Consider the following 144,179-nt stretch of genomic DNA (forward strand, 5'->3'; position numbering starts at 1 on the left):
TCCCCAGACAGTGAGTACACTGTCCATTAAAGCCCATCTTTGCTACCTGTTAATGGGCCCAGGTGACAGTTGTTCTGGGGAACAGATGACCTTTTATAGCATTGCAGGATTGTCCACTGCTCATTTCTTCGTGCCCACTGGGTGAACACAAAATGATCTGCACTTCGGAGGCTGGTTTCATTTCCTGCTTGCCTGCAACAATTTGAAAACGTTGATGGACTTTGGAGAGCTTTACCCAGACATTTGGTTTTAATGAATGCATGTAAAACTACTTTCAGTTTGCCAGCTGTGGTCAAAAATCAGCAAGAAGTTGAAGCACAGTGTTAATGACATTTTGTTGTTTATTTTTGCAACAACAAGATTTTCAGGAGAAAACAAAACACTTTCTCAGTGGAAATAATTAAAACCATTAAAATTACTGCATTTCCTGTGTGACTGACATATTCCATGTGGGAGAAAATGTTTCCCAGCAACAACAACAAAAAAAACGTTTCAGCAGCTCAGATATTTCTTAGCAATGTACATACTTTTCCCGTAACTGGAACAGGCAAAGGGAATTTCAATTATACAACACAATTTTTAACAACTCATCACAAGAGTAAAGAGCTGTATCAGGGAGGGGTTCGAACATACTGAATCTTAAACCATGACACCGTTAAAAGCTTAACAAAACCCAATATTTATTACCAAGAGGTGGCCAACAAAACAAACAAAGCCAAAAGGGAGGAAGGAGGAGAGAAATAAGCCCCCAGCACGACCTCCCCAGTTACCCAGCTGTTGCCCATAAAGTTATCTTACCGACCTAGAATGCCCATAGTTACCCATAGCAGAAGCTGCATCCTTGGAGAGTCAGTAAGTTCACAAACTGGCAGGTGCCCCCGCCCAAAGGGAACATTGTCCTTGTTGTGAAGCTAGCTCTCCTCCAAGAAAGAGCTATTTGCTTTTTATACAATTAATTGAGTAACCACAACCTCCCAGGTGTGGCCAGCACCTCCCAGCCAGAGGCCCTCAGTCCCACCTCCTTGGTTATGTAAGTGCATCTCTTCTGCGCGCGCGTGGCTTTCCCTGCGCCTGCGTACTGTACTCAGGGGGGTCTTTTCCAAATGAGTCTGGGGGCGTCCTTCATCTTCCTCCTCCTCAATCTCTCCTTCAAGCGACCTTGGAGGACAATTAGCCAATCACAGAACACCAATTAAAAGAGTTTATAAAAGAAGCTCTCTTCAAGGACAACTTTCCCATTTATCAGTGCTTGTCTTCCCATAACTTGGCAGGGAAAGAGTAAAACTTTCACAGGTGGTGGGGCCAAACACAGACCAAAAGTATCAGCATAATTAACCCCTGATACAAGAGCAAAACCCCATTTCCACTGCACAATGATCTTAAGGGCTTCCATTTTTGGCGCATTATTTGGAAATTCCTAAAAACCGCCTTATTTCAAGCAGTGGGTGACATTACTAACTGGCTGCTCCAGGCCCAGTCCTTGCCCCGGGACCGTGCAGTGCCACCCAATTTTATTTCAGATGAATGACTTTCTTTTAAATGTAGGGAACTGCTGTTTCTACAATCTGTTTAATAAAAAGGTACATTTGAAATATCTGAAGCAAATAGGAAAGATCAGTGTGTGATCAGTGAACAGTGATCAGTGATTAGTGAACAGCCATGTTCAGCGACATTCAGCAACTATTACAAGTGGCCCTTCAGGTTACCCAGAAGATAAAAGGCATTTCCTTTTATTTGTTGGAAAGGTTACACTGTCATGAAAGTGGAAACCTGAAGTAAAAATTATTTTTTATTTTGTTTTCTCTGCTCAATTCTATTTGTATTGTATTTTCCAACCTCCAATTCTTACCTTCATTTTGATTTCAAGTTTCTGCCAAAACATAACTCTTAAAGTTGCTGACCCAGGCCACACTGTACTTCTTAAGAGTACTTTTAAAGAAGATGCTAACAGAAGACCAAAGAAAAAATATTTGTGCAGTGAATTGGGAGGGACGCTGGAGGCATTTGTGAAATGTGGTGAGCTCTGGACTGTATTTATGACCTGAATTTTTTTAAAGCCAGATAAAAATATATTGGTATAAATCAGTGGCTCTCAATGAGTAAGAACATAACAGAAGAGAATTACTTAGTAAGAAATCACATGACTCAGAATGAAAAAAACTTGTGTTCTCAGTTCTGTCATGAATTTTCTGTATGATATCACACTTTATTATCTATTTACTTACTAAGTATTATCCACTTATTGATGTATTTATTGTTTATTCAGTTGCAAAATGACACAAATGGCATAGTTTAAATATCGTGTATATGAAATTTATCTTACATTTATAAAAAGCATCTTTGCAAAGCTGAATTGCAATTCATTTGCTGCACAACAGTAATAACAATTATCTTTATAGTCATAGTTCCCCAAGGATGGATCATTTTACTTTCTTGAGATAACTCTCTGTCTTTTTCATTCGGTTCTCAGTGCCCTATGACTGGAATTTTGGCACATTTTCCCCTTCATGTGTATCAGTGAGTCAACACTAATGGTAAAGGCTATGTATGTTTTTTTAGTTTGGTACTTTTTTTTTAATAAATGGTATCTTTAATAAAAGATATTTTGTTTTGGAGTTTTTCAATTTCTTTTTTTTTTTCTCTCCTCTCCATGTCACTTTCCTTCTTTCATCCTCCCAGCCTTTCTCCTGTTATTGCATGTCAACTATCTTATGAACCTCTTCTGCAAATGGTGAACTATTAGTACTGAGAGAAAAGCTCAACAATCAATGATGAAGGCAATGTAACTTAAGCTGATATGTCAAGAAAATCCTCTCCGCAGTTTTGCTGAAAAGCTTTGTTTCTACATTTTAGAATAAATTAAATGGGAGACTTCCACTATCTTCTTTTTGAGACTCATCAAAGGTACAGAAAAATAAGACGACCTTCTTTACTCCATCTCTGATAAAAATTACCTAAGAAAACTGATTCAGAAAACCCTTCAATTCTTAATTAATTTCTACTGGCTTAAGTCCAACTTCCCCATCTCTCCACAGTCCCAAATTTGAGTTATTAGATCACTGTAAACACAAACAAATACAAATCACGACCAGATATTTCAGAAGAAATCCCCGCATCACCCTCACGGGTTTTCCAGATTATCCAGCAATTTAATACGAATATCTTCTCTTTTTTCTAGCCTAATCATGTTCCTAATAATAAAGTGTTCAGTCAGTTTTGAAAGCAAGGAATTGAGAAAATACCAGAAAAGATGATTTCTTGCCAACCACATGTGGATAACACTGACAGGGGAATCTCATGACAGTGTTGCACTCATACCCCTTACTTGTCTCCTGACCCTCTCCTGCTTTGGGCTTTTAAATCTTTTCTAGTCTTATTTCTCCTGAAACGTGTGTCCTTCTGTGCAGCCTCCCGTGGCACAGCTGAGAAGCCAGGGCTTCTACCCTTCAGACCATTTTTAAGTCATTGCCCATCCCAGCATTTGGGATTTGTTGCCTTCTGGAATATTTCTCCCTGCTTCTTGGTTCCAGAAGGACTTTCTTTCTGGGTAACCATGAGAGGGGCAGAGCAGGTGCAGTCCTGTCCTAGCCTGCCAATGCTCCAGCAACCCCCTTACCCCTGATCAGATGGACACCTTGTTCTTGGCACACAGCCCCAGCCAAGCGATTGTTTGAGCACTGTGCACAGGCAAGGCAGTAACAGGAAAAGAACAGAGAACTGAAAAGCATTGAACCACACTTCCTTTTCTTCCTTCTTATCCCGGTCATGTCTGTCCTACTGGAGTTTTTCTTGCTTGCTTGACTATTTATTTCTGGTGGGAAATGGAGGGGGTACAGGGCTGTGGAATCAGGACCCTGTGTCTGCCAGCAAGGGTTTCACAGTCACTGCATTTCACGAGATCCCTCTACAATTGGCTGGACTGCAGAACCAGCACAGGCTGTTTGCTTTCTTTTCCCCTGTTTGCTTTCATTGGATGGAACCAGCTTTTTTCCAGTTCCTTCCTTTTCTGGGTTCCCATTTAGCTCCAGTTAACACCAATAACATCAGCTCCTCAGGTTTTTGCCACAGTTTTGATAAGAGATTCTTGCACCAGCCGAGCTGTGGCTTTTCACTGTCAGCTGGCTACTGATGACACCACAGCACATCCCTCATAACTACACCATGAAAGCAACAGATCTCAGGATAAAATATTTCACATTTCCACTTACTGGGAACATTTTTCCCTGAGATCATATTACACCAATACTATGTTTTTGGCTTAGGTGTAACTGAGGGAGCAGGTTGAAGCCCAGGAACCTCCCTGGTACCTCTGCAGCACCTGCAGCTCAGCATAGCAAGGGTGCACTGCCCTCTGGACAGCCCAAACACAAGTCCCCAGAATAATGATGTCTTCCTTCATTTTCTGTATGGTCATTATGGTTTGTACTGTGTACTGGCTGCTTTACTCTCTGTGCAAGCTAGGTACATACCTCTTGAAGTTACCACAGGGGCAAAGTTAAACCATTGCTGTGTTGCAGCTGGCATTGCTACCATGAAATAAAGGCAGAACTAGAAAGGAAAAATGGATTATTTGGCTGGATTTCTGAGTAAACAAGTAGGTAAACATTTAAAAATCAGTCTAGGCTCTGGTTTCTGAGGGGAATATAGGTAGCACTGAACTCCAGGGGTAAACAGTTAAAAGAAATTCCACTGTTTGTCTAAAACACCTTTTTTTCTATTAAAAAAAATAGTGAAATTCACCTTTGTATTCGCTTAACATAATTTCATAAAATCTGTTCATTGTAAGATTTGTGAAATCAATGTAATGCAGCCTTTTCTTTTTATTACTTACTCCTGGGGGTAGTATGCTTCTTGTTCAGGGGAGAGCGCAGTTCCTGACAAGCTTTTAAATACTCCTAAAGTACATATGTGCCAGCAGATATATACAATCAGCATATTTAGTTGGAAGATGGCATTTAGGGAGTTTTTGACCAGAAAGGGCTGCAATTGCATTACATCTCTTCCATCAAAATCGGTAATACCCTGTGGCTGATGAGTGATTCAGCAGGAGGAGCGAACCTCAAAGCATCCTTCAGGGCCACATGTCTGGAAGGACAACTTTCGTCGCTGTCAAGGTGCCACAGGCACCTCTGCAGTTTTCTGACATCTCCAGGACCATAACACATAAAGGCATTTGGGAAGTGGGAACAAGCATGTACCTATGGAGTTAGCTGAGTTTCCACAGAGCTCCCACTGAGCAGAGCTGTGGGTTATATGAGGTGTGGGATGTTAGAGGAGGTCAGTTACATGCCACATTATAACAGAAGAATCTTATCACAGCTGAGTTTGATCTATGAAAATATTTCATTTCCTTCCCAGCCTAAACAGCCTCTCATTTTCTTCCAAAAACATACAAATAATTTGTTAAAAGTTAACATTACTTTTTGCACTTATGCCATGAAGAAACAACACCTCCCTGGATGTGGCAAGAAATTGTTAACAGCCTTGATAGCATCCCACACTGCCTGACAGGAGGACATCGTACATGGAAAATATGTTATACATGAGAACAGAGCTAGACTGACTCATTCAACTACATGTCAAAAGCACTGCCAAAAACCAAACTTCCCACTGGAAGCAGTGCCCCTGTGGCAACCCTGGCACTCCAGTTTCTGAAGCTGACAGTGAGGTAGCTGTCAGATGGAGCAGTTACAATGTCTTTTGTCAAATTTTTCTTATTAAGCAAACATCGATAAAGGGTGTATTATGCCTGCCCTACTTAAGGAAGAAGTTTTTAGGAATTCTCCTTTCTGGAAATACTGCAAAAGCTACCAACTTTCCACCTCTACCCTTCCCTCCCGCACTATCTGCAGGCATTAGTGTATTTAAAATGAAAATAACCAAGACAAAACAGCAAGTAATGAAAGACAGCACAAACAAGAAGCCTGCAGCACTGCCAAATTATACAACAGCGATTCCCACTGGGGATAGCTTGGACAACTTGCTTCATGAGACCAGTGGGTCTGCTGAGAGGATTTGGAGGCTCTCCCACCAGGACTAGGACAGAGCAGGGCAGGCAGCCTCTGTATGCAGCTCACTTGCACCCTCTGTAAGCTTTTCCTGCTGCTGCCATCCTGCCTCTGGCCACTGCATCTACAGAACCAATAGGGATGGAATGACTCCCAGCAGCTGCCAAAATCAAGCCTTTGACTGAATATAGCTGAGACAGTATCAGTTTTCCCACAAATAATTGTCATGGAAGAGAGGGTGGCTTGCCTTTCATTTGCTTATCATGTACGTCTTTGCCATGAAAAGTCCTGATTCCTACTGTCACAGACTGTAAAGGACTGCCAGGGTTTCTTCCTCTCCGCTATTTCTCACCATAACTTGCTCATAACTTACAAGAATGAAGCAATGCTGTGCGTGCGTGCTTGGTGCCCTAACTTTAGCTGACACAGCAAATACTTCAAACCCTCCCCTTCAGTGTGCTTTCTCTGCTAAAAACCTGTGCGTATGAACAGCAGAGAGAGGAGGAAAAGGCAGAGAGGGAGAGAGAGAGACATCTTATAAGTGAGTGGGTAAGGAATGTACACTGAGCTGTGCCTGAAAGTCTGATGCCTCCAAATATTTGTTAAAAGGCAAAACCACCACTTCCGAGAGAGGGCCCTCCCCTCGCCTGCAATAGGCTCCCCAGAATAGCAACAGCCTGTGTCACTGCAAAGGGCAAAGCCTTCTGAAATAGCAACAAAGTTGTTCACAAACCACTTTGTGGTTTGCATTTGGTTTCAGCCAGCTTCAGCAACTTGTTGCCATGAGGAAAACAACCTGCACTTTCCTGGCCGGCCGGGGAAGGATCGCTGCCGTGTGAAGTGCTCCTGCCCAAGGTGCAAAGAGGGTGGCGATGGTAGCTGGGCAGAGCACGGAGGACCTCAGCCAACAGAGCCAGACAATGAGAGCAGGGGAGGATGAGGAGAGGAGGCAGGGCAGCAGCTGCCGCCAGCTCCCAGCTGCAACAGGTAAGGCGGCAAGAGCTGAATGCCAGCTGTTGGCCAGCAGCAGCTGCTCACCTAGCTAGTGCTCGGGGCTGGGGGAGAACGGCCCCATGAAGCCAAGGGACTCTCAGGATATGCTGTCTCAGTTTCTGAAAGTGCAAGAGGGGAACATATGAGTAAGGAACAGGACTGCCAGTTTGAATTTTGAATGAAGGTTTATGTGGTACTTTCCCTAAAAGGCCTCGGTCCTCCTGCTTGTGCATGTGCTGTTTGTTGTGTAAATCCTTTTCCTTTATGAAGATCAGTCACCTGAAAAATAGGAGAACCTGTTACCATCTCAGATAACAACGGTGCTCTGGTCTTTGCATACTTGGGAGTAATTCAGCCCTTTTCACCAAAGTGAGTGGAGGGGGGCCAGGTAAATACTGCACCTGCTCATGAAGGGAGACAGTAGAAGGGAGAGGGACAGGGTCTACCTCCTGGTTTTACTTCCTTAGCATCTCAGGAAGAAACAGGGTTTCTGTGCTGATGCCCTCAAACATCAACTGTAGCATTTCTTCTGCAGAAAATTTTTTAGTCCGGAAGCTGAATTTTATAGCTGTTCATCTTTGCTGTCCTATCCAGCCCCCTTTTCTAAGCTACAGCATGGGTTTGCATCTTTAGATTCTTTCACTGATGATAAGATCAAGGGGAAAATGCCCCATAATTATGATATTTCTCACCCACAAGACAACTGTACCCAAACAGCACAACACGGTCATAAGCTGGAAATTACTGTCCCAAGCAGGTTTTGTTCACTTAGTACTGAATGAACTAACTAGCCCATGAATGTTCAGATACCATAGGCACAAATGCTTTGTTGAAGTGTAATAATGATCAGCAAGCAACATCTCCTGATACCTGGAAGCAGAGGTTAATCAAGAACAGAAAGCCAGGAGGTGTACAGAAATATTTATCATTACCTTAGGGACTGAGAGGAGCAATGCAGATGGTTGTAGGATAGCCTTATGAAAGGGAAGCATAGCAGTTACAATAAACAGCAAAGTTTCTGCAGCACAAGGGCTAAGGTTAGAAGAGTATGTACAAATTAGTCACTTGACATCACCCTGAAAAATTAAATCAGTAACCTGAGGAATTTATAATCACCTAGCTAGGAATTAAAAGAACTTGTAGAATCTCACAGGAAACTAACAAATCAAAGCCCAAATGCCATTTAATGAAGGGTCAGGCTGTTTGTTGACATAATAAAAATACATGGCAGAGCAGTAAGAGAGGACATGGTCAAGGTGGGTCTGTCCAGCATGTGCATCCCCTGTCTTTCCGTCACTGCCAGGGGCTTCTGTTCATGAAATTGAATATTATTCACAAAGTATATTCATCACGCTTATGCTGTACAATGTATACAATGCTTTCCACCATCAGAGGAATTTAGATGTGTGAAAATGTGTGATACATTAGTTTTCTTCTGCCTTCTTTTTTAGTTCAATTTACAAAATATTTGGTTTGGGTTTGCCTTTCACACTTGGGTTGTCAAATGGTTGTGATCCCACATGACCCTTACTATTTCTGGGTAAAGTTAATATTTTCTCAGATTTTCCAGCTGTTTGCAACATAGCTTTGTCCCAAAGCCACCATTTTTTTCATCCATAGGGTCTTGTTGGCCAACTGTTTTAGATCCCATGACAGATTTCTAGAGGGCCACTTAGATCAGATGTGTCCTAGCTAATAGGAGAAATGCACCTATTGAGCAGCTACTGGATCTAAAGAAAGCTCAGGCCTTGGACTAGAGAAAGAGAGTAATGTATCTCTTTATACCAGACAAGTGAATTGAGGCAGAGAAAGTGGCTGTGACAGTGCAACAGAGATCATGATAATATGAAAATAGGATAATCACCTTATGAGAAGCAAACCCACAATTTAATTATGCAGCAATGCCCAATACATGCCATAAATATTTATCCTAAAAAAAAAATGTGATCCACCTGCTATAAACTTTAGCAAAATCTTCTTTAAAGACAATGTGGGAAATTTTAAGTACTATTTCCCTGGAAAGACAAAGTTTTTGTATGTCAGACAGCACTCAGATGGAAAAGAAATATGTTGTTAAAGATAGCTTAAAAATTTCAGATACAGTTGTAAGATGTTTTAAGATCTACCATGGATAAAAGTAGATACCTTGTTCTGTGGAAAAAAGGAGATTCCATGCTGTGGATTCATATCTATGCAATGCACTCAACTCATTGTGGTTTTCTAATCTGAGCTTATTAACCAGTGGTTGAAATTAACCTCTGGTTAATGGTATTAACCAGAGCTTGATTTCACCTTCCAAATGTCTAAATAGATCAAAGAATTTTCACGGATTTAAAGAATACATATTTGACCTTCCAGAAAACTGTCCTTCCCTACCAAACTGAGGCATTTTTCACCTTAGATTAAATCAAAGTAAACAGAAGAAAGTATAATGGTGGAAGAGATTGTTGAGTCCCCTCCTATCAAAATAGATATATTTGCACAGGTTACATAAAGTAATCTCCCCTCCTCTCCAGCTCAGTAGTTTTCTTTATGCACACTGCATGATCTCTTGGGAGAAAAGAAAGAAAAACTACATCACAGAAATATCAGTGTCTGGCCTAACTTGGAGTGTACTACTGCAAAACTGAGCTGGAAAGGGCTCCCAGGCACCTTTCCCATACCTCTCCCTCACACGGGGTGAGTGAAGAGTGGTGTTTCCCAGCTCAGCTTGATTGCGGATCTTCCCTGGCACTGATCATTTATCCATAATGCCCATAAAATACATGCACAGATCAAATATTGTACCTTTGGAAGGACTTTATTTTCCCAGATATCTGACTGAAAATAAGTAAAGGGGCACACCCTTACTGCTTGGCCCCATCCAGCCTCATCAACAGTACACTATGCTATACTACAACTGCACTTGGTCTCCTTTTCAGGAACCAAGCATAAACATTTCCAGTGAATGTTCTTAAAGATAGGTTTTGTTTGCCAAGTAGTGCTGCTTTTGACTTGAATAACAGTTGTGAGAAACCACTTTGTTTACATGGGGAAACTAGAGAATAGAGTTTCGAATCACTTGTCACATACCGGCCACACACTCGTTATCCATGGAGTTTGTGGCAGACAGAAGGAGAAAATTCTCTGGAAGTCATCATTAAAATATTTTATTCCCCTGGGCTGCCCACTGCCATGTATTTTGCAGGCATCTCATAAAAATAAGAGAAATATATATATTTTAAGAAGCTTTTTTTTTAAAAAAAAAAAAAGGAATGCCTAAGAACTGCCAACAACATCATTAGAAGTGACACTTAAAAGGATTGTGAATACAGCTATGCAACGTGCTTTATCTGGAAAAGTTAAAGGAAAACATATGCTGAAGTCAGAGGCAATTTTGCCTAGAGGAAGGCCATGAAGGAAAACTGAGCAGAGATTCAGGGTTTAACTCAGCAGGCAGTTAAGAGCAGGCAAGTGTTGGGTACATCAGTTAAAACAAAACCTCATAATGATATAAGGACGTTTCTCAGCAGAATAGTGGCTGTGAGGGACAAGAGATACCGAGTTAACTGCTGAGCTTGCTGTTGCCAATGAAGAATGACAGCGTTTCCCCCTGCATCACATCAGGATCTGCTTTTCACTCAGAGGTGCTCTACTTACAGCCCTACACCATTTCTATACAACTGTGGGCGAGTGTCATTGGATACATGAAGAATGATACCAGCTGACCAAGTTAAAACAAACTAACGAAACATTAAGACATTGATCAAGTTGCTCTACTTGGAGAAGCAAGAAATATACGGGCTTGAATGCTTCCCTGTCAAATTCCCAGGTGTCCAAGCTCCACATCCAACTTGTACAGCCTCTCAGATTAAAAACAAATAATCATCTTGGTTGCTGTGATCTGAGGACCACAGGCTGAGGAGAGCACAGTCTGAATTGCAAAGAACCATGCTGATGGTTCAAATATCTCTCTTGAGATATTTGACTTGGCGCTGTCATGCAGAAACTGCAACCATACAAACATGACGCTCGCACATTTAAAGAATTAAAAGCTATGCAGGACACAGACTTCAAAGTATCAATAGGGAGCACTGTCCATGCTGCTGTGTTTCTACTGGAGAGCCTTAAACTCAGTTTTTGTCCCTCTGTTACTAAACATTTTTTCTCAATTACTTGGAAGAAGATAATAACAGATTATTTGTGGGTGATACAGGTGATGGGTGATTAATAAATGGGATATTTCACTGGTTGAATGCAATCTGGATGGTTTAGCCTGCTGACTGTGAGTGAATGTGCTATCTGGGGTTCCTCTCTGCTAACTTTAGACATCTGCATCTGAGCAAGCTGCACAGTTGCCTTTTATAGACAATAGAGAGAATAGGCATCCAGCTTAATTCAGACATCTAGAAGTGCCTATTTTTTGCAACTAGTTTAAAAAGAAATCTAGGGATGCTGCAGATCTCTCACAGTTAGGTAAGTTTAACCCATTCTATGTATTTTAATACAGACAAATGTAAAGTGATTTGCATTCCTCACTAGGATGCAAAAAGGCAGGCCCTATTTAAAGGAAAGGCAGTGCTTTGGAAAGAACCCAGTCAGTAAAGAAGTTGGTTTTCCTGTAGGATAGCCAGAAGATGAGCTCCTTTACATGGCTGTGACAATCCTTAGACAAGCAGGGAAATGTCCACCAGGAGTGGGATAATTATGTCAAATTCCTATCTGGCACTGTGCAACCACTGCAGGAGCACTGGTTCCAAATCAGAATTTACTGAAGAAGCTGATGATCTGGATAAAGTTCAGAGAACAAGGTTTTGAATACTTAAGGGATTGGTAAACTTATAAAGCCTCACAGGCTAAGTAGCTAATAAAGGAGATGTCTGTGGGATGACTCAATGACAGGCTATAACTTTGTACTTAGCAACCACAGATAAATGCAAGGAAATGGAGAATGGGATCTGATAGCTGAAAGTTGAAGTTGCAGAAATTAAGTCTAGAAATAATTTACAGTGAAAGCAATTAAGGAGACAATTTATGACATAAAGTCATTGGTTTTCAATCAGTAGCAATTTTTAAATCAAAGCTGAATATTTTAAGTCACCTAGTTCAAATAAAGTGTCTTTTAAGTGTGTCTGAAGGATTATGTTATGCTGTTCATGAGTGTCAGACTGGATGACCACAATGGTCTCTTTTCCCTTCATAATATGCAAATTGAGGCAAAATCTTATGTTAAATCTATGTGGCTCAGAGACATAAAATACAAAGATATCCAAGAAAGCACAAACACCATCACTGAACAGTAGTTCGGGCAGAGCTGTGATCAAATTAGCTGTTTCACTTCTGATACCCCAGATCATTCCTTCAGCATAACACTGTATTGTTATCAGCCCTGACTTCCAAACAGGGTTCATTGGACAGGTATATTTTCTACATCTAATAATATACAGCAAGCAAGCAAGTCAAGACTATAAAGGGGAAGGAGAAATTAGTTTTGCAATGATAAAACAAATATTGCATGTGTGCACTGGAGGATGGAGCACGTGTAGCACAAAGCATCTTAGCTGGAGTTAGAAGTACTTCTGCTGAATTACTGTTCAATGTGTGAAGTAAGGACAGCAGGACCTTGCTCTAACCCATGCACTAACCTCTATCTAAAATAAGCAAACTGATCTCAGATACTGCAGATATAAATGAAGAAAAAGCTTTAGACATGATACAGATATGGACAACACTGATATAAAAAAAGATTGTTCCATCACTGGAGCATTTTGCAAATTTGTTTCTGGTATTTTCTTCAAGATGTCCCACCTCCATCTGCCCTCCACCCTCACCTTCTGAAAGACTTTTCACAATACTCCCATTTCCCCCATGTCCTTATGGCCCATCATGACAAAACCACATTCTTCTCTCCTATCTCTTATGTATCTCTGGTTTGCAAGTCACACCAGTTCAGTAACAGAGTGAGTTGAGGTGCATTGGGTGTGCTCAGTATCTCAGGGCGGCTGCTGTTTGGCTTCTGCTTGGCTCAAAGTTAGCAGAACTAATATGTGATACTTATTTTAATAGACTTAATGGGCTTACACATCTCCTCTGATCCTGGAGGCAGCACTTATAGTCACACAGTTATACTGTGCTACTCTCCAAAATAACCCATCTGCCTGTGGAGCAGCTGCAGGGTGGGATGCTGGGCTCACACTGCTTCTGGGAAAAGCTAGGGGAGCATGAGGTGGCTTGGGGCATAACCAGGCCAGGGATCATGCCAGAAATTTAGTAGGGTATGTGGCCACATGCCAGGGTCTGGGCCTGGGCTCTGGCATTGTTTATTTTAGTAGTGCAGATGTACTGCTAGGGCTACTCTCCTCCTCTCTTTTCATGATTTGCTTTCGAAATGTAATATCCTCTTGTCAAACGGGACTGATCCTTGCCAATGTGCTCAAAAGTTACTGGCAAGGAACTCCAGGCAGTGCACATGATCAAAGAGCCCTAATGCCTTAGAAAAATAAGCTAAAAATAAACAAACTGCATGTATCATTTTCAATTAGACCATATACCACTTTCCGGCTTGGCTGGAAAGTACTTGTTCCAGGATAATTAACTAAAATACGGACCCTGTTATGCTGCAAAAGCTACCTCTCCTCAGACACATCCTACTTCTCTAACTAAGTGGAAGTCAGAAGTCAATTTACTCTTTTCCTAGTTGCGTGGCAGCCAACATCATGATGAGAGGAAAATCATGCTGGGAGAAAGAACAAGGCCAATAATAACAAACTGATATATTCCTCAAGGTTTAGGGTGCAAAAGGCTTCACAGTTAGTAGAATATGATCAGTCAAGTCTATCTTGTAACAATAAACAATGAATCACAGTTGTATAAAATGAGTTTGTTTTAAAGTGGACATTCAAAGGCATATAATCTCCATTTGGTTTACGTTTTCACCATCTGTTTCTTATTCCTGACATTATAGCTGTCATAAACTATGCAAAATATTTGATCCCGATATTCCGAAGAATTTGAGATTAGAGATGAGCAAAGCTCAGAAAGTTCATGAGTTTGTATCTCATAGATTGGTTTCCCTAGAATATCCCATATATCTGGATCAAACTGGTGCTCATTGAATAAGTCTCCATTGGCAAAATAAAAACACTTGTACCAGCAGCCTTCATAGCATCCTCAGGTGAAGCAAAGGAATTAATTAAGTGGTGAGGGAATACTTGTTACTTATTCAAGTCAAGGTTGAAGCAGTTTGGATGGGAAATTACTGCTTTCCTTGCCCATGGTACAGTAGTTGGGTGGATGAGACTTCTTCAATTCAGTACAGGAAAAACACTGAAAATATCTCAAGGCAAAAATTGCTTTCTTACCAAAAGGCTGTAATATAAATGTTGCTTTTTACAATGATATTCTGAAGCAGAAGGTTTGATTATTTAGGACCTGATCAAAACTTTATTGACTTCAGATCAGGAAGATAAGGTACCCAAAAGCATTAAAATTAAAGAGGATTTTATATAATTACTTTTTTCCCCCCCAAAATAGTTTTTTGTGTCACCACTGCTGCTGGATATGTATGGAACTTAAGTGCTTTGCCTAGAAGTTACAAATAGATTTTTTAAACCGGTATATCAAATAAAGTTATTATTAATTGTCATAATGTTACAGAAGTCACTCTTTCAAGTTTTTGTGTTTTATTCTCTTATTTCAGGTTGTGGAACATTTACCTTTCTATCTTCTGCTATTGCTGCCATAAGTGGACTTCTGATGGGTTATGAGTTGGGCCTTATCTCTGGAGCTCTTCTTCAGATAAGCAGCATATTAGCACTCTCTTGCAAAGAGCAGGAAATCATTGTAAGTTCCCTGCTTTTTGGGGCCCTATTTGCATCCCTTATTGGTGGATTTCTGATAGACAGATTTGGAAGGAGACTTGCTATTATTATTGCATCTTCTTTACTTGTGTTGGGGAGTCTGATTTTACTGCCCTATGAATCATATGAGATACTTATTGTGGGACGGATTGCCATAGGTATTTCCATATCATTATCATCAATTGCAACGTGTGTCTATATTGCTGAGATTGCCCCACAGCACAGAAGAGGCCTCCTTGTATCATTAAATGAACTCATGATTGTGATAGGCATTCTCTTTGCCTATATTTCAAATTATGCATTTGCCAGCATATCTCATGGCTGGAAGTACATGTTCGGCCTTGTGATTCCATTAGGTGCTTTGCAAGCTATTGCCATGTATTTCCTTCCTCCAAGTCCTCGGTTTCTTGTCATGAAAAATAATGATGAAGCTGCAAGAAAAGTACTGGAGAGGCTACGGGAAACGTCAGATGCTACTAAAGAACTTACTGTGATCAAGTCTTCCCTGAAAGATGAACATCAGTATAGTCTCTTGGACCTGTTTCGTTCAAAAAACAACATGAGAGCCCGAATGCTGGTAGGACTCACTCTAGTCTTTTTTGTGCAAACAACTGGGCAACCCAACATTTTATTTTATGCATCGACTGTTTTGAAGTCAGTTGGGTTCCAGAGCAATGAAGCTGCCAGCTTGGCTTCTACTGGAGTTGGAGTAGTAAAAGTTGTTAGTACAGTCCCAGCCACAGTTTTTGTGGATCAAATTGGAAGTAAAACTTTTCTGTGTATTGGCTCTTCTGTTATGGCAGTATCGTTGGTCACTATGGGCTTAGTGAACCGTAACATACATGTGAATTTCACCAATGTCTGTAGAAGACAATCTCCAGAGGATTTCTTTCTCCAGAGACCAGGAAACTTCACTTTCACCAATGGGAGTCTTAAGGACCTCTTTGCTAGCTTGACTTCAACAGAAAGATCATCATTTGATGCACGGAAAAGCCCAGATGTTGCCAGGACAGGAGAACTGAACAGGACTGCACTGCCAGGAGGCAAAAGCACAGCAGGGTCTCACATGGAAAGTGGGGAGGTTCCTGTTGTCCTGAAATGGCTCTCACTGGCCAGCCTGCTTGTTTATGTTGCTGCATTTTCCATAGGTCTTGGACCAAGTAAGTGTTTCATTTTTCTAACCCTTTGTAATGATTTACTTACATTATTAAGTGCTGGGATGACATGCCCAGCTTGGCATTACACAGTAAGTTGAGCAAAGCAGTGTTTTCTGCCAATATGCGCTGGTATTGTCACAGACCGCCCTGGTGGGCCTGGGGTGTATTTTTTAGAAAGAGGTCCTGTCCATTAAGGCCAATGACCTGATCTACCTTCCATTCTGTGAAATTAATTACTCCCTCTTCAGTCAAGTTAATAACTGCTGTGAGCTTCGTACAGCAAAATTATGGGGCCCCTGGCTATCCTTCCCCATTATGTCTATTGTGTCCTTACGTTGGGAAGATTAATATGTAGGTATTTTCTGATGCTAACTCATAAACCCAAGATAATTATAGGCTCTAGACCTCTGTATGGTATGACATCATCAAATCCATGAAATACCGACATGCCTGAGTCCAGCTGAGAATCTGTCCCCTTGACTATGTAATAGTCTTCAGATATAGGAAAGACATCCAAGGTATCATAAATCATGAGCAAATTCTAATATTATTGCCTCTACCTGTGCTGAACAACATAAGTGGAAGGACACAAAGGCATGTCACTATACAGCTAAGGTACCTCTGCACCTGCCATCACACTTGCACAGTTCCCATTCTCTTCAGAGAAGAACAGAATGTTTGTCATTCCAAGGGACTAGAAATTAAATCTCTCCATTTTCTTTTGTTTTGTTTCAATAGCACTTGCATATTATTGTTCTTTGAAGGGGTTGATTTTTTAAGCCACACTGCAAAAACCACATGCACACAGTCCATATTTATTAACAGACTTTATGTGCTTTTGCACCTTGGCTCAAACTTGCCGTGCAAACAAACTGTACTCCTGTTGTACTATCATGATAAAAAGCTTGCCACAAGGATACAACCCTACAACTGTACTAACAGCAACTTCCCTGCAGTATTTGTTTATTTAAAACATTACTCACTGGGAGAGCAGCGTGAAATAAGCATTCATTGCTGGAGCAGCAAGCTTGACTGTGTTATTGCAGCATTATTCCTTTCCTTGAAGATCATCTTAGCGCTATTCTGCTTTTGATGACATAGGTTTAAAAACAGGGGAGAAACCCTGAAAAGAAAATGTTACTTGAACTTTACTTGGGTGTTTCAAACGCACATTTAGCGACCCTTAGAGCAGGGTCACACATTCAGTCTTGGCCTCCTGTTGAAATCTGCTTTCCTGTTGACCTGGCTGTAAATGGGTTCCTAGTCACTTGAGTTGGGCTAATGTACAATTAATGAGAATGATGTCTACTTTCTTGAGGGTTACAAAAACTGATATGTGTTTGCCAGGCTGATCTGAGAAATCTTTGAGGCCAGTGCTTGTTTTTTGACCTCTTTCTTGACTTGAAAGCTCAAATGCTTTCAAACAGAAAATGGGAAGGAACAGGCACCATCTCAGCTCCAGCATGTAGAAATTGTGTATGATAAAGCCACAGTGAGGCAATTTTATCTGACAGACACATTTGCCTATCAAGTGAAGGCCAGGTCTAGGAGACATACAGGTATTTCAAATTGCAGATAAGTACTTTCAAAGCATTTCCATCCCTTTGAAAGTACATTATTCAGTTAAAATTTACAACATATAGAAAATGCAAGTGATTAAGTACCAAGAGATTGTTGGAATCTGCAAAGGCTCTATTGTGGTTAAATAATCTGGGTTGAGATGCACGGTTATAATTTGCGTGTCATATACAGCCAACAACATCTGCTGCCTGGAGCCCAAATCTCTGAATGTATTTCCAGAGCCTATCTTTCTTATCCTCAGTGAACCTATCTTAGTGTAAAGAAAAAAAATGAGCTCCTCTGCTTATATAAAGCAAACAATTTTAACATGTTTATGTTATTCATCTCTAAATCTGGGCTGTGGTCTGGACCAGACTGTTCATCATTGTCTACTCAGCAACAGGAAGGAGGCAGCGAGGCTGCACTTGCTGGCTGCTGTGGCCAGGCGGTGCCCAGGGCACCTGAGCACAGAAGCACTGTAATCCCTGCACCGCTATATTTACAGTGCAAATATCTCATACTCCATCCAATGTCTGCAAGTATGCCTGGCTAAGGTAAAGGCAGTGTTGGGGATGTGCCTCTTTGTAGATCAAATCAGCATCTTTTGGACAGAGAGCAGAGAAGATCTTCCTCTTTTCCCTCCATCCCACAAGGCCATTTCTGGAACGGATTCACCCACTATATTTTGAGTCCATGCTGTATTACATTCTGTGGGGATAAAGAAGAATCTATGTAACACCAATAGGAAATGACACACTCTTCACAGGGCAGATCACACAACCTGAGCTCTATCATCTTCTTTTTAATGACTTTGTTGGGTTTTTTTTACCCTTTTATTTTATCTTTTGATTCTGGCCAAAGAGATAGTTATAGTCCATACATAGTAGACATTTACAGATGTTGTATTTTTCCATGATTTCTCTTTTGTCTTCAAATTACAGTAAGTAGACTGATATTTTTTTTTAATGAACTGAGCATATGCTAAATATATTTATTGCCTTTTATCAAAGCACACAGGCAGCACAGTGATGAGCACTCAAAAATAGACAGTGAGAGATAAAAGTAATTTTTGCATTACAAAAGAATTCACAGACTAGCAATCATCTGCTTAGTCAATTTTTTGATTCTAGGGTGCTCTGTATTTATATCATACACAAGATAAAAGGAGTATTTCTGCTGCTTTGTTTCAGATTATTTATGTTTCATGAACTGCGATTCAACTGCTTGTTCACACTCAATTTCACACAAGTATGAGGATGTTTTGTAGATGCAACAAATCAGTGTTGCATCATGTCACAGAACAGCACATGCCATTTCTCCTGGGGTGAGGCATTTCAAGGCAGTCATTAGCTAAGGGGACTTACTTGACACCCATGTTTGTCTTGAGTTACCTTTATCTGTGTATCGGAAAGGTCAAATGAGGATCAACCATTCTCACCAGGGAAAGATGCCTGCAGAGCCCTAAAGAATCATAGAATCACAAAATCATAGAATCAGTTGGGTTGGAAGGAACCTCTGAGATCATCAAGTCCAACCCTTGATCCACTACCACCATGGTCACTAGACCAGACTAATATCTACCCTAAATCTCCTCTGGCACAGCTTAAGACCATGCTCTCTTGTCTTGCTGATAGTTGCCTGGGAGAAGAGACCAACCCCCACCTGGCTACAACCTCCTTTCAGGTAGTCATAGAGAGTGATGAGGTCTCCCCTGAGCCTCCTCTTCTCCAGGCTAAACAACCCCAGCTCCCTCAGCCTCTCCTCATAGGACTTGTGATCGAGTCCCTTCACCAGCCTTGTTGCTCTTCTCTGGACCTGCTCCAGCACCTCAATATCCTTCCTGAACTGAGGGGCCCAGAACTGGACACAGTACTCGAGGTGAGTATACCAGCACTGAGTATAGGGGAAGAATCACTTCCCTGGACCTGCTGGCCACACTGTTCCTGATACAGGCCAGGATGCCATTGACCTTCTTGGCTACCTGGGCACACTGCTGGCTCATGTTCAGCTTCCTGTCAATCCAAACTCCAAGGTCCCTTTCTGCCTGGCTGCTCTCCAGCCACTCTGTGCCCAGCCTGTAGCACTGCATGGAGTTGTTGTGGCCAAAGTGCAGGACTTGGCACTCGGCCTGGTTGAACCTCATCCCGTTGGAATCAGCCCAACTCTCCAGCCTGTCCAGGTCCCTCTGCAGAGCCCTCCTGCCTTCCAGCTGATCGACACTCCCCCCAACTTAGTGTCATCTGCAAATTTGCTGATGGTGGACTCAATCCCCTCATCTAAACCATCAATAAAGATATTAAACAGGACTGGGCCCAACACTGATCCCTGGGGACACCACTAGTGACAGGGCACCAACTGGATGCAGCACCGTTCACCACCACTCTCTGGGCCCGGCCTTCCAGCCAGTTCCTAACCCAGCACAGAGTGCCCCTGTCCAAACTGTGGTCTGCCAGCTTTTTCAGGAGGATGCTGTGGGAGATGGTGTCAAAGGCTTTGCTGAAGTCCAGGTAGACACATCCACAGCCTTCCCCTCATCCACCAGATGGGTCACCTGATCATAAAAGGAGATCAGGTTGGTCAGACAGGACCTGCCCTTCCTAAACCCATGCTGGCTGGGTCTGATCCCTTGTCCATCCTGTAGATACTGTGTGACTGCACTTAGGATGATCTGCTCCATAACCTTGCCAGGCACTGAGGTCAGGCTGACAGGCCTGTAGTTTCCCAGGTCATCCTTCCAGCCCTTTTTGTGGATGGGCATGACATTCACCAACTTCCAATAATTTGGGACCTCCCCAGTGAGCCAGGACTGTTGGTAGATGATGGAGAGCGGCTTGGCAAGCTCTTCCACCAGCTCCCTCATCACTCCCTGGCTGCCATGTGAAGGGTGAGGAGTGGGAGAGAGACTCTTCATTGTTTTCAGCACGTTTGTGAGGAGAAGCATTGGAACCTGCTGTATGTGGACGGGGGGACAGGAGAAATCTGAGCCTCACAGAAATACTGCTATGCCTTTCACAGGGATCAGTGACTGCAGGCTAATGAGATGAGTGTAGTGTGGAGGAGGTAGATCAGCAATTTGTCACCCAAACTAAAAGTTCAATGTGATCCTGGAAATTAATTTAATACAAAGGACACACTGAAAAAATCTAGTCAGGGCCATGACCATGCATGACCACTTACTAAATGACACAGAGTTAACTGAAGTAGTTTCAGAGCATCTCATTTGTCAAATATTCTGTTCAAACCACGTGAGGCGCAAAAAGTAGAGGTCCTTTCTCATAAAGAGGTGTCAACTCCTTCACTCATCACTGTTGTGTGATACAACATGTTGAGATGCAGGAACCAAGAAAGCCAAACTCCTGAAGCATCAGACTTATTTTTCAAAGTAAAGGCTGTAAGTGTGGGATTCCTGCATTTGGATGGAGCATGTGCAAGAGAGTTCTCTCAGTTAACTGTAGGGCAGGTCCAGCCTCTCTGAAACAGAGTGGGTGCCCAAAGCCCTGCTGCTTTTCTCATGGACCTGATGAACAAAATTCAAATTCAGGTGTCAAATAGCACCTGTTACCAAAGATCTGCTTTTCTGCCTTGATCATCTCCTTCTGCACCATTTAGCATCAAAGACTAACTAGGGGCAACTTTCCTCTCTATTTTCCTGTATATCCCCTCAGTGAGGAGGTCTCATGGGGTGATCTCACTAATAAGTAGCTGAAAGAGAGATAGTTGCACACACACTGCAGGGATGCAGTGTGGTCTAGGGACACTCCTCTTTGTTGAACAGAAATCAGAGTGGCTCCAACAAGACTTAGGGTGACAAGTAAGTAATGCAAACTGAGTCTGGATCAAACCGAGCATCTGTTTTCCCACTCTGAATTTGTTCTAGGAAATTAAAAGCAAGTGAGCCAAATAGGACTTGAGCAGTACCTCTTTACACATATTTTGGAAGTTAAGCTCAAGGGGATCCATGCATATCACAGGGATTTTTTTCTGTGGAATGGGGAACACTTTTAATGAGAGAGGGATGTCAAATGCATGCATTTGGACTGGATGTATAGCAGTGGTACCTTGCACAAAAGAGCTCTTATTACTCTGTCAGTCCTTTAAATGTGTTTCTGTATAACTGCAAAAACATTTAGGCAGTTGGTCACTGAACCTTGGGGTAATCTGCTGGAGCAAATCACTTCAGCTCCACTGGCTTCACAGCAGTTCATGCTGAACGTGCAGATGCAAATCAACAAAAGCACCTACAAGTGGGACTGAGGAGCAATTTCATGACATGAATCATCCTAAAAATCACTTAGATGTATAAAGTCCAAAGATATTTATGTCTCTGATAACCTGTGACTGAGGGTGTTCTATTACTTTATGTCCTAGAGCAGCTGCCAGTTTTATGTGGCTTTTCAAAGCCAAGGGCAAAGTCTCAGAGCTCATCTCTTGTAGACCATCACAAGTTTCTCTTTCAGATGACATCTCAGAGCTGCAGGGATGCCCCAAACACTCAGTCTTTTTTGCACACAGATTGCTGTGGCCACAACACACCCAAGGCAACTCAGTGTCTGCAGTTGGAGAAATGTCTTCTGAGTTTCAGAGTTGGCATAAAGAAATACCACATTTACCCATCCATGTAGATATAAAACTTAAAATATATTTTTAACATACTTGTGGTCAACATATAAGTGCACAACAGGGTCTTGGAGGAGGGATTTAGAGCTTACTGCAAACCCTGCTTTTCCACATAGCTGTTGCAGTCCCACTGAAGCATAGCTCCCATGAGTTGGTGCTTGTAGGATGGGGAGTACTTTGGTATTGATAAAACTTGTTAAAAAATGGAATTAAATACCCATGGGAAGACTTCTCATACTGAGGTATTATGCCCTCTGTGACTATCTACTAGCCTCAGCCATCAGGTGAATATCTGTGATTGAAAAACTGGAAAAAAATTGCATGCTCATTACTTCATTCCCAGCAGTCTTTCCTTTTAACTTGTGAAGTGAGCACATTACCCACAAAACAGGAGACCAGCTGGCTGTGGGAGTGACCCACCAGTGCCCAGGGCTGTGAGGTCCAGACCTTGCAAAGCACATCTGCAGACCATGTACTAGGGGAGGGCAAGCACAGGACCCACAAAATGAGGGGCAGTTTTGGGAACAGCAGCTCCCCCCAGGGTGTCCCCCTGAGGGACTCTCAGCCACTGACTCACAGCCACCTTGGACTGAAGCTCCTCCTGCATTTGCTCCTCCTGCTCCTCTTGCCTCCTTTCTCTGTGTGTGGATGCAGAGGCACTAACAGCTCCCTGGCTGAAGCTAGCAGTCAGATTTAAAGCTGTTGGAGCAGACACAAGAAAGGATATACAGGCAGATGACTAGGTCAGGGACTTGTGGTCACTACGGTCACTTTCTTCATCAGGAAACTTGCTCTAACAACCAAAGCTCAGTAGGGAATTGGCTTTCCTTCTGAGTTACCTGTTGGTAAAGGCTTTTTGTCTCTGATTTCCATTCAGCTCCAACCTGCATGCTTGGGCCTCATTTCTGAGCACCTGTATAATACTGGTGCAGGGAAGGGTGGCAGACCACCAAGCCTGCCTTCTTGATTTACTAGTTTCACACTGATTAAATTCCTCCCATGTGAAGGACCCAGGATTGTGTCTGGACCCAGCTTGGGTCCCTCCAAGAAGGTGCAGTGACTATGCTCTACTGTGATGTACCATCTCACTGCTGTGGGCGCTCTCTGTGTGGATTGTCAACCTGTGTGGAACAAAACTCATGCAGAGAAGTCAGTAAAGACAAGTCCCTAGTGAGGGCAAATCTTAGGAGGAAATTTTTACTGATGAAAGACTAGTTTAGGATGACAGATGTCTGTTTCTAGTTTAAACCTAGGCAGACTTGCCATATTAAGTATATCTGAGTTAAATTTATATCAGCTTGAATGAATACTTTAAAACTGACATACTTTATACCTAAAATGGAACAGATGTTTCGACAGGTTTGGTAATCTTACTGATGCAGGAGCCAGATTCCTCAGATAATCAACAAAGGGAAATATTTTCCCCACCCAAGGGGGGCTTTCAAACCCCTGCTCTCTGTCTCAGTTGGTTAGAGCATGGTGCTAAAAACACCAAGGTTGCGGGTTCAATCCCCATTTGATCCCCATATGGGCCATTCAATTAAGAGTTGGACTTGATGATCCTTGTGGGTCCCTGCCAACTCAGAATGTTCTGAGAAATCTGTGACCTCTCCTTTGGCACAATGCTCCCTTCCTCACTGGCTGTTAAGGGACCTTAGGGTGATCAGGAAGCTAAATTAAACTGTGTGATAGCATTCCACACATAGTGTGCTTTAACTTTTAGTAAGCCTTGAAGTGTTCATGTAGTTGGACTAGATATTCATTGTAGATCCCTTTGTACCAAACTATTCTATTCTATTCTATTCTATTCTATTCTATTCTATTCTATTCTATTCTATTCTATTCTATTCTATTCCCATGTAAAAACCCACTTGTTTTCTCTACATCTTATTCTAAGCTGTTGGAGTAATTTAAATGCAGCTTTAAACCCATGTTGGGGACAGTGGGGAAGAAGGAAAAAGGATCAGGCAAGAAAGATCAAGGAGGATGGAAGAAAGCTCAAGGGTTCACACGAAAAGTAAATCCATAGAGGTGAAGAAGGAAGTAAGTCTGCCTTCAATTCATCACTGTCTTTCTTGTGCAATCTTATGTGGTCTGTGGTGGTTTTTCTCTATGTATTTTGTTGTATTGAGCAAGCCAAAACCCAAAGCTGGAACACTCCCCTAAAGCCCAAAGAACTGCACAAATTTAATCCCTTGACTTTGGTCCTGTGATTGTTAGATTAACTGGCTACCTGAGTTAAAGCATGATTCATTAGCACAGTTAAATGCTGAACCTTTTATGTGTCTTTCACCTCAGTCATTAAATGCATCTGTAACAGAACCCAGAACAGCTGGTTTCACGTATGTTTCATATGACACTGAACAGCCCAGAGACTCGATCACAGAGGTCATATCTCTTGCCACCCTTAAAATACGAATTGCATAGGACTGCTCTTTCTCTGCCCCTTAATGCTCTTGGGCTTAATCTTGGCCACCAAATGTTCAACCTGAAACTGGAGAATCTTGTGGGATTGAGAACTGTCAGTGTGGAAATTCTGACCCTCCATGGATTTAGTTGGCTATTCCTGTGTTTTGAAATACTGTAAGCTGTATGGCCTTGCACTAGCTTGGAAAACACTGGTACAAAATTTGGTTGTCTAGAATTCACATCAATATCTTTGATACTAGAGCAATATTTAAGGCTTTTACAAAACATGTAGTTATTGTATTAATTTATAGCGCGCATGAATCTGCACTATAACAGACATTCATGCTCAACATTGCCTCATATGACATTTGTTTGCAATGTTTTATTTTTGAGCTTCTACATTTTTCAGAGCAGATGTGACCTAGTCTTAAATTTCACAGAAATGAGCAGCATCAATTTTATGAGGTTTTTTGCAGTTTATTCTGGAAAATGGGATAGTGGTGGGGACTAAATCAAGTGTTCAAAAGCAAGCAAGTGCTTAAATGTTTTGTTGGAATTTAATCAGGATAATAAACCTTGGAAATGTGCATATTTCCCTGAGAAATAGTACAGAAAGTCCTGCTTTAGAAAATCAAAAAATAATCTTGGATTCTTTGTTTTATTACAAGATTCCTAGCACTGTTTATTTGTACTGAATCACCTTTTAATGCATGCATCCATGTGGTTTGAATATACACTCCTAGTATTTATCTAGTTCATCATTCCTGTACTATTCAAATGGTGCCCCATGTGGCCTTTATTTCACACTGTGTCTATACTACCCAGCTGCAGCAGAAAGACAAGGCATGCCAAAATTAAAAATAAGGCAAGGATTGTGAATTTCCCACTTCTCTCTATTTCCTTGCCCTAGACAAAGTTTATCTAAAGCCCCAGGAATTGGTTTGCCTTTTCACAGGCTGATTGGTAGTAGTGAAGTGTGATATTTAAGATATTTTTGAATAGTTGGGTGTTAATTACAGGATTTCAAATTGCAGGAGATGTTCTCCAAAATACCAGACAAATAGGTTTATCTTATCTAACTTCATGGAACCTACAAGTGTGAGGACTTTTTAATGTGTCAAAAAGGTAATAAGAAGGAAAAAGTGCTTTTGCAATAATGAGACATGGAAATGTCAATGGGAGCTTCTTACTTATTTTAATATATATTATTATATTTCTCTTATTATAGAGCCTGAATTTAAACTATATACTGAGGTGCACACCTAAAATCAGTGACACCATTTTCACTGACATCTGTGTTCCTGTTCATAACTTTAAGTATGCTAATGAGGGAAAGTCTTGGTACATCAAGACAAGGGATCTGCCTTCTGAGAGACAGAGCCCTTGCTACTGTGAAAAGAGGGAGAGACAACACTATGCCCCAGTCAGTATTCCTGTGTCTCTGCAATGACAGTGGTTCAATTTGCTGTTGCGAGCACACAATTTGGCCCTCCAAGAACTACCTAGAAAAGGTAGGTAACTACCTACAAAAGGTATGTGACTACCTGTGGTTTGTGACTACCTGTGGTTATGCTCCCCTTAAATGAGGATTTGAGTCAGTGTTATGATCCTGGTGCTCTGGATTATTTAAATATCTCTTTTCTAATAGTGCTATGTTAATAAACCCATTGACACAAAGATACTTCTTAAGAGGAATGGTGCCTGTGCTTAAAGTTAGGCATAGTTATAAAGTTCAGCTCATATTAGTAGCCACTGATCAAAATAAGGCATTTTACCTCCAGACTCACTTCATAAAAAAACCCTAGAGAATTAATATTGCTGTGGTTCTAACTAGTAACTGGGCTTAACAATCCTCTTTTGTTCCACAGGGACATTATCTTCTGTAAAGTGATGCACTGTCAAGTGAGTCTCGCATATTCTCTTGTACAAGCTTTGGAATGGTAGTCAAGACTGCTTACCATTAGCCAAATTTGCCCTCCTTACTTTGTAGGTCAAATTTAGGAATTTAATCATTCAGTAAGTAATAGGGTTCTTTGATAATCATATACAAGACAGTGAAAGCTTTTACATTTGTTTCCTTAACCATGTTCTGGGGGAGAAGATCATTGTGACACTGAAATGTGTGAAAAAGTTTCCAGGTCATATGTCAAGCTTCATAAAATCCAATTTCCATTGGGAGAAAGGGCTGGGGAGAAATTTTTTAGAGGCAAACTGATCTTGGGTCAGTTATGTGCAAAAACTAAAACCAGCAGTAGGACTTAAGTGCAAAGTCAGTATCTTATTTCACTTGTAAAGTTCATGAAACTAAAACACGTATTATAAAGTATGAGAAAACAATTATGCCATAAAGGTAAAAATGTGCAATCAATCACATAACTTACTGGCACTGCTGAGGAAGGTGAGACTGGCAGCCAAAGCACAGAGAGCACGGTAAGTCAGCGCATGAAGTCAGGAGACTGTTTCTCCCATGGCATCTGAGTTTCTGTGTCACATTGAGCTCTGTGAGGAAAACCGGGAAGATTTTCTCAAAGGGAAAGGGAACACAGGAGGGCACCCAGCTTCTGGTTGCCTTTGAAAATCAACCATAGTTGCAGAAAATTCTTATGAAAGGAGGAGACATAAAAGACACTTTGTGGTGGTTGAGCACAGAGCCTTCACACCTTCCTCCTGCATTACTCTGGCAGCAACAAAAGCAAAGCCTGAGCAGCAATTTCCAGTGAGGAACTTAAAAAGACTGGATCACTGCAGGCCTCTCACTAAATAAGTCACTACTGTAAAAGGCTGCTTACCTATCTACCAGGAGTTTTGTGAAGCATGCACACAAATCTCTGTTCTGCAAGAGCAAATTTACCTCCCACCTGCTGTGTCCCAACAGTTTTTTCAGCTGTGCAACCCATCAAGGACCAACGTTAGCCCTTGGATACTGGAAAAACAGGTTAATTCACCCCACCCAACTGGGTAATTTCTCCTCTGCATACTTTTTAGAAGTGAAACATGTGATAAGCCAAACTAATTCATGTACAATTTCCTCATGAATTAGAGCCTCTGGCTTCTGCAGTCATTCCTCTGCAAATGCCTCAAAGGATTATCCTCAATTCAATATTCTGAACAAATAAACACCTACAAATGGGAATACATATTTCAGGTTTTAATTAAAAGGCCTTTTTTTGGATGGCAGTAGGTGATTTATTATAATAAGCACATTCTCCCTTGAAAGCTTGTCTAAAATTTTCCTTTTTTCTCTCTTCTTTTTTTCTTTTGCTGCTCCGCAAGTTGTTCTGCCTTGATGGGAGAATTTGAGAGTCGACATAACAAAGGATGAGAGAGAGAGACAGAGACAGTGGCTGTTAATATCCAGTTGCAAACAGAATTGTCATTTCCTACATTGGTTGAAAAAAACTTTTATTAGGGTACCTGAAAAGAGGTACAGACTTACATATCTGCCTACAATAAATCTGGGATGCATCCTTCTTTTTTAACCCCAGCTGGCAACTAAGTATCACACAGCTGCTTTCTCACTCCTTCCCCTGCCCCTTACCCAGCAGGGAGGAGAATTCGAAAAAAAGATAAACCTCATGGGTTGACATAAGAACAGCTTAATAATTGAAACAAGAGAATATATAAAAATAATTCTAATGATAATGATGATAATATTATCAATACTGATAATTGTAATGAAAAGGGGAGCGAGCAAGAGAGAGAGGAATAAAATCCAAGAGAACCAAGTGATGCACTATACAATTGCTCACCACCCACTGACCAATGACCAGTCTGTTCCTGAGCAGTGATCAGTGGCTCCTGGTCAACTCCACCCAATTTATATACTGGGCATGACACTGTATTGTATGGAATATCCTTTTGGCCAGTTCCTGTCAACTGTCCTGGCCATGCTCCCTCCCAGCTTCTTGTGCACCTGCTCACTGGGAATGGGAAACCTAGCACGGGAAACTGAAAAATCCTTGATTTAGAGTAAGCACTACTTAGCAACAACTAAACATCAGTCTCTTATCAACATTATTCTCATACTGAATTGAAAACACAGCACTGTACCAGCTACTGAGAAGAAAATGGCCTCTCTCCCAGCTGAAACCAGGACAATCCTACTATAGATTTGCTGCTGAGCACTTTTTTGGGGGGCAAGATGGGCTACAGATCACATTAACTAAGAGAATTCTACCATTTCTAGATCCTTATATATCTATCACTACTTGTCTGGTAATCCTTCAGATGGGAATCACTGTCTCTGAGAAAGCTCATGTTTGTGACTATTCTGTCAAGATGAAAATGGGCAGTATAGATTTAAGAATATATTGAACAGCTTGCACTAAAAAGGAAAGCCCATATGAGGCATTATATTTCTTTCAAGTTCATGGAGACGAAAATTCAAATAGTAAAAAAGGCATTAAAAATGCAGGCCTACAGTTATGAGAAGGTTAAGGGAGGAAGAATGGCTTGGGAAAATCAGAGGTGAATTACATCTCACTCTTCTCCTTCTCAAGTGGCTGAGAAAACAGGAAGGAACTAATGCATTGGAATCAGTCTCTTCCCCTCTAACCCTCCTGCTCCTCTTGCATAAACTGGAGGAGGCACAAGTGAAGGGTGATTTCAATGGTCCACTGAGGTTCCTTAAAAAAGCGCATGTGAGTTCTCAGCTTGTCTATCAGGTAGTGATGCAAATAGTACAAACACTGGGCAAAAATTTTTATATATTCTGATAGAGCCTCAGAGAAAAAAGGATTAAATCCCACTTGTCCTTAGAATGTTATTTCAAGGAGTCAGCTTAAAGGCTTAACCATTAGAAACAGAATTGTAGTGTACCAGAAGGAAAGAAAAATAATTTAGATTTGCCACACCACATCAACTCCTTTTAGATCATCAATGGTATCAAGTGTCTTGCAACCAGTAGTCATAAAGCTGCTTGGAGAGAAGCACCTTGGAAGCCATAGAATTAATGAACATATTTATTGCCTTTGCCAGGATGCAGCCAAAGGCATGAGGTTAGCTGAGGCTTCTCCTACTCCTCTCTCTCTCAAGCAATATAGCAATTCCACTCCTTTCAATGTGCGCATACAGGGTATGACTGTCAGGCTGGCACTCCGCTGGCAGCTTACACGCTCTGCAAAGCAATACAGCTGCTCATTTGGTCTATATTTGCCAGTTATTAATTTTGAGCAACCACTTCAGTCTCATATCACGGGGCAAAGACAGAAAGACAGCTCTCATTAAGCAAAATCATAGATTTTTAATGCCAGTCACGATCGTCTTTTGCCCCTTGCACAAAATCTTGGGCAGAGTTCCAGTCTGCCTTTTGTGTGTCATACCTCCTTTATCTGCTTTGGAAAACGACAAACTCCCTCTCGCACTCTCTTCTTTCCAGTCTAAGCAACCCTCACTTTTGCCAGCCCCCTGGATTTCTTTCATTGGAATTGCTGCAAAAGCCTTTGCCAGAGTTGCATTGTGTGGGTGCTGGGAGCCATGCTGGGACAGTGCTGGTGCGTGACAGCAGCAGGTGTGTCCCTCCCAAATCCCAGCTCTGTCCCAGTGCTGCAAGTGTTTTCTCATGGGAAAACACCTCATCGCCATGCACACTGTGAAGGCTTGTTCCATCCCTTGCAACATGCCCTTTGAAATCAAGGCCAACTAGGTCTGAAGCTGACCTTTAGTGGGAAGTAGTTGGCTACCTGGGTATTTCTGTTAATACCCAATGGAAACAGAAACCAGGCAAATGAAATGTCTGTGGGGTTTCATAAGCCTGGAAAAAAATATCTGGTCTTGGCAAAGCCAGGCATTAGCCAAGTCCTTTGACTTCTTTCCTGTCATGGCAGCTTCACAGTGGCTTGCTTGCATCCTTCCCCAGTGTTCTTAGATGGTCTATCTGCATCACTTGGTGGGATAATCCCTTCCTTATCTTCCCTTGGACCTCAGGTTGTTAACAACCCAGTCCTCCCTTTCAAAGTCTTACATATTCTGCCTACTTCCCTCCTAAGCTGTAAATCCACCTAATCTCTTTCCAGAGTTTATACCTCAGGAACTTGAATTCTTTCATGTATTGCAGTGACCATTTTCTAAATCTCACCATAAAGAATTTGATCACACAATACAGGTATAGGAAAGAAAAAATGCTAAGCAGCAATTGAATACCAAGGGAATCTAATATTTCATTAATGAGAGCTGCTGAGCAGCTACCAATTTGCTTCTGCCTCCTGGCAGGAGAAAGGTCAAAACAAGGACATTTTTCATTCTTTCACTTCAATACTGAGCACCCTCAAGATCGTGGTATTTCTCAGATATTGTCATATTTTTCTGCTTCTCTGATGTCTCTTACTTTTTTATTTTTTTTTTTAAATTTTCATTTACTGCATATCTGTAAAGAAAGGAAATAAGAGAGATATTACATGAGAGTTTGAGACATCTCTTTGCTTATGGCCCAGGTATAAAGCTCATTAAGTTGGCCACATTGGCTCAAACAAAAAGACCACTCAAACAATACCCAATAGCAGGTACTGAGGGACAATATAGAAGAAAAGGCCCATGCAACATGCAGAGTGTGTCCTTCCACCTATCGGTAGGTCTCCAAACTTCAAGCAAAATGTTGAGGATTTATTTTTGTTATGGTAAACAGTAGTTCTTGATGGATCTTTTTTCACAAACACAGAGAAATAATGTTTAGACAACCAGCATTTAATGATTTAACTCACCAATATTTTTCACACATGAAGCATCTTGTAAAAGTGAGTTCCATAGTTGAAATACACATTGTCTGTAAAAGCATATCCTCCCGTCTCACCTAACTGCTGTCCCTGGTAATTTCACTTGGATTCTCTTGGCTTGTATCTTTAAAAATGTGACTAAAACCAGTCTTCACTTCATCTCCACTGCAACTCTGTTCCCCTCTGCTGTACGTTTTCTAAGCTGAAGAGTCCTCACCTGTTTAACTGCTCTTTGCAGAGCCCATTATACACATTTCTCCATGGCTCATCTACTTCTGAGTTGACCAAATTGACACGTAACGTGACAAATACAGAGGCACAGCATGCTTAATGGCACATTCATTGCCTTCCTAACTGCCAAACCTTTGCAGCCATGGCCTCTGTCTTGCAGAGCTGATACTGTCCCTGAGCTGACCATGGAGGTTTTAACACTTCTGTCCCAAGCACAGCTGGAGTGTGTAGTGCTGTCTGGTTTTCTCCCTGCGTGTTACTTTGCATGTGTTGATAAGGAATTTTATGGGTCGCTGTTCAAAGTACCCAATATTTTGAGATCCTTTTGCAATTCTTTATGATCCTTAATTTTTATTACCCCAAATGATTTTGTACCATTGGTAAGTTTTGCACATACATTCACCTCCCTTTCTTGAGAGATCTGGAAATACAGTATTTGTCTTCCACTCTGAAAACTGGCCATGTCCTTTGTTTCCTGTAACAAACAGTTATTGATCCATAGGAATAGCTTCTTTTATATCCCACAACATTTCTCTAAAGCTCTTTGAGACTGAAAAGCACAGTGGCTCATTCAGTTCTAACCCCATGCCTTAACTCTTTCAAAGAGACATGGTTTTTCTCAACTCTTCTTAAAGACACTGTGCATATCCCCCTTTCCAGCTGAGATTAGTTACCTATATCCTACCTCCAGCCAACAGCTTGGTACAGTGTACCAGGCTGACCCCTTCCTGCATCCTAATGGAATGTTTTCTTCAGTGTTGGCATGTCAGCTCCTCTGTCCCTGTTCTCTCATCCTCTCAGACAGCATGATTTCAAAACACTCAGCTGCTTGATGATGGTACTGCTAGTAATGTTTCAGCAATCATACTGTTTTCTTTGTTCAAACACAGTGTACACCTTTCAGAAAGACACATTCCTTTTTCTAATAGTTTTCTTCATTCAGTACTTTATCTGAGCGGAGCTATTTCACATTTATTTGGTTATATGTGTATTTTAAGCCTTTAACCAGGTAATTTAAACAGTCTCCATAGCACCACTGAATTTACCCTGATCTTTATAGAAAGCAAGCTTATGCTAATATTGTTCTCCTTTTGAAACAAAATCTGGTGGGCTCTTGCTTTTCCATTTCTTCAAGAATACTGAATTTAAAATGTTATAACCAGTGTAGCAGAGCATCTCGGTCACAGTTGCTACTACAGTTGAACTACCCATGCTTAGCACTGAAGCATGATTTGACTTTTTTCTCTCATTAAGTATCAGGCAAAGTGCTAAAAGAAGCCATCATCTCTGGTATCTAAAATATACTCCCAGAACTGTGTTCCATTATGCAATTTATTCAGCCTTAATGGAAGTAGCAGAAATCTTCCATTATTATTCTGTTTCCTGCCTTCGCAGCCCCTGTGACTTTGTTTAGAGGTGAATGTCACCATCGTGGTCAAGGGACTGTTTGTATACCTGAATCCTCTGCTCTTCCCACTTGGGCAAGGAATGTTAGGGCATTTCGTTTTTGTGATATTTAATGAAACAGTTAAGCTTTCTGATCCAATACAGTATTTTTGTCTGCATTTGCAGTAGGTGGGGTTTTTTCTGGACTGTACCATAATAAAGGACCATTAAACTGCACAATTTTTTGTAACTGCTGTCAACATACAGCACACTGCAGGTCAGTAAAGGTGAGTTACTGCCTGCAGCAACAAACCCTGCAGTTGTGGAATCTAGCACAGAGACTCCTGCTGTCTAGCCCTTAGCCATATCTCTTATCTGCATCTGACCTGGAGAGCACCAGCTCTAACTCTTTTCCCATCTGATCCACTAACATCAGGCAAGAGTGGCTGGAGCAGGCACTGAAAACTATTGTTTGTGCAATGTGGTTGCTATCACAACATCCTTTTGAAATACTGTTAGATTACACAGCAGATGGAGGGGGGGAGGTATTTGGATCCTCTTTTCAAGGATAGGCTGATTTCCCCTGTAGAATGCCACTGCTTAGGCTGGTGAAGGCAAAGCACACAGTTGACTTGGCAGTGACTTCAGGAGCATGTAGGTTAAATTTTTTCAGTGTTGTGTGCACACAACACAGAAGGTAGCAGCAGTCATTATGAATTGGAGCCTGAACCTAGTTGCTGGCTCCCCCCAAGAAAGTCACATCCCTGCCATACCTACAGCAGCTGCTGCTTTTTGGCAAAGGTACAAACAGTATACACAATCCCACAGAGGTGCTAAAAGCAAAGAATCGATCGTTATTGCTGCCTCAGCTTGGTGAAAGGAATAAACAGACTGTAGTGTCGGATTTCTACAACTGCTCTTTCTCCGTGAGGAATAAGCCTATCCACTCCTTGCCAGCTAAGTGGAGGTCAGAGCCAGCGGATGTAGCTGCCAGTAGCAGACGTGAAGAACAGTCTGATGGGATCTGTCTGAACTAAGTAACTGGTTGCAGTAAAAGCAGCTAACCACTATTGTGGCTGATGCAGATCCTCAAGTATTTTAGTTTCTTAACAGAAAACCAACATGTTTCAAACCTCCAGACAAATTATACTCAACCTGAAAGGGCTAATCTGTCCTTGGGGAACTGCACAGTATTGGAACTGCTGCAGTGTCACGCATTTCAGCTGTGGCATGAGCCATCCCCCAGTGCCCACAATGCTGCTTTATTCCTGGAGGTTGGTTTATGCCCTGCAGAAAGTGGGCTTGAATTCTTTCAACCTTTATTTTAATCCTAATGTGACTGTAAATATCCCCTTTGCCAGTTTTCAGTGTATAATAATTTTTCCAGCTGAGCTGGCTGCTGGCTGCCAGGCTGTCCTGTGGAGACAAACTTCAGCAGCTGTGCATGCACCTCTCAGAAGGGCTCCTTTGCTTCTCACTTACTGCTTTGCGTTTCAGGTAGCACTCCCTGTCGTGACATATTGTATCAGATGTGACTAACAGGACTGGTTTCAACAGCCCTGATGCTGAGGAGGGGCAAAATACAATCATGATATACCCATGAATTTGCTCAGGTGCAGGGCTAGCTGGCTTGGCAGGGAAAAAGTACCTGCTTGAGAAGTCAGTTTGCTTCTTCTTTGCTCCTTCCTCATCTGTAGACACACTACAGAACAGACTGAGGGCATTTCTTCAGAGCAACATTTGTTTTGTCAGCAGCGAGTGTATTAAACTTTGATGTGATCCAAGTCAGAAAAAAAAAAAGAAAAAAATCTGCCTGCTGTTAGACTTGGTGGCTGTGTTATGGCTGTGTGCCACTTGACTATGCCCAACAGTGTTAGGCCTTTAAGCAGAATGGTCTTGATTCTGCAGAATAAAATCATTACTCTTCTGGGTCACTCACACTGTGGGAGCAAAGCTTTCTATGTTTTTCCCTAAAAAACATAAAAGTCTGGGCCAGGTCCACAAAATATTTTTGAATTCAAATCTCTGGTACAAAGAAATCTAGAGTTTGCTCAAATCTACTCAGTTGATTCAAGTCTTAGGGGTTTTTTTCCCCCTTTTCGCTAGTCCTTTCTAGTCTCCTTCTGGATCACCTTTTTTTTTGTTTTCTACCTTTACCAATACTGTCACAGAGGAACTCTACAAGGATCCAAAGGGATAGGGCAGCATGAAACACACTTGCATGTACAGGTGTACAGGAGCCTATTTTTAAAATATATCTTTAAGACTGCCCAGTTCAAGTGTCCTGAGTAAACTCTTATCTGTCATTTTGCAGAAACAACAGCACAGATGAATTGTTGTTTTTATAATGATGGCCATTATTGCATCACCAAGGGTCTGAAGCCACAGTTCATCCATGTGTGGTGTACCTCTCTGCTCTTGTTCTGGTCATCTGCTAACCCACAACCTCTCCACACAGCAACCTCTTGTTAATGCATCTTGCTTATCAACAAAAGGAGGCTGTTTTTGGTTAGGGTTTGGGTTTGTTTGTGGGGTTTTCTTTGTTTGTCTTCTAATAATCAGAAATGGTACAAATATGTGGTGTCTTTTTTTTGTCTTTTTTTTTCTAATTGCTCTTGCTATCAAGTGGTTACACAGCCAGCTCTTCACATCTGAATTTGCTTTTGTGAGCTAGCAACACCAGCATTTAGATCACCTGTGGTGTGGTGTGATAAGAAGCAGTCAAAAATCAGTCCCTCTCTCTTCATTTATACCTTAGCAATCTCATTTATATCTTAGCAATCTCATTTATATGGAGCAGAGAGCTGGAATAGCAAACATACTTCAGTGTGGCAGCTTGATTTATAAGGTGGCATAAACACATGGTGCCGCTCTGAGGCCGAAGATTATTTTGGTTTGCTGCCCCACTTCCATTAGTGTTATATCAAGAGTTATTTAGTCAGAATTCCCTTTCATACACAGATGTACAGTCAGAGCTCACTTTCCCAGTCCAGTGCCACCCGTCCTTGGCTCAGGGATGAAGGGGTGGTGACCTGGGGTGATGCTGACAGCTGCACATGCTGCTTGCAGAGCATGGGCCCTCACAAACCTAACCCCCTGAAAATAACTTTATTGTTTCAGGTGGCCTCACCTGAATTTATTGACTACCTAGATTTACAGCAAGGAAAGCCATCCTTTCAAAGACAACAATTTTTTTTTTCCTTCTCTTTCAGTGTCCTGGCTGGTCCTAAGTGAAATTTTCCCTGGCGGGATCAGAGGACGGGCTATGGCTTTGACATCTAGCATGAACTGGGGTATAAATCTCCTCATCTCCTTGACATTTTTGACTGTAACTGGTAAGATTTCTCTGTGTCCTTCCAAGTTTATATGCTCTTAGTGAGCAAAATGAATATTTCCTATACAAACAACATTGCTAAAATTGCAGCTGTGATGCCCCAGGAGCCAAGATCTCTGTTTCGGTGTTGGTGTAACATCTTTCTACATTTGTGCTAGTAATTTCAGCCTCACAGTGCTAGCTATCAGACCACCTTGCACATCAACTCCACAGGCTGTGAAATCCAGCTCTTCAAAACACCATTGCCTTAGTAGGTTGAAAACATATAATATTTAGGATTTAGTCCTGCGTCTTCCAAAGTCAATGGAAGTTCTGCTCTAGATCAGACCACAGCTTTTCTGATCAAACATTTTTGAAGGCATTCCCATTTAATTAATTCCTTTTCACAGGAATGTGTTGGCTTTGAGAAAATTTTCTTTAGGAGAAAAGTGTCTTTGTGAGCTAAAAATATTTCACATTTTAATGTGAGAAAGTAGACTACCATATAGTAGCTTCTAATGTGACAATAATCAAAGGAAAAGGTTAAATGTTGATGCTGAAATTTATTGATTAGCAATTTTTTTCTAATTTTATATTATACAAAGTTTTGAAAATTTTAGTTTCAGTCTTATTCCGAGGAAAATATGTGCTGAAAATCAAAATATATAAGGGAGTAGAAATTCCAGAATTTCCTTTAACTCCACATACTCTCCACCAGAGGCAGACAATCAACCCACAAAAAGTCAAGGTGGTTTTCACCCTGTTAGGTGTTTTTTGAGACAGATTTGAAAATGAGTGTGATCTGTGTCTAGAATGGGGTTTCACATTTGTGTTTTCTTTTCTTAAGAAAAAAATAAAGAGAGAAATAATAATAACAATAATAAAACTCCCCATCCTGAGTACTTTCTTGATTAAAACTAGGAAAAATATGCCAGGTAATATTCAGTGTGTCCACATTAGCACTTTAGTTAGATCAACAGTCTTCTTCAGAAGGAAACCATCCAGTTGCCCCCACTCACTGCACTTTGGTTTGCATCACAGAACTGCACTCCTGAACTGCACAGGCTTTTGGACAAAACCAAACAAGAAAATGTGTAGTGAATGCACTCCAGCTGCCAACACTTGGACCAGATTAGAGTTATTCCTAAAGAAACGTCCCCAAAACCAGACAGCACAGACCTAAGGTGCTCAGCATCAGCGGTTTCACCTGAAGGTCCCCTCTTGTCATGGAGTGTTATTTGTTAGTGCACACCTTGCTGCTATCCTGGTCTCAGTTTCAATGACTGTAAAGCTCCAGTAACTCTATTGGCTTAGCTGGGTCTAATCTGGATTTATGGAAGTGTAAGTACATTCTTATTCTACAACAGAAAGGCAGAACTGGAAATTCTACTGTCAAAGGAATACACATGGAGGTCACAGTGGCCAGCAGCACCTGCACTTAGGTATATGATGCAGAAGACACCAGCTGGATTAGAAGCTTCAGCTGCAACTTTTAGCCCGTGATGAAACTGACAAATGTCTCAGTGGTCCAGCTGGGTACAGGCAGCTGTAGCAGCCTGTTGGGTTTGCATGTGCTTTACTTTCTAGGGGCTGCAGAGTTCATCCCTCAGCCTGAGGACCTACCTGCCCCTGGACTGTAGGCTCAGAAAACAGCTAGTTCTTGGATGAGCTCCTTAGGAGTTCAGTCTTGGATCACTTTCTGGCACAGGACCCGTGACTCGCAGTGGAAATGCTGGGAACTGACAGGTGGGGAGGATTAACTGGAGACAACTGTTAACAGTGTAAAACATGCTTGGATTTGCTTCATGAAAGAATGTGGACCAAAACCATACACAGGCAAAAATTCAAGGCTCTTGTGACCCGCGCTGCCTTGGCACAAGCCGGTAGCAATGGCTACTCACTGTTTTCATCCAGAGTGACCGCAAGCAAAATAAATCAACAGGTTCATGCTAAGTGGGTCAATATGGGCTTATCAATTTTCTTTCATAAGGAGTATTAGAAAAAGTAAAGCCACTCTTCTTTTTTGAGCTATGTGAGCTAAGAATTACAGCCTAGCTTCTTTCTAACTTCTGTGCATTAGAGGCTGTATACTATAAAATACAGCAAGAGAAACAAAAAATGCAATATTAGAAGATTTAAAAAGACATGTTTTCTTCCTTTGTAGAGCTCATTGGCTTGTCCTGGGTGTGCTTCATTTACACAATAATGAGCCTAGCGTCCCTGGCTTTTGTTACTGTGTTTATACCAGAGACAAAAGGATGCTCTTTGGAGCAAATATCAACGGAACTAGCTAAACAGTAAGTACCAAGCATGTGACCGCATCCCTCAGGTGCCAGAGGGACAAACACTTTCAATACCGCATGCTAAAAAAATCAAAAAAGGAAAGTGGGGGGCAGGGAGGTTCTCAAAAGATCAGATTTTCTCAAGGCTTGAGGTTGCGCATATTGATCTCAGAGGCCAAGCAAACATTTTGTTGCAGCTGAAGGACTGGCCCTAAAGGGACGGTGGTTTCCAGCACCCCTGTGAGGAACACCTGCAGCCAGACCTGACTTCCCAGCACTTCTGCTGTCTGGCATTCCTGGAGAGGAAGGCAACATGATCTTGCATTTCAGGCTGTGTGTCTTGGTTTGAATGCAGAAAAAGGGAAGGAGAGACACCCTATCTCAAATACTTCTATGAGAGTTTTGATAACTCTTCTAGATGGACATTTTTTGGTGCATATACTGAGTGCCATGGCTCTGTAGACTCTACAAGCTTATATACAAAAAAGGTTCTTTCAGCACAAGTATTGTGTCCCCAGCTCACCACATAAAAAGGGTAGAAGAGCAATGAGAGGGAGGGAGTGCTGGTGATGCAAATGTCATGTGCCTGTTCCTTTATAGGACCCGTTCTGACTGGTTTTGCATCTTTTGACTCTACCTGTCTGTTCTTATCCCTCAGAAATAGAGTGGCCCTTGAAATTACATACATTCAACTGTGCTGGTTTAAGAGCAAACCGGAGGGAGAAATGAATCCAACTTGAGAGTCAGAGTTACAATTTACTAAAAAGATTACAATAAGTACAATGATACAGAAAAAACTGGTTTTAATCCCCAAAGACAGACACATAACCCAGCACCCTGGGACAAGAACAGAACATTATTCATTAGCCCCTGTGCTGAGCACCATGTGGCCCCACTGGGTATTAAGTAAAAGGAAAGGAAAACCTGTTGGTCTGGATGCTGTTCGCAGTCCTGTTGAAATAATGGTTGCAGTCCTGTTGAAGTTCTGGTCTTCCTCTCAGTCTGACAAGTGGCACCAGAAGTCCCAAAACCTGAAGTTTATATATGCTCAAGTTAAGGTGGGAATGCTCAGTACCTCCCCCAGGATGGGGAGTTTCACAATGGGTGATTTAACTCTGTGAGTCATGGGATATTTTTGGAATCTTTGATGGTCTAGGTGTGTCAGCTGCCTATTATGACAGTCCATTGTGACCCATTAGCAGAGATGACCCCTCAGGCTGGGTGTGAAGGTGCCTTTCCAGAGGAGAGTTATCACAGCGGAGTCATTGGTGTGAAAACAGAACACCCCCCTACCTCGAAGGGTTTCTTTAACACTCAGCTTGTAGCCTGAGGTGTCAGGTGTGCCCTGGGCAGCTGCTGCAAACAACCCCTTTATTAAGAGTCCATCAGAAATTACATAGAGGGTATAGAATACACAGTTTTGGTTATACCCACATAGCAACAAACTGGTTCCAGCCCTTGTAACTAGGACATCAACAAAAGTAGCACATCAATTTGGATAACTGAATTAAATGGGCTGCTGATATGCATGCTGTTTGCTTATAATCTCCAAATGCAGGTGTCTTTGACTATAAATTAACCATCACTTTTACTATCAATTTGCTACTGCCTCCATTCTTTTCAGTTGTTTTTTTGCCATTAAAAATTATAGAAAATGCTAAGTAGCACTGTTTTTTAAAATGCAGCACTCTCACGATATGTTCAAAAAGCTGTTCTACAGAAGCTACTTGCTTTTTTGGACTAATCAGAGAAGTTATCGCATAATGATTAAAAGGATAAAGAAGTAATGGGGAAAAATTATGGACAAGATTTTTGCAAGGCTGATGGCTTGGGGTGAGAGAGTCAGACCTTACCACAGCTGGTGGCATACTTGTACAGGCAAGGCATCATTCCCCAGTTCATCCACAGACCTGATGGGGCAATGCAGACTCCTTCACTCTCTCCCTGCTGACAGGCTGCCAGCAGGCTACTGCACCTTGAATCCTGTGTCCAGTTCTGAGCCCTCCAGTACAAGAAAGACATTGAGGTGCCGGAGCATGTCCAGAGAAGGGTAACAGAGCTGGTGAAGAGTCTGAAGAGTAAGTCATATGAGGAGCAGCTGAGGGAGCTGGGGTTGTTTAGCCTGGAGAAAATGAAGTTCAGGGGATATCTGACTGTTCTCTACAACTACCTGAGAGGAGATCGTAGCCAGGTGGCAACAGTTTCTTGCCCCAAGGAACAAGTGAGAGGGCCAAGAAGAAACGGTCTCAAGTTGCACCAAAGGAGGTTTAGATTGGTTGTTAGGAAAAATTTCTTTACTGAAAGGGTGGTAAGGCATTGGAACAGGCTGCCCTGGGAAGTGGTGGAATTCCTGGAAGTGTTCAAAAATTATCTAGATCTGGTAACTGGGGACACGATTTCATAGTGAAGATGGCAGCGCTAAGTTAACAGTTGGACTCGATTTTAGAGGTGTTTTTCAATATGAACTATACTATGCTTCTATATCCTTTTTTTGACAGTGGAAGTAATTAACATGTGAACATCTTAGTGTCATCCTGTAATTGTTTCCACATTACAGAAAAAATTTTTTTCTAAAGAGCACGCTGCAACTCAGCCAGGCTTGAAGGAAATTGTTTATGGACTAATTAGTCTATGCACTAATCACTGTCCTGCCGGAGGCCCCGGGCTCTCCCTCGCAGCGGTCGCTGTTCCATGGACAGAGGAATTGGCATTTCTCGTCCAGCCTGCGCTGCGTCCCCCGCGCCTTCTCTCCCCTCCTCTTAAAGAAAGGCTGGAGAAGCTGGAGCCCGGGCTGAGGGGGTGCTGAGGAGGGTGCCGCGGGGGTGTCGCCGGCAGGCGGGGAAGCGGCGCGGGCCGCTGGGGCCCCCTGGGGCCGGGCCCTGTGCGGCTTTGCTGGGGCGCCCTCGGCCTGCGGCCGCCCTGCCGGGTCCCCCCCGCCCTCAGGGGCAGGCGAGCGCCGCAGGGAGAGAGCGCTCTGCCGGCTACAGGCAGCGGCAAACCTGTGCGGTTTTTTTGTGCTTCTGCAGGAAATACGTGAGGACGCCCTTGTGCGGGGTGAGCCACCGCAGAGAGAAACTGGTCCCGGAGGAACTTGCCGAGAGAGAGAAAGAGCAGCTCTACTAGACCCGGGGCAAGCAAAGCAGCCTTTGCCAGAAGACTGATTAAAAAAAAAGAAAAATGTTCAGTGATCCTCACACACTGATGGAACACACGGTATCGTTATAATACAGAAAATATTATCTCTTTCATTTCTTAGTAGAACTTCTTTCAGTGGCGGTTTACAGCCAACATTAAAGATTGCTATAGTTTATAACTAACTGGAAATCTAGGCTCTGTTTCAAAGCAGCATCACTCAGTTCCCCTGAGGTTAAACATATCTTACATAGAGAAAGTGAATGGAAATTGGAACATTGCACACAGTTTTAGTTATCCATATTCAGTAACAGTTCAATCTGGAAGAGGTGCAAAGAAGAACTGGAGTGCCAAGGAGAAGGAAGAATCTCACAGGAGCCCACGAAAGACAGGTCTGTTTAGGCTAGCAAAAATGGGGCTGAAAAGGGTTAACAACTCTCTGTTGGTGCTTTAGGGAAGACGGTGCTGTGGAGCAAAAATGGACAACCATGGAGTGCAACGGATGACATTAGTGCAGAACAACTGTATATAAACTTTCTGTAAGTGAATTTAGAATTCAGCTTAACAAGACGGAAAAGGATCTTGTTCATCTGAACTTAATTATTTATAACACAGGAGCATGCTCAACTTACAAGAAGAACTTTACATACAGTTTCTCAGGAGGGCCAGGATTCAGTGACCTAGGAAATACTCCTCAGAAAACATAGTCAAATTGTTTAACGTGAGACATTAAATGCATTGCTCTCTACAACAACCTGAAAGGAGGTTGTAGCAAGGTGGGGTTCAGTCTCTTCTCCCAGGCAGATAGTGACAGGACAAGAGGAAATGGCCTCAAGTTGTGCCAGGGGAGGTTCAGGCTGGACATCAGGAAGAATTATTTCACTGAAAGGGTTAAACATTGAAACAGGCTGCCCAGGGAGGTAGTGGAGTCACCATGTCTGGAAGTGTTCAAGAAATTACTGGACATGGCACTTAGTGCTGTGGTTTAGTTGACATGGTGGTGTATGGTCAAAGGTTGGACTCAATGATCTTGGACATAATTTCCAACTTCCATGATTCTATTATTTGCATAATCAATTATTCTAAACTGAAGATGGCCTTAAAGAAAAGGAGATAGGATTTCTTTAGCCTCTCAGTTCCATGAAAGTTAGAAACTGAAGGTAGAGAGTTGATGCCAAAATCATTTTATTTCTCAACGCAGGCCACACTAGACTTTGACTTTTGGATTCAGAAAGTGGAAATTGTACGGTACATAGCAGCACAAAGGGAGTTCAGGAACTGTAATCACTGCAGATCATAAATTATGTCAAATTCGTGCTTATTGCTTAGCAAGTGCATTCTGAAGTACTCAACAAGCCTCTACAAAGGGTTATCCGTATGGCTCCCATAAAAGAACATCAGTCTTTTTTTCTTAGCAGGTTCAAAGATGTTGTTAGAGCAATCAGTAGATAAATATTTATCAGCAAATAAATAAATGGTTCTTTGTTTAAAAAAAAAAAAAGAAAGCACGCTTTGAAGGCATGTTGACTGTCTCAGTAGACACAAAGCAGCATTTCTTCCAGAATGTAATTGAGAAAGCAAGATTGACACTGTCAACTGGAGTGCAGACACTACTTTGAAGTAAACACGTTCCCACTTTATTTGCTGTCTCATAGCATTGAAACCACAGTGACTTACTGACATAAAATTTTACTTCTGAGTAGAGCAAATCAGTTCTGATCAGATTCTCACATGGTTGCACTTCTAGATACTGCCATCACAAATTTATAGGAGCATGAACAGTGAACTCATGTTCAAAACCTGAAAACAAACTATTGAAGCCAAGGCCGTAATTTGCCAGAAGTCACTGAAAATTTAGCTACCTCAGGATGGGAACCTATTGGCCAAATCTCTACCACAACTTCCCTTCATCATAAGCTTTAAGGGAACCAATATTGAAACCCTGTTGGACTTTTGGTACAAAAATCAGGTAAGTGTCCTATGGACCTGGAGGGCATCAGGCAAAGCGTGGACAGCTGGTCAAGGGAGGGGATTGTCCTGCTCTACTCTGCGCTGGTGCGGCCTCACCTGGTGTGCAGTTTTGGGCACCACAATATAGGAAAGATATTAAGTTCTTAGAGAGTGTCCAAAGGAGGGCAACGAAGATGGTGAAGGGTCTTGAGGGGAAGCTGTATGAGAAGTGGCTGAGGTCACTTGGTGTGTTCAGCCTGGAGGAGAGGAGACTGAGCGGAGATCTCATCACAGTTTACAACTTCCTTGTGAGGGGAAGAGGAGTGGCAGACACTGATCTCTCTTCCCTGTGGTGACTAGTGGCAGGGCCCAAGGGAATGGCCTGAAGTTGTGTCAGGGGAGGTTTGAGTAGATATTAGGAAAGGGTTCTTGACCCAGAGGGTGAAGTGGTTGGGCACTGGAACAGGCTCCCCAGGGAAGCGGTCATAACACTAAGCCTGGCAGAGTTCAAGAACCATTTGGACAATGCTCTCAGGCACATGTGATTCTTGGGGATGGTTCTGTGCAGGGCCAGGAGTTGGACTTCATGATCCTTGTGGGTCCCTTCCAACCCACATTGTGAAGTAGTTACCACAATGCAGGATTTCTAACTACGCAGATCCCATGTTATCTAAACCAAATGAAACTGAATTGCTAGGCCACTGGCTAGCTGGTCAGATTATGGCTGCTTCATTTTTTCTGTCCTGATCCTAGACCCAGCAGTTCTCACAACAACGTCATGGATGTCACAAGAAGGGCTGATGTCACGGATGCTTATGACAGTATACCTATCAAGCAAGATAGGCTCAACAAGATGCAGTTTTTGGCATGCACAACGTACCAAAGATTAAGTACAACCTTCTCATAATCTTCCATGTGAGCCCTTTTGCCACAGTCTGTAAGCAACTAGATACCAACCATACCCAGGACACATGGACAGACAGTGGGGATGTGCACCTGAGATGTAGGTAACTCAGACTGAAGGCCCTGTAAGAAGCAGTAAGCTCAAAAGCCTTTTGCTCTCATTCCTAAGCTAAAATTCCACCCTGCATCTCAAGTGCTTCCACCTTTTCCACAGACACGGAAAACTTTATTTTCTAGTACTTTGAATTTTCCAATAAAAAATGAAGATTTGCTTAGGATTTTGTTTGAGGTCTACAGTTCCAATATCCACTACAAGGGACTAGGAGAAGAGGTCCTTTGCCCCTGCATGGGAGAGAGCCCACAGCAGTCTCCTTGCACTTCCATTACCTCAGCAGTAACAGCTGACTCCATGTTACAGCAGCAGGAATTGGCAAAGGTAAAAGTATTCCTGTAACTTCTACAAATAGTCAGAAAAAGGCTACAAAATTGTATTAGAGCTGAGCGACGTAAAGTTTCATAGCAGTGTGAAACAGGGAGAGATGGAGAGCTGGGTTTGGAGCAGTGGAAGAGAAACCATGGATGAGGAGGGCGCATGAAATGCAAGGAGAAGTGAAGTCAGAGATGACTCTGACAGTGGGGAAAAAGGGGCAGATGAAGTTTTTAAGTGTAGATGTCTCTCAAATTCAGCATAGAAGGCTTAATTTTTTTACCTTAAATTTTCACACTTAACTCGGAGGTGCAAGGAATTCCAGAATGAGAATATGGCCAAAACCCACAAGATTTGGTAGGGGGTTTTTTTGTTGGTTGGGTTGGGTTTGTTTTGTTTTGGGTTTTTTCTTTGGGGAGTTTTGGGTTTTTTTTTAATTTGAAATACTCAGTTCAGCATCCTGATTTTTGCACTTTTGGGATCAGCTTACATTGTGATACATTGCCTGAACATTTGTAAAATGATCTTGTCAAAGTCTGAACCCACCATTTTCTGGGTTTCTGTATGCTAATACCTCCTTCAGTTTTATAGCACTGATATCTATGGAAATCTCTCTACCTGTTTAATGTTTACGCTGCAGGACAGTATCAGTATCATGCGATCTACTGAATCAGCTTCAGAACAAGAAATATAAGGTGACTCTGGGTAGTCTTCCAAATATACCATTAGTTTATCAGCATCATTCTTATACTAACAAGTGCCTGGGATTAAATTCAGTAATATTTAGTATTACTGTATTTTTAGTAAGACTATATTACAGGAAATTCATCCATTTCCTGATCTGTGACTTTACCAGGTAGTGGATTACTCACTTTTCCAATAGACTCCCATTTTCTCTAGTTGGCAGTGTTTTCTGATAGCTGCCTCTAGATAGAAGACCTTTGCACATACAATCCAAGCCTGTACTGGCTTTTAATTTCTATTACATTGTATTTACTGAAGGGAGCCTCTGCAAAATCTTTCTCAGCATTGCAGCTTCCCAAACAAATGTCTGCTGTAATAAATTTTCTGAGTGTTCTTATAAAAATAAATATAACTCAGAAAATACCATAGAAATTGTCTCACCAACTTACAGGTTTTGGGTTCATTGCAACCTCTTCTAAAATTTTCCCATGCACACCTATTTAGTGCAGAAACAAATAAATAAAAATGCCATATTCCTGAACAAGGCATAGTTCCAACACTGGTTTTACCGCAGAGACCCTGACAGCTTCAGATAACTCCTAAAGGTAATGATGCTGTAGTCAAGGACTTTTAAAAATCATTATAGCTACAGTCTTAATTGTAGTCCTACAGACTTAGCCCTATATAGCCCTATAAATGTAGCAATAATTAGACTGGTCTTTGATAAGAAAGCCTGCATATCTGATGAGAGAGATACTCACAAGCCCATCAACTATGAAAATACAAGGGAAAAAAGAGGCACATCTAACAAATCACATCCCTGGATCTCTGAAGCGCTCCCCAAAAAACTTTGTCCCAGATCTAAAATTATTCAGTATCTCCATTAATGGACTGGATTACAGAACAGAATATGCTTATTTAATATGCTAAACTGGGAAAGATTGGTTTGGAATTCAGAACTTCGCCAATCTGTGAAAAAAGCAGGATACAATTCTGAAAATGCAGATTTCTCTGGTAACACTATCTGCAAGTCAGAGAATGATAAAATGGTACTAGAAACTGCAGGAAAAGATCTAGCGGCTGTGACAACTCACAAGCCAGCAATGAGTCAGAGTTATCAATCTACTGCAAAAAGGAGTCCTTAGTAGGGCGTATAAATAGAACCAACCCTTCTCTCTAAAGAATGTGAAATGAACTTTTTATGGCGCTGCCAGTGCCAGAGCTGAGCACTGTGAGGAGTTTTTCATGGGATCCACATGGAGAAACCAGGGGTTTCTCCAGCGCCCTAGAAAACATGGCCATTGAGGAAGAGATGATGATTGACAGGTAAGCTTAACCAAAAGCATTGCTCCTCCCACTGGAGGTGAGAGCCATCACACTGGGCCATGCTGTCTGGCCTGGGCTCCATGTTGTAGCTGCAGGAGTTGCTAGTTAGAACCTGGGTGGAGGCAGCACAGTACAACATAGAAAACAAATGCTAACTTGTGAAGATGGGAAAGGGGGTATGTGCGCACACACGAGTAGAAAGCATCAGCAGCGAGGCTTATTCCAGACTGAAGTGGGGACCTAACTATTCAGAGCAGAAGTAGGAAACGGAGTGATATCCCTGAGTGTAAGCATACACTATCAGATGCCCTTCATCATCAGAGGTTTTAAAACGTACTTTTCACAGTTTGAGGCTCCCTGGAAGCTAGAATGTGTGACCACACATTTCAAAGAATCTTTTATTTACTATTATTCTCTTCCTCAATACCACCCTGCAAGTTTGGTAGTGTGCTTTTTGGCTCCATTATGGATTGTTACAAAGGCCTCAAACTGCTAGCATGGATCTAGGCAGCACTTCAAAAGAAACAGTTCCCATCTTAATACATTGCAGCTCATTATTAGCTTTCATTTTTGTTCTAAGAGACAGATTTCATACATGACAGTGCTAACAAAGCAAAATGTTCTTTTTTCACAGATAAATTTAGGAGAACCATATGCTTCATAAAAGCTCCAGATATTCACTAGTAGCACTCAAGGGCTTTGTAATTTGATTTGAAGAGGCGAGCCTAATCTATGACACCTGTTGTAGTTACAATGGTCAAATTCATCAATTTAGGACTACACTTTGTTCCTGTAAACCTATGACAATTTGTTCATTGTTCAAATACCTTGTGCTTTTTAAAGCTGTAATAATAATTAGTGTTCCCTAATAGCGGTTTGTCCATTGCTCTCGATGCACGAAATCCTTATTAGTGTCAGAAGTGCCAAGGTATATGTTATTTGGTACATACTGGAAAACTTACATAGAGCAAGCTTGCTATCGTAGATTTTGTGACTGTTGAACTCAACTTCATAATTTCAGGGTTTAAGTGCTCTTGGACAAGTTCAAGAAATGGACTCATGGGAATCCCATGAGGTTTAATAAGACCAAGAGCAAGGTGTTGCACCTGGGTTGTGGCAGCCCTTGGTGTCAAAACAGCCCTGACGAGAAAGACTTGGTGGTGCTGGTGGATGAGAAGCTGGACAAGAAGCTGGACGTGAGCCGACAATGTGCGATCGCAGCCCACAAAGCCAACCCTATCCTTGGCTGCATCAAAAGCAGCGTGGCCAGCAGATCAGGGAGGTGATTCTGCCCCTCCACTCAGCTCTTGTGAGACCCCATCTGGAGTGCTGGATTTGGGGTCCTCAGCACAGGAAGGACATTGTCCTGTTGGAGCAAGTCCACAGGAGGGCCACCAAGTTGATTAGAGGGACGGAGCACCTCTCCTATGAGGAAAGGCTGAAAGAACTAGGATGGTTCAACCTGGAAGAGAGAAGACCTAACTGTGAACTTCCTGTACCTGAAGAGAGCCTACAAGAAGGATGGAGAGGGACTTTGTAAAAAGTGACAGGACAAGGAAGAGCAGCTTTAAACTAAAAGAGCAGGTTTAGATTAGGTATAAAGAAGATATTCTTTAGCATGAGGGTGGTGAGGCACTGGAACAAGATGCCCAGATAAGCTGTGGATGCCCCAGACCTGGAAGTGTTCCAGGCCAGGTTGGGTAGGGCTCTGAGGAACCTGGTCTAGTGAAGGAGGGGTTGGCACTAGATGATCCTTAAGGTCCCTTTCAACCCAAACCATTCAATGATTCTATGATACCTACATGGAGTTCAAAAAGGCTTTTATGAACACAGCACTTATGACTTGTAGCAAAACATTCCTTTCTTTTTGTTTTGAAGGATTTGGTGAAGCATTTCCCACACTACACCTTCCTTAGCATAATTTCTGCACAAAGTCACTATGGACAGCCCCAACTTCTATACCACCCCCTCAGGCAGATTAAATATGTCATGCCAGGCATTTTCTTCCTCTGGATGTTCTTGCACCTTTCTTCCACAGCTGTGATTTCTGGTACAGTAACAGCTCCGTTTACCATTTTTAGTGCCCACAAAGACTGTACATTACCTGCAGCACGTGAGTTGTGTTATGTTTCTCTTCAGTGAGATAGGGAAAAAAGACATACATACGTTTATACATATTTATTGTAGCTTTTTAAAAGTAGCATTTGCAGTTACTTTTAAGCATTCACCTCTCTTCTGCTTCAAATGTGCACTTATTGAGAGAAACATTTACTGGCTTCCAAGTCCAAGATTAATACCAATACTAATACATGCCAGAATCAAGCTTCATTGCTTGTTGGCAGCTCCTGTCATCAAAATATTATACAGTAAGAAGAGTGTAGAAAAGGTCTGTGTTAATTGTTCAGCAACAGGCTGGGGCTGGATTAGCATGACCATATCATCTTCTCCAGCTGAAGCACAACACTTTTCCTGAAACCCAAAGCTCATATCTTAACTTTTTTCCTTTTGCATCGAGTAGGTGGAAAAGGCAGTTGTTTTTTCTACAGTAGCTTAAGTTGATAAGGTAATTAAGCTATTAGGGAGTGTCCAAAGGAGGGCCATGATGATGGTGAAGGGTCTGGAAGGGAAGCCTTATGAGGAGCAGCTGAGGTCACTTGGGTTGTTCAAGCTGGAAGAGACTGAGGGGAGACCTCATTGTGGTCTTCAGCATCCTCATAAGGGGAAGCAGAGGGACAAGTACAGATCTCTTCACTCCCATGACCAGTGCCAGGACTCGAGGAAACGGCATGAAGCTGAGTCAGAGGAGGCTAAGGTTGGATATCAGGAAAAAGTTTTTCACCCAGAGGGTGGTTGAGCATTGGAACAGGCTCCCCAGAGAAGTGGTCACGGCACCAAGCCTGACAGAGTTCAAGAAGTGTTTGGACAATGCTCTCAGGCACATGGTGTGATTCTTGCAGTGTCCTGTGCAGGGCCAGGAGTTGGACTCGATGATCCTGATGGGTCCCTCCCAACTCAGCATATTCTATGATTCATCTATAGGAAAACACTTGCTTAAAACCTTTATATTTAGAAATGTCTTCTCTTCATGTAACAGCAAGAAAATACTTGAAGTCTGGCATGTAGTTAAGAGAACTGTGAACAAACCAAATTTCATCCTTGGATAAACATACATAACTACTATAGATTTCAATCTAACCCACACACAAAGTTTTACACATACTACAAATAGAAACAGAAGGTATCAGCAAAAGACTATTCTTACATTGCTTCAAATTAATTTGCAACTATACAATTTTAATGTAATAGAAAAAGGGAAGGAATATAACAGAACAGGTATGAAGAGAAATATTTTCCAAACTTTTATTTGTGCACATTCATCAGGTGAAAAAGGTAACTTTTACAGCTTCTTTGGTGCCCAATATTCAGCATACAAAAATGTAAAAGACTATTCACAAACAAAACACAAGCTCAAGCTAAAAAAAAAAAAAAGTCTTAAAGGTAGTGCACATCGTGACAGCTTTGCTTATGAATACACCGAAATTACTGCAAAAATAAATAGAATGTCTTTTTAAAAGCAGCAATTTCATATCTTGTAAACTTCCGTTCTTACAATACAGCACTGTTAAGAGTAAAATCCAAAAGAACTGGAGTCTATACTGTGGCCATGAGCAAGTAAAAGAGTCTGTATTCCTCTGCTATGGTTGGTCCAGTTTTCCTTTTTGCTTTTAGTCCAATGTGCAGCAGTCTTTAAAGGTGCTCGGTTAGGGAACCTAACCATCAAGTGGTGAGTTATAAAATTTATTTCCTGCTTTCAAACACGAATGGGTAAATCTGTTCCACAGCACTGGCAACAGCCTTTACGTTTGGCCCTGAGACATAGTTAAAAAAAAAAGGCAGTAGGAAGAGAAAAATTAGGGAATCAGAAATTGAAACAACAACAGTATCTTTAAAATAACCTTCATATTTTTAGCTATCACAACTTTATACTGCAGACAGTAATTTTCCCCCCATTTCTCTTAACTTAAGAAGGTGTTTCTCTTATCAGTTTTACTTACAAGGAAAGACTTTCACATCAGCTCTGCAAGATGTTCTACACTGGTCAATGGCTAGACTACAAATAAATAATACTGTCATTTAATTTCTTAACAACTTGGGTGGTTTTAGATTTACTGGCTTAAACAGTCTAGAGAAGAAGCAGATGCTGAGTGGCAGAGGTAAAAGAAATACTTTTACTTATGTCAGTCTTCTGGGAAATTGTATTTCTCAAAGCCTAGCCACTTTCAGCTGTTGTTTCAAAAACCTACCAACAAAAACTGCTGCTAAATAATGCTGGATTTGACCCAAGTATGTTTCAAGCAATGTTATTTTATTTTTGAAAATTATAAACTATTACTTTCTGTCATGGGTTTTGCAAATCTGATCTTAGGACAAAACCTGCAAGCCAGGAAATGGTTTCATTATCTCAGGACAAAGCATATGAAGGTTATCTAACATAATCTATGAGTATTTGATGAAAGAAAAGGAAGAATGAACTAGTGATGCTTTTTAATGGTACTAGACCATTTTACGCAATGAAAAATTAAGATTGCAAATAAATGAGCAGTGACATGGCAGAAGATGTTAATTCTGGATAGAAGCTTGCTGATTCAGATAAAGGAGAGCAGCAATTTTTCACATACTTTGATGACTATGAACTCAGAGTTTTCTTAACCCTACTTTAGATTTCAAAAGTTTCTTCCAAGTATAGAGAACTGTTCAAAAACGGCTCCCAAAATTAATAACTTCAGTATAAATTATTTTAAGTAATTATTGTTTCCCATGCTCAGTCAGAAAGAAAATGGACTAGAATAGGATTCTTCCTGTATTTTCAAACTGGTTAAGTTAAGCACTTAGCTAAAACAAGAATGGTGAAAGATACCTGTCTTTTGGGCAGATACTGCACCCTCCTTAAATTTCGTTGCAATTATAGAAATGAAAGGTCTAGAGAAAGCCTTCAAACAGTGAAAGTATGAGTAGGCAAATAGTTCTAGTAAAAAAACTGCTATTCTGTGTAAGGCTGAAGAGATGTAAAAACTGGAGCATCATTGTAAGGAATATAAGAGAAGAAAAAAACAAAACAACCCCCCAAAACAACCTCCTCATTGCTCATTTTGAAGCATCAGTGAAATAAGTATTCTTTCACATGCCAGTGACTTTTATTATCTTTTCTCAATGTAAATAAATCTTTTGATACTTGTCCCATTAGAAGAACCCACCTTCCTGTTTCTTTTTGTAACATTTCGAATTATGTATCTCAAAATTCTTTGAGTCAGTGGTATGATAAGTACTAGTATTACAGAAACATTAATCCATAAGACTCTGGACATTTTTTTCCCCCTAGAAAAAAGGCCTAGACAAAACAGAAGCCTTCAAAAGCAACAGAGGTCTGAGATATTTCAAACTCACTAAAACAACTAAACCAGAAAGATGCAAAACTTGGATGTTTATCATATTTACCTTCATGTTTTGAAAGGACAATTCTGAAAATATGAAAGTGATTTTGTCCCGTATATGAAGTAATAAGAATCTTACAGAGAAACTGAATCTCATTAAGAGGCTGATAAGACACAATGACAGCTTTTTATTACTGCAGTAATACTAAGGCTTCTTATTTATTTTAAATTTAGTTTCTAGATTTGGCTAGACCAGTTGCTCTGTTCAGAACATATACTGCAATCTTGAAGTACTTTTTAGCCCCTTTATATTTAGATTACTATCTGATGAAGTTTGTCTTCTTCCAATATCTTGTAAGAAAACTCCCCCTAAACCTAGCTATTTGTTAAGGAATTAAGATGTGAAAATAATAAAAAAAAATCCTTACCCAACTTCTGAACCAGTAGCTCTAACAACTGCAACACATAATTCCCACTAAAGTGAAACAAAATGTTTCTTTATTTTAACAAGTATTTTCTGAAAAACCTGACTACTGGAAACCCCACGAGCAAACATGAAAGAGAATGAAAAATGAAAATCAGAAAGAGAGAGGAGAAAACATGGCATGGTGCCTCCAAGACCCAGGACAATCACGTCTCTGATTACAAGGGAAAAATCACTGATGCCTGTGATTCAGTGGTGGTTCCCTCAGTCGAGCTTTAGCGAAGAGAACACAAGTCTGAAGAATTGCAGGTACTGCTCAACTTCATTTATGAAAAAATGCTATGCCACCCTATAAGTTTCCACAAATGTCCAGTTTGATAAAACGTATTTTTTAAAAGGATGTTAATGCTACATGCAGTGTAGTTTACAGCACTACAAAGATCAAAAAAAGGAAGAAAATGCAAATATTTAAATACATAATAAATACCTGCAATCTCAAATCCTATCTCACTTTTGTTAAAAAAAAACAAAACAGACTAAGTACATTCAATCTAAGTAATTGTTTGAGCCTACTAATAATAACACTTTCTCTACATCTCTTCTGGCACTTTCACTCAAAAACAAACTATATGCTAGCACTGGGAAGCAAAATCCTTTCAACATATTTTGACTTTTATACATCTTTCCTTCCTAAGCCTACTAGATCTAAAGTTAAATATTCCCAACAAGTTCAATATTTATTTTTTGACATCAAAATACCTGTAACTGTGATACTGCCTGTGGAAAAAATCTGTAAGGTAGCTCTGAGAGATTTTATTCTGTAACACACGGCAGGATGAAGTTCTGGTTCATAACTAGAAAACAAAATAAAAGGTAAAAAAGAGAGATCTAGAACTGAAAAATAAAAGCTTAAGAAGTATATCAAGACTAAAATTCTTTAAAATCCTACCATACCTCGCATGAGGTCTGTTATTCTTCGTAAATTCTGGCAATCTGATCTCAAAGGGCATGTTGCACACTGCTAAAACATTCACAACTTTAAAATCTGTGAAAATTACCTTTTTGGAAGAGAGGAAAAAAAGACATTAGAAATTCAGTTTACAGTGAGGTAGATATAAGGGTTGAAAAAAAAAAAAAAAAAGAAATATGCTACTTAGAATACTGTGATGAGATTTCAAAATTAAAACCTTGTGACTGATTCATTTCTAATAGGCATCTATTAGATACTTAACAGACTTAAATAATTTACATTATCCCTATATGGTGGAATATCTGTTGAATTAGATACCTCACAGTTGTATCATAGGGTTATAGTACAGTTTAAGAATGAGACACAAAAACCAACTTATACTGCTGCACTAAACATCTCCACACTGAAAAGAAAGTAAATTAAACAGCTCATGGAACAACAAAATAAGCAGAGAAAAAGCTTAAATTTCACTGAAAGCTTCTCTAATACCTTGTTGCTATACACCATTTTTATTAAAGCTAAGAATAAGAAAAAAAGGTGAAAATTGTTTTGCTCTAAATGTCCAGTGGCCACTACAGCAAACTGGTTTTCTACTCTATAACTTTCTGAAATCCATTCGCTGGATTTGCTTTCAGTTATTCTTTGCCACAGATATTTTAGATGACAATAAAATAGCCAAGAAAAAAATACACTGCTGAGAAGTCAGTGTTGGCGGTATCACTAGGGAAACTTTTGCTCATTTTCTGAGATTTCCTAAACTTAAAATGACCATTCTTCAGCCTAAACTTTTTGGAAAGACATTACCAGTAGAAGCAACTTAGCATTATAAAAGGTCAACTATCAAATTAATCTTCAAAATATAAACTGCTTGCTTTATTATAAAACTTGGTGCGTCCACCCCGGAAGCACTGTTCACCTCACTGACTTAGTGTTCATTCCAACTTTAAGGATTTGTGACAATAAGGTGTCAAACTCATGCTGGGGTCTGATGCAGCATTACCAAGATAACCTGTCACCTCTGCCTTTATGCACTACAATCAAAAGGAGTCTCTCCCTGAAAAGGACAGCTACTGTGTTTATTTAATTGTCTGCCCCTAACTGAATCTGTGAGTAAACAGTACAGTAAACTATCAGGAAGTTTTAGGGTACTCAACCATGCCACTTTAAGTTGTTCATGTGGCTGTTCTTCAACCCTTGATAAGAAATGCAGGTGATGTTTTTGGCTGGTAATGTTAATCCAAACCCAGAAAAAAGAGGGGTTTCCTGACTTAACTATTTTGCTTATTTCCCGCTGTGCAACCCGATAGCGCAGAAGCACCTTTTCTCTTCCCTTTTTAATTAAAGAGGCTTGAACTTGCCTTTATGAAGATGGAAATGCATCTGCCATTCCATCAGAAATGAGTGAAAGTTATGTTCAAATGACAGTTAAGTTTATCCTCTTCAGCACTTTTTCCAAATAAATCTTTCAAGACATTGTAAATTCTATCCAAGAAACATCTGTGGGTGGTTCATTTATTAAATTTTGTTGTCCATTATCCAGTGAAGAAGCACTACTCTGAGCTGCCAAACAAAACTCAAATCCACAAAATAAAACAGCATCTGGAAAATGTATGCCAACATAAAAGGGGCATCTGAGTGAAAACATGCTCACTGGTAAGTTGTTATGCTCCCTCCTTTTTGTTTCTTTCTAAAACATGAACTACCAGGATTGCTTGAGTCATACAAGTCCTTTTTCATTAGAATTACCTGAAAACCTAATTTCTGTAGACTACGAGCTAATCGTCTGGCACCAAATTTAGCTTCTTCTTCACTATAAAGGAGAAAGAAAAGAACTTTGCATTAAGAGAAATAGTATATATTTGTGTGCACACATATCACAATAGCTACTCAGACTACAAAATGAACTGATACATAATGCAGCACATCAACCACGATCACATGGACAGCCTTCACTTTATCCTACTGTATGTATTACATTTTAACTACCTAGACATTCAAATGGAGTCCTTTATGCCCTGTTTGAAGAATATCTTGACAACTGGCTCTTGTATCTTAAGATACAAATAAAAACACATAGTCTGGAATTAACATCCAATCATCTTCCATTTTGAAACAGACATCATATACAGAAAGTATGCAAATTTACTATTGTACCTTATTCTTACTTCACAATGCAGACATATCTTAAAAGAATTCAGCTGTTAAGAGTTTAGCAAGTCTCAGACGTAGCTGAACGGAGAGTCTGCTTTTGCTTCCTTCCAGTCTCCCAACACTGGTTAAATTCAGGTGGGTTTTTTTGAAAGAATAAGAGATATCCCTCAAGAAAGGTCATCCCTTTCCAAGTCTCAAGTTCTGGCTAAACACACTTGAGTGTGTTTAAGAATCTTAAAGACTTTTCAAATCTCTTTAAGATTTTCTTCATAAAGGAGTTTTCCCTGCTGCTCTCCCAAGAAGGCTGAACTGATGTTCCTCATGATGTGAACACAGTCTTGAGACATACACTTCACACAGAAAACTTCCTCGCAAATATGTAGTTTAGCAAGGATCAACATGTGATCCACTATGAGTGACTCTAAACAGTGGCGAGTACCACTTCTTCATTTACAACACTGTATTTTAAAATACACAAGAATTTACAGCTAGAGAAAGAATCTTCATGAACTCACCTTGTGGCTCCTGTGCAAATAACTTTTCCTGAGGACCAAATTGTGGCCGTAATCCTAGGTTTCCGAAGCTTCATTAAAACCTTCTAAAAAGAAAAGTGGAAAAACTGGAAATTAGCAGTAGTTCAATTTCATACTGGAAAAAAAATTACACAAATTTGTTACACAAATCAACTGTTACACTAAAACTTCCTTTATTTTTAATAGCCTTGAACTGCTCCTTCATCTCTTTCAGTAATTAAAAAAAGCCCCAGCTCCTGAGAAGAGCAAAATAAGTATGAAATATGTCAGGCTATGTTTCAGATTAACTGAAGGTATTTTTCACTGAAAGCCACAAACATAATGTTGATTTTTTTTCTTATTACAGTGACTTGACATTCTGACTCCTTATCAAGATATATTTTCTAGACATAGCTGTCAAATTCTGGGAGGCAAAACGGAACCTGAGGTGTAAGAGGTCTCGTCACATACCGTATACCCAGTATTCACCTCATTAGTTGAAGTCTCCTGAGACAGCATTTACTCACTCCCCTTACTGTACATTTAATGTATGACTGACTAAATACCAATCCAGACAGAAATACAGAACTAAAACTCTGCTTTTCTCTATTAACCATACACAGGCATCAGGCAGAAGAACGTTTAGCTTAAGGAACATTTCTAAAAACAGACAACTGAAGTATGTTGAATCTCTTACCCCAACATCACGCTTGTATATCACATTTGCTCCCTCTAATGCAATCTTCCTCAAGTTTAAATGACATCTTGTTCTAAAAACACACACTACGTTTGTGATTAAAATGTCCAGTGCAACATCACTGTCTGCATCCATTGGGGTGATTTACAACTCAGTTTTCCCACCAGCTCACCACGAAGATCACATCCTGAGAAGCAAAAATGACAAAATTAAACATACCAGTAGAAAACTGCCTATTAATGCTATTGGATACATTCATTCCTTAAAAGAGACAAGAAGCAGAAGTGACTACACTCTGATTCATTTGACTGTGTGGGGAGGGGGAGTGTCTGCATCCTGTATGCTAGAAAATAGGAGGTAACTTGTTCAAAGCCATGTTGCCAGACTTAACAGAAATTGTGTATACATATATATAAAAGAATATTTAAACTTGCCAGTTAAATATGTTACAATTTTTACTAACACTGTAAAGATTACTGAAACTTATTCTATAGCACCAGTGGCTAATCTTTCCTCAGCTCATTTGAGGATGTCATTAGACACCTCAGGAAAATGCACTTCTCTGACTGCTGGAGTTGATAACTCTGAACAGCTTGATGCTTGTGTTGGAACGCATGAGCCTGTGAATAACTTTGAACTAACACAGGTTACACAAATTGCAGTCAGTAGACAACCTGCTACCACAGCTTTGCCATCTTAATCCAGCACTCTTGGCCTATCTCTCCCAATTATAGTATAATGCGAACTATACGAATTGTCCTGGCGGCAGCAACAGCCTGGGCTGAACCAGCGTCCTCTCATTCCCTTCTGCACTGCCCACAGGAACCGCATAGAATGAACACATTGTATGGGCAGAGTAAAATCGAGTGTTACTGAGGAAAAGCACAAGTGTTTCTGAGCAGTAACTGAAGACAAAGGATGGCCAACCAGCGTATGCACAGAAAACCTACAGCAGCCAGGAAGCATCCAGGCTGCCAGTGCACATTGCAGGTCACACTCCTCACACACACCTCCACCGGGGAAAGAGAATCCAGACCAGGAGTTGGGCAACCATTCATCCCAGCCCAAGAATGCCCAACATCTCTTCTGTAGGCACACTAAAGCCAAGACAGTGGACATCTCAAATAAATCTCAGGTGAAGAACGTGGGGAAAGGAGAGGGGAAAAGTACAAAAACATTGGTAGACAGTGGAAACAACTTATATAAAAATTTTAGCATTATTTCATCCAAAATGAGCAAAAAGGAAAGGAAAGAACAAAATCAAAGGAAAACTGTCACATATATGAAATGCTCTACATGGTCATTGCCATGGAAGAAGCAGGAGACTATGCATTAAGAAGAATAATATAGATAACAGATTGTAAAGCATTTATGTAACTTTAAAATTTTCAGTCTTGCATTCTATATCAGAAATCTTTAAGATACAAAATTAATGTTATAATCAGTATTTTCATCTGACTACAACTTCCAAAACATCATGCCATAGTCTCTGAGAACTCACTTAAGGTGCATCTTTGACTATCACTCACTGACAATACTGACGTGACAAACTACAAGGCAGATGTGCATGATGTACTTGGGGTTAACTGCTGTGGTAGTTGCTGCTTCTACTCTGCAGCTTGTTCCCTGCTGAAAGAATTATTCTGGAACTGCTGGCTTGTCCAATGTAAGAAAAAGCAAGATGGGTGCTAATACAGAAAAGAGATTAAGAAACAGCAATAGAAAAACAGAAAAACCAAAGGCTCTGTGTGGGGATGAAGAGAATACAGATAAAGAAGAGAACAAACAGTAACTAACTAGTATTCCCAGATCCTTTTTTTATCGAATGAAAAATTATATGAATCCTCAAAATGAGAAATTAATTATTCCATCTGGTTTTGATGGACTACTACAGATTGGGCAAGTAATTTATGGCACCAGATCCAAAGATAGCATATGTGCAGATTTTGAATGGCATGCAGGCAGAGCCAGCACGAAGCTGGAACCTGTGGCATCTTCAGAGAGGCATTTGTTTTCCACTCTGGCTCCAACTCCGGGCTCCTGCAGAGTTCATTTACTGGAACTCAGGAAAGATTGTCAACAAGATACCTCCAATCAGCAGCATCTCCAAATTATCAGCAAGTGTCTACTGGCACACTCAATCTCTATGTTCTTAAAGAATACCACCATCATGCATAACACCCCTGAAAGGTTGCTAACATCTAAGCAAACCATAGTACTATATGATAATGTCCCTGTACAACCCTTGATGGACTATCTTAAAAAGATCCAGGGAGAACAGTCACATGCTCATTCAGAACAAAGGAAAAAGTGGTTGAAAAGAGAGGAAAATTACAATTTAAAAGGAAAAGTTCTGTTATTAAAGGGGGTTCTACAGGAGAAGAGGTGCCTGTGGAGCCATCGGTAAGGATGTTTTCAGCAATTACAATCTATCTTGCTTAGAAGTACAATCTCCTTGCACAGATCTTAATGGGAGAAAAATTACAGAGATTACAGTGGTGTGCCCCCATTTTCATGAGCCATGTTCTGAAAGCACAAGATAACAGATATTTAGGGAGAACCTTTTTAATCTGAAATTTTATTAGACCTCTTGCTAATATTCTAGACTATGATTTGTGACATTCAGTTAAAAAGGGGCATGACTTGTTATAAAAACAGTATTTGAATACAGTGTAAAAATGAAAATGGCTACGTGATCTAACAGCAGCGTTTCATTGTTAAAACTTTTCACTCAAATACTGAAAATGTTAATTACCAAGTTTTTCTAATTTGTATGGATAAAACTCCCTATTTGCTGCTGTTAAATGCTACCTGTGTTCTTTGAGAACATGAATCTAAGTGTCAATGATTTTGAACACATCCATTCCTATTTAGTATAGAAATGTAATGGTAACTACTTCCAAGGCACAGTTTAGAACCATTGGGTAAACGAAAATATTACTAGGCTTGGATACTTGTGTCCGAGCAGTGAACAAGCATAACCTATCACAATCTTTGACATTTTAATGTCTCACACTGCACTTACAACAAAGAAAAAAAAAATCTAGAGAGAAGATGTCCTGCTACCTTTCTTTGGTAAGCCTCAAAGAAATTAAAAATTCATAGAAACTATAAGAACAAAAGCGAGTTAAATGGTTTTAAAAAGTAAAAATACATAGACTACACTAAAAAAAAATCTTACAAAAATGTGTAACATGTTTAAGAAAGAAAGTTGTTCCTAATTATATGTATCTCCAACAGCATGATCAGATAGAACAAAGGAATTCTAAACAACATTTTGATCCTCCTCTTTCCCAGTTTCCTCTTGTATTCTCTGCTATTCATACACACTAGCCTGACTGTTATTTCCCAAAACTTGAATTTTTGCATTTCTGTATCTTATCTGCAAAATGGAGAAAATATTGCACCTTACGTATAAGCCTGTTTCTATTCCACATTGATGAAGTTACACTTGTAGAACAGAGAGGCTGAGTAGAAACCAAATATCTGGTTCTTTCCAGTTCTGGATTTGCAAATGCTTAAGTTGATTTTATTGAGCTCAGCTTAGGTTTTGTTCATTAATTTTGCCCAAAGGTTATCTCATCTGAACTGTAGAATTTTGGCAGCCTAAATATCATTTCTAAAATGTTTTGCCAGTTAATGCTAATTTAACAATAGGTTAAGTTTGAACATAAAATAATTAGTCTGTACGTACAGCATTTCTTTTAAATTATGTACTTCGTTCAATTTTCTCCAGCACAAGAAACTAGCCAACTTTGATTTCAAGTTGTCTTGCACCAGGGTAACACAATCTACCACAACAAAGAAAAAAGCTTAATACATCTCTGAAGATGTTTGTATTATTTTAAATGTTAAAATTTTAAAAGATTGTTCTTTTAAATTTTAAGAATATTACCCTAATAGGAAGGAAAAAAATATAGATAGGTTAAGCATGATAATGAACTTAAAAAGAAAAAGAACAACAAAAGCTATACTGAAACCAGAGAAACTTCCCAGAATAAGAAATACTTTGCAGGAAGGAATGAACACTCAAGTTCTTAAAGCATTACCCTTACCTCCCTTGTTAGAAACACAGCTATACTATTTTAGATATTCTATAAACACACATGAAGACAAAACACTCTGCACTGAAATCTTACAATCTAAAAAAAGCCAGCACTCTCTGTCTTCAAAAAGTTCCAAACCAACCACAGCACCAGCATCAAAGAGAAAGGAAAGGCACTTGGGATGGGGTATATAAACAAAGTGTTATTTTAAGCTTTTGACTACCTTTGATCCAAGAAACTCAGCGCTATAAAGGTATATGGGGGATGTCTAATAATGGTTACATTAATGCCAGAACAGTTTAATAAACACCTTTTTCACCAGAAGTCTAAGTATAAGCAATTTCTACTGGTTATTTTTAACCTTGCTCCAAAGCAGTTCACCAACTGACCAACTCCACAAACAATTCCAACAGACCGGCTGAAGGGATATTGGTCATTATCGTGTCAGTAGGCATTTTTCAAGCTCATGCCTGAAAAGCATCTCTGAAGAAGTTAACATGAACTTATGATGCTTCCATATGAGAACGGAGAGTGCAAAAAATAAAGCCTATCAGGAATGGGGAGAATCAATTATATCCTTTCTCTGAAGGTGTAATTTTAAAGAGTTGTGTTCAGCCCCTCTTGAAACAAGTCCACAGGAAACACCAGAGGTGACAGACCTCTGAAATCTACCCAAATTCTTAGACACGATATGGTCACAGGGCAGGTGAATGACTCCCCGGAACTGAGAGCAACATAGCTAACTACTACTGTCTGTACAGAAAATCCTCGGATCCAAACAACTTTCTTAGGTGTAACTTTCTTAGTTACAGCCACTGAGCTAGTGGGGCATGCTTCTACTTTCTGTTGCAGTAGCAAATTAAATTGTGCCTAAAGCAGAAGGCCATCTTGAAGCTACTATTCTCACCTTTCAGGATTTGCAGAGTCATGACTATTTCCTACAGAAAGAAACAATTATATTTGGTGGGAGAAAATTTTCAAATATGCGCAAAGCCAGTGTCAAAGTAGGGATTTGTTCTATTAGATCAATGTGCAGAATGAAGATATCAGCTATACCACAAGCAAGTAGGACCTCAATCCTGCTGTCAAATGTCTTGGATAAGACTACTGAATCTCCATGGACCTGGGGTCTTCCAACACAAATCCAGTTGCAAGAATAAAGCCAGTTTACAGAGCAAGACAAGAAAGTACATTTTAAAATAACTCATAACAGGGTATTTTCCTCAAGTCTTTCTTTCATCAAAAAGGTTCATTCATATTCAAGGCAAGATTCACTTGAACCGAAGTTTGTGCCATCTTTCCCTTCGAACATCCTACTTGAATGCCAAACATTAAAAAGAATCCTTTCAGTCTTTATAATACATGGAAAATCATCCTAAGTATGACAAAAGTCTGAACCAATAGGTTCCCTGGCCATTCCAACTTGATGAAAAACCGTAAGAACAGTTTAGCTGTAGCAAAATATTTTAAGACAACGGGTAAGCCTCTCATCCCCCTCCCATTTGCGCGTCTCAATTGAGGAAACGCGAGCAGCCTTCTCATTCTCGCTGCTGGGAGCCTCACTCAAAGCCCTACATGCACCAGCGCCCCAACGCTCTGGTTAACAACTATTCCTTCTTCCCCTTCCACCCCGGCCTCAAACTTCTTGGCCCGGCAGGGCGCGAACAAAGCGCAGGCGGAGGGGCGGCCTGGCCACGCCGGGCCCCGCTGCTCGGCCCCGCCGGCTGCTGCAGGCGCTCCTGACCTGGGGCAGCGCCGCCGCCGCCGCCGCGCCCGCGGGGACCGGGCCGCCACAACGCCCCCGGGGCCGGGCGCTGGGCCGCCGGTGCCCCCCGGGCAGCGGGGAACAGGCCGGTCCCCGCGGGCATGCCCTGCCCCTTCCCTCCCCTCCCCGGCACGGCGGCCGAGCCGCGCACAACACCCCCCGCCCCGGGCGCGATCGGTACCGCGGCGGGAGGCGCCGGCAGGGCCTCGGCGAGGCGGGGGAGGCCCCGCGCCACCTCCCTCCCCTCGGCTGGGCAGGGGCGGGACGCGGGGGTCCAGCGGCGGCGGCAGGTCCCGGCGGGCCGGGCCCGCAGACCCGAGGCGGCGGCGAGGAGGCGGGGGACGAGGAGGAGGAGCGCGGCCCGTCGGCGGCCGTTACCGTGCGGGCGGGCGGCCGGGTGGCGGTCGGGGCAGGGCAGGACGGGGCGGGGCGCGGTGCCGGTCGGTGGGTGCCGGTCGCCCGGCGGCGTTGAGGGTGCTGGGCCGACTCCCCGCGACAATAAACATTCCCCGGCGCCGCGGGCATAGACGCGGCGCGGCTAGAGCGGCCGCCGGAAGTCACGGCGGCGGGAGGGAGGGGAGCGGGCAGGGCGGAGGCTGCGCTTCCGCTGCCGTCCACCGCCCACGGAGCCGCGGCACAGCCCGGGACGGGCCGTGCGGCGCGGCGTGGCACGGAGTCACAGAGCCGGGCAGGCTGGAAGGGACCACAGAGGGTCATCGGGCCCAACCTTCCTGCTCAGGCAGGGTCATCCCCGAGCACATGGCACAGGACTACGTCCAGACGGTTCTTGAATATCTCCAGTGAGGGAGCCTCCACAACATCTCTGGGCAGTCTGTTCCAGTGCTCGGTCACCTGCGCAGTAAAGAAGTTCTTCCTCATGTTCAGGTGGAACTTCTTGTGCATCAGTTTCTGCCCGTCGTCTCTTGTCCTAAAACTTTTGTCCGACTGATGAAAGGCTTCATCACGACCACGTTCTCCAAGGCAGCGCCTTTGCCAGCGAACCCGCTGGGCATGTGATGCAGTCTGCACATCAGGCGTTGTGAACGTACCACATACCAGGTGCTCCTAGGAGGGCACTTTCCTTTGCACCTTTTTAGCTTCCTGCAGCCCCCCTAATCACTGCCTTGGCTGCTCCACGCGCACTCCCTGCGCATTGATCTGACACAACTCAGCAGTCATTAGTTGGAACTCAGAATAACAGCATGCTGCCAGTATTGCTGCTGCATGTGTGCATGTTGCACTGCAGCAAGACTCTGGTCGCTGCCTCTTGTTTCACAAATGAAGATTTCTTTTTAATTTAAAGCAATGTTGTTTGATACTGAAGGAATAGTCCACAGCAGTAAACTGTAGGACCTTGGTGTGTGAGCAGACTACTCACCCCAAGTGAGACAAAGATAGGAGCTAGTGACTGAGAAGTCTCAAATATGCCCAAGTCCCATAAGGAGGACTGTGTGGCCCTCAGTTCTTTTTTTTGCAGTTCTGATGTTAAAGCGACTTAAGTAAGACTGCTGCTTTGCACTCTTTAAATATGCAGATTGTTTCATCTTTGCAAAGTGAACCACTAAGCATGGTGCACGCTTAGAGGAGAGACAGAAGGGGACATGCAGACACAGAGGGGGTGCCTGGGATGGCACTGGTTCTTTCTGTCCAAGACATTCCTCCAAATTTGGCACGGTCCCACCTATGCAATCTGTAGGGAGTTGAGCCTATGATGAACTACCTTTCAAGCTACATTTATATTTTCTCTTGGAAAAGCTGTTGTGCTTCACATGGGAGCCCAGAAACAAATGAGTGGCCCATTAAGGACTCACCACCCAGACTGAAGAATGAAATAAAGTTGTCAAGTAGACTTTAGGTTTAGAAAGACACGTTGGTCTTCACACGAAAAGTATATATATGTATATTTATATGGATGTACTGCAGAATATTCACTGTATTGACAATTTCCTGTAACTGAGGATCTGTAATTATGTACTTTCCTTGTGTGATGTGGTAGCAGAATAGCTTTAATTAGGATAGAGGGAACAGTTATGAAATTTAAATTTTGAAGTCTTCAGAGCTGGCATATTTTCCTCTGCTAGATTCAGCTTAATCCTTGAAATGCATTACTAGGTTCACATGTCAAGAATAATTATTTCAAGTTCTCACTTCAAATCAGCCGCGAGTACATCAGTGACAGTATGGTTAAAGCCGGTTTTGCTTCTCTGTTAGCAGCCTGGCTGCACACCGGCGTGCGACAGCACCGCCACCCCGCGGCTTCTTACAGACACAGACCTACCGCCTTCAGATGAAGATGGTCAAGCGAGGCGAGTTTTTCGAAACCAGGATTCTGAATTTACCATAGTTCAGTAACTCTGCACGGGATCTCCAGCATTTTTACAGAGAGCCTTAAGGCTGATTTTGTGCTTTATAGGATTCAGCCTAAAGGCTCTTGAGTCATTACAATTAACACAGCCACAGTGGGGTAGATTGTTTGATGTCTTTTCTGACAGTTCTTTCAGGTTCTGTATGGCAGTATCACAACAGATTCTGATTTATTTTTCTCTGAATAGCTGATCACATAGACAAGTTATGAAGAAAAGCTCTATAACCCTGATTTTGCTTTAATTCTGAGCTTGTGTTTTTTCAGCATAACCTTAAAGGTCTACAGAAATTCAAAACAAAATGTCTGCTAGCACGTACACATCCATTGTCAGTCTCCACGTGCTTGCTCTTTTCTGGGTATAACTTTTTCTAGCACGTATTTCTCAGAAATGCTCAGTCATCATTGGATATTATGAAAATTATTTTTGCTGATGAAGAGATGAACCCTTACCATTTCAAAGTTTTGACTGCTTTGTCAGCCTGAGCTTTTCCTGTTTAGACTAGGACATGTTCTGAAGATTGCATCTTTAAATATATATTTGGAAAATGTGCAAATGTAAGCAAGTAGTTATGATCACATGAACATGGAATGCAAATAAGGTGATTGGGCACCTACCTAATTTGACTTGTAAGTTTATAAGTTGTGCCTGCAATTTTATTCTACATCTATATAGTTATAAAACTGGTTATCCTGTCCTTATGTGCTCTCCTTCCTGGTCTTCATTCCTCTGTGCAACTCCAACTTGGCTCTGTGGCTTCCTCCACTAGTAGGACTGAGATGCTAAGGATTTCCCACCTGCAGGAACTGTGTCCTCATCTGCCTCTTGCTGCTGCTTGTTCTAAGTTATCAAATGCTGTACTGACATCAGACAGGGAAGGTACAGAGGCCATTTCTGACACTGTCACTTCCGTACTGTGTGATTTAATTTTCCTATGCCTTCGTTTCTCAATCTTTTGTTTGGGAAGTAAAGAGGAGATGGAGGTATGGGGAGGGTGTTTCTTGTGCTTGAACGTTCTGCAGCATGTAATCATGGGCTGCTTGGGACCATCAGTACTAGTGCTGGAAAAATAAGGATAACTGAACTTTAGGACACTGAACATTTTTTTGTTAAGTAATTATAGGAATGAGTGTGAACAAAGATGCGACTTCATTATGTTGTTATTCATTTGTAACTGCAGGTTTCTTTAAAAAAAAAAGGTGCTCATCAAACTGAAGCAAATGCTTGGTTATCTGGGTTTTTCTTTTTTTACAGAATTAACTTTCAATCAGCTAAAATCCTGTGCAAGATAGACTGTGGGAAGCTGTAGGGGGGAGAGAAGAAAGCCGGATGGCTCCTTGAGGCAGCCCACAGCAAAGTCTAGATGAAGAGTTTTAAACAGCTGCAACTTAACTACTGTAGGATCCATGCAGAAGATTGGATTGCATATTTGTGTGTTAAGAGGAAGCACCTAGGAGCAACCTGTGTCACAAACATTCTATAGAAATGCCCTTGTGTGAAATGTTCACCAGCTGCATGCATATGATACTGCAGGTTAATTATAGGACATCTCCCAAGCTGACAGCCATCAGAGAATGAGCTTAAACCTGTGGCAGGAGATCAGTCAGGGAGGGAATCCTTCACTTGAGGGCTTAGTTTATCAGGTGAAAGAGTAAACTCAGATTTGGCTTCTCACACCTCTCTGATGATGTACAGTATGCCAACACTGTGAAACTGTTACCTGCCTGCTGTAAGTGGCACTTAAACCAGCTCCACAATATTCAAACATTCTGTTTAATTTCATAATATGTATTATTTTAAATATTTGTGTTTACAGAAAAGATAAATATAGTTACTGTATAGTATGTAAATATTTATGCCACATTTTTATATAGTGTATATATAGTGTATATATAGTGTATATATATTACATAGTGTGTGTATGTATATATTGTGTAATGTATATTGCTAGATATACTATTTAATATAGCATAAGCATATTAAGAAAATGGTGTTCAAGTACCTCAAAATAAAAGTCAAATTATCAGAATGAGGCTTTTTGTTAGTAAACTTTGCAATAATTTAGTACATATCTGTAGTTTCAGCCTCTACAACTTAATGGTATTTATAGATGATGCATACCAACTTTCGCTGGAAGTAACAGAGAGGCATGGTGAAGATAGAATCAGAAGACTGAGTGTGAGGGAAATGAGAGAGAAATTTTGGGGGAAGATAGTAATGTTGGTTCCTCAGCAGTCTCCCTGCCATGCTATGTCTACCTGTAGCCAAACTGAGGGTGTTGGCCTTGGCTTGCCCTGCCCAGCTTGCTTCCTACCCCAGCAGAAAGATATTAAGCAGGTACAAACAGCACCTACTGGCTGTCTGAATCCTTCCCATGGACTTAAGTAGAAATGGACTCCATTTCAGATCTTGGCACAAGGTTAACATGATGCTAATTGGCAGTGGTGAGAAAGAGGTACTCTGAGGACATATGTCAAATTTTGGTGTCAGGGAACTAACAAACAACTCGGGTAGAAGGGGTACTGTAAAGCTTAATAGAGTGGGTAACAAATGAACAGAGGTTTTCAATGTCATAATTTAGGATATAATGTTGTTTAAATCTCATTTTATGTTTGTTCTTGAACTTGGTCTCTTCCTTTTAGTGACCTTTAGTCTTCATATAAATTAGTTACAAGATACAAATAACAGAGAGGGTTCCCATTAAGAATTTGGCCCATAAAGGAAAGCAGGTTGATGTAGAAAACAAGTGAGAAGAGCATGAGGCTGGGGTGAGACAAAGGCATTGAGTATCTCTATTGCTGTAGCTTCTAAGGCTGCAGTAAGACTGATAAATAAAATAAGGCCAAGGCTTATTTTTCATAGTGCTTGGGTTTCAGTAGGGTCCTTGCTACACCTTTGGCCTGTCTGACTTTCTCCCAGAAAGTATCCAAGCATGCTTTGGAGTAGTGTATGCCAGGGACTGTTCTTACCTTTTGGTGAGAGTGGAATAAAACACAAGTATGTGTGGATGTGACCTCAGCCACAGCACCGACTGTTGGAGCCAGAGCATGGTCAGTAGCCTGGTTTATCTATTCTAGCAAGTGTAGGTGTAGACATAGATACAGCCTTAGAGGATCCCTCCTTACAACTGTCTGATTCCTATTCTTTGTAGGATAGCAAAGATCCCTGGTGATTTCAGCGTGCCCACCAGAACAGCTCATGGGTTTGTGCACCAGAAGAGCTGGTGCCCTAAGCCTTTTCCAGGTTTACATGTGAACCTTCAGCCAGTCATTTGTCAGCTCTGTGCCTCTTCCCATCTGTATAATGATAGTGGTCTCCTATAGAAAAACATTTGGTCATGAGAGGACGGCCAAATGCTGAAAGGTAACTCCTGTCTTCTGTGTACTTTCTGTATTGGCTTTGAGATGCCAACAGTATAAAAGTCCCTATGTAAGAAACAAAACTGTGTGTTATTAGTGAGGAAGAACTGTTCCCATTCTGCTTAGCTCAACCATCGAAAAGCATCACAGGAAATAGGATGCTGAAGCGAGAGGCCGCACTGACACTTCAATTGCTTGTCACACATGATGGTCTTTGCTTCTTCCCTGACAGGGGAGGGAAGTGCCACTGCGGCAGCCTGGGAAACCATCCAGTGGGACGGTTATCTGTGTGAACGCATCCCTGGGAGCATTTGCTGCCAGTGCCCACTCCTCCTCCTCTGCTGCTGCTGTGCAGGCTTTCACAGATGTTCCTCCCAGAAAAGGCAGCTGCAGCTCTCAACCTCTTGGTTTCCATCTCCCTGGTGGTCTGGCTCCACCCATCTGTGATGGAGCTGCTGATAGTTCCTCCCTTCCCCAACCCTCCTGTTGTAAGGACTAAGCTATCGTAGTCACAGGAAGAGGAATTATTTTTTGCATTTTTCCCCCTTTCTTCTCGTCTCCTGGCTGTATAGCTGTACCCTTCCTTTCTTTCCCTAGTGTTTCTGATTCTTGTTTCTTAAACAGTATGTAAACAACTGAGAAAAAACTTGAGAGCGCAGATAAGCCATATTTACAGTCAGATATGGTCTTACAGTTAACACAGCAGCCTGAGGTCTAAATAAGGGTTGGGTTTTTTAGTTTGCTGAAGGAAAAGTACATCTTAAAATTTAATGTGAAGGAAGGATTTGCATTGGTTTTTATTCTCCTACTTTTGTTATGATCTTTTTTCTCCTTGCAAGGAAGTTTTGATCTTTCCACTCCCTATGTAAGGACCGCATAGCTGTTTGCATACATGCGTGTTGGCTTGAAAACACATTTCATCTGTTTACAAATTTCAGTTTAAGGGCAAAATACTAAGGCAAGAAAATGCGTCATCTCTGGGCTGTTGTGACCCTAGGGTATGTCCACGCCACATTTCGGAAATGGGATGACTGCATGCCTAGGCCTACTCAAAGCTGGTTTTATACTCAGAGGCACCAGTGTCTGAAGTGAACTGAAGAAAAATCAGTTACTTGCAGAACTTTGCTGAGTTTGGAGTCTGCTGGCAGCAATCCTCGCAAAGGTAACACGTGGCTTTTTCCCATCCCTCCCAAAGCATAGCTTTTAGGTCAGACCTATGATGTCTTCTCAGGGTTGCAGAAATTCACAAAGCCATAGCACATCAGTAGCTTTGCAGCAGTATAGAAAAAAGTGCCATTATTACTGGTTGTGCCGCTTCCCATCCATAAAGTATGCTGGGCTGAAGAGCATGAAGCAATTAATGGCTGAATAGTGAGCACAAGGTTATATTTACCCTATGGGCCTGCATTTGACAGCACAGCCTTAATGCAGGAGTAGTCAGTGCTAAATGGGCCAGCAACGGACATGAACAATTTGAGTCTCTGGCTGTCAGGAGAAATTCTGTATGGCGGTTTTTCCAGGTGTGTATAAATGGAAATTACAGAATGCTCTTTTTTGCTGCCACAAATTTCAGTTTTGTTCCATTGAAATTGAAATTCGCTTCAATGTCATTGAAATTTCTTTTGTCAGTCCCTTTTGTGAGACCATGAGTTCTAATCTAAATTCAGATATCCAGATAAAAATTAGAAATACCCTGCAATTATATCAGATTATACCCTCCACTTGTACACCATATATATATAAGATTTGTTCTCTTTTAAAAAGCTTATTACCTGCAATTAGATGTCTTTTCCATATTTTATTTTTTTTACTAGAAATAATTATCAATGGTAATGACAATAGGGTTTCATCAAAAATTGCCTTTTTTGAAAAATTTTGAAATTTTGAAAATTTTGAAAAATGTATTTTTGAAAAATATATGCAATTTGTTAACAAAGAAACATATTTTTTCAGGCAGACACAACTGTGGGGTTACCGACTGTGGGGTTACCAAAACCAACCTGTGCTTGTGATCCAGTCATTATATCCAGGATTCAAACCAGCTTCCCTACAGAAGAAACCACACAGATTTTCTATGTCTTTTAGTTTCTGAGGTGAGCTGAGAATTTTGACCTTGGAGGCACTTTAAAGAATAAGCAATATTGCCCATGTTCTCCTTATGCACTTTGCAGCTTGGGGACATGATCATCGCCGTGACCTCGCTGCCCCAGCCAGTGCCCAGGACAGCAAGGCATTTGCAGGTGTCTGCAAAGTGGGCTTCTTGCTATGATGATGTTTCAGGATGGCAGATTTCCATCCCAGTGAGAGGATAAGATAAGCCTAAAATGTATTTTCTGTAATGGATGGAAAAATTCTTGCTCCTAAAGACCTTACAGACTGTGAAAACTGCTGCAAAGCAGTACAATGGCACCACCAAACCCAGGAGCCCAAGCACTGAGTGCAGCACTGCAAATAAAGGATTTTGCTAGTCTCTAGCTGAACTGAAAAATGGTCATGAAACAGCAGGGTGATACTCGGTTTCCTTCCTTCCAAACAACAACAACAACAACCACCAAAAAAAAAAAAAAAAAAAAAAAAAAAAAAAAAAAAAAAAAAAAAAGAAAAGAAAAAAAGAAAGAGTAATAGTATTAAAATCAAATAGGACTAAACTTTTTCTAGAGTTCTTGTCTAAAACACATAGATCCATAAGCAAGTTTTCTGTGAACTTGTATCCTGTGATTGAAGCAGTGTTTGGAGCTTCATCTGCAACTGGCATTCTGCTCTGTATGCTTTGGAATCTAATAAAGGCTGAGTTTATGTTGAAATTAAATTCAGAATTTAAAGACTTTCTCTGTTCTCTACTCAGCTGCCTGTTTTCACAGAAAAATGAAAAATTATAGTAACTTAGTTATCTTTGAGACCTCTGTCAAATCCAGCTGAAATCAGGCAATGAGTTGAAATATTATTAGGAGGGAATGTATACAGACACTCACACAGCTGCATCTACATCCATGTAGATAGAGAAAGATAAACCAAATCAACTGTGCTTCCACGTGGAGAAGGAGTATAATTTGATAAATATGAAAATGCATCACTTTATACATAAAAGCAAGAAAGAAAACAAAATATTTTCTTTAAAATCATTAACATCAATATTTAAACCTATTCCCTGTTTTCCTTAGCACATTTGCAAGTTCCTTTCAAAATCATGAGTTGCTTCAGTCGGATTAGGCATACATTTTCTGTTTGAAAATATTTTGCAGTAAAATTGCACTCATCAGCAGGGTGGAATAATTTCACTTGTTCTCCTCAGATATGTGGTAGAACTCTTAATTCATCTAAGAAAGTTGGGCTGTTGAAGCCAACTGCCAACACCGTTAGATCTCTGCCCTTACACAAGAAATCAGTGGACACAAAAATGCCTCTGGAAAATATATTCATTGCCTTCAAAATGGAGATAAAGCTACTAATTATTTTACAGTAAAAGTTGTTATTTACCTTTCTGTGTATTGCTGGTTGCTTTTGTTTATCTCTTGTTGCTTTTACCCTTTTTTTGGTTGCTGAACTGTTGCTCAGAGGAAAGGACTGAGGAAGGTGGAAGGTGCTTGAGGAATAGTTTAGTCCCTAATATGCTTGCAATGTAGACTGCTAGATAAAGTGAAGAGCAGCATCAGAAGTAATGGTGTCTACAGCCTCTTCTTACCGTTCCATTTACCTGCAGCTTTTGGCACATGGTTACAGCTGTATTCCTCACATTTCACGGGGTACTATTGTATTTCTCCCTTCTCTTTCTTCAGTGATGAATTTCAGGTGGCAAATGAACACTGCATATGGTTAACTCAATTAGCTGGGAAGATGCTGAGTGCAGTTAGCAAGCATTGCAAAGCAGGGTGGCAAAAAAGCACGGTTTAGAATATTTTGAATTCAACTCAATGTTATGAATAGCAATTTCTGCTTTCTAGAAGGAAATCAGCACTTAGCTATGAGTCTTGACCAGGCGTTAGTTAGTAGGGATTGAAGTCAAGATTTTGAGTGGTTAAATCCAGTAGTTAATTTCAATACAGTGAGGTAAATTTACTAGTTAAAATATGCATTTGCCATATCAGTCATCTGCACTTTTCTTAAGGCAAAGGGCCTCTATTCTGTCTCCCTTTAACAGACTAGCAATTCCCACTGAATTTCCCAGTGCTTGTAGCAAAAAGATGAGCCTGTTCAGCTATGCTTCCCAGAGTTACTCATCTCTTTGCTAGAGTGGTGGCTGTTCAGGGTATGTGTTTGGCAGTAAAGTCAGTCAATCCTGTGTGTGTAACTGCATGTCTCACCTGGTGTGGCCCCGCTCACCACAATTGAAGTTGCACATGGTTAGGCCAGGCGAAGAGGTCTGCTTTTAATTGTGTGGGATGGAGATAAAGCTGTGAAAAAGTGAAATTAAACAGCTCCCCCCTTCAAGACCATCAGGACTATACAGCAGGCTCTGGCCCTTTCCATAATGAAGGCCGAGATGTTTGCACAGCCCTTGGCTTGCAGTGAGCTGCTTTAATTAAACCTAGCCTAGCCCACGCATGAACCCAACTGGTGAACTTGGGTTGCCTGGAGGACGTGCCACCTCGTCCAGTTATCTCAGGGAAAAGTGGGGGATGAGAATAAACACAATCCAGGTTGCACAGATGCTCGGGGAGGGTTAGCGCCTGCCTACAGGATACCTGTGGCTCCCGCGCTGCCTGTGACCAGTGCCTCAGGCCCTGCCACCGCCACCCCCCGCAACCGGCCGAGACGGAGGACTTGGTCCGGGGGACGGCCCTGCAGCCCCTGCTGCCCCTCTCGTGCTTTCGGCCAGAAAGTACACAGGTATCAAACGGAACCGCGGGATGGTATTGAAAGAGCAAGTGAGGCGGAAATTTAAAGCCCCTCTGCTAATAATAACAGTATAAATAACCGAAGACGTCTTGTAAACAGTGCGGTCATAACCCTGAAACATTAAACAGCGTGGTGGGATCTGGCGCATCAGCTGCCGGCGGCCGCTGCTGGTGCAGGGGGAGCGCCCCGCACTCCTGTTTATCTCAGCCTCATCTCCCGCGGGCGCGCTGATCGATAGAGAGGAGATGTTTAAGTTAAAAATTCCCAGCACTGAGGACCGACTGTACTTTATCAATAGATCACTGCTCCTGTCCCCGCGGAGCGGATCGGAGCGGCGGGGGTGGCTCCCGCAGTGGCCGGTCGCCGGGCTGGGCTCCCGCAGCGAGGACGAGCTGCGGGCCCAGTCACCCCCTCCTCCAGGGGTTTGCTCCAGGTCTCTAGCTCCAGGGAAGCAGACCTCCCGTGGGCCGGGGCAGAGAGAAGGGATCCCCGCAGCGCGGTCGCTTCGGGGAGCGGCGGAGACAGCGAAGGCGCAGTCCTTACCCGGCGAGCCCGAGAGTCGCAAACGAACACTTCCACCGCTCCGTGTTCAGTAGAAAGGAAGGTTTATTCACAGAAATAGAGCAGAACCTGCTTGAAGAAAATATATCTGTATATCTTTAGGTTGAATTACTTCATAGAGATGACTGTCAAAGTCAGTTTTTCTAGGCATCTACATATTTCACAGGTCTCAGACAAAAGATACACGCATGGTAGGTTTTGTTTGATCTCTGTCTTTTCTCTAGTAGCGCTTGAACCAGCAAGGCTGTGGTTGCAGGACACTCAACTGTACACGCATTTAATAAAGTTAAATAGAGTCGGGATCTCTCGGGGTGGATGGAGTCTTTGCTAGGGCACATTTGGTCTCCTTTGTGCCGGGAGAGCGGCTCTCCCCATGGCTCTGCCCGGGGCCCGGGGCAGCGGCGGGGCCGCGGCGGGTCCCTGCCCGCTCCCCGGCCGCTCCGGGACGGACGCTGCTGGCCCGGCCGCGGGGCTCAGGATGCCGTCGGGCCGCACAAGCGGTTTGTGTTCACCACTTCTTTCAGGTCACTCTCGGGTTTGCCGGCTACCATAAAAGGCCAAGTCTGTAGCCAGGAAAAGACACGGGTGGGAAGGGGGTTACATAGGGAAAAATGCAAATTGCAACGCTCATTTTGCCATCGGGTCCGGCTCGGGAGTGCCCGGGGGGACCGAGCCCGGCATCCACCGCCTGAGCCCGCTTCGGGCAGCGCTCAGCGGGGCTCAGGCCGGGGCAGTCGCCGCTGACTTCGGCGAGGAATCTTTTGCCTTTTGCCGGCGGCTGATGCCGTTTTGCCTCACAGCCGTGGCGGTCCCTCCGGGCGTCCTCGGGGCGGCGGAGCCCGTCTGATCCGCGACAGGAGGGACGGAGAAAGGAGGTGGGGAGGAAGCCGCCCGGCTTCAGTACATTCTGCATCCCCCCGGCACAGTCGCCTCGGGCACCCCGTCGCAGGCGCGCCGCCCCCGCGCTTGGTTGTGACCGGCGTGGGGACCCTAACCCGCCTCTCGCCCCGCCGCGCTCTCTGGGTGCAGGAGCCGCTCGGGGCCCCAGCAGTCCCCGGCCGCTCTCCCCGGCCTCCTGCGGCTCGGGGAGTATGCTCTGTGTGCCTCCGTGTGGGAGCAGGGGTGTGTGTTATATCAGTATTGGGTGTTGGTTTTGTTTTACTTCATTTTTTCCCCCATGTCTTTGCGCTGAGGATTTTTATCTTAATCACAAACTATTTCCCAGGCCCTTATCAGCTAACAGCGGGTAATGTACTTTCTCTCAGAGTCCAGAGCTCAAAAGGTAGAGTCTGACCTTAGTGAATTGTCCCCAGATCCCCTCTGTGATCCCTTTAGGCATCAGGATCCGCATGTGTGGGTAATGTAAAGCCTGTACAAAGTCTAAAAAGAGCCCAGGGAGATCTTACTCACCCCTGGTTTACATCATTTGTATGTATTTTTAGAGCTGGAAATTGGATGTTTCTGGTGGCTGGGTATGGTTGGGAGACCCCAGGCTGCTTGGGAAAACTTTCAGTGTGTGGTGGGAGCAGCAGGAAGGACACCGCATAGCCTAGGGAGAGGCATTGTGGAGTGTGCCTGGGGCAGACACCTTCCCTGGGGAGTCCGCAGTTGTATTTATTTCTCCTTTACCAGTTTACATGGATAGGAGAAATATCCTGGACCCAGCAAACTTGAGTGGCTGAGCACAGAGCCCCAAGAGCTCTGTCTTTAAAAAGTTAGGGCTTGGGGGGACTATTATGACAGGAAACATTATGGTACAGATGCAGGATAAGAATAAATCCCAGGTCCTTGGCTTAGGCCCTTCCTCAAACATACTCTTTTCTACCCAAATTCCTGTACCTGCCTACTTGCAGGTAGAAATCTGCCATCAACCCTCTGAGGTTTCTCAGGCATTTCTGGGGCAGTAAAGCCTACCCCTGTCAATTTGTGGCCAGCATGGCCCCTGCTTGTCTTCTGGAGGGGATGGCTAGGAACAGCAGAGGGGGCCCAGAAGGCTTGGTGTGCGGGATACGGGGCAAGAGGGTAGCTGGGACCCTGTTCCCTCACACACTACCGCTTTCCATCCCACTGGCACATGACTGTCTGTGGGAAGCACAGTGAAATTTTGTCCCTGCACATGCCCCATCCCAGCTTCTCACCCACCTCTACCCATGTACACGCAAAGAGTGCCTGGCCCGAGCGGGCTCTGACTTACCAAGTTGACTGGGTGGATGTAGCCGTTTTCATACTTGTCATTGGCCAGGATCTGCCTCAGGTGAGCAATGTAGCTGGAGGCCAATCTCAAGGTGTCCAGTTTGGAAAGTTTGGTGTCTGGGGGCACCCAGGGCAGGGTGGTCTTAAGCCTGGAGAAGGCTTTGCTAAGGACCCTCATCCTTGCCCTCTCCCTGGCGTTGGCAGCATTTCTCTGTACCTGCTTTCCCTCCTGGCTCACTCCATTTAAAGGGCTCTTCTTAGGGGGAGCTTTTTTCCTCTTGCCCGAGGCCCCTCTCCCCTTCTGAGGGGAGCCATTCTCGCCATTGGATCCCTCCTCGTTGCTCTCGGTGGACGCCCCAAACTCTTTGTTAGTATCCATTTTCAGGCCATCGCATTCCAGCATCTCCACCTCCTGCAGATCTTCTACATCGCTGAGGGACCCAGTGGACATGGTCTGGAAGATGCCAAACGACCAGCAGGAAAGGGGGAGGGGGGGAGGAAGAGCAGCTCCTTGAATCTATTTCAAGGCCGTGTAGGAGAGAAGGGGTGCCAGTATTTTCCTCCCCTTCCCTCCCCGCCCAGGACTAAGGCACGATACCAGTCCAGAAAGGATCCCCGCCCTCCCGCCCCCCAACCCTGCTTTGCCTGTGCCTGAGGGAGGGAGATTGTGAGAGAGGGAGAGAAAGAGGGAGCGAGAAAGCCGAGGAATTTAGTGAGGACACTAGTAATTTATCTGGGGGATAAGAGAGGCGGATCCAGCCCAGGGGAGGGGCCCTGCCCACTGAGCACACCACATCCCCAATCACAGACCTTTACACAGGACAGAGAATGAGGTATCCCAGCAAGCCTTTGCCGAGAGCTCAGAACTGGGATTCAAATCTTCACAACTGGACTAAAACAACTTGCTCGCACTCTGTTCCCCTGCTCTGTCTTTCTATCCTCCCCCTTCCTCCTCCTCCTCCTCCTCCTTCTCCTCCTCTTCTCCCTCCCCACTTCCCTTTTCAGCCCCAGAGTTGCTCTCCCCCTCTCTGCCTCCTAGATGACCCAGGCAGCTGGTGTCATGATTCTTGATGAAAGCCAAAATGGGTCATGAGCACAGAGAGCAGCAGATCCACCAGCCAAGCCTTCCAGGGAGCTTTGTAATTGCGTGCTGTCGAAACGCTGTCCTGTAACCTAATCTGGGGGAGATTTGTGGATGATTATATTTGCAAATGCATCCTGTCCAGCTAGTAGCATATTCCAGGAAGGGAGTGCTCCTCTGCCTGTCCAGCAGTGTGGACCTTGCCGTCACAGCCCAGGGGCTGGAGGCAGGAAGATCTGACTTCTTCCAGCCTTCCGGGGTGACATCCAACAAGCCCCAGTCCCTTCTCACTCACTGAGTCCTCCCAGCTGTAAATGTTGCGGAAGATTTCTGGTCCGCAGGTGTCCTGGGTGGCCAAGATCCTGGCTGGCCATGAGCCCCACTGAGCTGAGGGGAGTGTCATGTTGCTGGGGGGGGGGGGGGGGGCTGCCAATAGGGTGGCAAGGGTGTGCATGAAATGAAGGAAAAGGATGAGGGTTATTGGATGATAGAGATCCCTCAGAAGAAAAACCCTTTTCTTGGTGTGTGATTGCAGAGCAGATGTCAGTGGTTCATTCTGCTGTACCCGTGTTTTGTCTGCCAATTCATGGATGCTCAAAAGTCAGGGAGTTTTGCCTAAATAAAGAGGTGAGATAAGGGATAAAACCCCTTCTGTGAGAGGGGTGGGACTGAGAGCATTAGGCCGGGCTTTGCAACCCAGCCAAACATCCCCAGTGGTTTTACCACAAGTGTGAATTAGCGGGTTGCTGTGTAGTTTGAATGAACAGACATATGCTGCTGTTGCAATCTTTATGCACATGTGTATTCAGTCTCAGCAGAGCAGGCTTTTAAAAGCGGTTAACTTTGTCTTACCCCTTCTTCTTCTCCATGTAAAACAGTCTCCTAAACCCACATGTGGAGCCGAAAGAGGTCAGTGAAGCAGGAACTTGCTCCCATAGCTCCTTCCCCCCTCACACAGTTCCTGAAACCTCGCAGGTGCCCCAGCAGCCTGGGTTTTGTACACAGGGGACTGAAGAGCTGGGCACAATCTGCACACGGGACCTCTCTGGACACAGGGACTGATCTGATTGCATGAGCAAGCCACTTATTCAACTGCTTACCTGAGGATTCACATAGCTCCAGACAAAAATTTGCAGCCTCAGATGTGGCTTGATAGTTAATCCAAAGTCACTGGAGTGACAGAAAGAGTCTCTTACTGATCTATGTGAGCATCACATGGAGTTGTCTGCATGCACTAACTAAAAAACAACCATCCAAACAAAAATTGTGGAGGGCCAAAATGGTAAGTCTACTGAATGCTTTGCACTGTCTGCAGATTTCAAGTTTCAGTAGCAGGCAGAATGTCATTTTTGACAACCAGCAAGGAGATGTTGCCTATGTCTTGATCCATGTTGGCTTCTTGGTTCATGTAAGCCAGAAGAAAAAAGGGCAAATCTAAACTCTAAACCACCTCTTTACTCTTTGTCTGGAAGATAACACCTTCCCACTCACAATAGGATAAGGACACTAAGATACCATATCTCCAAGCCTCAGGCTTTTGGGAATTCACTGACTTCTAACATCATGTAGTGTTAACTGTGCCCTGTTTCTGTTTTTCTGTGTATAAACTTAACAGATTGTCAGCGTATCCATCCTAATTAATGAATTAGCTTTGGGGTTTTTTTGCCTTTTTTTTTCTTTGCCTTTTCTTTTTCTTTTTTTTTTGCTGGTACAGATCTAAAATATTACTAATCACCAATGGAGATTTATGAGCCTCCTTATTTTCTAGACCTGATTGTTGTTTGTGCAGGTGGAGATTTAAATGGCCATATCGATTGCAGAGATTTATAGTCCAAGTGATTGATGTTAGAATTGAGCTACAAGACTCTTATTGGAGCGAGGATGACAGAACACCAAGTTGAGGTTGCTTATGTCTCTAAGCATGAATGACCAGAGAGGACAAAATCCCATCAAAATTTCAGCATCAGAAGTTCCCAGAAGAATAAAACAACAAAAATATATACTAATAGCCCTTCCATCACTTATTTTTAACTTTACTTTAGTAATTTCTAAACTTTTGTTGTAAAAAGCAGAAGGAATAATCTGGCTTTTTAGAAATGTCTTTACTATGCTGCTACATGTGCATTCTGGATATCAACATATGCATACATGTATGTTATGAGCCTTAGAATTTCCATGTATGTGCAGTTTTTACTTATTTACATACATTTTTGAGTCCTCAAAGCCATTGAAATTGACCTAATACAGATCACACACTTCTGTGGAGACACAGGATGCATTTTTGTATTCATTTTGTCGAGATTATTGCATGTATATGATGTACGCTCACATACATATAGTATAATATACATAATGTCTATTGTGCATACAAACTATGACACACTTTTTAACAACATATTTATCCATTTTTCGCTCTCCAAGAGGGCCAGCCTGGGCAAAAAACATATCCTCTCATCTCCGGGAAACTCCTGCTTCCTTATTTGTTTCTTATGTGACTTGAATCTCTGCTTTTCCAACCTTCCTCCTCCTTATGTCCTATGTGGCAAGCCCAGGGCTTATACCCCTAATCTGGCTCACAGTTTCAATCCTTTGTCCCTCACCTGTACTTCCCTGCCCAGTCCTCCTGACTCTCTGAACTGCTACCCTGTTTGGAATAGACACTGACAGTGTGGAAACCAACCTAATCCTGTGGGAAGGGTAAAACTGGGGTGGCTGCTGCCACTTCCGTAATGGTGTTACCACTTGCTTCTCCAGTTAGGTGACTGGGACTACAGAGTAGCCACTGGGTTAATAACTGGCTGGGAAAGACAGATGGAGCTAAAGTCCTTTTGGCCTTCCCAGTATATTCGGTTCTTCATTCATGTTTTAAAAAGGAAGTTGAAATACTGGCATGGGGAACATCAGTACAAATCTGTGGATTTACCCTGATGACTTTCTCCTCTGCATTGCTCTGGCTACACAGGACTATGTCTCTCTCTTAATTCTAATTGAGACCCACTAAGACAGGCCATTTAGGACATGCCTAAGGTGCTGGGGACAAAGATTCAGGATGCCTGGTCTGAAGGGTGTCAGATGGGAGACATGTCACACGTAGGCTTATGCTGGCTTATGACAGGTTACAAATTTCCCTCTGAAAAAAATGTCCCACTCCAGTCTTCCCTTCCTTGTGCAGGAATAACACAGTAATTTGAGAACAGCTTTGAAACTTGAGGCCAAGTTTTCTGCAAGTGTCTCATGGTTTTGCATGGCAGGGATTGGTTTATTTTTTGATGTTCTGTGTCGTTTATCAAGGCACTGTATTTTCACTGCGCATTGAACAGTCACCCAAGAAGAAACTCAAATCACCCACATCTGAGGAAAACATAATCCGTAGCTGGTTTTAAAACTATTTGCCCAAGTATAATACAGGTGTTTTCCTATATTTGGGGAATAACCAAGGAAGTCACCCACAGGCAGCCAGCTGATCATGAATCGTGTTCAGTCAGTTTTGAGAATAATCAGGAATAAAAGTATAACTGGATTACGGTTTTCGAGTTGCAACTTAAAAAATAATTCTGGTTGCACTGAGGTTTCTCCTGCTCACTCTTGCTCTCACCTGGAAACCAAGTAAAATGGTAGAGGGACTTCAGAAACATACTTCTACATACCTTAAGTGAAATAATGCCAAAAATATACTATTATATACAAATAATACTAATAATAACAACCAATACAAATAAGGTAATACTACTAGTACTAATAATATAAGAATCCTGTGACATTTTTGCGATATTGTAGAGGATGGACAGTGCTGGGGGAATTGATCAAAACTGTTTGTAACGGTGGAGTAGCTTTTTGGAAGGGTCAGGGCACTGAAACCCCCCCACAACTCATTTCCAGTACTGTGTGTCTGTTTCTGGTCACAGTTTTGGTTTGAATGGTAAAAGACATTGTGATAAATAACATAAAGCAATACACAAAGAGAAAAAATAATTGCATTGCCAAAACAATAAAAAGGCTCTTCTGGAGAACGGGCCCAAGGGGCACATATTTGTATATGACACCAGCATCACTGTCCATCCCCAAGAAATCTCAGTGCCTTGCTTCAAACCCCTGAAAATTCAGATCCTCTTGAGAAGCTGTTTTCTGGAACATTATGGGGAAAAAAAACCAAAAATATTTCCTTTTATTTTCATTTCAAAATATCTGAAGATTTTGCTGATGCCCAGAATGGAAAAATTTCAGTCTTACTGATTAGAAAATTTAAGAGGAAATAAACTGTAGTTTCAAGAAAATTTATGTAGAAAGTTATACAGGAGCGATAATTCCATTTCATGTGACTTTTTAAACCTTGAAATATCACAAACCCATTGAAACTCTGGGAAGCAAGTTCAAGAAAAAATTCTTTAGTGGATATTGAAAAAATATTTCGTGAAACTCAAAATATTTAATTTCAGATTTAATATTTTAATCCTTTGCCACATTGATGACATCCTGACTTATGCCACCTAGTACCTTTTCCTTTGAGTGGCTCCACAAAAATCGGCAGGGCTGCTCACACAGTAAACCAGCCTGTATGAAAAAGAATGGCAAAAACTGCCTCTGTAGAAGCAAAGTCATGCTTAAATATCCCAATGCCTAAGAGAGATACTGACAACAAGGTCAGCGTCTTAATCATGAAGGATGCATCAATTCATCAAATCCTGGTGTGACTCCCTCCTCCTCCTATTCCAGATCTCTGGTGTGGGATTTGGGACTGCTGCTGTGTTAAGCATTATCTTGCAAAGGATCTGTGAGCTAGAAGCTGTGTATACCAGACACAAGAAGTATATAAGTTGTTGAAGCAGAAACAAGACAGCTAAACCATCCTTGACATGAGCACTGAGTCCAAATTTTCAATGAACTATTCACAGACATGCTAGTGAATCTCCTTTTTCCAGATACTCGTATGAAGCAAACCTAAGTGTCTGAGTCGTATTTGTTTATTATTTGTTCCTATACAAAAGGAGACTCACAGACAGTGAGGAGAGGTATCCTCTTCCATCTCTACTGCAGAGACTATGACTATGCATTGCTTCCAGAATGCATCTCTGAAATATTATTAGATAGTTGACATTGTAAATTGCAGACTCTTTTATGAGTGGTCAAAAGGCAAATATGCAAAAAAGCCAATATATCTTATGCAAAATTGTCACTGAAGGATTAAAGTGCAGACATAACTGTTTTATTTTGAATATCTCTTTCCGTGATGTTTCTTTGTTGGCTAATCCTTTGCATTTTTGTGGCTTTGAGACATGATGAAATTTGTCGATAAGAAATAAGTTCTCTTTTGCCTTCCAATAATTTGCATATTGGATAAAGTTTTGGAAAATAAAAGATTTTTTTCTTCAGAGGGAAATTTGGAAAAGAAGAACACTTTGTAGGAGAGTGGCAGAAAGAATGTCAGCTATTCTGGTGAGATTTTATTACTTGTATGGTTTATGGCATGATGTATGTGCGTGTAAACATAGATATTCTGAAACTCCTGTTCATTTAAAGTGCTCACAGCTTCTGAAAGTCAGGTTCCCACAGCATCCATCATTAAATGCAGTAGGTTGGACTATGTCCTCTGTTCCCATCCAAGTGAAACATCACATGCTGGGACCTAGACTCTTTGTGGGCTGCTTTACTCTATTACAGATCGAGTTGGCCACAGTTTGCGCTGTGGGACTCCCTTGTGCTCCGTTTGTCACGGGGGCTTTGCATTTTACCAGCTCTGATAGGTGGTCACATTAGACCTTTAAATACACATGCTGAATTCTAGTGACATAGTTGCAAAAAGATGTTGGCTAAAAATACTGATATAATAAAACAGCAAACTGGCAATGTTCAGCTGTCCACATGTGCAATCGTACATAGAGGTTCAACCAACTCAGTAGTTAGCTAAAGAGCATACGTGTTGTGGATGAGTTAAATGGGAATGTTAGCTGGCAAGGCAAAGGAGAAAGCAGATTACACATCCTACTCAAGTGACATAGAAAGACCCCAGTCACTCTGCCTTTCTTTTGATTCTGACAGGCCTTATACATGCCTCAGAAACTGTGACTCTCAGAGCTCTTGGAACATCCCCAAAGTGGGGTCATGGCACTTTGCCACAGTGCAGTCCTCTGGTTTTATGGTGCATATTATAGTTCATAATACATATAGAAAATGGTGTTGTTTTAGAAAGTGGTATTGCAAAAGCACATAATAAAAGTCTATTTAAGTAATTTGGAGGAAATGAATAGTTTTAGAAATGAGCAGGGGGATAGCATACAAAGAAGACCATTCCACTGTGTTGTAGTGGAGCCCCACAAGGCAGAGAAAGGACCGAAGAGCTGAAACTGCAGAAGTGAGAGAGGAAAAAGGCCTGAGTATGGGCTGTGAAGGCAGGCTGGCTCTCTTTCCCCTCCCTGCTCCCCTTTTTTTCCTTTGTGTGTGTAGATCCGGGGTGATGCTCAGAATTCGTAGTATGCAGTTCTTAACTGGGGATGTGACTAATCCAGAAGGAAAGCTGATTAAAGGAGGAAAACAGAGACATGAACCATCAGACCTTCTGTTAGCTAGGTCCAGCATGCTCGTGCAGTTCAGTGAGGGGAAATAGACAACAACATCTAATAGCTGCTCTGAGTCCATACAAAGCAAAAAATGGCAAGTTTTTAAAAACTGCCATGAATTTAAGGTTTCTGTTCCAAAGGACCAACCATTGAAGCAGCCAGTTTTTCAGAAAGAATGGTATGGGTCTCAGATATATATCTGCTTATGCTTTAAAGTCAGATGGGTTGATGACTTTATCCAGAACCTCCTCATTTTAAGAAGTAAGGAAAGATTTTGCAGCTACCTGAAGGATTTTGATACCTTATTTCTCCATATAATTTCAGCTTGTTTTATCCTGGACTTTAGATCTCTATCTTCCAATTTTTGCACCAAAATAAGGCAAGTCTGTTTTTCTCATACAGGGTATTTTGAATTGCATAGTAAGTTTACCAGACATTTTATACCTTGCCATTTAAAATATACCAAAATTTGGTGGCAGAAATATCTTGATGTGTACTCTGTCAGGACTGAACTTGAGCCAGATTGACTGAAATTTCCACAGAGTGGTAAAGATGTATGACATTGCACCCACAAGTTTTCTCTTACCACTGCAAATGAATTCATCAGAAAAGTTTTCCATCTATGCAAAACCCTCACCAAGGAACGGCTCAGCCAGTCTGTTCAAGCACAGGGCTTTTAAGGGGAGTCACAATGGAAAGTTCCATAGGGTACCAATGCACACCAGACCTCTGGGGCCAGCTTGAGCTTCCCAGAATAAGAACCGTGTTCTGTTCTGAAGACCAAGAAATTCCAGAAGAAGCCTCTGGGAACTGCCTGGTGCAGCACCCATAGCAGTACACCACATCATCTTTCTATTTCTCCTCCCCCCATGACCTGACTTACTGTAGTCTTTCATCTCTCCTTGGCAATGTGTAGCCAGAGGCCTTTTTGGGATGCAAGCACTGGATTGTTCCTGTGTTTCAAGTATTGGTGGAATTTGTCTTATAGCTAATGGCTCAGTGACATGTAACACATCCTTGCTTCTACAATTTATGGTGCAAATTAACGAAGTGCAAACTTGGGCTAATTTAAAAGAGACTGATTGTTCTTTGATTAAGGCTCTAGCCAGAGACTTGGGGAATGTGCATTGATTTTATTCTATGTTACAGGCTTTCTAGGTGGCCACAAAAGGTGGATCCTTTCTGCTCCAATCTCTCAGTGGTAAAAACGGGATGAAAACACTTCCCTGCCCTACAGAAACATTATGAGGGGCTTAGGCACTGTGGTAATGGATACCAAGGGTAGCTAAGATAAATAACCTGATAGTTGCAAGAAAATGATTAATGTTAGAATACTACAAATATGTTGAAAGCCTAAAATATCTTTGTGATGTCTCCTCATTTCTTGAAATGCCAATTAACATTTTTCATTCAGATACCTGATGTTTACATTGGCGCATTTTTATGCTCACATGTCTTACAAAATGTATACTTGCCTGACTTTGATTTTAGATGAAAGCACTCATCTCTCAACCTCATAGTAATTCTGAAAGATAGAGAAGTTGCTTTTATAGGAAGAAAAACAATGAGTTTTGATCCTGCTAGTGATGAGTGACAAGCCAAAAGTTTAATAAACAGACCAGGAGTACCATCATTGGTAACACTATAGCACAAGTAGCAAATCACCATTGACTAAATTACTCTAAAGTCCCCAAGCTCTCTGTGAAGAAAAATAAAGTGTTACTTTGGTTTCCTGTAGTCCTTCCTCAGTAGAAACACAGGATTCCCTTAGGAGAGTTAAAATCCATTACTAGGCTGCTTTATGCTTTTGTGTAACTAATTGTCTCTTCCATAAAGGGTTTTACTTCCTTGAACCATGAGCTAATGTAGACTTTCAGAGTGCAGTGGGGCTGCAGAGAACTCAGCTTTTATGCCCATCTGCTTTCTATGTTGGGTTTTTTTCAGTTTCCCCGCTCCACCTCACCGCTTTCTAAGACTTTCCTGGTACTTACCTGTGCAGTGGTCCTGTCATGTGCAGGATAATGTGCTCTGAAACATCTCTTCACAGCAGTGTGGGGAGCAGCCAGGCAGGTGCGGCACTCAAAGCAGAGCACTTTGTACAACAAGCAGAATGAAGCTGGATTTGTTAGAAGGATGAGTACAGCTTAATTTGCTTTCCTGATAGCGGAGCATACACTCAGCTCATCAGAGCAAGCCTAGCTGTTTCTTCTCACCCAAGGTACTGCTTTTTCCTACAACCATATATCTGGACTACTTTTGTTTCCCATCATTGCATGCCACCCTTCCCCCTCTCAGACTGCTTGTCTTACTGCAGATTTATAATTTTTGTAGTTACTTCTGTCCGAGTTTCTCAGTGATTTCGATAGCTCATTTAACTCAAGCTGCTAAAGAAACTTCTCAAATAATATTCTCTAATTTCTACAGTTGAATGGCCAGAGCACACATTTGTAGCTCCATAGGCTGTATCTGAGGTGAGTTTGAGCTCCTCAGTATACAAAAATGAATGTACATTTTTATGAATAGGTAAATGTATTTATTAGTACAGTTGTAGAGGCAGGACTCTGTAATATATCAGGAGGTCCTTTGATACTAAACTTACTAGACTATGTGACACATGATGATACAAGTGACATGGTGTCCAAGCAACTGTAACAATAGCCAAGTAATGTCTATTGATTCATCCCTTCCAATTATGAACCATTGTTCTTATTACAGGAAAGTTGTAAAATACATATCTTGCTAATTGATTTTTTTTTCTTTTGAAGAAATGGATGAGGAAAGCTAAACAGCTCCAGAATATACAACCCTATACAAGGTGTTGGAGAGGGGGGAGGGTGGATCAGTGATGAATGACCAGTCGTTCAACTGTTTTCTTTCTTGCAGAAATCAGAGACAGAGTACCGTTTATCTTACCCTGACTTTTAGCAAGACAGATTACCAGGCAAAACTCCTGGGTTGAAGTCATCCAACCACCAAGTAAAGAGACCATTGCTGTTACCTTTACAGGGCTTACCCCCACCCTGAGTGCCTTTTAAAAGTCTATGGTGTTTCTTTCTGAGGTTCTAATATGAAATTTAACTACTTTCACAACATTTTTTATGTTGAACACAATCTGGAATGGTTTATTTGGGGTTCAAATCCTCCACTCCTAGACAGGCTGAGACCAACTCATCCATGTGCATCACTTGCAAATGACAGTCACTGCTGCAGAATCGCCCCTCATGCTGTGCTTAATTCCCCCCCAAACTTTCTTTCAGCTGTCACTGAACTTGCTTGCCTCTAGTTTGAACATTTCAGGCCTGTGTTACTATACTGACATCAGTCAAACCTGTCTTTCACCTTATGGATGTGAATGGGGAGGAGAACTGTTTGCTGAGAGGTGAAAATCCCTAAGTAACAGCAAGCTAACTCCAAGCCAGGATGTCATTCTCCCAGTTTTATTCCTGCACTTCCCTTTAGTTGTATTTTTCTTCTCACCTTCATTCCAGTAATTTGCAACAATACTTCTGGATGTGGCATCCTGAATTTATTCCACCTACATCTGAAAGGCAACATAGATCTTAAGAGGCTTTAGTCATGCCCCGAAGGTGCTTGTTTCACTGTGACAGCTATAAATGAATCAGTATCTTAAGTCAGCTCAAAAGAAACTGGGCCAATTTGTACTTTATTGAACTGTTTCATAAAATTCAGAGGAGCACAAAAGGCAGGAGAGGCAGAAAGAGTTAAAGGAAAAGATGGATGCACTTGGAGTATCTGTTTCTTGCAAGTGACTGTAATATGTTTATACAGCTCTTAGGCAGGCTAGCAGGTAATTAAAGGAAAGAACTGACACTAGACACTACTCCACCCTATAGACTATGGTGTGGGGAAAGTCACACAAGTGGGATCATAAGAAAACAGCAGCAAATTCCCTCCTCCTCTTTTTGACAAGCTCAATCTCTTCTGTCTTGCAGCTAGAAGGATTCTTGACTAGTCGACATCAGTGGGAGGGTGTTTAAATATACTGATAAAGTTAGGGTTCAAACTGATCCTACAGCACTGCAATCAAGTATTTTATAATGACTGCAGCAGGACAAAAACCTTTGCTATGCTCCAGTTCAGCAGGATATACCCTCATCAGCATAAATCCATCCCATGAGCTCTTCATTTTCTGCCTGTTCCTACGGCTATAGATTATACTTTCATCTCAGATGTGTCTTTCAGTGAGATCAAGTACAGATTTGAGTCCTTGTCTAAGCTCAGATGACCAGCTTCTGGGTGGGTAGAGCAGTCTTGGCAATGATGAGATTTCTGTGCATGTTTGTGACCAGGGGAGTAATTACCTGTTCTCTGGCCATGTGAGAGGGTCAAAGCAGACCATCCTCCCCCTGGACTGCCCAGACCACTTGGCCAATTTGTCAAGAATCCCATAGGATAAATATCTGTCTCCAGAGACCTTTATAGTGACAAATCCAAATAAATCACAGTCACTTTTACTGAGCACTTCAGCAGACAGCTCAGATTTAATGAATCAGCCTTCAGACCCCCAAGGAAGACTTTCTTCCCCAAGCCCAAGGGAAACAAATATTTGACAAAATTTGCTTCCAGGGTAAAACTCTATCAATCTATTCTATGATATTTTGTAATTACAGTTAGCAATACCACTGACAGTGTTTTAAAAAGCACTGAGAATGTAGCAAAGGGCTCTCAGGATCAGCTGTATGATCAGTGTGTCCTCTGCAGAGAAAAGGAGGCTGCTATGGATCAGATGATTTTCCTCATCAGTGACTGAAAAGGGACTTTGTGTTCCTTTACTAATGCCCTTATGCACTTTTGGCTGGAACTCCCTACTGACACAAAAAAAAGAAAGGAGAAAAAAGGAAAAGGAAAAAAGAAAAGAAACCAACCTTAACCCCCCAGCATCACCAAAAATCATCATACTGATAAAACCTTGCAGGTTAGTTGTTGTGGGTCATTCAAACAGTTCTAAGGCTTAACATCTTGATCCCTTCTAAAAACTTCCATCTCCTTTTCCTTCCCCCTTTGGGATCCATCCAGATGCCTGCTCAAATACCTGCTGGCGCCAGAGGAAATTCTCCTGTAATGGATACCCTGCGATGTAAAACCAATATTTTGTTTCCAGGGTCATCCCTTTCACACCCCCACAGATCCTCTTGCTTCACCAACCTGCCTCTTGGTCAAAACATGAGAAATTGTGAATTGGAAGGGTGGGATTTCGGAGCAGTTTAATAGGCTTGGTGATTGCTAAGCCACACATTTCCTCAGCTTCCTCCTCCTGTTGTGGTAGCCTCTCTGATAATTCATGTCATGTTAACAGGCTGCTGGGCAGATACCTCTGCTCACAGTTCAGCAAAGAGAGAGAAAGAGAGTAACTTTACCTGACCCAAAGTGTTCATGATGATCAGAATGGTAACATCTCTTTGGATAAGCTAGTACCTAATACAAAGACCAAATAAAGTTAAGAGGCATCTTTCAGTGCTAGGATGTAAGGGAGTGCATCAGGATCCAGTGCCATGTAAAACTGTTAAATAAAAAGCATTTTTTGGCATAATTCTTGTGCAAACAAAAAGGCAGAAACATTCCATTTGTGATGGTTCCCCATCTCTTTTGGGGAATCATGTTGGCACTGAGAAGTGGATCAGTGTTTGGAATTTGGTCAGTAACTTCATGGTTTGACACTATCCCATTCTACTTGTGTTTTTTATTTGTGCTTTCTGGCTGCTCACACACTTTACATGATAATCAGAGAATTGCTTTATATTAATATATTGCAATATAATGTGGTTTTTTAATAGCATATGGGATACGTGAGAAAGAATTCTTCAGAAAGGATAAAAAATAAGCACTTTTAAAGTGACATTTCAAGTGATCATTTCCTCATTTAGCCTTATAACTAAATAATATGGGCAGTACCTTCAGGATGATAGTTGAAGAAAACATTTAAAGATATTTACTTATATAAAATAGATAATCCTACCTTTTGTGTAATCTTAATGAAGCTAAATGCAAGGATAAAATAACAAGGATTCATTTCAGGACCCTATAATTGGATTGAAACAGAATTTTATTTAACAAATTTCATTTTTTAAATTTTTCTCATGAAGGAAACAAACAGAAGAGATTAATTTTTTTCTAATTTCAATCTTTTAAATAAAGAATAATATACAGAGAATGCCAGAAAACAAATATTCTTTTGTCTGTGACTGAAAAAAAAGAACCCATAAAATAAATTTTTGCAAAATGGCTGCACTTAAGACTTTGCTATAGAGTGGGCAATTTATTACACAAGGAATTTGTCATCCAAAATCCTGTGGAATATGCCAGAATGCTTGTTCGTTTCTTCAAAACAGACTCTTCCATTCCAACATAATATATTGCATAAAGTGCAGAAGAACAAGAGAAAAAATGTGGGGTTTTTAATGATTAAGGACTGATCTAGTTCCAATTTGACTTAATGGCAAAACTCCATGGAACTGAGCTGAATATATGGGTATAGATAAAATGTTGTTTATTCTGCTCTTGCTTTTTCTGAGAGCAAAATGTAAAAGAAATATATTCCTTACACAAATTAGATTATCCTAAATCATCTACTGATTCCTGCTTAAAACAGAGTACAGGAATCTCTCCATGTTCTCCAGGAGCTGCAAACCCTAATGTCCATGCAGCCTTAAAAACACTCTTGCCATTGTGTGAATAGGCTGTTGCACCAAAGAAGGAATTAATGCAGTCATGGAACAGAAGTTCGTGAGATTTTGCCTGTATATATAAATGAATGTAACATTAATAAGTTGTCCCTGCCCTCTTTCAGCTGCAGTTACAATTTTTTTAAGAGCACCACATATCTTTCTGCAGAGTCTTGCCTGGTTTTAGAACAGCCGTGAACAGGGAGACACTTAGTTGTTCCTCCATGTGCCACATCTGAACTGAGCAGAGGGAGCACAAGCTGCATCATATGTGCTGCACCCACGTCTCAAAAACTGAGTGGGCACTGGCCAAAAGAAAAAACAGGTGAGAAGTAAAACTAACCTTGAGTTAGGTTCTGCCAGCACCAGTCAGGTAGCACACGTGGTAGAGATGGACAGAGATTGTGCCAGTGGTGGAAATTATTCCTTACAAGGAAGAAAAGGGTAGCAGAGAAAGCACTGTGTCTCTGCTAGTCTTTGATTTTCCAGAAACACTTATTTGTGCAGTAAACCTCCCAGTCTGCACATCCTTAAGCTGAAACTCAACCAGTCCCTTGTAAGATGAAAAAGAACAATTTGCTATGAGTGCTCTCATTTTTGTTAAAAAAAACCTTTGGAAGACAATCTGACAAACTCTACCTAATTTCTTCAGGGGCACAAAACATTGGTCAGCTTGTGTAATGCCTTACTAGCACAGACAGAGCTGCACGAAAACACCCAGTTCCTTCTGCAACAGGAGGTAGGGAACAGTGCTGCAAATGCTACAGAGCAATGTTATTCTGAAGTGGGAAGGAGTAGAAGGGAGTCATTTACAATAAACGGACCAAACGATTCCTAAGTTGTTGGCTGTACAATTCATCAGTCGCTCAGGTAAAAAGTGCAAGGCAAAGTGAATAAATACAGTTGCACCCTTCCTTCTCTGGCCCATCCTGTCAGGTGACAGAGCATAACAGTGTTGGTTTTGACATTATTGGATTATCCTGAAAATAAATCACTTTTGAAAAGGTGAATAATTGGATAGAGCTTAGTGCTAACAAGTTAAAGGTTGGAAGTGGGGGTGAAGGCGGTGGTGAGGGGAGAGGGAAGGGGGGCTGTGGTGTTACAGATGCAAACCCATTCCAGGAGGCCACCAGCATGTGAGGAGCTCTAAGTCTGATTCTGTTTTGTACTTTGCAAATGAGTGCAGTTTTTGGTCTGATAGGTGTTATACTGTATTTATGGTTTCTGAAACTATTTTTGATCCAGCACAGAAATGAGACATACCTTTTCATATAATTTAAACTCTGAGAGGTATACCTCTGCCCAATAAAATTAAAAGGTAGTAAATTTTGTCCCTATAAAAGGAAATCCCCACTTTTCCCAACATTTAGCTAATCTGTGGAGTTCACTGCCATAAGTGGTCATCAAGATAATATATTGTGGCTGGACTCCTAAACGAGTTAGATAATTTTATGACTATCAGCAACATCTGTAACCATGCAAGTGAAAATCATGATAATGGCAGTCCAACCTCGTATTTTACAGGATAGACTAGAACCCCTTTAGGACACAGAAAAAAACAGATAATTGCCTACTTACCCGATAGGTGGTTTTAATCCTTATTCTGACACCTAAGAGAGAGGGCACCATCAGACAGAGGGTACCAGACTATTTGCTTGTATCTACTCCCACCAAAGACTGTGGCAATATTTCAAGTGTTTGCTGTGAACTTGAACTTCATGTAGACATATCTGAAGGTTTGGTGCCAATAGTGGGTTTTAATTTGTCATTTGTGAAATGAAAATGTAATGAGGTCAATATACCATTCCTGGAAAGTTTTCTGAATGTGAGTGCTGTGGTTCTGGCACAATGTTGGCATTTAAGGAATATAGGTTCACATCCTAATGCCCAAACGTTTGCAATGTGATCATGAGTATATATCATGCATAGCTGTATTACACATTAGCTTACTTGCCCCAAATGAGTGATTTTCTTTCATTCACTGTCTTTCTGTCTCATCCGTTCACATCTTAGGTTGTCTAGATGAGGTCTTCTAATTTTATGCAGTATCTGACACAAAGACATCGTTTGCATCCTGAATTTCTCTGGGGTTCACTCAGGCAAAACTCTCAATTGCAAGCAGTGGATTTAATTTTGATCTTTACAAGACTTTCAGAGGTAACCTGGCCTGTTAGTGGCACCAATTTACTAAATGTCTTCATTGCTCAAGGAATATACCCCGTTTTGGGATTTAAATAGTGAAAAGGATCTTGAAAATGCAGTTCCAAGTAGTGTAAAATTCCATCTTCTTTTTACCTCCTAGCAGGTACTTAAGGACTTTCAGAAATCTGACTTGTAAGAGCTCCCTTCCCAAACACCCCCATAAATGCCACCGTTCCTCGCCGTGCATGCTGTTGGTGTGGAGATGGGAACACAAGGGGCAGAATAACACAGTTTTCAGGGAGCTGGGTGAAAACATCAATGTTTTCTCACAGACTTTTTAACATTTGTGAGAAACTCCTTCTTATACAGAAAATGCCCGATGAGAAATTTGTGATAGGAAAACACCAACACATGAAACATGCCATCAACTTCTAGTGTTTCACAAATACCCAAAATGAGCCATGCTCTGAGAGAACCCGTATAAAACAGTGCATTTTGCAACTGTGGATATGGTTCTTCTGCATGCCAACCCCTGTGATTGCAGACCCACTTGAAGAGTTCCTCATCACCCTCTTTGCCTTCACTGCTTCTTCCTGTCCTCCCCATGGCGCTGGAATTCAGAGTCTCCTCCCCTGTGATGAGTCAACTGTTTGGCTGGCTGTGCTCCCAAGCAGATTTGTCATAGTGCCTATTTTCTTTTTTTTTTTCCTTTAAAATCAGACCATTCTCCAGGTCTGGTTTGGAGTTCAGCCATCAAAGTGGCACATCTGAGAGGAGGTAACCGCTATCAAGCAAGGAAGGAATCTCTTAACACTTCTCTGCTTTTAAAGCATTTGTGCCCTGAAAAAACACCCTGTTGTTAGATAAGGGGCAACCCAGGAAAGTCACCATCTGTGGAAAGGGGAGGGATATTTCAGGCCACACTGCTCTTCTAATACAGCTATTCAAATTCATTATCATTGCACGATACAATCAGTCCTATATAGTTATCAGGTTTTGGGGCTGTTTTCTTTTTCTGCCACTGACAAATAGGCCAAAGTAAACCAGGTCACTGATAAGACAGACCCCTGGGAAGATGCTCTGCCATGCTTGATGCATGGATAGGGCCTTTTGTTCATTACTCACATGATTTTGTCTTGCAGCATCTGTTTATTTTCCTTCTCCTTTCATTACCCAAGTTTGAAAGCAGCCTGAAATAGAATAGGATTTATGCTACGATCTGCAAACCCTGAACTTCTTATTTAGGAGACTCGAAGACTATGAGGTCAAGAGAGGCCTTTGGTACCCTCTTGTCTGACCTCTGCTACAACCCAGGCCATTAGCTTTCTCTGACTTAATTCTTGTTTGGTCTATCTAGTGGAAAAACATCCAGTCCTGATTTAAGAATTGCGAGTGGTGGAGAGAATTCAGCACAACTCTTCATGAACTGTTCTTATGGTCAATTACCCCACCTGTTAGAAAATTTCCATTGTACTTCAGTTTCGATTTGCTGAGCTTCAGTTCCTAGATATTGGCTCTTGTCCTTGCTGTGCCTCTATAACCCTAGATTTCCATCCAGAGTCAGCTCAGAGAATGGGATGGTAATTAGGCACATATATATCACCTAGAGATATTTTCAGTCATCTTGCCTCCTCAGCAGAAATGGGACCTGAACAGAGTCACAAGGTTTTCTGAGGAACAGATTTTACTTTGTGTCATTCTAAATATGACTATTTACATTTGCTGGCATTTGAATTACGGACATATGATTTTCCAGTACCTGTGGAAATGTAACTCCCACTAGATGCTTTTAAGGATGACTGGGCACATTTTTAAAAGAGAAATGGCCTGTTACCTAGAATTTCAGATGATCCACATTTGCCATTGTCAACTGAATGAAATCAAAGTATTTGCAAAAAGAATTCAGCACATATAAGAGGCCAGTGTGAATTCAGATATCAAAGTTTTGATGTTGCAAATTTATGAATTAGAACTGATAAATGCACTCAAGATCTGTTTCTAAAAGATGCTATCATGATATTACAAGATGTTTCTCTAATGTGATGACTCTTTTCCTGAGGATGCTTGGTCAAACCCAGGGAAGCATGAAAAGATGGCAGAGCTAGTTTGGGATGATAAGGCGCAACCACGTCCCTACAGTTTGCCTTTTTAATTGTTCTCTCTGACAGTATTATGTAACTTTACCCTTTCTAGGTGAACATCCACCAGCTCTGAACTACATTTACTTCAGATGATGGTCTCTGATCTGGTTAAATGTAACATTTTCATTTTCTGATTACATATGATATTGTCATTGCCTAATCATTGTTATGCTCCATGGCCTCTGCTCCTCAGCTATGGATTTGGCTACTGTCAGCATCTTGTATATCAATAGCATCTCCTGAGCCTTGTCCTTTTTGATCACAAATACTCTGCCCCTTTTTTCCTGTAATCTGGGAAATCTGGGATTTATCTAGCCCTCCACTTCTGATAACTGAGCTGTCTAATCTCCTCTGTGGGAAGGTTCCTTTCCTTCTGTCCTCAGATCAGGTGAAGGGAAGATCAGAAAGTTTTGAGCCTGTAATGTGTCATTCTTGTAACACAAACTGAATTGGCACTTAGAAGAATTTCCTGATTATTTCTTGAGACTTAATTCTGTAAGAGGGTAGGAATATCTCGACAAATGTAAAAAAAGAGAGAGAGTCAAAAATCAAAGACCAGAAAAAAGAAGAAAGCATGCATGCTTGATCCACAAACTGGTTTCTGCTATAGGCACTGGTGCACCTTCCACTGGGAGAGGTGGGTCAGGAAATTGAAGACAGGATTTCAAACGGCTCTGTGGAAGAGAAGCAGTAGCGAGAGTATTTAAGCAGTGAAACATAACTCCATAACCCCGTATGACACTACCTCTTTTCCTCGTCTATTTTCCTAATCAAAACTCCAGAGTCTTGTGGGGGCCAGAGTGGGGACAAAAGAGCCATCAGGGATCATTGCCTTGCCCTGGGTGCTAGACCTCTGAGGGACCTGGCATGCAGAGTGGATAGGATGTTTGATAACAAATGCAGGAGTAGGCATTAGGACCTCTTCTGTTCATAGTTGAATCCCAGGCAGGAACAGCTGCTCTCTGCCTTGCTTTCTTGTGTTGCTTAGTCCTGATAGCTCGTGAGGCCAGGACAGACTGTGATTTGGATCAGGGAATTTTTCACAATATGCCACCACCCAGTAAAGAACTGACAAAGGCATGAGAAAATGCCCTGTGCCATGTGTTGTCTCCCATGCAGAGGAAAGAGAGTAGTTGGTCTAGGAGGGAACTGTGCTGGGTTCATGCCAGCTGGCAATTTTCCTTTGTGGATGATGAATTCTCGGTAGCTATTTAAGATTAGCCCAGACAGCAGGCAGTAAGGGGAGAACCTGGCCCACAGGTGGATCATGCTGACACTTCCATAAGGATGAACTGGCTGCACTAGAGCCAATATACTAGCATAGCTGAGCAGATAGGCTGGTGAAAGGACTAAATCCACATTTAAGTGAGGACAGCAATAAAAATCTATTGTCACTTTTGGGACTCAAGTACAGCCCTCCCACTCTAACCACTATCACAGTTTTTTACTTTCAGTGCCACTTGACAACAGCTTGTTGCTGTGCATGGAGAACATTTAAGTAACAAGCAAATTTAAATTTAGTTAATTTGTGATGAAACCCTCTAGCTGTTCCAACACATGATGCTAGATTGTTGATTAAGAGATGATCTCAATGCCATCCTATGTGACGAGTATGCAAGGTCAACTTACTTTTTGAAGTTGCAATGGGACGGTTTGTGGGGTTTTTTGTTGGTAGTAGGAATTAATACTACATGTGAATGAACAATAATAATAATAATAATAATAATAATAATAATAATACTGCTCTGCAGTTAGAAGTTCCAGTGGGTTTAGTTTATTTAATAAATTTCTGGAATAACTCACAGACGTTGGCTCTCACTGTCCAAATATTTCATTTAGATTCCACTTTATAGCTGTCCTGAAATGTAACTGGTCATCTGGCCAAAATGAGAAGGCAGCCAATTAAATTCACAGGAAAACATTAATCTGAGCTGAAGAATTCATAGCACATGTGTGCAATCACTCCTCCTTTTAGAAATGCTTTCTGTTCTTCCTCTGCTTCTGCTTCCCCAGCTCCCGCCCCCCACCTCTTGTTTCACTGGTCGAAGAAGAACGTGCCAACTCTAATGGCATTGTCTGAGGGAAAGGAAAATTAACACCAGTTTTGCTTTTATGCATTCAGGACTCGGTCCAAGAAGGCCACTAGAGCGAATGCCCGTTTTTCTCCTGCTTTTACCATGCCTGGGATCTGGCTCAAGCATTGTATTGCTAACATGTATCAGCTCAGGGTGTGTGGACTGAGGAGGCCAAGCCAGGGCGTGGGTGGCAATGAATGAGCTGCAGCCTGAAAGGGAGGAACGAAATGGACGGGGAGGGCTTGCAGGAGCTGGGGAGGAGGAAGAGAGGGGAAGTTGGGTGTACTGGGAGCGGGAGCAGAGGTCTGAGAGCACGGGGACGTTCTCTCTCTTGTCCTGAGAGCTGAGCCTGGTTTCCTTACTTCTCTGCTGTCACTAAAAATCTGTGAACAACCGCTGGAGATGTGTGTTTATTGTCTGCTTCTGCCTTCCATGTCGTTCTGCAAACAATGACCTGGCTCTGCTGTGAATTTCATCTGGAAAGAGGTGTGCTGTGGCTGCAGAGAGATCACGCTCTTCCAGTGAGGCAAGCTGGGGTCACCCTGATTCCACTTCCATCTCAGGACAAAAAGGGAGGTGATGTTTTTCCAAGGAAAGGCTTGTATCACAAAACAAACAGACTTATATCAAAAGGGCATCCAGGTGACAAAGTTAAGCATTTACCATCTGGGAAATAATGGAAACTATGGTACTTGTACTCTCTGATTGACTGAGAATTGTGTAGCACAGGATGGAGCCAATCTCCAGGACTACTGCTGTAGGTGTAATAGAAGGTGGTAGATGGGCGGTAAATAAAGTGGAAGAAGATTAGGGCTAACGTGCCTAGTTAATATTCATGGCAAAAATTATTCTACCAATTATCTGTGCCACAATGCTCCTAAGTAATGCTGAGTCCTGGGTTTTCAAAATCAAGAATCCAGCAGTTAAACAGGTAATTGTGTATTCCCCCATTTGCTGAGGTTCCTAGGCTGGACTTTCACAATCACACAGGTGTTATCAAGAGATATGATTTGAGCTTAAGAGGCATTGTAAAAATGCTCCACACAGTGCAGAATCAGATCCTGGCTGTTGTGGGGCCTGCTGTTCTCTGGGCATTCAGATTCTTCTCTTTAACTGTGAAGAGTTCCACTGCCAACTTACGGCGACAAGTTTCATGGTACGGCATTGCAGTGTCTCTCAGATTAGAAGTGATATGTACATTCATGGAAAGCTGTTTGACTATAGTAAAGTGCACGGATATATAGATACATATATATGAATGTTTATGCATATGTCATATATAATGTTCATAAATACTGGATGAAAGATGGTAGAAAAGCTATACTATCCCATCCATAAGGGTCTGTGTGAAATAAGGGACTCTGACATAACAAAACCATGATTAAATTTGGCACTTTTTAACACCCTTATTGATGAACACAAAAAAATGATTGAATGGGAAAGTACATTACCTTCTTAACACTAGAGGGAGCCCAACTAGGATGTCATCCACTCGTTGGCATAGGCAGTGTGGTTTTTTCTGAATATATGCTCCAAATATTTCTTTCTTTTTTATTTTTGTCTTTCCGTCTTGCATTTGTGCGTGCGCACACACACACACACACACACACACACACACACGAGCACATTGAGGTTATATCAATTCACCACAGATCAACACCACTTACACGTTTGTGTGTGTGTGTATAACCAAGATACTCAATGTAGTGTTCTGTATGATTTTTGTTTTGATTTGGTTATTTAATTCATAATTCAGTTGAGATCTGAGATACGAATCTAAGTAGTTTTTTGGCTTGATGACATACAAAGTTTTAACACAATGCTTTTGCTTATGGCCTCCAGCCAATGCATATGCCTTGCATGTCATTTGTGGATGCTCTCAGGAAAGAATGTGCAGAATTGCATTTATTTTTTGGCATTACGAGTTGTATGAAAGCTACTTTAATGCTTATTCTAGGCCAGCTATTCAAAAAAATGTAATACTACTTGAATTTTATAAACAAGAGTGTAAACAGGCCTGGTTTATGTTATTGTTACTTACATTTTACAATGAAGAGGCAACATACTGATCATCAGAAGTCAAACTTGTTTTCTTTCTTAACAAATGTATGTTACGAGTAAGATAAAAACTTTTCTTACTGCTATGTCCAATTGTTTCTGACAGAAAGCACACAACAAGTTACAAACAGATTGCAACTCACATTTAGTTAGATGTTGGTTTCAAAGGGAGCAGGAGGAAATGCAAATGTGAAGGACTATTCATGGGGCAAAATCTACCTAGACTGTAAGGAAGTATTCTGCAGGCGTGGGCTTCCTTTGCACTCAATAGATGTGAAATGCCTGTTAGTAAAAGCTTTCTGACTGATGATCTCTGCAGTAATCTATGAAAAATATGGGTTTAGCCACTGCTCTTTCTACATGCAAAATTCAGTTGTATAGCAGTTCCAAAGGGAGATGGCTAGAGAGGTAAATGCCTTGGCTGCCTGGTTTGTAAAACAAAGTTGATCCATGTGCAACACCTGAAAACTAGTGTTTAGGAGCTGAGATGTGAACCTCAGCGTGGACATGCTTTCTCCATTTCAGAAGGTTTTCTCAAAGTGCATGGCAGCTGCTGACCTGTTCCTGCAGTCCTAGATCCTGTCACAGCTGATGGCATCATCAATGCAGTCATTTCTAAGAAATGTCACAGCAGATGTTAGAAACAGAGGGGATTACCAGGTGAAACGTGAATATTCAATTGTTTGTCCACACAACTTTTTCCTGGCAATCTCTTGTCTAGAATGAAGGGGAAAAAACATTGCTGAGGATCTTTGGGTTTAAGGTCTGCGATGTCCCTCTATTCACAATTCAAAGTGAGCAGCATCTTCTCATCTTCAGGTTTTGGCTTGCTCAAAGGAACATTGCTGTAAAATATAACAGAGGCTGCTCTAATTTACAGCTGTCTGCACACTTAGCAACCAGCAGGCAGGACTGCTAGCTTTCCCATATGTTTTTCTTCCTCCTTCCAATTCAACCCTTGGCAGAAACTAAGGCTTAAAGAAAAGAAAGGAAATAGCTTGAAGTGATCCTATTCAGAGTCAGTTTGTTCCCCCTCAAGCAGCCTAGAGAGCCCATGGCAGAAATGAAGGCTAATAACAGTACCAACTTGGTCTGGTGACATTGGCGTGATAAATACCTGCAAAATTGCAATAAGTACTAAGGGCCAAGAAATACATTGAGTGATGTTGTATGAAATGAAGAGTCCTTTGGACATAGGGAGTGATGAAGGCATAGCAGATTGTGGACCATTTGTTTGGAGAGGAACAGAACATGTAGTAAAATATCTATTAGACATAAACTCTAGAAACAGCTTTAAAATGCCAGCTACTCAACTGATTTTGTAGTGACTTTCAAGCATGAATATAATTCGTTCTGTAAGAAGAGAAAATGATGTAAGCAGACGTGCTGAAGTACAGCCTTCAGTGACTGTGGAGCTGGATAACTGCTAACTCAAGGTTCTTTGTTTAGAATTAAAAACTTCTTTAGATTTTCCTGGTAGAAAAATCAGCTAGAAATGATTGGAATATTTTTTGCGTAGTGTGAAAAGGACAAAGAACTTATTTTTTACCTAAAAACATCCCTGAATTCCGGAACTTTAATTTTGAATACTAAGGTGAAGCATATTTTATTGTAGCTGAACGTGAAGATTCCTAAATGAAATCTTATGGAATGCTTGATATTGTCTGAATACTTTTAGTCAAAGCAGTTTGGAGTCAAATGAACAGCTAGACATTTGAGTGGTTCCTCTGAATTTCCAAGTTATGTATGCCTGACATTTTGTAGAATATAATTACATTGATTTTTTTTCCCCCCAGTCTTTAATGGTTTTACAGTTTCCCAGCTTCCTGTACTCCAGATTTCTTTTCTAAGCAGCTATTGCTGCTCTCTGTCTACCTCCACACTAAGTTTCTAGGAGAAAACAGCTTAAAATCTGCCTATCAAATGTACAGCTAAACACTTCACAGAATCACAGAATATGCTGAATTGGAAGGGACCTACAAGGATCATCGAGTCCAACCCTTAGCCCTGCACAGGACCATCCCCAAGAGTCACACCATGTGTCCGAGAGCATTGTCCAAACGCTTCTTGAACTCTGTCAGGCTTGGTGCTGTGACCACTTCCTGTGAAGCCTGTTCCAGTGCCCAACCACCCTCTGGGTGAAGAACCTTTTTCTAATATCCAACCTAAACCTCCCCTGACACAATTTCATGCCATTCCCTCAGGTCCTATCACTGGTCACTAGAGAGAAGAGATCAGTGCCTGCCCCTCCTCTTCCCCTCACATGGAAATTGTATCAATCTATTTCAAGAAAAGGAGAGAATTCCATCAGAAGCAGTCTGGAGGATCCTCATCAGTGATGGTTTTTAGGGACCATGTTGAACAAACAAGTGTCTGGAATGAAACAGATGTAATTGAATCTGTACTTAGGCAAGAGAGTGTTGCAGATGATCTCTGGAGAACCCTTTGATTCTTGAAATACTTTTAATCATTCTAAAATGTAAGTAAAGAGTTAAATTGCATAATTTTTAAAAAAAAGTATCATAATTTCGAGGGTTTGGTAGCATAGCTAAAAATCTGTTTGGAGACATGTCATGCTGCTTTGTACATGGTTTTTGAATTTTTTGAATAGCTGCTGAAAAGAACTTTTCAGTTGATGTTTTCATATAATGATGCCATTGCCACCTTCATTAAACCATCTGACACTTTGCCAAAAGATTAACTTTTGGTAATCAAACACAAAACAGCAGAGGTCTTGGTCTCACTCAAGCTTTGCTGCCCCTTACCAGGTGCCTGCCAGATGAACTGAGTTGCAACACAGTGTGAGAAGGTCTGAAAGCCTTTCAATTCTGGATACAGAAGCCATGCTAAAACACAACTGTAAAGCTTTTTGTATGCAATAATGGCAATTGAGCACATAAACAGCCTTCAGAATTTTTTTGCATGAGAGTTCAAGTCATATTAAATCAGAGCAGGCCAGCAAGAGAGGATGCACTGGCTATTAGCAAAAGGGAGTTAACAGGTCATGAAGTCAGGAATGTGCTGATGTCTTTAAGCTGAATGAGGGGGATAAACTGTGGGAAGTCACAGCTTCCTAGAGAAGAAGCCACTGTTGGGTTAATTAATTGGGGTGGGATGCCTGCACATTGAGGAGAGGAGAAAAGCTTCATTTGGTACATGTCCGTGTTTTTAGCAGCAGTTATAAAGGATTGTGGAGCTAGGGAAAGGACAGAAGAAATGTTTGGTACAGCTCAAATTGGCAAGAAGCCAAAGAAACTTTCAGATATTTGTGAAAATAGTCTGCAGCTGCTGGGACTAGGAGTGCTTCACTGTGTAAGCAGCAATGCTGGGCTTGAGGGAGAGCCCACACTGACTGTCCCCACAATTTCTGACAAGGCTCTGTCTGCCACAGGTCAGATTTCTCAAGTGGGGACTGGGTTTGATAAAATGAAATGCCAGCAGGCTTCCCACAGTGTGGCATGTCCTTCTGCCCTGACAATGACAGGTGAAGGGACTTGGAGATATTTCTTTTGAGAACAAGCCCTTTGTGCCTGTTTCTCCATGCTTGCAGTCTCCTCACGATGACCTTTGACTCTATAGCAACATCCAAGCAAGCAGTTTCCCATTAATGGCAAAACAAAAGAGTTAATTTCACTGTAAGCTAGGTGCACTTATATCAAGAAGGAGTAGAGATGACTCTTTGTTTGACCAAGAAGTAGTGGCCATTCACCTTACACTCAAACAATTTTAAAAGGCTTGGTGCTTGTTTTTCTTTCAGTCCCATACTCTTTCTCCTTCCTCTTCTTCCCTTGTTCCTCTGTAAACTTCACAGTGATAAACTTTATCCTAGAGCTTAATTTTCCTGCTGAGGAAAAGTATTTTCAAAACCATTTTCTCTGACTGCCCAAATACGTATTTAAAATTTAATCTGTCCACAGGATTACTAGGATTAAGTATCTGAAATATATTATGTATCCTCCACCTTCAGAAAGGAGGATATATATATACTCTTATATTTTGGGGGAAAGAATGACTTTGGTAGACAAGACAAAAAGCCACCAAGATTTGGAGGTGGGCTTTTTTTTGTATGTTCAGCTTGCATAATAATATCCATTAAGCAAAAGACTTGCAGATGGCTTGACTTTGACTTTTAACAATTTTATGTTGTAATACTTCTAACTTCTACTGTCCACATTTTTTATATTTTAGGTGCTTTAAGATGAAAATATTATTCCGTGGAAGTTCCAGTGTGTTGTCCTGGCCTCAGGTAAGCACCACTACAGCATAAGTTTTTTCCTTCCTCCTTTCAAAAATGCCTATTGTTTTTTAATAAGAAGGAAAGGAAGAGTGATGGTTTGGTTTTGTTGTTTTACCTCCATCTTAGTCCAAGATATTCAAGTCAAGCAGTATCATGTTATAAAAATGTTGATATCTGTATGCATATTTCATACTGTGCAAGGCTGGAGTCAGCAAGTGTTTATCATGAATGGCTATGCCCATCCCAAGGGTTTTCATCATCCTATGAAGACAGAACAAAGTGTGCTGAAGGCAAAGGAAAGGATCCTTTTTTCCTGTTTTAAAATACAAAGGAAACACAAGATAAATAAAAAGGGACAGTTGCATTTCACTGTTATTCAGTGCTCATATATTGCAGCTATTTATAAACATTTTATAATATCCTAAATGTAAGTCAGGAACATTACAGACTGTGGAGGTGAGTCCTGCTACTGGAGCCTCAGCTGGGATGTATCACAATACCTGATTTACACCAGTTGAAGGTCCCTAGTTTTGGATGAGGCTCAGATGTTTCACCTCAGTTCTATGTCTGGCCCTGAGAGCTACTTTGTACATTTATAAACTTATCTAAATGTGACTAATGACATTTCCACATGTCCATCATTTAGTGTGTTCCCTCTCTCTTTCAAACCTGCTTAAAGTGGAGGAGGTAAAAATCCAGGAGAAGTGCTGCCTGCCTTTTTTATCTAGACTGCCAAGGGGCACAGATAGAAGAATGTGGATGGAGCTACTCCCAGTCCCAGGACAGAAAATTAAGGCAGATCTGGATGCAGAAGCATAAGAAAGTGAAAACCTTTGCTCCTTTCTTCCTTACCTTTTTCCTCTTATTTTTTTTTTAAGGATCTAGTCTCCTTGAACTAAAGGATTGATGTTTTTATCTCCATTTTTCCCTCCGCTCCATCATGCAAAGAGTTATTCCAAAATCACTTGGCAGCTGTAAGACAAGCTATTTCCTAACCCTCAAAATAACTTTTGTTTTGAATAGTTCCCAACTCCTTAAAAATGCATCCACATGTATGTACGTTCTGCATGGGAAAGAAAACTTATAGTAGAAGTAAATAGTCATGGTTAATGACTGCTAAAATCTAGTTACTATCATTATTAAATTTGGCTCATTCTGTGTGTAGAGTCCTAGGCATTAATCAGTACGTATTTGTGATGTAAACTGCAAGCACTAAGGAAAGGGGCAGCCTTAATACCAAATTTCTGCCATCTAGACAGAAAGGGCGAGTCTGTTAGACCCCAAGTTCAAACAGGGGAGGGAATATTTTCACTTGCTACAGTTTGAAAAGGCCTTTTAAACACTTTTTGGCTACCAGCCACATAAACAGAAGCACCGAGGCTTACATATACAATACAAAATAAAACCATGGGGGTGCAGCTTGCCCAGTTTTGCTTGACAGCTTCACTTCACTAACTAACTGAGGGTCAGTGCATGTTGTTGAACACTTTTGGTACCTTTCATCTGCTCATGGACTGCTCAAACACAGACTTGCCAGGAGGTTTCTTCCTAGCCTTGGTCCATATTAAGCTCAGTAACTTCCTTTACACAGTGGTTATAACCAATCCCTGCCACTTTCATAAAAATACAGAAAACTTTGGTATTCATCTCTGAAAACTCACTAGAGGCATTACAGCAGGAGAAATTATACTACTAAAGTAGACCTTTGAAAAGAAAATACATCTGTACTTGGTGAAAACCAGGCAGTGGCAAATAAGGCTGGCTTTTTTTGCATCTTTTTGCATCTTGTCTTTTCCAAAGCACAAAAATTTATGGATAGCTCTACCAACATTTCCCTAGTAGAAAGTATCTCTCCTCTTCAGGTCAATAAGTAGAGAGATTCATTGCTAGGGAATGATGTCATGATAAAAAACATTCTGAAATTGCTTATTTCTCAACAGTTATCATCAATTTCTTCTACAACTTAACTCTTCCTATTTGAAAAGACCCTGGGAATTTCCAGGCTACCTTCTCCTACAACACAGAGCCGTGAAAAGCTGTTGTTGCTCTTTTTCATCTGGGCTTGTTAATGCATGAGTCCTACCACTCTCTTACCCTCTGTGAAAACTGAAGAATTTGAAAAACTCCACACTACTCAAGGAGAGAGGGACTTCCACATGTGTCAGGGTCCTCTGCAGAAGCATGTTTTAAAAATTACCCTTATTGCTGATTTCAGCAGATTGCCAGCCTACAGATTGTTTGTTTCTAATTAGCTCCTTCCAGTTCACTAGTAAATAAAATATACTCCTGTCATGCAAATTAATTGATAAGGCCAGTTAATTACTTGATAAGGCCAGTTCAAATTAAAAAGCAAGAGTAGAGTTAACTAAGAAAATAAAAGGCCAAGAAAAGCAGCAAGTGATCAGCATGTATTTTACTGTGATGCATCATTGAACTTGAAAAGTTGAACCATTTGACCTCTGGAGGGCTGTTCCAACCTGAATTATCCCATGATCCAAAAAATATTTGGCTTTCTCATCCTGCAGGATTGCCTCCAAAATTAAATGTCCATTTAATGTCTTTATTTTCTTGTCATTCTCAGAAGCCAGCATCTCTGCTTGCTCTTTTTCTTGTCTTTCCAGCACTGCAAATATAGCAGTAAAACCATTCCCCTCTGCGCACATAACTTGGGTAAGAATTGGATAGTTAAGGAAGATAACAGATTTGATGAAGAAATTCAGAAACACAAAACTGACAAATTAAATAAACAAGTTTATCGTATTTCCTGTATGAAAGCATAAAGAGGAAAGTTTCAAAGGCAACAACTTTCAAGCAACAGAACATGTAAGAACATGTGATTTAAATGAGTTTACGAAGTAAGATTTAAATATAGGCTTTTAAGTTGGCTGGATGATATCTACTCAGTTCTTTAAAGGTTCAGAACTGTTTTGTTCAATGACAGAAATGATTTAACTTTATTAATAACTTTATTATATTAAACAAACTGAAGCATAACAAAATAGATAAAAAGACCAAAAAGAGAACCTCAACAACTTAAATCCATCAACACCTAGCAAAGAAGCCCCAGACTATCACTCAGTCTGGGCCATTAAAACTAACATAGAAATAAATTAGGAACTGAGCAATGCAGCTATCAAATTAAGACCAGGCCAATTACCAGTCTCCCTTCTTTGAACTCTGTTCTGGTTATGATGATTTTACCTCCTGGAACTGCATCAAGCAGTGGTATTACACAACAGATACCAGGAGAGTACTCTTGACAAGCAAATTGTGGTAACTTGTCTTTCCCAGAAGCTCTCTTTTCAGAGCTCTATGGACTATTAACACAAACCATAAAACAGGTCCTATTTCAATACTTCTTAACTTGTGAAGTATATCTTACAGAGAGAAGACCATGCAGCTCAAAAGATGAGTCACGAGAAGGCAACAGCATTTTGTGAGGTACAGGCTGAGCTTTTTGCTCTAGTCAATGCTTAGGATTGTTTCAAATGGAGGGACATTTTGTCTGTGGACATAGGTCCTTTCCAGTTCCAGCTATGATAAGGCAGATGGGATCTGCCCTTCCTGTCTCCCAGCTGCTCATCACCACTCTTCTGCTAGAAGGTAGGCTTCTTTCAGGTGTTCTAGTGGCTCACCTTGTGTAAGCCATGAAATGCTCATTTTGCCAGGAAATGGGCTAAGTTAGCAAATCACATAGATGTGAAACTACCCGTTTCATTTTGCCTGTCCTAAGTAGCTCTTGGTGAGGAGAGTTCCCTAGACAGTCTCCCACCTCTTGTGTAGGACTGAGAAATGGTAGCAGTGGGGTGATGGCAAGGATTTGGGACTAGCTGGGGACTGTCATCTCTGCAAGAAACAGCTGAAGCTGTTCTGAGGCTGAAGGAGTAGTGTCTGCAGTATTATCTGTTGTGATGGGGACTTTGACTGACCCTCGTAAAGACCTGTAGCAATTCTAAAATAAAAATTTAAGTATTTCAAAAGACTGGGAGATTTCCCAGCTAGAGATAAATCAACGGCTAAAAAGAAATCCAGAAGACAAAACAAAAAGGAAGGAAAAATATGCAGTTCATGAACTCTAGCTTTCACAACCATTGAAATTCTCTTAGAATATATCTTGGAGCTCTGTTCAAAAATAGAGACAGTGCTGGCAAGTTCTTTCTAACAGTGGACCTGCTATGAGCTAAGAAAGATTTGGCAGCTGTAGGCACAGTCACTGTAGTGACATCTTGAACTTCTTTTCCATAGGAGGCCCATGGAGAGATTGAGCAACAGCAGCATTCCTCAGCTAAGGGTGTTCTTGGTCCTTCCGTACTCTCTTACAAACACTTCTCAAAGTGTTTGGTCAGGTCTTCCTCCAGACCTATGAACAAATCAATTCCAATGGGACAATATGTGAGCCATGCAACTTTCTCTAGTTGGCTTCAAGTTTCTAGATGGTTTCCTTGGTTATTGCCTATTTTGGGCAAATTTCTACTGAACCAAAACTTTGGAAGATTTTCTGGTTTTATATCAGAGCATATATGTCTGTGATCTTCCCCTCCAAATAGCAAAAATGTAGACACTGAACACCCGCATTCCTGTAGGAGCCAAGATGGTTTTATCTGAGTGACAAGGTCCAGGGCTGATATTATGCTGCCAGGTTATGTAAGGTCCAGTTCACATATCCAATTAAAAAGAGGGCTTTTGTCAACAACTGACCACTTGCTGTTCATTTATCAGCAAAGATAAAAGTTAACGAACCAGAGAGCTGACAATCATCTTTCCATTTGGAAGGCAGCATTGCTTTGGACAGCCAGTCTTCTGGAATCTCTCTCAGTACAGAAATGCTACTTTAAAATTTCCAAGATGAAATGCAGCTAAACAGTAAATTTATCTCACCCTGGTGTATCATTGCTCTCACCATGTGTAATGTTCATTTCCTTTCCTGGAATCCTGATGTACAGCAGCAGGTTACACAGCCCTGGCTTCTGTGAACCCATTGGCTTCACTTTGGATACACGTCTTCATTTTCAACAATGTTGTCATGTTTCTTCCTAATCCAGGCCACTGTGTCTGCTTATTAACTAATAGGAAGTATTTCCTCAGGACAGTTCTTGTCTTCATTAATATGTTTGCTGTTTTATCTCAGACCTGCCAAAATAAAGAATGCGTAATAAATTCCAGAATAAAAGCCCTGGACTTTTTAAAACTTCATCCTTATAATGAAGAAGTAATGTCTAGGTTTCTGACCTCTTGCTTTCCCTTTTGGAGGCACAGTTTGAACATGCCAAGAACTGAAACCAAAGAATTTGTTAACTAATTAAGATTTAGTAACTACAGCGCATGAATGAGTACAAAATATTACTTGTCCTTCTTGTTCTGTCTTCCCCTCCAGGTGCCACGCTTCTGTTGTGAGCCCAGCAACTGAATGGGTCAGGCTAAAATTTAGCCCTAAGCAATCTCAATAAAGGGTCCAGTGAAAAGACCCATGGGGGTAAGTGATAGACAGCATTTAATCTTTCAAATGCTAAAGCTGGTACAGTCAGAATATGTCATAAAAAAGCACTGCGAAAATAAAGTAAAAACCCTTGATGGGAAAACATAGTAGGGTTTTAAGGAGAAAATTTTAAAATAAGCTGTGACAGCTCAGTCCTGTAGTCCTTTTCTAAATGACACTCATCTCATAGCAAACGGAAATGTCACCTGATGGAGGACTGTGCACTCCAGTATGACATCAGCAGTGTTCTTGATATTTATAGTCCTGTAAATTACGGATATGCAGCCATTTATCTTTCCTGGAGGAGATTCAAACCTGGCGTAAGCTCACTAGGCTTGCAGCTGGGTAGACTTGGCCCTTTTTCTCTTATACAGAACCTACTCCAGAAAAGCACTTAACTCTTAAGGATGAGAATAATCTGATTATTTTTGCTGGAACCTTCATATATGAATTTAGGTATGTATTAGATTTAAAGGGACCTCAACGGGGATGTGATTGTTCAGTTTATTCTTTATGATGAATAAAAATATAATTTTTCCTAATTGCATCTGAAATTGTCAGCTTGGAATACAACCATTTTCCTTCTGCCTCACACTGATACTAGCACGCAAGAGCAGCTAGATGTCTCACTAGAACAAACTCTGAAAAACTTTTCCTTTCCCAACTAAGATTCACTAGTGACTCTGTTACTAACGGTATTTTCCCCCAGTTCACATCTTCAAGCTTCAGCACATTTTAAAAAAGAAGTCACAGAGAGAGCTTCTTGGATAGGATCACAAATAATTGGTACTGCTTGACTTCAATGTAGCCTGTTCTGAAAAAAATTACATAGGGAAAAATCACCTATTGTAATTTGCATTGTTTGACTGTTTCAGTCCATTTTATAACACAAGGAAGTGAAAATCTCTCTGAATAGAGAGCAGTTACTATTTTATGTGAAGCTCCATATACTCATGATTGTTCTTAGAATATCTTCACTGAAAGAGGACCGGCATTTTCCATCTTTCTATTGACTACAGTCAGTATTGCATCAGGTTTTAACAATGGGTTCAATAATGTTACTTCTTTACAAGCTAGCCAGCGTGATCTTATTGACCTTCAAGAAATAAATATGTGGGCATTAAACAACCTAACAAGCCCAAGAAGTGGTTTCACCCCCAGAGAGTCACACTCTAGGATGGATGATGAACAAAGAGCTTATCAGAATCTTTGTAACACATTAGAAGCATTCTCCAGAATACCTATAAAATTCATTAGAGACTAGTGACCTGCACTGAAGATAAGACAGAAGCACAGGAAACCTGAGTTGAGAAAAACATGATCCATAAGAGTGATGGAAATCAAGGGTTTGGAGTAGAAGTATATAAGTCTAAGTATATAGATAGGGAACATTTCTATTCAAAAAAAGATAGTGAAAAGGAAAAAAAGGTACAGAAAAAATCTTAGTTCTTAATGCTGCAAATATCCACAGTGAGAGCTTCAGCACTGAATCGTATAGTCTGTAGAGCATGTCTTTGTTGGTAAGTAAAAGAGGGTCAGGACACTAAAAAGTATGTACAGACTTGCGTCTGCCCTGCTCAGGGCTCACTTCTGTGGAGTGATTGACCACATCCACACAGCATAACATTTCTATGGATCCCCTATGGCCCTAAAAGACAAATGTCCTTTTGTATATGCTTTTTCATTTCAGGTGTCCAAAATGTTGTGATGGACACCTGACTGGTACTTTAGAGCATGAAAGGGAGGTAAGGCATGGTATAACCTGAGGCGTTTAGGAGTGCTCCCTGAAGTGAAGAGCTGGCAAAACGTACCAGCGCACAGCCCAGGAGAAAGCTCTCTAGGGCACTCTAAAACCAAAATTAGGAAACAAGAAAAAAATTAGTCAGTATATATGATCAGGGACCTGTCTTGGCCTCATGTCCAGCTGTTGGTTAGTTCATAACCTAGTTATTCTTTCAGAGACCTCTCATATCTGAGTGGCCTGTAGTAAGCTATAAGTTTAGATCTGTAACTAAGAAATAGGTCAAGTGGGGTTTTGTTTTTATAGTGTAACAATGCCACCACAGAAAGGGAACGTTTGCATTCATCAACCAGTATGGACACGAGTGGGGTTGCCCTGACCAATGGGAATGCAGCGTTTTTGCATGGAATATTAGGTGTGGACCTAACCGTTAGGCAGATGGTCAAGGCAGAGAGCGAGACTGCCCTCTTAAAATAAAGGAACAGAGGTGGTTCTTAGGTCTTGGGCTGGCCCTCTTTTAAGGAATTCACTATATCTCCGTGATGTCAATGGAAGATGAAAGATTTATTAAGATTGGTTAAAGAATGTGTCTGGAAGCAGATGGAAATGACAAGAAAGAAAGCTTATAATTGTAAAATGCATGAAAATTTAGAAGCTGCAAAGAGATCACTAAAAGCACAAAGTGGTGCTGTTTATATATAACCGTAAAATAAACATAAAAGTGCCTAATTAATAGGATTTAACAGTGTAAACTGCAAAATGAAGAGCAACTTTTCTGCTCCACTTTTAAGTTAGGAAGAAAATCCACCTTGGAATCATTGTTGGTGATTTGAGTTGCTGCATTTTGTGAGGATTATCGGCTGTGATAACTAAATGTCATTGCCTTATATGCTTTGAGGCCTCTGAGCCTCCAAGATTCATTTGGCTTACATATTACTCTTTGCCACTGTAAGAATCATTTTGGTTAGCAATAATGAAAGCTGTTCTTATTGCAAGCTATCTCTAGAACTGGGTTTTTGATAACAATGCCAAACTTCACAATATGGGTGGTGAAAACAGATGGTTGGCACCACTAAGAAGTAAGAAATTACACAGAAATGAGATCCAGATGCAATTTCAAAACCAAGTGTGGGTCATGATTTTGGAAAACTGAAACTAAACAAACCCTCGACTAATCAAAGTTTTAATTACACCCAGTTCCCCCTGCTTTTCCTATGTTTCTACCAGTGATGCTGACTAGACAAAAAGGTGCAATGTCCTTCACCAGTGTTGCTACTGTCAGTCCAAATGGTAACATTTTATTTCTGTTTCCCACTTTCCTTGCAGAGAGTGAGCTTTTCAGAATTAATGAATTTCTTAGTTTCTGGAGGTAATTTTTTCCCCCTCTAAGTAGAACTTTTTTCACAGAAAGTACCAATATTGAGAAGCAGTCATAGGATCATTGAATGGTTTGGGTTGGAGGGCACCTTAAAGATCACCTAGTTACAACTCTAGTTTCTGCCATGAGCAGAGACAACTTCCACTAGACCAGATTGCTCAAAGCCCCATCCAGCCCGGCCTTGAACACTTCCAGGGATGTGGCATCCACAGCTTCTCTGGGCAACCTATCTCAGTGCCTCACTATCCTCACAGTAAAGAATTTCTTCCTACTATCTAATCTAAAGCTACTCTCTTACAGTTTGAAGCCATTCTGCCTTGCCCTGGTGCTACATGTCCTTGTGAAAAGTCTCTCTCCATCTTTCTTGTAGGCTCCCCTCAGGTACTGGAAGGCCACAAGTAGGTCACCCTGAAGCCTTTTCCTCCTCTCCCCTCCCATCCCTTGGTATAGATTTTAGTCTACTCTATTAGAAAATAAATCTGTATCTGCCTGATACAGGGTGTTCAAAACATTTGCTTGAGGCAGCTCTGCCCTTTTTTTCACCCAACCTTCCTCGTCACAAATATATTCACTACATGAAAGGGCACACTTGTGCTGCCAGTTTTCACAGTTATGATTCAATCTTCACACAGCCTCCAGTGGCAATCCAGGACCTGTTTCTGAGAATGTGAAGTAAACAATGTTTGTCTCAGTGTGTTGCAAATCTAAGTGGTTAATGCATTAAATGGCTTTGGGGTTTGAATTAATTCTGACCTTCCTCACCGCAAACAGGTATCTGTAATACAATACAGGCACTGTCACTAAGTGCAGAGAAGCCTTTGATGAGGCCTGTGATACAGCGGCATTTTTTTAATGGGAAAAATAAGAAATTGATAGGAATTCATGACAACCTATGTCACAACTACATCACATGCTTTTTCATTTATTTTATAGCATTATAGAACGTTAAGGGGTTGGAATGGACCTTAAAATCATTTACTACCAACCCTCCCCGCCATAGACAGGGACACCTCCCACTAGACCAGGCTGCTCAAGACTTTATCCAACCTGGCTTTGAACACTGCCAGGCTTGTGACATCCACAACCTCCAACCTCCTGGACAACCTGTTCCAGTGTTTCACCACTCTCACAGTAAAGAATTTCTTCCTAATATCTCACCTAAATTTCCCCTCTTTCAATTTGTAGACATTACTCCTTGCCCTATCAATACGATTCCCGATGAAGAGTCCCCCTCTGGTTTACTTGTAGGCCCCCTTCAGTCTTCATACAACCTTCTCCAGGCTGAACAGCCCCCATTTTCTCAGCTGTCATCATAGGGGAGGTGCTCCAGTCTTCATGTCAACTTCATGGTCCTCCTCTGGACTTGCTCCAACAGTTCCAAGTCCTTCTTTTGTTGGGGACACCAGAACTGTACACAGTACTCTAGGTAAATCAGCTTGGGATTTATCAGAGAGAAATTTATCAGCTTGAGCAAGAAATCAGAGAGATTTTTCATCTTCAGAAAAGCTATTTGGCTAAATTTATACCTCAAACATAAATTCAGGCTATGACAGGCTAGGAAAGATATTGGCTCATTGATTTTATATTCATTAGGCTGCTCAGGTTTTGGTTTGCAAAATATGTTTTCTGATGCTGAAAGAAACAAAATGCATCATTTTCAGTTCCTAACTGTCTGATTCTTGTTTTGGCATAAACAATACTATGAAAAAGAGTATATACTGGCCAAGCTATGTGACTGGCTTTCTTAAGTTGTAGTTCCTTGTGTGAATCCCTGTCTGCTAACAGAAATGGGATGAATCTTTTGACTAGAAGAGAGATAGAATTTATTCCTGATGTTTTTAGATTATTATTGCTATGAGCAGATTAAATGTGACCTTTTAAATGTTTTAATTATCAGGGTATTAAGACTGCAGTTTATGAATCTGCTTTGTGTCCAGATTCCTAAAAGACTCTGAATCCTGCTAAAATTTCACGGCCCCAGGCATGCAGATAGCAAAGGGCCAGGACCCAGTCTCTGGGTTCAATTTGTATAGCAGGTTATCCCACATGCAACTTCACTGGCACAGCAGTACAGGTTGCAAATACTAATCCAAATGAGATTTCCGGGTATGTTGTGGGCATTAATTAATTTGATCCTCCCATTTCTTTTGTTGTTTTCAAATATCAATGATTACAATTGTGCTCATTTGACTCTTAAAATCTGTGTTCTGGGAATGCTATTTTTTGAACTCTTGTAGAATTTTTGGAAGTCTTTCGAAAAACTGCCAAAAGCCTAAACTCTTACTTCTCCCATGCCACAGCTGTGTACCATGATTTCATAGCAAACCAGCCTGCTTCCAGTGTGATAGCATAACACTGAAATACATTTTTGCTAGAAGTTAACCTCAGTACCTCTGGTATTCATTCAAGATGACAGGGAGATGCAAACTGGCTTCAAACTTGTTTTATTCTCTCTTGTTGGAGCACAATTCTCAGGATTTGTACAGATGATCTGTCTTGAGTTAAGCATATTTGGGGTCTAAAACCACTGCAATAACCAAGGACACACTTTTGGCTGCTGCTGAAGACTACTGAGTACTTTTCAGGACATATTTTTACACCAGGTGCTGTAGACCCTCTGTCTGACTGCAAGAGAAATGTTACATTACCTAGAGCAGTACAATTCTGTGTAATCACACCAGCTGATGTCCATGAAGAGTAACCACAATGGTATGATCTGTTTAGAGCCTTAAAAGATGTTGCTGTATAGCTTGCAATTCTAGAACTAGTACAACTAAGCTATAGGACATCTCTGTATTGACTGCATGGGGAAGACAGTTCCTTAACTTTTTTTCTTTTAGCAAGTGTAAAGCAAATTATAAACAGTAAAGGGATACTGAGGTACTTTTATAAGTCAGAAATTCAACAGTCTCATGAGTAGAGCCAGATGAGTCACAGAGTCCTGATACAAATGTACGCCGCTTCCTGCACGGCTGCTTGGTCCAGCCTATTGCAAGCATATGCTTAACAGTGAGAAACAGTGAAGTTCGCATATTGTTTTGGTGCTTGTTGCAGGAGCTGCAAGGTAATGATTTAATATAATAACTCTGATATTCATTTGTGGTGTTTAAAAAGGCATTTCCTAGCCTCTCCCCCTGGGAGGGCCCAACCTTATCTGAGACTAATGTCTTGAATGCCCTGTCTTGTGAGAAATTACTGGTGAGCTCAGTTCAAAATTCAGAAAATTAGTGTCATTTTTTTGGAAAAATTTACCTCTGTCTTGGTCTAGAGATTTTCTAGTTACCTGTTCTTGGGGACAACTGCAAGCATGAGATTGGTAGCAGAGATTTGACTGAGGTCCCAAACAGTTGTAAAGTTTTCTGACAGTTCTTTACAATACATCATGAACTATCCTCTTCTTCTGTCACATATACTCACCCACATTAACAGTTGGTACAGCACAGGCCAGTATAACAAAGCAAGTAATTTCAAATTAAGACTCTCAGTCTTTTCTGGCTCTATAGTGTAAGATCCAATGCAAAATGTACAGAACACCCACGTAACCCATGGCTTTTAGATCTCAAAGTAAATGTTTTCACATAATCATGGATTGCATCCAAGCAAATGTCTGTAAGATGACATTTCTGGAAGCTTTTGCATCTTTACATTATATTTAGTTTACACAATATACTGTACAACTGGAAAAAATGGCCATATGAGCCAGACCAACATTTGACCTCTTGTAGAGTGCCTTTGAGAACAGGCTATTTCTCTACCCTCCTCTATGCTAACACCTTTTACATCAGACAATTTCCAAATCAGGAATTTCTTTGAAGTTTCTGGTCTTTCTTCCATAGTTTACTTTTCAAAACATCACAAGGCCAGTGGAATTCATGTGTTCATGTGCTGGGGGCCCCCAGGCAACCCAGCCTGGATCTAAGTTTCCCTCTCCTTTACATCCACCTTAATTTTCTCTCTCTCTCCAAAGCAGTCCTGTTCCAGTCTGAGTCACTGGGAGTCCTCAGAGTTCCTGGGTGGAGTTGAAATTTGGATCTCCTGGCCCTACCATCATGCAACCTTTGTCTTTGAGGCACCATCCACCCTGTTTCTCAATAGAGCGCAGCACGGCCATGGTGCTGGAGCACCTTTACTGTGAAGGGAGAGGGGCTGATTGTCCCTGTAAAGGCCCCCAAATGTAAATGAAATTGATCCAAAAACAATTAGGGCAAGGGAACCAACACATTTCAACTGGAAATGTATCAAAGCACAAAATTCAGCACCTTCTATCATCTGGCTTTCTAATACTACACATGCTGTTTCTAGGGCTTCTGTGAAAATAGTCAGTGAGCTGTGCTCTTTGTGGGAATAGCTGCAAGGAGGGCAAGACGGGGGAAAATAATTACCTTTTGAGTGCTTTCGGGTATCCTGTGGAGCCTAATCCAAAGCCTACTGCAGGCATTGGCAGTCCTGCCAGAGAGAATTTAATATTCTTTGCACCAGGCTTCAGCTTATTCACACATCAGCAAAATTATTTTTTTCCTGTTGCTTGTTTTACAGAAACTGCTGTGGTGCCATCTGGGAACAAGAAGAGGGAGTTTCCATTTCCTGAGAATAGATGAAGGGGCTTTTTTGCTCATTTATTTTAAGGTGCTGTGAAATCCAAAGATGCAAGAAGAGATAGTTTTCTCTCTGCTCAGATATCTGAAAATACAGCTTTAGTTTTTAACTTTTATCTTTTGTTTTTAATTTTTCTTATATTTTTCAAATATATTGTTTTGTGAGCAGACAGATAGGGCAGAGATCTCTGTAATTTTCAGTTGTTTGGGTTTTTTTCAGTGCAGTACTCTCTGGCTTGCGGAAGACAAAATGGCTTTCTGATGGGAATGGTGACTTCTTTTGGTCAAAGGAAGAAAAGCAAGAAGTAGAAAAGATGGATGAGACAGCAAATAGCAGATATGAGAAGGTGAGTGACAAGTAAAGAAGTTAGCTTTCTAAGAAATAAACTGACTGTAGTAGTTCTCAGAACAAGATGGTAAGGGCTGAATGCAAAATATGGTTTCTACATAAAATATTCACGCATGTAACATTCCTTTGTTCATCCCTGCAAATTGATTCTTCTTGAAATTAATGTTCCCTTCCAGTGTCAGTCCTTATTTTGTCCTCTGTCTTTTCATTGACAGTCTCAGCTACTTCTTACAGAGTGGCTCGTGGGACAAGGTCCCAGGTAGCAAGGTGTCCATTGTTCACATCCCTGCCTGAGACACATTGGCACAGAATCCCTAAAACCTGCTGATTCGGATGCATAATCCTGAGTGTATGCTCAAGTTTTTTATGCCTCAGTTATGAGCTCAGGACAGGGGTGGCTTAGTGAAGATCAGCACTTTGTGCAATGCAGAAACATAGTCTGGATGCTAACCACCCAACCTGGTCTGTGGCCACAGTGTGGCCATAGAAACCTGTGTTCCACTTGTATGTTGAAGTAAATTGGTGCTGATGGAGCAAACAGTACTGAAATACAACCCTTTGTGTCTAGCAGAACAAAGCAGACAGAGAAAATACTCATGCTGCTGCTTTTAATGCTCAAACTGTGAAGATGGCAAAGCTGCAGGAGTGGCTCAGAGAAAGATTTGTACTGTGAAGTGGCTTCTTCAATGTCCCATGAGAGCGAAAGTCAGGCATCAGCCTTCTCCTCAGGAATAGTATAATACAATTTATTTTCTCTACCCAATAACTATTTCCGTGCAAGTTGAATGATTTGTGTGTGTGTCTGTGAGGCTGCTGCTTCATCAATTTTTGCTAACTTATCAATGGGATCAGCAACTAATGGCATGGGCAGAGACACACTCACATGCATCCCTGGAAGTATTCAAAGCCAGGCTGGATGGGGCTTTTTGAGCAACCTGGTCTAGTGAAAAGTGCCCTTGTCCATGGCAGGGGGACTGGAACTGGACTTTGTTGCCCACAGCTAGAGGGCATAGCTTACAGCAAATAATTTCACTCTAGCAAGAAGGCCAGAGTAAGACAATAATTATGTTATGTTTATTCTCCAGTAAACATGAAAATTTAAAAATTGTACAAAATTTTTAGATCAACAAACCAGCAAGTCTTTGAAAGAGAACATCATTAAGACACATTAGCAATGTCTTAGTCAAGAAGCTTTTAAGAAGGTGGACTTAATATATAAACTGACCTATAAACTGATAGATCTGTATGATTTTGTGCACCATAACTGCTTTTTTGCTACATCACAGGGACTAGATTAGGGCACGTAAAGCTTTTCATAAAATAATTTGTCAGTGCAAGTGAACATCTATCAGGAAAATAAAATAGTTGACAACCTCTAAAACAGGCTTAAAAACATTAAAGTAATGTGTGTCTTTAAAAACTTCAGGAGTGGGTTCTTTATGGGAAACTCAGAACTTAAAAAATTGTTTGGAGTAAAGTCAAAATGTTATGAGCAGTGCTCTGCAGTAATGACACATATCAGCAGTATTTGTAACCAGAAGAACAATGTGATAAATTTTAATCGCAAGGGACCAGGCTTGTGGGAAGTGCCTAACACACAGACATCCTTTATAGGTTTCCAGTTATGACCTATGTCTGAAAGACATTTTAATGATAGCTAAGGAAAGTAGATGGATTGTCTTCCCAGAGTGTTGAAGGTCCTGTTTGTTGTCATCCGCAGCTTCTATAAAGACCAGAGATTTTCAAAGGTACTCTTCTGTGCTGCTATCAGTAAGCAATACCGCAAGGATGGGACTATCTAAGATAAAACATGCCAGAGACATGTAGTCCTCAGGATTTCCTGTGGGAGTCTGACGGAAAGAAGGCAATATTAATAAATATAAATTCTGGAACATTATTATCACCAGAACCGTGTCATGTAGTTTACCCTTGAATTCTTATAACCCCTCTAGTTTTCTCAGGCAGTTCAAACATTTAACTGCAACTAGTCGGAGTGTTAGACCTCCCCACTGGGACAATTGTTTTCAATTACATTAGAGGCTCAAAGCCTTTGATAGACATGCCAAAGCAAGGAGTTTAGCTTGCTGAACATTTTAACTCTTTGAACTAATGTGGGATCTGGGAGTCCCTGTACTCTTGGACCTTGAAAATGCTTAAAAAATAGATGCAATCTGGAAGCAGATTAGTGCCAAAAATATATAATAGTCCTCCCTTTGAGGATGCTGTTGCCTTTTTTTTATTTTCATTTTCTTGGAAGTGGTAGTTAGAGGGAGTATAACAAACATATTGTTTTTCTTGAGGAAGATAAATTAGGCCAGCAAATGAAGTCCCAGTCAACCACAACTTTTGCTAAAATATCTAAAGTGATTTCACCTATTTTTTAGATCTTCAGAGCTATTTTTGTTTCTGTGCTCTTTATTGGGGCATTTATTGGCAGAGAAGTGAAGATACCAGTGCTTGGTGGTTAGCTTACTTCTCCTAGAAGTAAAAAAAAACCCAAAGAGCAAGGAATAAAAATGCTTAGAACATGGTGATGTTGTGGGATTTTTTGGCCAAAGCCTGATACACTGTGCAGCATAGCATATAATAATATTCTGCTTACGGAAACCTCCAGAACACCTTCTCTCCAAGGTTTATTTTTCAGAAGTTTCTCTACATCTTTCAACTTACACAACCGTTTGGGCACTCTTTGCCTCTACAGGTTAACACTGAGGTTTGTCTAAAGACACGGTTGTTTCAGAAACTCAGGCAAATATTAGTTCTGTGTACAGTCCTGCCTTATATACTGAGTTCTTATTAACATACAGGCAGTGGCAGTACTGTGATCTTGAGAGCTTCAGGATAGTTTCCACTGACTCTTGCGGTCTCTACTTCCCTTCTAATGGAGGACAAATCACAGAAGGCAAGTAACAAAAGGTAGTCCACATCAAGTCTTGCTACCTCAGTGGAACAGTAGCTTCTAGACAGAAAACACGGTTTAAAAGACAGCTGTGAGTGGGTAGATCACGCTCTAATATTGCATCTTAGCTTTGTTGAAAATATCTTTCTTCATAACTTGCTAGGAAAGAGCTGATTAAATCTCTGCACAAGTATGTTTGCAACAGACTTTGTCTTACTCATTCCAAATGGAAAGCTAGATCCTCCCTTTCAGGCAGTGTGATATTTTTACTGTTCAATTCGGAGTGTGATATTGTTTTTGATGAAAAGAGCAGTGGTAAGCAAATAAAATCTTAGCTCTAAATAAATATAATATACATAAATGCTTTCAGAAAGGAGCTTTCATGATTTTTGCTTTGACAAAGATCCTATGAACTCTATAAAACATAAACAGTACCTCACAATGAAAGACTGTTGGCATTGCATCTAACTCAAAGCGTGACTTTTTGATTGGGATTAAATTCAGTTTATTTAAAGGTTTAGTATAATTCCTTAGTTATCTAGAACACAAGATAAACACAACAAACACAACATTTATCTTACAACTAAAAGTTCTGACAAGTATAATTTAGATAGTTAAGAAATATCTTTCTTAAATTCTTCATATTTTACATTTGTGAGCATTTTGTATGGAATTTTCACTGTTATGCATGTTAAAATGATCAGCTCTCCCTTGTTTATATGGGGTTTTGTACAGTGAAGAGAGTGAAAAATAATGTAGAAAAAAAAAATCACACCCACATGCCTAAAAAATCACCAAGTCAGGACCTATACATGAGAAACATTTTGGCATTGATTAGTTTTCAGAATAGTTCAAGAAGGTTCCTTTCAGGTTGCTGAGAACAGTGCTAGAGTGTTGTGAAAATACTACCTGTCTTTAGGTACCCTAATGGTTAAACATGTGCGAATCACCCAGCAGCAGTCTTTGGTTAGAGCTCAGTCCAGTCAGTAGCCTTGGTTATCTTATTAGAGTCCTGCTTATATTCATACATGGATTTACTCTCAAAGTTGGGAGAAGTGTTGTGGTGGGCAAAAATTACCCTTCATAAGTCACATGTTAAGCAAATAAATTAATCTTTATGGAATGGGGAGCAAAAGCTAACACCTTTGGGGCTAGGACTGTGTTTTGGGATTTGTTCAAGGTTTCTTAAGCTGTGCAGCAGAATCTTGGTATTGTCAAAATACAAAAAAAATCAAGGTACAACCTGAGATAATAAGACTCGGAAAATTTGCTCCCTGAAATGGGATAACATGAATGCTGCACCCAAAAATTAATCGCTTCCAGGTGTGGTGTGACTGGGTGGTAAATATTTCCAAATTACAAAACTACCATATCCCGGGAATCCTCACATCTCACCTCATCTAACTGTTCAATGGCTGTGTCAATCAAATAGTGGTATCAATGTGTTTGCTATAGTATCTCTCTCTGAATTACTAATAAAATCCTTAGGATAAAGCAGGAATGATATGAGGTCAATGCTTTATAGCAATATGTGAAATGTTTATTTCTCTGTTAATTTGGACAATTAAAAGTTGTTAAATCTCAGGTTGATTCAAAGAACCATTTAAATGGCTCTTTCCAGGAAGGAGTCTAACTGGACCTAAATTGCCTCAGAAGAGGCAATTCTAAGTATATTCTAATGACTGCTTATGGTTATCTGCTAGTTGTTAAATCTGTAACTAAGAGAAGGCAGAGAAGCAATTTGAAAGCAAGTAAATAGCATATTGAGACTAACAAACGGAATTAACAATAACCTCAAGCAGCCAAATCTGTGATTAAGTTCCCCTGGTTTTGAGAGCATCATCAGTCATGAGTAAACACTGGCTAGTTTAGTACCCAGCTCTCATGCTCATGGCTCAGATCTAAGTTGATTTTTATCTATGTCCAAATATAATAGTTGTTTTTTCTTTCTATAAGTATTAAAAATTGAGGGAAAATAGCCTCCGCTTTTATAGAATTTATATAAAATTATAATTCAGAAAAGATTGCCCATGGCAACCCACAGGTCTTTCCTTCTCTCCTCTTTGCTGTACATATTGCAGTATGGAACCAGACAATGAGGGGTTAAATAGTAGTGGCGCAGATGCAGCTGGTCCATGTTACACTAAAAGGACCAGCTGATGGGCATAAAAGAGGATTAGAAAAAGGAAATAGATGAAACTGGCTTGAGTGCTGGTAGGGAGAGTCTGGATTTTTGTTTAGGGGCAGGGACTCTTGTTTAGGCTCTTTTAGGAACCTTGGATAATAGAGGGAGTTTGTATTATTTTTTAAATATTTTTAAATTCCAGAAATTTATAAGAGATGGCCTTGTGAAGGTGTGTTGGCAAATGTATACTGAAGTGTTTAAGTATGAAGACACATCTTTATAGGTAGGGTTTCCCGGGCTGTAGGGGTTAGTTTGGTGGAGTATTACAATTGAGTGGGGCTGACATGTCCTTCAACAGAAAAATGGTGGAGAAAGAAAATGGGAGATATGAAGGGCAGAGTTGTGCTTGTAGGAGGTACAAGCTTTTGCTCTCTTCTGTGTGCTTTCTTGCACTGCAGAGAACCTGGCAGAGGTTTTAACATCATGTAGGTAACCATCTGCCTTTTCAGATGCCTATCTGCCCCTGAGCTTTTTGGGGAAAAAAATTAGTGAGCAGTTGAATTAAAGAATCCCTGAGTCACCTTCTCTTTTTCCATGGGAAGGAAGAAGCCTGATGGGAACATGTTTCTTTAATTTAGTTTTAGTTTTGATGGGGAGAGAAAAAGCTAACATTTGGATAAACATAAATATGTTTTCAGGGTTCTGCTCATTCAAAGTATAGCTATGGTCATTCTTCCAAGTGTTAACTGATTTAGTGAAACCCAGAGCTGTTGAGGCGTATCACTGCTACAGTGTAATGGAGATGTTCTTGACCTATTTTGACACAGGCTATTTCAGACCCTGCTAGCGCTTCACAGGGGGACTAGTCACAGCTTCTGTGTGTGTCCTTCTACTCGGGTGGGCTTTGCAGCTTGTTGGTTTGTGGATCTAATTAGACTTGGTGGCTGGAGAAAACTAGACTTGTTGTCCACAAAGTGGTAACGGTGGTAGTACCTGGTTATGGTTTTCTTGCCTGTAAGCTGTTCCTCAGCTTTAAAGTGATGCTGCGTGGCTCTCTTTTTCTCAAAGATAGTCCTATATCAGAGTTACCAGTATAGAAGATTTGCTGGTGGTTCAACGTCCTTAAAAAACCCCAGACAAAAACTCTCAAAAACAAAGAAAGAAACCACCCCCAAACCCAAAACTCCAGACCAGGTGGAGTTTTTTTCTCTCACCCTATGTTTTTCATCACAGAGCAAAGGAGTAACCTCTCCATTCTTGTTGAGCTTAACATTGCCTTCGGGACAGGATTCATAATGCCTTATCTCCTAGAGAGTTTCTGGCTGGGCATGTGCAGGTAGGTAATAAATGTGCAGACACCCTCCTTGGGAATAGGACCCACTAGGAGTTGAACTTTGTTCACCACCACTATCCCCCCCAGGGTGGCTGGGCTTCCGAGTAATATCCAGAATGAAAGAAAAGAGGTAGCTTAGCTGGATCAGGCCCTGCAAATGTCCAGGAGCAGCTCTAATAAACAGGCCAGACTTGATTCTGCGGGAATGGTCCCTGGCACTGATGTGGTCACATGATTAAGATTGCAGAGTCTTCGCGCCCTCTGTATAGCTCTGGTATTCTGCACCCCTACGTAGGGGTGCAACTTGAGGCAAGCAAATTCAGTGTAAATGAGACTGACTTGCTTAAGCCTCTCTCTTGCAGCAGAAGCAGTGCCTGCCGCTGCATTATGGTTTAAAATTCTGGATTTATGGATGCTGTCTTTGGTGAGGTCACTGAGATTGAAGGAGCTGAGGTAGACCAAGCATCTGCAGGCAGCTACCTATTTGTGGAAAGCTAACATGAACAGTTAGAGCTGACTGATGTCCTGGACTTGTGTGCATTGGCTTATTACAGAGTTTGTGAGAGGTGAGAGTAATGAGGCTGTACTTTAAATCCAGCTGGAGTTTATATCCAAATTCCTCTTAGTCTGATAACTCAGTATTTATTACAATTCTAATAGACCTCCTGCTCTGTGACTTCTTCCTGAAAGATCATGAGTCTATATAATGTTGCTGTCAGGGGGATGTTCTCCTCCTCTACCTCTGTTACTCTTAGTCCTTTTTTAGCTTATTCTTTGGGACTGCACTTACCGTTTTCCCACAGGACAGCATTTAATTGCTCCTTGATTGACCTTCTGCCTTGTCCCAACAACTTTGCCCCTGAGGTCATTTTACCAATTCATTATTCTTGGTGGAGGAGAAAAAAATCCTTCTTAATGTCTAAGCTTCTCTCCTTATAATTGCAGAGTTAATTAAAAGAGAATGATTTAGAGTTATTTATCACCACCTTTTAAATATCGGGTAGCAAATTGTTCCCTGAAAATAATGGCTTGAGGATCCCTCCACCACTTTCTGCTCAGAAACTCTATCTTTCATATCCAGAAATAGGTTAAACGTGATTTTTTGACGGAGACTTAAGTATTGTGGTGAATCATTCAGCATTTCCATCATCCTTATTGCACCATTTGCTTTAAAAGCAACAGGGTAGTAAAGCCAATTCAAATCTGTGATCTTTACATGAAAAATAATAGTGCTTTGTGAGACAACATTTTAAAGATTCGGAAAAGCTGCTAGTCAATCACACAGATGACTCATGCTTATAGTACTCTGCTGAAATCAGGTGATGCTGGTAAACATGCTCTAAGAATGTTCATTAACAAGCCATTTAGGAAAAAGAAATAGTCCTAGCTATAGAAATCATTTAATCGTTTCCACACAAGTGATTCTCCATAAAGGCAGAGTCGCCTACCTTCCCTTCTCATACACTTCACTCCTGCCCCCCGGCTTTGTGTTTGGGGGAGGTGGAGCTACACTGGCTTGCTGTTTCTTTAGTCCATTAACCCTTCATAAGACACTTGTAAAACACAGAACATTAAGTATGGCCAGAGCAAACCATCAGCAATGTTAATGTAGTTTGTGTGCAGTCTGTTTTGTCCAGTGCTAATGCTCATTTGTCTGGTGAGTTAGCATCAGCTTTTTTATTTGAGGGAGTTTTCTGTCTAACTTTGTTCATTTGTGCAGCTTTCCCTTTATGAATATATCACACACTGGAAGTTTCAAGGCACTATTTGTAGAAGATCTTCAAAATAATGATGAATGGCTAAAATGAGCATTAAAAAAATAAATAAATTTATTTATCAAGATTACAAACTAGAAGTGCATTTCTTCCAGCTAATATGTGGAACACTTTACCCCTGGCATAGATAAATCATGAATCAGCCAAGGGGTTAGTTAGGGCTTCCAGTTTCTATTAGGTCAGCTTACTAAAGGCTGGCTTTCTGAAGAAGTAAGGATTCAGGGATTATTTAAATTATAATAATTAACTCTGGGGATGAATAAAGCAGCAGAAAAAGTGTATTTTAACTTGTTTTCCAGTAAAAAGATCCCAGGATCTGAAACTGTTCTTACAGAGTATTCTCTCTCTTTTGGTGAGAAAAACAGAAGACCCAGAAAGAGCAAAGAAGGAAGATTTCTCTCAAGTGCAGGGCTATAATTTGTAAGAAAAAGCCATTCCTGTGAGCAAGTGAAGGGGGTGGAGATTTGCTGTAAAATAAACAGCAAAGTCGGGTCTTGTGTTGGATGTACTGACAAGGCTGCAGGCACTGGCTTTAAAATGTTTCATCCTGAGTATCCAGTGTCTCCCAGAAGGACGTGGAGTAGGAGGAAGTGTGAGGTTAAGAATTCAGGGAGATTGGATAGATAGTCGAAAGGCTTGGGTAGACAGTCTGAAATTCATTATGAGAGTGTATCCCAGGGGTCACCACAAACATCCTATAAACATCAGTGAACTTTTCTGCAGTCCAGGGCTGCAGAAGCAAGTGTGGTGAGTCATGAGATGTCTCCTCCCCTGCGCACATGAACCCAGGGGGACAAAGAGGGAGATAGTGATGGGTGCTCTCTAAAGGGGTTAGAAGTGTAGGTTCCTAATCTATTTTTAAATGTCTCCAAACTGATAAGCAAATATGATCTGACTTTCCAAATGTTGAGAGCATTCTTTAAATCATGCCTCTATTAAGTCAGTCTCATGAATACCTCTCAAGTTGAATAATCAAAACTCAAATTTCTACACATTTCTTGGCAATTTAGCAGAAATGCCCATTTATGCACATGTACACTGATACCCTTTTAATGATTAGGAGTGAGGGAAAACACATGCATTCAATGAAATAGAAAACCTGGAGGGGAAGAAGGGTCACGGTAAAAATCAAAGTGAAATAATTTGCATTTCAGTAAATGCTTTCATTACTATGTCCTGTCCTATTCAGAAGGATTTGCAGAGTGTCTCGGTGAAAAAGGAATTAAGTGCCTTGAGATCTTACAGTGAGGTTACCCAGTAGTGTAAGCAGACGTCTTCTCGAGTAGCAGAGTTTTTGTGTAAATCCTGGATCAAGCATACATGACATTTTCGAGTATGAACACCTGCCTCAGCTTCCTTTCAAAGAGTTTTGGGTGTTTCAACTTCCTCTTGTGATTTTTTGTAATGTTTTTAATTTGCATAACTCTGTTACAAGTTAAAAAACCAATTATGTCTCAATGCTGTAGTGGCAAAGGAAACATAAATGATAGAAAGCTATTCTAAAAATTAAAATGACTGTTCTGTAGTCCATGTTGCATATAAGCTTCAAACCACCTGAGCTTTAATTCTGAAGAACTTTCCATAAGACAGTTTTGCTCAGTGCAGTGGTACAACTTAACCTCTGAATATGGCTTAAAATGTTAAGCGTGTGCACAGGTAATTGTAGGACTTGGGTCTATTATCACAAAGCACTTCTGCACCAACAAACCTGAAAAACTGTAATGGAAAATAAGTTCATATCACATTTGCTCAGGTCTGAATTGCATGCCACTTAGATTGTTCCTCTTGCGACAGTCTGCCAATTTGTTGTCATCCTGCACAGACTTTTCATCTGGAAGTTCAGTTTTGCAAGTACATGATGAAGGATCTAAGATGATATATTGAGGTATATAAGTAATCAGGAAAAAATGCAGTTCAGCCCATGTATTCTTTGGAAATATGTATAAATATTTACAAATTATGGAGTTAAATCCAACTCATTTTGTAAATGAAGGGATATTCTGCTTTTTTTATGGGAAACATCAAAACTCAGGAAGCACGGGAGAATAAGACATGAAGTCTTTTCCAAGGGACATTCATAAACTCTCATAAAATCAAACATCATGCAGACTTCAACCTTTCTCCTATTTTCATTGTGTACATGCCTACGCATCAGTGCATTTGTGGAAGCAACTTTCATACAAAACCTTTTTCTTCTTTTTTGCATTTACCAACTTCTTTGTAAACAACTTAAAGAGATTGGTGAGCGACTGCTCTGTAAAAATGATAGCACATCTGCAGCACAGGCAGTTAAAGTCAACAATTAATTAATTGTTAAGGGCTCTGTTCATCCAAACGTTTGGCTCTGTATTTACTGGATGATTCATGGCTTGTGATCCCTGGTTTCCAGAGAACTCAGTCTGGTCCTTCATTTCAACCCTTCCCCTGCTCCCCATTTCACCCTTCCCAGCCCACACCCAACTGCAGAGGCGAAAGCATGTTCCTTACAGAGTAACTGTGCTTTAGGCGAACAGCTCACCCAGAGCTTGACCCAACTAAGTGTATTCGGCAAACGCAGGCTCTACTCTGCTGAAGGCTATGAGGCGAAGAGCCCCTCCTTGCCTGGTGTCGGGAATTCACTGACAGACGAATATTTACAAAACAAGACACACAGAGAAGTACAGGCAATCACCTTTTGTGTAGCTGGTTTTTGGTAGATTAGACTTTAAGCCTTCAGTGTAAAGCAGTGGCTGTCTGTTTTAGCAAACAGATTTTATATCAACCGGTGTGAAGCTGTACAGTGCTGTTGTCAAGAGAGGCTCTGGCTGTCTGGGAGGCACTTTGTGTCCCAGTTTGGTTCTGAGCCTCCAGATAAGGCATGTCACAGTGATTTGTTTGAATTGCCTCCCAGGGAAAGATCTACTATCTTCCAATGTATATAGGACAAAGAGAGACCAATAAGTTTACAGTGAACCAAATTTATAATAGACATGGACCAAAATCTGTAGTTCTTAGGTAAATTCTTAAGGGAATCTGTTCATTAAGGAGTGACATTGCAGAAATTGCAGTAACAACAGATAGAGTTGAAACATTATTTGCTCATTAATATTTTTATTATTACTAATTTGCAAAGCTCCCTTGGAGTATAACAGCAGAACATTAAACTTGTCTAGCAAAATAAAAAGCACCTATCACTGAATAATTAAAGTTGTCACTGAAGAAACAAAGTGTAAAACCATAAACAAGCCTCGAACAAACAAGAAATAATCAATGCATGATGATAAAGGTAACCAAAACATCTGGCATCATTGACAGATAGCGTCTACAGATGTGTTCTGATGTATGATAAGAAGAAATAACATTTCAGAGTCACAGGCCATCAGTGAGGTTCCTGCCTTCCACTGTGGTTAAGTCACAGGGAGGTGCAGCCAGCTTTGCTCCCACTGTGAATCTCAAGAACCCTCCTGGTGAATTGTTCAGATTTTTGAGGGCTATTTCTGATGTGTGGGACAGAATCTGATTCAGCTTCACAAATGAAGTGACAAAGGGAAAGCTGCGCTATTTGTTGCTTCCTTGAGGCACTCCCTTCATTCTCAGATCCAGGCTGCTGCTAAAAGCAGCCGCATAACAGAACCCAAACTTTGCCTGAGTAATCCAGTTTAGACATCACTGATGGGGCAAGACTAATTGTTTTGGTATATCTTTTTCATCTTGAATTTCTGAAAGGGACAAAGAGTCTAGTGAAAAGACTATTAATACTAGTTCACAGATAGAAAAGTTATTCTCACACTTTCTTCAGATATAATCTTACAGGTTTATCTTGCAATTTACAGCTAGTTTCTGGATAATCTGAACGTTGACAGGTAGTAGCCCACTGCCATGAATATGGGCATTCTACCGGAGGTTTCCATGAATTAGCAACTTCATAAGGTGTTGCCTTATTCAAAAAATTCAAAATCTAATTGCTTTAGAATCAGGTGGCAGGTTGGTAGATGAAGATTCACTGCAATGATATAAAAAAAAAAATCAGAAAAAAAAGTAAGACATCTTGATTCATAAGACTAATAGAGCTGACTGTGGATGTTCTACCTTTTCCACTGTATCTGCAGAGTTTTGCTTATGGCAGGACACACAAGAAGTCACTTTAAAATAAAAAAATACCTGGCTGACTGCTGAAAAGTTCATTTGTCAAGAGAAGAATGCTGTGGAGGGAAACTCTGACCTCTAAACCTGCAACAACAACAAAAGCCAATGTTTTAAGAAGTTATTTTAAAGCCTAAATAAACCTTGACAGCCTCCCCTTAAACTTCTTTTACAGTGATTAATTTCCAACTAGGGAAATATTGACTCTGAGAGAAAATGAAGATATTTCCATCTTTTTCTAACATGCATTATAAGATCATTTGACCTACTAGATAGAGTGGAAAATCACTATCAGTCTTGATGTTATTAGATGGATCAGGTTTCACATCTCTCTCCCTCTGTTTTCCTTTGCTTCCCCTGTATCAGCATGTTGTCTTCCCATCTCTCTCCCCTTCAGTTTGGCTTGAGGAGGCAGAGCCCTCGGTTCTTGCATTCCCTGGCAGGGCAGGGTGGCTGCCTTTTTGTGGGATGATTGTGAAGATATAGAGGGCATTCAAAGGCTCATGGAAGGCCCTGAGGAAAAAATCCACCTCACTCAAGATATTAAATGTACGCGTTATGGTTACTTGCTTTTGTGCTGATTATATTTCCTCTCCCTGAGGGGAGGAGTAGTCCTTTTCAAGAATCAGAGCCATTTGTCATATCACCCACACACCCTCCTCTGTATAAGATCTCCTCTTATAGGTTTGACTAGATGCTATAAATAGGAATCATTCAGAAGGTTTTTGGCCATAATACCTATGCATGTATGTATACTGCAGCCTCAGATTTAATAGGAGGTTAAATAAATTATAGTCACCAGCCCCAAATAGTCCTTTTTAACTGCCACTGATACCTTTAGATGTGACAGGTCACCAATGAATTCCATGGCAAGACTGCCTCCATCCTAGTAAGCTGGGCTCTAAAGTGCATTTACTGCCCTCTAAAAAGTGACAGAAGGAAGAGCAGAGAGCACAGACTGGAAAGAGAGACGGGAGCTCCGGCAGTGGAGCAAGCTTGGACACCAAAGCTCCGTTGTTTGTTATATGTCCCACTAAAAGTTTTCTTCACGAGGGAACCCACACTAAATTTCCTAAACTGACTACAACCATTGCTCCAAAAACGTTGGCAGCCTTTGTGCATATCTTATTATTTGCTTGGCTTCAGAGACAGCAGGAGGCAGAGCGTCTTCTAGAAAAAAAAAAGTTTGATCCTTACTGTTTCTCGCAGAATTAGCCAATTCAAACGAGATGAATAATAATTGAAAAAATCTAGCTCAGACCTCTGTGTTAAAAGAAACAGAGAAAACATTGTTCAAACCCATGGAATATCTTCCAAAGTGACCTTGGAAGGATAAGAAATGTGAGTTGCCCATAGTCCATTGCTTTACTAAAAGTGGCTATAAACTACTGTGTGCCATTGTCACGCTTCCTTCATGCAGGAAACCTCTGATGGAAAGAATTACTTGGTTTTGTATGAATCACGAGAAAAACTGAACTTAAAAATTCTCGTAAAGGTGGAATATAATAGCACTCAATAGATAGTAACTGCGTAATATGTTCAACCCTCTAACTGCATAATATATTCAACCCTCCACAGCACACACAATCAGCACCCAACTTAATTCACATGTTGATAAGTACATAGAAAAATAGATATTCTGTTACAGAATCCTTACACAGGGTGAGGTGCTGAGTTCTTTTCAGAGCAAGTCTTCTCGCTGCTCACTACTTCACAGATTCCAGTCATTAAGGGAGAGCATGATTTATTAAATCTTTCCTTTGGAGGACTTTTTTATTAAGCTCCAAGGTAACAGTCTGTTCCTAAGCACTCTCATCCAACATAGATGTTAAAATTGCATGTGTCTGGCTCGTTTAAAATATTTTCCTGTGATTTTCTATAGATTAGAATGGCATAAACTGTATTTCTGTTTGTCATGATTTACAATGCTTAGCTAAAGGAACAATCTTTGCAATCTGAAGTGTTTGAGTTTAAAGGCATAACTCTATGCCAAAAGGTGAACAATCAAAGCCTGCATTACTGAGAACTTCTCACCTTAGGTCCACTGATTGCAATGCTGCTGTGCAAATTGACAGATCATAGTCCATAGATGCCAAATCAGTTAAATAAAAGCTGAATGAAATGAAAAGTTTACACTTTCCTCACATGTATATGTTAAAAATCAGTCAACAACTTTTGATGATTTGGTTGTACACTGCATATGTACATGAAGAGTTAATGAACTTGTCAAGACTGAGTAAATATTTGTTTAGAATTGCAAATAGGCCCCAAGCCAAGCATTTAGTCTGGAGAAGAGGAGGCTCAGGGGAGACCTCATCACTCTCTACAACTACCTGAAAGGAGGTTGTAGCCAGGTGGGAGTTGGTCTCTTCTCCCAGGCAACTATCAGTAAGACAAGAGGGCATGGTCTTAAGCTGTGCCAGGGGAGGTTTCGGTTGAATATTAAGAAGAAATTCTTTACAGAGAGAGTAATCAGGCATTGGAATGGGCTGCCCAGGGAAATGGTGGATTCTCTGTCCCTGGAGGTTTTTAACATGAGACTGGATGTGGCACTTAGTGCCATGGTCTGGTAACCGCGGCAGTGCTGGATCAGGGGTTGGACTTGATGATCTCAGAGGTCTTTTCCAACCCAGCTGATTCTATGATTCGATGATTCTATGACTTTTTAGGTCTATCTGCCAGACTAAGTCCAGAACAGAAGTGTTGATTAGGACCATGCTTCTCATTCATGCCTCCATTTCCACTGTGCTCACTCCCCTCACATTGGGGTTCTCCAAAGGTTGTTTCAAGAGAAGATTCTCCTCTTTTTTGACTTAGTATAGGCTTCAGGTGGCAACTGCCATCACTTTCCTTTGAAGACAGAAGTAGTCAACCCTCAAAGAAAGCACTGTTGAGTCTAGGATCCAGTCTGACCTCCATAAGCAACAGTGGACAAATGCCTTCTGCCACCAGCTGTCATTCCACCAGCGTTCAGTGTGTGAAGCCTTGAATAAATATGAACTTCTGATACCTTTCATAAACCACACACTGCAAGAACCTTTCAGATTCATCTTGATTCACTTGAAAGATTTCCCATTCACTTTTATATGAATAAATAGGGCTTTTTCTTAGTGAGTTTTCCACTTTTCTCTCAAAGGGACCAGAGACTTCTACAGGAGGCTGGGCTAGCAACTACTACTCTGCAATGGATTCCCTCAGTTTTGTCCTGACATGGATTATCCAGGAGCAGAAATATTTTACCCAAATCCAATTGCTACAGTCATGTGTTTTCTGGGATAAGGTTTTCCCATAATCACAGAATACACTGAATTGAAAGGAACCCACAGGGATCATTGAGTCCAACCCTTAGCCCAGCAACTCTTAGCCCTGCACATGATCATCCCCAGGAGTCACACCATGTGCCTGAGAGCATTGTCCGAACGCTTCTTGAACTCTGTCAGGCTTGATGCTGTGACCACTTCCCTGGGGAGCCTGTTCCAGCACCCAACCACTCTCTGGGTGAAGAACCCTTTTCTAATATCCAACCTAAACCTCCCCTGACACAGTTTCATGCCATTCCCTCAGGTCCTATCACTGGTCACTAGAGAGAAGAGATCAGTGCCTGCTCCTCCTCTTCCCCTCACAAGGAAGTTGTAGACTGCAATGAGGTTTCCCCTCAGTCTCCTCCAGGCTGAACAGACCAAGTGACCTCAGCCACTCCACGTACGGCTTCCCCTCAAGGTCCTTCACCATCTTCATTACCCTCCTTTGGATTCTCTCTACTAGCTTCATATATTTCTTATATTTTGGTGAATACAGCATATGAAAATGCCTGTAAATACTGTGCCTTAGTGGTGCTGTCAGGATGAAACAGAGATGAATAAGAGAAGGGAAGTCCTGCCAGACTGTGCAGGGAATCTGAAAGGAAAAGAAAGAGCTTCACTTGCAATAAGGAAATTAGGACATGCCTACTAAAATTTGCCACTCTGCTAGGTTAGAGAGGGAAGCAAGGACTGGTTAAAAGAGAAGGAATAACGCGTATAAGGAACAATGCGTATGAGGAAATACTCAGAGCCGGATGCTGAGCTGGCAGAAACCAGCATAGGTTCACTGGAGAAAACTAGTTGATTTATATCAAGTCTGTATGCAGAATTAGGATGGAATTTTCAGAGCTGAGATTAACTATTGAAAATTGTCCGTTTTGTAGGGGCAGGGGAAGAAGGCCTGCCAAATAATTCACAGAAGAAGACTGGGATAACTTGTGCTCTGAGCAGAGCCAAACTACACACATGTTCAGCAGTTTCAGATGAGCCAGCTTATAGAGCTCTACATCTCCCATTTCCAAATGTTAAAATACAGCAATGATACTTCTCATTATCTTTCCACCTCAAAATCTGACTTTTTAGTAAAAGAGTGAATTACCCGATAGGACCACAGAGCAAGGCAGATATTCTTCTTTGGCAGCAGGATGCTGCTTCTTCTGGGCCCAGTGTACCAGACCATTTCTTTAGTGAAGATGACACACTCCTTTATAAGCCTGGCTATGTTCATGTATTCATGCTAACACAGCTGTAGTACCTGCAGTAAGCACTTGACGGGGATAAGTAACAGTAGACATCTCTCATACATGTGTATTCCCGCTACGTGAATATTGAAATAATCTTTGTTGCTCATTTTTAATCACCTTTTATTGGGAGCAGTAATAAGTATTTCTTGTCAGATTGTTAGAAAAGGAGCTTCTATAGCTGGAGAAAACAGAAAAGCTCTCAAACACAAAAGGTTGTCTTCAGCAGTACTGTAGGTCTATCTTTGAGATAGACACAGGAGTCTCCAAGCTATATACAGGCCGGGAGTTACTGCCCTATGATATGAAATTAAAAGTCCACTCTCTGCTTTACCTTTTCCCTCCATATCTCCCAGTCTGCTCCTGTCTTTACTTCTTTTCCACTACCTATTCTTGGCCTTCCTTGGACACCTTTGTTTCATGTACGTAGAACAGTTACACTAAAAAAAGTGCAATTTCCCTTTAAGTACCTAAAAGCCATACTCCAGTGTTTGCAGCCTACAGAATATTTTCTTTCCAAGAGCAGAGTGTAGTTTCTCTTCCTGCCTCCTTCAGAGGCAGCTTGGCTTTTGGAGAGAAACCTTGTTGCGCCTTCAAATGTGCATCTGTAGAAGGAGGTGAAACCCAGAACGTACCATTCCTTTTGCCAGCCACTCTGTCACAAATCCCTTGCAATGACTTGTGCAGCCTGTGCACTGTGTTTTTTGGAAAACTGTTTTATGTTTTGTCATATCATTACTGCTATTGGCACTATTACAGGGATTACACAGTGCAGCCAAGGGCTCCAAACAGAAATAAGGGCTTTTTTCTTCAGTAGAGATTGCGTAGATAAAAATCAAAATGCAAATTACTGTAACTCTTCATCTGCTCAATAACAAGAGGAATAGCACGAAGCAGTAACAAAGCAAATGGCTTTTTCATAAGTTATAATAATTACCCTTCTTTTCTGATCACTCCCGTTGGGATATTGCATTCTGGCAAGAGTGGGGGTGAAAAAGGATTTAATGAAGAAAACCTCAAGCTGTTAAAAGCAGAGCTGGATATGTAGCAGGAAAGGTGAGGAACAGTGCAGCCAACTTCACATATCTGTGGTGCTACTAAAGTTGCGTAAAGAGACTGTCTTGACAATAATTAAAAAAAATAAAAAAGAAATAAAGCTTATTTTTCTCCTATTTTCTTATAATTTAAAATGAAACCTAATAGTGATGGAAAGGTTGAAGTCCCAACAGTGACATCATGTGCTATCAAGGCCACATTTCCATTCGGGAACTGAGGATGTCCATTGGCACAGCAATAGATCCTCCCAGGGAGGGCAGCAAGAGGCCTGGATGACAAGACAAAATGGAAGGAGAAAGTGTAACATTGCAGTGTTCCCTGACAACCCGTTCTGCTTAGGAGAGGAGGATGCATGCCAAGGAGAAAGACAAAGGGAGGCTGAGTAGAGAAGAAGAAGATGGGTTTCTCTTCCTCCGGCTAGTAGAGGTAGAGCAGGGGAAAGTAGAAGGTGTATACATAGAAGAGGAAGAATAAAAAGCCAGGGAACATCACACAGGAGGCATAAAGTTAAGAGTAGGACAGATTTTAAAAAAAGTGAAACTGTGACTCTGGAAGTCAGCCAGGCTTGAGAAGAAGACCATTATCCTGACTGCTCTGTCCTACTCACAGGCATGAGCCCACAGTTGTCACCACGTTTTTCTCCTCTGAAGCAGGTCCTCCAGCAAGGTCTCTATTTATTACCTTCTAAAACCATAAGGAACCTGAACTATGTAATTTCTACTCACTAAGTTAACCACACTAAGTTCACAGACAAAATTTTGTAAGAGGGACATGACCTGGCTTGTTAGCACCACATGTTGTAAGATACAGAAAAGGATCTTTCATACTTCAGAAGTCTTGTTTCTCAATTGCTGGTCTCTTACTTTTTAACTTCTTTGCCGTTTTGAGTGTATTTCAAAACAAGTCAACAGACACATAGAGTCTTTGGTTATTTTTGGCCAGAGTTGGATAAATGAATAGTCCAGAATGTTTCTGACATTGTGCCAAATGTCTATGTGCCTAAAGTTTAAGAGTCATGTTTTCCAGGAAACCTTGAAGTTTGCCGAGATTTATGCTTTTGATATTGTCATCCATTACTGTATTCAAAGGAGTCGTCTGCATAAAGGTTGATAGAGGGCAGTCAAACCTTTTGCACTGAACAAATTATATCATTAGGTGTCTGCCTGTGGGTCAACTTGTTCTCAAGCCCCAAAAACTAAACACAGCTGAGTTCTAAATCCCCTGACAAATGAAGGCTGTGAGCAAGGATCATGAATAACATATGGCAAATGGAATTTCCAAACACCACACTGCCATACAATATACACCTGATAAATGGTTGTCTACAGTGATGCTGTTGAAAAAGACACTTGATGCAAGCCTCATGCATGGCAGAGAAACATTAACAGAATTCTACAAGACATTTCAAAGCTGACAAGGTGCTTATCCAAATGTGTTGTTTGGTCTTCTCTCTTCTCCAAGTAAGGACAACAACTTTGTTTTCTTGCACGTGGGAACAAAGAAAGGTAGTAATTTGACTTGTCATGCCGGAAGCCTGTGGGGCAAGAAATATTCATACGAGGGCAAAGACACAATTATGCTAGAGACAAGAAAGAAAAGGAGAAGACGAAGAAAAGAACAGCAAAATGTTACTCAAGATTAACTTTTAGGTATATTTGTAGCCACAAAAATTTAAAGATAATGAACAGTAATGTCCAATTTTGTCCAAATAAATAAAAATGTGAACACAACCTGATCATCTAAAATGTAGCCAACTCTGGGGCAGATGTGAAGATGGACAGCACACAAAACCACTGGTTTTGTAAAAAAAGTCTGGGATACTGCATCTAGACCTACCCAGGCAGCATCACAGCCCCCAAAATCAAAATGTGCCACAAGAATTTGGCCAGGACCTGGAGTACAGCTAAAAAAGTCACAAGGTAGTCTATTCACCACAGGCAGGTTTATATCTCAGTTAAAATGTTATGAATGTATGTTATTTTTCTAGTTGGTTTTGTTGTTGTTGTTGTTGCTGGGGTTTTGGTGGTTTTGTTTGTTTGGTTTTGTTGTTGTTGTTGGTTCTCTCTGGCTTTGTTTTGGTAATGATGTTTGGAGTTATTAGTAACCTTGGTATCCTTCAAAAATTTGTCTCTGGCCAGTAGTTGAGAACTCCTCCTCAGAATAACCTGTTACACCATCTCTAGCCTAACAATAGATATACATACATACATATATATGCATACATGCATATATATACATACATACATGCTTATATATACATATATATATATACATATATATGTGTGTGTGTGTATTTGTTATTGCTGGCTAGCAATAACAATAGGTGCTACTTATTCTTAATGAGGTCTGGGCAAATAATAGTAGTAATAATAACATAAATGATGCAAATGGGTTATTTTCAGAAAATGTGTAAAAAATTAATATTTTTCCATTGAATTAGAGGTTTGTTTGGGTTTTTTTTTGCTAAGGAAAGAAATAGCAGGATAATTAAGATGTTCAATTTTCAAGTGTTCTTATCACTTCCTTTGGAAACAGTTTCATTTCAAATATGAACTAAATATACTTGCAAAGTCATTACATAGTGCCACGGAGTGAAAGTAGTCTGTACATGTATTCAAATTATTATTTTTTTTAGATGCAAATAATTTTCAATTTTTCATTACAGTGATAAAAGCAGAAAATAGGAATTCATTTTGTATTGACTCCAAATTATCTTTTAATAAATCAATATCTCTTGAAGGAAGTTTCTCACCTTTTTAATAGCATGGGAAAATACGTGGATTTACTTTTAAGTTTAATTCATTTTTTCATATAAACAGTTGCATAAGCACAAATGAGAAAATGGCACAAGGCAGAAGTGGTCGGGAAGAGAAAGAGAATAGCTTTTCCTTTAGCCTAAATTGCCACCAAGAAAGCGGAGAAAGGCCACGTATCCAGCGATTGCCTGTGTCAATTACAACTGGCCACTTAACTGATGTTAATGGGTTAAAACAGTGGTCCTACAGCAAGAATCACCACCACTGTGAGACCAAAGTTACCAGTACATCTGGCTGTTAGGTGTCAAGTTCAACTCTCACAGATTGCCCAGTGTGGTCTGAAAGCCAAATTTTCAGATGTTCGTCCATGCACAGAATAATGCACATGTCACTCAGGGTCTGTGCTTGCTCAGACAACACCTCCATTAAGACTTCAGAAGAGAGATTTTCCTGCCTAGAGGTCATGTGGAGTCTGTAGGCAGACTGGTGTGTAGTTCAGGGCATGGCTAAGTGCAGCACCATTCACAAAAGGCAATGTGTTAAGGTAACAGTTTAAGAATCACTAATTGCATGAACCTAAGTCTGATAACTATTCTTATTGCCACTGCTAACTTTTACAGTTTGAAATCACATGTATGGATGTATAAGTCAGAATTGCTTGGGGAAGTCATACATTAGTCTACATTATGTAGGAAGTCAGATTAGATGATTGTAACACTTCCTTCATGACAGAAAAATTCATGACACCATTAGATGTTTTGTTAAATTGGAGTCTAAGTGATAAGCAAAATTAATAGATTTCTGTATTTCCCTGGGTGGTCCAACCATAACATGGGAATATTTGTGTTTCTCTGCTCTGATCTGCTTGTAAATGCAATATATATGTGTGTTCATGGACCTAATGCTGGTAAATAAATAACCTGATTCTTAGGCTGATTGCTTAAAAGCTCCATAGAAGGTGGAGGGAACATGCTTTACACACTAATTTTGTGCATAAAAGTAATTCTTAATCAAATTAGCCATTCTAGAGAAAAAAGCATCCCCTTGCATTTCGGCGGGACCATCCACATGAGTAAATCTTTGCAGGATTGTTGCTTACAGTTTCAAAGAAGCATAAGTGCTGAACATATCTTCTGAGCATGTTTCGGTTTAGCCTGTTCCTGGCTCTATACCATCATGATTTTGTTGCAGGAAACATCTATGCTAAACATCACTGTCAATTCCAAGACAAGAGACACATTCAAAAGCACATGTAAACTTTTTTTGTTACCATAAGTTGCCCGCAGAGAGTCCATTCATTCTGTTTGCTTGTTCCACTGTGTAATAGCTCAACTCAAGTATCAACAAGATAAGCTTTTAAAAGCAGAATATTCCCAGCTGTTGCGGTCAGGCAGCAGCAGCAGGTTCCTATCTGAGGACAGCAGAACAATCCAGTGCACTCGCAGTGATGGCAGTGTCGAGGGGAAGCATGTGTTCTCTGTACACAGTAGCGAAGGGTCCAATAGACAGCAATTAGCACCAGCAGAATGAAGATGAACGGTCATATACATAACCTTAATAAAAATGTCACAGAAGAGAAATCTCACACCATATGGATCCACGCTGAACTTTTTTTCCTTTTTTTTTTTTTTTTTAGGAGCAAGACAGCTCCATTTCTTTATGGTCTTCTGCATTAGTTTCTCTCCCTAGTTTTTTGCAGCCTTCTTCCTCCCTAAGCAACATGCAGCTGCTGATTCATGTGATAACAAAACAAGATTATATTTTCATTTCTGTATTTTTAATTACACACACAGTCTCAGATTTCCATCAGAAGTATCTTCCACTCAGCTTTAGCAACCTGAGTAGATTACTTGAATATCATTAGATCCCATTTCCACTCGCTTTGAAAAGAGCTCCACTATAAATTGCAAGGTTTTGTTCCTGTCAAATCAGTGTAGCTTGACAGTGGGTATTGCTTGTTCCCAGGTCTGCTACCTGTCTTTTGGACATAGCAAAGACTATAAATTAAATAATTATAAACATATAATGTTTTTTAAATAATTTTGGCAAAAAAGAGTTTGAAGTATGTTGCCTTAATGTCATTACAGGGGTGTCATTTCCATTTTTCCACCTTAAAATAAAATCCAAAGACCAGGAGGAAAAATGATCAAGGGATGCTGGAGTAGGAAGAAAATCTTTTCCTGAGAGGTCATATTACAGTTTTGTGCTTATTCTTTTCAAGTTGTTTCTTTATCTTTCACTGGTCAAAAGAGAACATTATTGATGCTTTACAAGCTCCATTTGAGGTCTGAAAACAATGTTTTTGTCCTTTCTGCATTTTCTCTACTGCCAGTAATAAGAATCCTGCTCTTAGAATGTAGATGTGGATTTTATTGATTACATTAACAGAGGATAGGGCTGGATGGGACCTCCTGAGGTCTTCTAACCATCCCCTTGCCAGTACACAGGATTGACTATTCATAGATGGAGATGTCTACCTGAAGGCCTTCCATGAAGAAGATTCTGCCATCTCCATCCTTCCTCTCCATGCAAAAATAGCTCACTGCTGTCCTATTTCTGAAACTAGAAAATTATTAAAATATTAAGAGTTATCAGGCTCCCATTTTGCAAGTGAGTTTCATCTCTTTTTGTCATGTCTACATGGAAATCAAGTAAAGTGTTTCATCTCTGTGATATCCCTTTGCATACTTGCAGTTCGTTGTCATGTCTCCCTCTGTCTTCTCCAGATTAAGCAAATTCCTTTCATGCCACATCCTCTGCATCCATTGTGATGTCTTCTAAGCTTCTGATTATTTGATTTTCTCACCACCAGACTCTCTCTTTATTTCGTTTGTAGTATGATGCCCAAAATTGTGGACTCCAGCTGAAACTTAACAGGCTAAGGTAGGATAGGAGGATTATTTTACATGTCTTGCAGACTACATCTCTGCAGGTATATCGTGTCTTTTTTCAATAGACAAAATTAAACGTGCTGCCTCCTAGCACCACTGGTTCTCCAAGGGAAAGCTTGATGGGGCAATAAAATGATAGATATGACCTGAAAACATGCAGAGGACAGAGAAGCTGTGGGAAACACCACCATTTCACGCGGGGTTCAGTCCTTCCAATACTTAATATGAACTATTTTACCAGTGGGAGCATTCCCACTGAAGTGAATGATCATGCTCACGTATACAAAATTTGGATGCATACTAATGATTGAAGGCTTGGAACCAAACTATTTCAGAAAAAACACAATGGAAAACCCCAAGTGGGAGTCTGGATTTCTCTTGCCTCTTGTGCCACCTCTTTTCTGTTAATCTGGTGTAGTATTTCTAAGGGCAAGAACGTAAGTGGACATGGTGGCCCTCATCCAGTCCATGGAAGATTTCTTGCAGGAAAGCAAATCTAGCAAATCCTTATTTAGAGAATGAAAACATTATTATCTCAAGGAACAAACCAGAACACAGAAATACCCACAGGACTACAAGTGTAGACAAATGCCAGTATGAAATCTCATCTTTCCCCTAGTCCCCCTAGTTTAGCCTTAGTGTTGACAGCAATCCACTTACAGCACACACTAAGACATGTCTGTCTTTGTTTAACTGTGCTCACTTGTAGTCATACTGCCATATAACTCTCTAAACAGATGGGAAACGGATGCATACTTACAAAATTGTCTTTAACAATTTTAAATGAAGTGAATAATGAATCAGTTCGGGCTCAAAATCCATAGAAGTTTCTCTCCCTTCCCCAACTCCTTACTACACATTTCCTCTATGATCCGAGCATTAACTCTTAGGGACTATTGACTTGACATGATTCAGAGGTGTCTGGTTTGCATCAATATTTCTAAAATCCCCCTTATTATCTTGCATATGTCAAAGTTTGATAAGAAGGAAGAAGGATGAAGCTATTTATAATTCAGAATGACTGATCCCAAAAGGTATTTAAAACCAAATCACAGTATGTCAGAGTTTACTTTTAAATAAGCTTAAACAAAAGACACAGTTTGAAAACAATTAGTAAATCTGACAAAATTAACTTTGACCTTACAATCTTATAAATACCATCACAGCTTTTCTTCTAGTGTCAGTATGCAAGCATGTCTGTGTGTGTATTTTCAGCAGCGCAGTAACTTCACAGCAAAGAGCCATATTGAGATTTAACTCTCAGGCATGAATTATGCTTCACTGCTCAGGAGCTTCCCTTGGGGGAATTTGCTATTTCACTACTCCGTTATGCTGGAAATCCATCTGTACAGACAAGTCAGATTAGTGCTTAATTATTCTCATTATTTCTGGTAAGCAGACATCGTCCCCCAGTCCAGTCTTTCAGTCATCCTCACTCCTCAGCTCACGGAGTCTTTTTAGGTTTCTTCCTAATTTCTTTTATTCTTCCTCAAAAAAACCTCAAATGAACCAGGTGAAAATATAGACTCTCTACCTTCCACCCAGCCTGGGGAAGGAGATTGTAAAGACACAAAAGATGTGCTGGTGAGCTTGGCAATGTGATAAGTCAGGAGGCAGTTCCCTTTTGCCCTGAATTTACCAGTCCAGCCATCAACGCCGCAATGACAGCTGTTTTACCTATCCTTTCTTCTTCTTGTCAGACTATCTGCAGCTTTCCCTGGTCAGAACAGTTTGCAGGTCCTCCCTCTAGAAGGGATTAACCTATTTGAAGGATCTGGACGTCTGAGACTCTGCTCTGGGAAACCGGGGGAGGAGCTGGTAAGGAAACTTGGTCTGACTGTGTGAATGTGAGGAGTGCAGTGAGTCAAGCAGGGCAATTGTCAGCTCACTGGAGCTGATGACTGTGAAGGGGCCTCAGTCCTAGCGCAGGTAGTGCAGGTGTGACTGCAAGAGTGGCTCATGGATGGTCAGACGGAGATGTTTCCTTAACATTAAATGCTAGGAAGAAATTCTTGAATGTGAAGGTGGTAAGGCACTGGAACAGGTTGTCTGGAGAAGCTGTGGATGGCCCATCCCTTCAAGGCCAGCTTGGATTAGGCCCTGAGTAACCTGATCTAGCAGACAACATCCCTGTCCATAGCAGGGGGGTCAGAACTAGATGATCTTTAAAGCCTCTTCTAACCCAAGCCTTTCTATGATTCTATGATCATACCTCCCTCATGCTCTTCCAGATAGAACTGAAAGACATGACATTCTCTCAGTAGTTTTTTACTGATGTAACACAGAATTAAATTAACTTTTTCCTATGCAGAGGAACCTACCACCCATCTTCCTAGACTCTTATATATATTCCCTCTTTCCACACTGAAGAATACCAGGAATCTGCCAATTGAACTGTTTGCCAACTGTCCACACCCATCTTTTTAGGCTGCTCATAGCATTTTGAAGCGTATTTCTTGATCATCACCCCCCCGGTCATGCTGGTGAGATTACAGCAGATATCTGGACATGGTTTTGTCCATTTGATGGCAAGCAAAATTTAAATGCTTCAACTCCATTAGTCCAAGAACTCAGTTTTGGAATATGGCATGCCATTCATGCAATTCATGAGAATGAATTGCCAATTTTGATTTGTAATTGCTTTAAAACCTACCCTTTAATAAATGTTGGTTTTGTCCTGCTGGCAAGTATATTCCTGATCCCCTTAGATAGAAAATGGGCTTCCATGTAGGTTTTAGAAAAATCCAACGTGCAGATTGTTTTTTTAAATTTATTAATCAAATTAAAGATTGACCTTTTACTTTAATTATACTTTGCTTTCAATCCAAAGCTACATTTATCCATGTGGTAACAGTCACTTATTAATGCTTTTGTTGAAAAGTACTATCCCTCTTGGCTCTATTTATCTCCAGAAGACAGCTCCAGAATATGGGCTTTCATTTAAAAGCAAAAAAAGTCACCCTTCATGGCACTAAAAATGATTTTGAGAACCTGAACCAAAGTATGATGGGTTGCCTTCCATAGCCTCGAGACAACACAGAACTATAGCTGTGCTGTGTGAATCACTTCATTCATCTCTGTCTTTACTTTCACTCGTTCATCGTTATTTATTTACACACTATGGGCCAGACTCTCTCCTGTGCCAGAGCTCCACTCAGTGCAGTTTGGAGATTGGTCATAAGGAAGTCATTACAGCTCTCCCCAGTTTCATGAGTGCTCCTGGTCTCTGCACCGTTTCTCCTGGTTGCCAGGCAGTCCTATGTTAGATCTCAAGGGATGCTCTTAATTGTGCATTAACTTCAACGTCATATCTGTGGCATATGCTTCTGTTCCTGGCATATACAACTGTAAATAAAAGGGATCTGATTTTGTAAAGATCCTTACAGCTAAGTTTTCTGAACCTTCATGGTCCTTGATATAGTAAAGCTTAGGCCATTTTTGATGAAGATACTTAATCCAAATTCAGATACAGAATTATATGCAGCCATCTGCGATGGAAAAGAATTAACAGCTCTGTTCAATGCCTGGTGCAACTGATCTGGAGGCTTTCAGGAACTTCTGTATAATATAAATATCACTTGTAAAGAAGTGACATTGGAAGTGCCTTCCCAAGATAAAAGGTGAAAAATTATGGCAGGACGGATACCACTGCTGGAAACAATTTTTGCATCCCTCTTGCTTGGCAGCAAGCACCGCTGCCCAGACTTTTCCCATACATCTGTGGGATGTTTAAAGAAGAGCCTAGAGAGCTGCTGCTGCATTCTGAGCTCATCCCACTCACTTCAGACGCTCCAGAGAGGTGCCTGGTCACCATAGGCTCCTTTTGAACTTGGAGGAGAAACATATCTCCAGAGGGCAACTCTGGCCACTTGAGATCATCACCTACTTTAAAGAGAGCTGAAAACAACTTGGATCCTAACATATATGTTACTGT

At 41.1% G+C, this 144,179-nt stretch overlaps 3 protein-coding genes and 3 long non-coding RNA genes across 9 annotated transcripts; 2 read left to right on the top strand and 4 right to left on the bottom strand.

Moving 5' to 3' along the window:
• Nucleotides 1–6,678: 6,678 nt before the first annotated feature.
• On the top strand, nucleotides 6,679–42,425 carry SLC2A12 (solute carrier family 2 member 12). The gene is made up of 5 exons (XM_027746622.2): nucleotides 6,679–6,995; nucleotides 14,680–15,999; nucleotides 36,122–36,244; nucleotides 38,387–38,519; nucleotides 41,531–42,425. The coding sequence occupies exons 1-5, from the start codon at nucleotides 6,881–6,883 to the stop codon at nucleotides 41,625–41,627; spliced, it is 1,788 nt and encodes a 595-aa protein (XP_027602423.1). The 5' UTR covers nucleotides 6,679–6,880; the 3' UTR covers nucleotides 41,628–42,425.
• On the bottom strand, nucleotides 18,195–27,074 carry LOC120323349. Its single transcript, XR_005563700.1, has 4 exons — nucleotides 26,964–27,074; nucleotides 22,757–22,872; nucleotides 18,948–19,017; nucleotides 18,195–18,264 (listed from the first exon to the last, which is right to left on the bottom strand). It is a non-coding gene; the product is annotated as an uncharacterized LOC120323349 (long non-coding RNA).
• Nucleotides 27,734–39,612, bottom strand: LOC120323348. 3 transcript variants are annotated; one of them, XR_005563697.1, is made up of 3 exons: nucleotides 39,429–39,612; nucleotides 37,846–37,961; nucleotides 27,734–27,864 (listed from the first exon to the last, which is right to left on the bottom strand). It is a non-coding gene; the product is annotated as an uncharacterized LOC120323348 (long non-coding RNA). The 3 variants fall into 3 exon arrangements; XR_005563698.1 differs by lacking the exon at nucleotides 27,734–27,864 and adding an exon at nucleotides 31,873–31,998; XR_005563699.1 differs by lacking the exon at nucleotides 27,734–27,864 and adding an exon at nucleotides 37,233–37,287.
• Nucleotides 42,426–49,089: 6,664 nt separating the features above from the next.
• On the bottom strand, nucleotides 49,090–63,458 carry TBPL1 (TATA-box binding protein like 1). Of its 2 annotated transcripts, none has more exons than XM_039381772.1 (7): nucleotides 63,302–63,458; nucleotides 57,113–57,299; nucleotides 56,419–56,501; nucleotides 55,499–55,562; nucleotides 53,737–53,840; nucleotides 53,542–53,636; nucleotides 49,090–50,795 (listed from the first exon to the last, which is right to left on the bottom strand). In XM_039381772.1, exons 2-7 carry the CDS (start codon nucleotides 57,245–57,247, stop codon nucleotides 50,725–50,727), a joined length of 552 nt encoding a protein of 183 aa, XP_039237706.1. In that variant the 5' UTR covers nucleotides 57,248–57,299; nucleotides 63,302–63,458; the 3' UTR covers nucleotides 49,090–50,724. The 2 variants fall into 2 exon arrangements, with proteins under 2 accessions (XP_039237706.1, XP_027602428.1); XM_027746627.2 differs by lacking the exon at nucleotides 63,302–63,458 and adding an exon at nucleotides 63,105–63,225.
• A 10,607-nt stretch (nucleotides 63,459–74,065) lies between these two features.
• TCF21 (transcription factor 21) lies at nucleotides 74,066–76,851 on the bottom strand. Its single transcript, XM_027746663.2, has 2 exons — nucleotides 76,237–76,851; nucleotides 74,066–74,605 (listed from the first exon to the last, which is right to left on the bottom strand). The coding sequence occupies exons 1-2, from the start codon at nucleotides 76,684–76,686 to the stop codon at nucleotides 74,516–74,518; spliced, it is 540 nt and encodes a 179-aa protein (XP_027602464.1). The 5' UTR covers nucleotides 76,687–76,851; the 3' UTR covers nucleotides 74,066–74,515.
• Nucleotides 76,852–137,803: 60,952 nt separating this feature from the next.
• On the top strand, nucleotides 137,804–139,131 carry LOC114001460. Its single transcript, XR_003545573.2, has 3 exons — nucleotides 137,804–137,898; nucleotides 138,310–138,312; nucleotides 138,508–139,131. It is a non-coding gene; the product is annotated as an uncharacterized LOC114001460 (long non-coding RNA).
• Nucleotides 139,132–144,179: the final 5,048 nt, after the last annotated feature.

Source organism: Pipra filicauda, unplaced genomic scaffold (genome assembly GCF_003945595.2).
Source record: "Pipra filicauda isolate LSUMZ 115617 unplaced genomic scaffold, ASM394559v2 scaffold23_size5868930_pilon, whole genome shotgun sequence".
NCBI lineage: Eukaryota > Metazoa > Chordata > Aves > Passeriformes > Pipridae > Pipra > Pipra filicauda.

Excerpts from the sequence above, each read along its gene's own strand:
- SLC2A12 (XM_027746622.2), top strand. The coding sequence starts at position 6,881 with ATGGTAGCTGGGCAGAGCACGGAGGACCTCAGCCAACAGAGCCAGACA. Across the intron at positions 16,000-36,121 it reads TTCCATAGGTCTTGGACCAA|TGTCCTGGCTGGTCCTAAGT; the intron begins GTAAGTGTTTCA and ends CTTCTCTTTCAG. Across the intron at positions 36,245-38,386 it reads GACATTTTTGACTGTAACTG|AGCTCATTGGCTTGTCCTGG; the intron begins GTAAGATTTCTC and ends CTTCCTTTGTAG.
- TCF21 (XM_027746663.2), bottom strand. The coding sequence starts at position 76,686 with ATGTCCACTGGGTCCCTCAGCGATGTAGAAGATCTGCAGGAGGTGGAG. Across the intron at positions 74,606-76,236 it reads ACATCCACCCAGTCAACTTG|ACTTGGCCTTTTATGGTAGC; the intron begins GTAAGTCAGAGC and ends TCCTGGCTACAG.
- TBPL1 (XM_039381772.1), bottom strand. The coding sequence starts at position 57,247 with ATGGATGCAGACAGTGATGTTGCACTGGACATTTTAATCACAAACGTA. Across the intron at positions 53,841-55,498 it reads TACAGAAATTAGGTTTTCAG|GTAATTTTCACAGATTTTAA; the intron begins GTAATTCTAATG and ends TCTTCCAAAAAG. Across the intron at positions 53,637-53,736 it reads AATAACAGACCTCATGCGAG|TTATGAACCAGAACTTCATC; the intron begins GTATGGTAGGAT and ends TTTGTTTTCTAG.